General features: G+C 43.2%; 2 protein-coding genes and 2 long non-coding RNA genes across 6 annotated transcripts; 2 read left to right on the top strand and 2 right to left on the bottom strand.

Moving 5' to 3' along the window:
* The first annotated feature begins 1,279 nt into the window (after positions 1–1,279).
* Positions 1,280–37,560, top strand: rhobtb3 (Rho related BTB domain containing 3). The gene is made up of 12 exons (XM_045705421.1): positions 1,280–1,958; positions 2,517–2,745; positions 18,098–18,290; positions 23,656–23,813; positions 24,252–24,360; positions 25,595–25,999; positions 28,085–28,194; positions 28,872–28,981; positions 29,980–30,149; positions 31,394–31,560; positions 35,219–35,315; positions 36,061–37,560. Coding segments are annotated over exons 1-12 (1,869 nt in total). The 5' UTR covers positions 1,280–1,956; the 3' UTR covers positions 36,180–37,560.
* On the bottom strand, positions 35,726–46,944 carry LOC106583420 (uncharacterized). 2 transcript variants are annotated; one of them, XR_001323514.1, is made up of 3 exons: positions 45,823–46,683; positions 45,574–45,709; positions 35,726–36,199 (listed from the first exon to the last, which is right to left on the bottom strand). It is a non-coding gene; the product is annotated as an uncharacterized lncRNA (long non-coding RNA). The 2 variants fall into 2 exon arrangements; XR_001323513.2 differs by lacking the exon at positions 35,726–36,199 and adding an exon at positions 46,691–46,944 and having other exon boundaries at positions 44,876–45,709; positions 45,823–46,415.
* An 884-nt stretch (positions 46,945–47,828) lies between these two features.
* Positions 47,829–90,287, bottom strand: ell2 (elongation factor for RNA polymerase II 2). Of its 2 annotated transcripts, XM_014167556.2 has the most exons (12): positions 89,933–90,286; positions 79,924–79,971; positions 78,910–79,031; positions 78,543–78,694; positions 74,404–74,663; positions 73,031–73,155; positions 72,848–72,920; positions 71,906–72,641; positions 69,473–69,533; positions 69,114–69,285; positions 63,464–63,508; positions 47,829–51,553 (listed from the first exon to the last, which is right to left on the bottom strand). In XM_014167556.2, the coding sequence occupies exons 1-12, from the start codon at positions 90,062–90,064 to the stop codon at positions 51,437–51,439; spliced, it is 2,043 nt and encodes a 680-aa protein (XP_014023031.1). In that variant the 5' UTR covers positions 90,065–90,286; the 3' UTR covers positions 47,829–51,436. The 2 variants fall into 2 exon arrangements, with proteins under 2 accessions (XP_014023031.1, XP_045561733.1); XM_045705777.1 differs by lacking the exon at positions 63,464–63,508 and having other exon boundaries at positions 89,933–90,287.
* Positions 90,288–94,276: 3,989 nt separating this feature from the next.
* LOC106583417 (uncharacterized) lies at positions 94,277–104,185 on the top strand. The gene is made up of 2 exons (XR_001323512.2): positions 94,277–94,976; positions 102,327–104,185. It is a non-coding gene; the product is annotated as an uncharacterized lncRNA (long non-coding RNA).
* Positions 104,186–121,294: the final 17,109 nt, after the last annotated feature.

Here is a 121,294-nt window from a genome sequence, read left to right on the forward strand (position 1 = left end):
GTTTATTTAGTAAATATTTTCTTAACTCTATTTCTTGAACTGCATTGTTGGTTAAGGGCTTGTAAGCATTTCACGGTAAGGTTGTATTCAGCGCATGTGACAAATCAAATCAAATTTGATTTGTCTTCATGTCTGTCCCCCTGAGGGAACAACCCCATTAAGATCCTGGAACCTTTGTCCAAAGGTGACTCTACCTACTGCACATAACATATTAAAAGTGAGAGGTATTGACATGTTAAGTGCACCGAGCTACAAGACATGCCACAAGACATACCCTACAAGACATGCCACGAGGTCTCTTCACAGTCCCCAAGTCCAGAACAGACTATGGGATGGGCACAGTACTACATAGAGCCATGAGTACATGGAACTCTATTCCACATCAAGTAATTGATGCAAGCAGAAAAATTTGATTTAAAAAACAGATAAAAATACACCTTATGGAACAGTGGGGACGGTGGAGCTACACAAACATAGGCACAGCCACATGCATACACACACACTTTAACATACACACTATACACACGTACACATGGATTTTGTATTGTAGATATGTGGTAGTGATGGAGTAGGGGCCTGAGGGCAAACATTGTGTTGTGAAACCTGTGAATGTACTGTAATGTTTTAAAAATGGTAGAATCTGCCTTCATTTTGCTGGACCCCAGGAAGAGCAGCTGCTGCCAATGGGGATCTGTAATAACTACAGATACTACAGTATCACACTGCATCAATCAATTAACACCAATTATTCCATCGACTCAAGCTTAATTAGCATATATGCCAGTTTCAACATTGCGTCATTATCACACCCTTATCATGCAATTACTATACCATTATCATGTCATTATCATTGCATAAGGCACAGTGTCTCGGTGTGCCATGGTGTCTTGGTGTATAGGCCCTATTTGCGATCATGTCACGACTTCAAGAATTCCAAGTCAATTCCATACATTGATTGGGAGAGTAAATGAGCCTCATTCATTATACATGATCATAGATTGCTGAGAGGCGCCATGTTGGAATAGACAATTATCTTGCAATCACTATATTATTATAGTGAGAATAAAGCGGTCCAATGTTTGTCACTTTGTCGAAGTGACATGTTTTGACTATAATCCCTCCTAATTTAGCTTCTGTTGTTGGATTTATTTGTGTTCACAGCCACTGAATAATGCAAATCAAAGACCATGTTGTCAAACCCAATCACTTGCAATCATTATTATCAACTGGAATAAATAAGATTAGGTCAAAGAACGGGAGAGTTTTTTTTCATTCAGACTATGGAGAAAACAGTGGGTGTGTTGAGAGGGCCGCGTAAAGAGTGGACATAACAATGCAATTTGGGCTGCGCGTCATTTGTGGACGTGTGCGTATGTACTGTGTGTGTCTAGTGTTTGTTGCTGAGTCAGGCGAGTCCACTCTCCAGAAGGTCTGTTGCTCTTTTCCAGTCTTTCCCCCTTCTCCCTCCCCCTCTCTCTCTGTACATTATCTCCCCACTTTTCTTCATCTTCCCAGGGGACTTTGTTTTATAAGGTGACGTCAATTTTCATTCGATCGAGCCGTGGTACAAGCCTCAGGTTCTGCTTTCTCCGCCTAGTTTTTTATTTTCATTTTTTTCTTACCGATTTACAACTTGTTTCTTTTTTTTAGCGCATTGGTAGTCCATGTCGCCGGCTAGATCCAAGCGGTGTTTACATTCTTGCATGCCTGGACGCAGCGTCTCTATGCGGACAGGACATTACCGTAAACTGTAGGAGGTTTTGCTTTATGAATGAACAACGAGAAGGAAATACAACAATCCAAACGTGATCGCGGTGAGCGAGCCACCGATGAGGGATTAGCGTCCCTGTACCAGAGACTCATTGCGGAAAAGCCTTTCACTGCGGACTCATGTGAAAACGCATCCGGGGAGAACGTGTTTTTAGCGGCATTGACCAGCGGAAAACCGTGGTGACCATGTAAGTTGCTCTCTGTACCTCCCCTTGCATGTATGTGCTTGCACCACACATGTTTTGCCAAAAATAGGGTATAGGATTAGGCAATTGCCTAATGATAATAATAATATTTATAATAATAATAATAATAATAATGCAATTCTCCTCCAATCTAAAACATTCAAACGGAGCATCGCCTGTCAAGTGTCATTCGCTCAATGACACAACGTGATGCATTGTCTCCGTGATAGACATGTATAATAAGGGAAAAATGCACTTCTTAATTCCCTCCTTGCTGCATCCCTCACAGGTACAGCATTAGAGACATGTTCACCACACTTTCCCCCTAAATTACATTCCCTCCTTTGCTGCATTCAACAATGCTAGGGCAAGTCAGTTAAGAACAAATTCTTATTTTCAATGACGGCCTTGTCAGCTCGGGGATTTGGTCTTGCAACCTTTAGGTTACTAGTCCAACGCTCTAACCACTAGGCTACCTGCCGCCCCACATCACATTCATCCCCATGGTGTACCAGGTTCCGACTTTCACTGTGTCCCCCTGCTGGTGTGCTTTGCTTACAGGTCCATTCATATTGTTGCTCTGGGCAGCGAGTGCCCCGGGGGAGTGAGGCCCGGGGAAGAGGCCATGGGTCAGGGCCAGCTCCAGGGGGGCCTGCTGTGGAGCTACTTGGGCCATGGAGCCGTGGTTGGAGGACCTGAGGAGAGCAGTCTGTCCAACTCAGCCTTCATGGAGTACACATCCCGCGTGTTTGGAGACGTCACTGTGGTGGTGCAGGACTGCCCTAGCTGGGTGGGTGGGTGTGTGTGTGTGTGTGTGTGTGTGTGTGTGTGTGTGTGTGTGTGTGTGTGTGTGTGTGTGTGTGTGTGTGTGTGTGTGTGTGTGTGTGTGTGTGTGTGTGTGTGTGTGTGTGTGTGTGTGTGTGTGTGTGTGTGTGTGTTGTGGTGAGTCAGAGGGTTGTAATGTAGGTTTGGCCCTGGAGCTGTTAGGGTGGGTGAGTGTGTGGGGGGCTGTGATAGAGTAAAGGGAAGGGGGCTGGAAATGGGGGAGTACAAGAAATAGGGTTAGAGAGTGTTGCAAGTGAGAGACCAAATGACTTGCACAGTTCTGTAAGGTGATAAGAAATTATTGAGAGTTAAAACAGACAAGTAGGAAGACAATGACATCCTAATAATTGTTGTCCCCTTTTGCGTCGTCCCCTATGGGAGTGTTTTATTTTTTTTGTAAATGAACTCAGTCCGGCATTTAACTTACTCCTAAAGTTGTAATAGTAGAATGCACAAGGTGCAATTTTGAAATTGTGTGGTCCATCATCAGTTTTTATCTTGTCATTTGCATTTAGCATTTTAGTAATTTAGTAGACGCTCTTATCCAGAGCGACTTACATTTAGTGCATTCATCTTAAAATAGCTAGGTGGGACAACCACATATCAGCAAAATCCCAGCTAGAATGGGGGGGGGGGGGTAGAGTGAAGTGCAAGTGTTGGTTTAGGAGAAAAAAAATGAAGTGGGGGGGTTGAGGTGAGAAAGGGGATTATTCAAGAAACTCTTTGAAGAGTTAGGGTTTCAGGTGCTTTTAGATGGGAATCTGCTGTCCTAGCTTCAGGGGGAAGCTGGTTCCACCATTGGGGTGCCAGGACAGAGAAGAGCTTTGACTGGGCTGAGCGGGAGCTGCCCTCCTGTAGGGGTGGGAGGGCCAAGAGACCAGAGGTCGCAGAACGTAGTGCTCGGGTTGGGATATAGGGTTTGAGGGTGTAGGGGCAGTTCCTCTGGGTGCTCCGTAGGCAAGCACCATAGTCTTGTATTGGATGTGAGCTTTGACTGGTAGCCAGTGGAGTGTGCGGAGGAGCGGGGTGACATGGGAGAACTTGGGAAGGTTGAAAAGCAGGCAGGCTGCTGTGTTCTGGATAAATTGCAGGGGTTTGATGCACAAGCGGGGAGCCCAGCCAACAGCGAGTTGGCAGAAGTCCAGACTGGAGATGACAAGTGCCTGGATTAGGACCTGCGCCGCTTCCTGTGTGAGGTAGGGTCGTACTCTACGGATGTTGTAGAGCATGAACCTGCAGGAGCGAGTCACTGCTTTGATGTTTGCAGAGAATGACAGGGTATTGTCCAGGGTAACGCCAAGGTTCTTCGCACTCTGGGAGGGCGACACTGGGGAGTTGTCAACCGTGATGGAGAGGTCTTTGAGCGGGCAGGCCTTCCATGGGAGGAAGAGATGCTCGGTTTTGTGAAGGTGGAGCTTGAGGTGGTGGGCTGACACCCAAGCTGAGATACCTGCCAGGCATGCAGAGATGCATGTTGCCACCTGGGTGTCGGGGGGGAGGAGAAAAGTAGTTGAGTGTCATCCTAATAGCAATGATAGGAGAGACCATGTGAGGATATGACAAAGCCGAGTGACTTGGTGTATAAAAAGAAGAGAAGAGGGCATAGAAACGGAGCCCTGGGGGACACCAGGAATGAGAGTACGTGGTGCAGACATGGATCATCTGCACATCACCTGGTAGGAGTGGCCTGCCAGGTAGGATGCAATCGAAGAGTGTGCAGAGCCTGAGACGCCCAGCCCTGAGAGGGTGGAGAGGAGGATCTGATGGTTCACGGTTCTCGAAGGTAGCGGATAGATCTAGGAGGATGAGGAAAGAGCGTCAGCTTTGGCAGTGCGGAGAGACTCCTTGACACAGAGAAGAGCAGTCTCGGTTGTGTGGCCCGTCTTGAAGCCTGACTGGTTAGGTTCAAGAAGATCGTTCTGAGAGAGATAATGAGAGAGTTGATCGGAGACAGCATTCTCAAGTGTTTTGGAAAGAAAAAAAAGAAGGGATACAGGATAAAGCATGCCTATCTATATAATGAATATGAATTGGGTGGGTTGAGATTATTAAATATAAAAGCACTACACCTCTCTCTAAAAGCTTCGCTTATTCAAACGTTTTACTTGAACCCTAAATGGTTCTCAAGTAGATTACTAAGAAAAGTTAATCCATTGTTTAAAAATTGCCTTTTTGCCTTTGTGCAGATTACCATGCCTCATTTTCGATTAATTGAAAATGCTACTTTTTCAAAGTTTCTCTCTTTTTCAAACAAGCAGGGCAGAGCTGGCTACAATTTCAATTTCATCCCCCTGAAAAGATAGAACAAATATTACAACAAATATGATGGCTGAACTCAAATGTGCTGGTTGATAAAATACCTGTATTTATGAGAAAGATGTTTGAAAAGGTATTTTGTTCTTAAATGATATTGTAAATTGGAATGGTAGAGTTATGTCCTTCTTGGAGTTATCAGAATTGTATGGGAAGGTCTGCTCAATCCAAGAGTACAACCAATTGATTACAGCATTACCCCCAAAATGGAGGAGGCAGGTGGCAGCAGGAGGAGGCAGGGAACTGGTCTGTCTGCCCAATATAAAGGATCAAAACTGGCGGAGGAATAAAAATTACATAAATAGGAAAGTATACCAGTTTCATTTGATGACCAGGATGTTGACAACTGTGCCATACAGATTGCAAAATAGTTGGGAAGAGATTTTTGATGTACCGATTCCATGGTACAGGGTGTATGTGTTGATATATAAGATATACAAGATTCAAGACTTATTATATAGAATTCTTGCCACCTACAAAATGTTAAATATTTGGGGCATAAAATCATCGAAGCTCTGCAGATTTTGTTTTAAGGATACAGAATCAATAGACCATTTATTTTGGTATTGCCCTCAGGTAGCCTGTTTCTGGTCTCAGGTTCGGGAATGGCTGAAAATACATAGCATTGATCTAAAATTGACCCTAGAAATAGTACTGTTAGGAGATCTGGAGAGACCGGGTCAGTCAATTACTAATATACTAATACTCTTAGTAAACGTATTTATCTTCAACTCGCAATCTGTGGATTCTATTCAATTAGATAGATTGAAATTGTACGTTAAACATCACAGCACAGTTGAAAGATATGTTGCGTAGAAATACGAAGAGGGTGGCCAGCAGAGATAGGTGGGATGGGCTGAGGGAAGGTGAGGGTTGGGATGTGGGTGGAATTGGAGACAAGTGGGAGTGGAGTTGCTGTGAATGATGGTCAAAGATAAAAGTAAAAAATAAAGTCAAAATAAAACATAATAAAAAGTACGTTTGAATGACATTGAGGGGCAGTGTTTTTACAGCTAATGCTGGTTTGCCTGAGGCTGATGCCGTGCAGGTGTTTGTACACATGCATATACACACACTCTCATTCAAATACACACATACACGGACACGCACACATGTAATAGTGCCAGACATGCATTCAAACATATACAGTTGGCATCGCTGTTATGATTTGAGTCGTCCTTGATGTCCTTTGTTTATTTAAAACATTTTTAAATGTTTTTGAATTGTTGTTTGCTGTTTTTCTTCTGCCTTTTCTTGTAAAAATGTAAAAAAATAAATAAGGGATACAGGTCTATAGTTTCTGACGTCAGATGAGTCGAGTGTTGGTTCCTTGAAGAGGAGAGAGACATGGTCCATTTTGAAGTGAGAGGGGATGCAGCCAGTGGTCAGGGATGATTTGGAGAAGGGAGGAGGGGATGGGGTCGATCGGGCAGGTTGTTGGGCGGCCAGACCTCACTAGTCACAGGATTTTGTCTGGAGAGAGAGGGCAGAAAGAAGTCAAGGCGTACGGTAGTTCCGTGTCAGCGGGACCAGTGGACTCAATAGGCTGAGTGAATGAGGAGCAGATGTCGTCAACCTTTTTTCAAAGTGGTTGATAAAGTCGTCCGCAGAGAGGGAGGAAGGAGGGGGTGGAGGATTAAGAAGGGTTGAGAAGGTGGAAAATAGTTTCCTAGGGTTAGAGGAAGAACCTTGACATTTAGAGTGATAGAAAGTGGCTTTAGCAGCAGATACAGAGGAAGAGAAGGTAGAGAGGAGGAAGTGAAAAGATGATCGGTCCTCCGGAAGTTTAGTTTACCTCCATTTTCGCTCAGATGCCCGCAGCCTTGTTCTGTAAGTTCGCAATGAGTCACTCAGCCATGGAGCAGGAGGGGAGGGCCGAGCCGGCCGGGAGGAAAGGGGGCAGTGCGAGTGACTCATAGGATGCAGAAAGGGAGGAGAGTAGGGTCGAAGAGACAGAATCCGGAGAAAGGAGGGAGAAGGATTTAGCAGAAGGGAGAGATGATAGGATAGAAGAGTAGAGAGTAGTGGGAGATAGAGAGCGAAGATTACGACGGCGCATGACCATCTGGGTAGGGGCTAAGTGGCTAGGGTTGGAGAAAGGGAGACAGAAATGGAAAGAAAGTAGTGACCAGAGACCTGGAAGGGGGTTGCAGTGACATTAGTAGGAGAACAGACTCTAGTAAAGATGAGGTCAAGCGTATTGCCTGCCTTGTGAATTGGAGGGGACTGGGAAAGGGTGAGGTCAAAAGAGGTAAGGAGGGAAATAGAGAGATCTGGAAATGTCAGGAGGTTGATGTCTCCAAGTACGAAGAGTGGTGAGCCATCGTCAGGAAATTAGCTTATCAAGGTGTCAAGCTCATTGAGGAACTCTCTAAGGGCACCTGGTGGGCGATAGATGATAACAATGTTATGCTTGAGTAGACAAGTGACAGTGACAGCATGGAATTCAAATGAGGAGATGGACAGGTAAAAGAGGGAGAAAAGAGAAAATCTCCACTTAGGAGAAATTAATAGCCCTGTGCCACCACCGCAATGACCTGATGCTCTTGTTCTATGAGAGAAAACGTAGTCAGATGAAGAGAGAGCAGCTGGAGTAGCTGTGAGGGCAAAAAAGGTGAAGGTAGAGAGGAGGAAGTGAAAAGATGATCGGTCCTCCGGAAGTTTAGTGTACCTCCATTTTCGCTCAGATGCCCGCAGCCTTGTTCTGTAAGTTCGCAATGAGTCACTCTGCGTTCTTGACAGCAGATCGGCAGTTCCAAACACGGCCAGAGACCTGGAATTTCACATGGGTTGTGCTCATAGGATACACTATATTACACTGAACAAAAATATAAACGCAACATGTAAAGTGTTGGTCCCATGTTTCATGAGCTGAAATAAAAGATCCCAGAAATGTTCCATATGCACAAAAAGCTTATTTCTCTAATATGTTGTGCATACATTTGTTTACATCCTTGTTAGTGAGCATTTCTCCTTTGCCAAGATAATCCATCCACCTGACAGGTGTGGCATATCAAGAAGCTGATTAAACAGAATGATCATTACACAGGTGCACCTTCTGCTAGGGACAATAAAAGGCCAGTCTAAAATGTGCAGTTTTGTCACACAACACAATGCCACAGATGTTTTGAGGGAGTGTGCAATTGGCATGCTGACCCCAGGAATGTCCACCAGAGCTGTTGCCAGAGAATTGAATGTAATTTTCTCTACCATAAGCCGCCTCCAACGTCACAACCGCAGACCACGTGTGGGGGTGAGCGGTGTGCTGATGTCAACGTTGTGAACAGAGTGCCACATGGTGGCGGTGGGGTTATGGTATGGGCAGGCATAATCTAAGGACACGGAACACAATTGCATTTTATCGATGGCAATTTGAATGCACAGAAATACCGTGATGTGATCCTGAGGCCCAATGTGAGGCCCATTTTTATTAAGGTATCTGACCAACAGATGCATATCTGTATTCCCAGTCATATGAAATTCTTAGATTAGGGCCTAATGAATTGATTTCAATTGACTGATTTCCTCATATGAACTGTAACTCAGTAAAATTGTTGCATGTTGCGTTTTATATTTTTGTTCAGTATAGAAGGGTTGCAGCCAAGGGCTGGGGAGTGTCTGTAAAGCCTGCAGGGAGAGGAGCAAACAGGGTATAGAGAAAACACATACAGTTGACAAACCTACAAAAGAACAAAAGGAAATCATCAGAAAATACATTATATATACACAAAAGTATTTGGACACCCTTCAAATTAGTGGATTCGACTATTTCAGCCACAAACAATGCTGACAGGTATAAAGTCGAGCACACAGCAATGCAATCTCCATAGACAAACATTGGCAGTAGAATGGTTGTTACTGACAATGGCATTTGATATTTTTAGTGGTATTGTTAACAAACAAGCCACCATAAAGAAAATGAGAATTAAAAACAGGTTCAGCCCCTGGTTCGACTGTGATTTTGCAGAGTTCTCCACCTCTAGAATTGCATTTGGTGAAAGGTTCAGTACACGCATACTCAGGCTGACTGACTATCGTTCAGGCAAATTAGAAATAAGTGCACTCAGGCTATACGGAAGGCCAAAGTTAGTTACTTGAAGGAGCAGTTCTCTCTCTCTGTGGGTCTAACCCCCAAGAAGTTCTGGAAAACGGTTAATGACCTGGAGAATAAACCCTCCTCACAGCTGCCCATGTCCCTTAATGTTGATGATGTGGTTGTTACTGACAAGAAGCACATGGCTGAGCTCTTTAATCACCACTTCATTATGTCAGGATTCCTATTTGACTCAGCCATGCCTCCTTGCCTGTCCAACATTTCCTAATCTCCCACCCCTTCTAATGCGACTATCCCTGATGCTTCTCCCTCTTTTTCCCCTGCCCTGCTACAAAGTTTCTCCCTGTAGGCAGCCACTGAGTCCGAGGTGCTAAAGGAGATCCTTAAACTTGACCCCAAAAAGCCATCTGGGTCAGATGGTTTAGACCCTTTCTTCTTTAAGGTTGCTGCCCCTATCATCGCCAAGCCTATCTCCAACCTTTCTAACCTGTCTCTCCTTTCTGGGGAGGTTCCCATTGCTTGGAAGGCAGCCACAGTTCGTCCTTTAAAGGGGGAGATCAAGCTGATCCTAACTGTTATAGGCCTATTTCTATTTTGCCCTGTTTATCAAAAGTGTTGGAAAAACTTGTCAATAATCAACTAACTGGCTTTCTTGATGTGTATAGTATTCTCTCGGGTATGCAATCTGGTTTCCGCTCAGGTTATGGATGTGTCACTGCAACCTTAAAGGTCCTCAATGATGTCACCATTGCCCTTGATTCTAAGCAATATTGTGCTGCTTTTTTTATTGACTTTGCCAAAGCTTTTGATACGGTAGACCATTCCATTCCTGTGGGCCGGCTAAGGAATATTGGTGTCTCTGAGGGGTCTTTGGCCTGGTTTGCTAACTACCTTTCTCAAAGAGTGAGGTGTACAAAGTCAGAAAATCTGCTGTCTCAGCCACTGCCTGTCACTAAGGGAGTACCGCAAGGCTAGATCCTAGGCCCCACGCTCTCCTCAATTTACATCAACAACATAGCTCAGGCAGTAGGAAGCTCTCTCATCCATTTATATGCAGATGATACAGTCTTATACTCAGCTGGCCCCTCCCCAGATTTTGTCTTAAAGGCTCTACAACAAAGCTTTCTTAGTGTCCAACAAGCTTTCTATACCCTTAACCTTGTTCTGAACACCTCCAAAACAAAGGTCATGTGGTTTGGTAAGAAGAATGCCCCTCTTCCCACAGGTGTTATTACTACTTTTGAGGGTTAAGTACTTGGAGTATGGCTAGACGGTACACTGTCCTTCTCTCAGCACATATCAAAGCTGCAGGCTAAAGTTAAATCTAGACTTAGTTTCCTCTATCGTAATCGCTCCTCTTTCACCCCAGCTGCCAAACTAACCCTGATTCAGATGATCATCCTACCCATGCTAGATTAAAAAATATATATATATATTTCACCTTTATTTAACCAGGTAGGCAAGTTGAGAACAAGTTCTCATTTACAATTGCGACCTGGCCAAGATAAAGCACAGCAGTTTGACACATACAACAACACAGAGTTACACATGGAGTAAAACAAACATACAGTCAATAATATAGTAGAAAAATAAGTCTATATACAATTTGAGCAAATGAGGTGAGATAAGGGAGGTAAAGGCAAAAAAGGCCATGGTAGTGAAGTAAATACAATATAGCACATAAAACACTGGAATGGTAGATTTGCAGTGGAAGAAAGTGCAAAGTAGAAATAATGGGGTGCAAAGGAGCTAAATAAATAAATAAATACAGTAGGGGAAGAGGTAGTTGTTTGGGCTAAATTATAGATGGGCTATGTACAGGTGCAGTAATCTGTGAGCTGCTCTGACAGCTGGTGCTTAAAGCTAGTGAGGGAGATAAGTCTTTCCAGTTTTAGAGATTTTTGTAGTTCGTTCCAGTCATTGGCAGCAGAGAACTGGAAGGAGAGGCGGCCGAATATACCTGCTGGAGCGCGTGCTACAGGTGGGTGATGCTATGGTGACCAGCGAGCTGAGATAAGGGGGAACTTTACCTAGCAGGGTCTTGTAGATGACCTGGAGCCAGTGGGTTTGGCGACGAGTATGAAGCGAGGGCCAGCCAACGAGAGCGTACAGGTCGCAGTGGTGGGTAGCATATGGGGCTTTGGTGACAAAACGGATGGCACTGTGATAGACTGCATCCGATTTATTGAGTAGGGTATTGGAGGCTATTTTGTAAATGACATCGCCGAAGTCGAGGATCGGTAGGATGGTCAGTTTTACGAGGGTATGTTTGGCAGCATGAGTGAAAGATGCTTTGTTGCGAAATAGGAAGCCAATTTTAGATTTAACTTTGGATTGGAGATGTTTGATGTGAGTCTGGAAGGAGAGTTTACAGTCTAACCAGACACCTAGGTATTTGTAGTTGTCCACATATTCTAAGTCAGAACCGTCCAGGGTAGTGATGCTTGACGGGCGGGCAGGTGCAGGCAGCGATCGGTTGAATAGCATGCATTTAGTTTTACTTGTATTTAAGAGCAGTTGGAGGCCACGGAAGGAGAGTTGTATGGCATTGAAGCTCGTCTGGAGGTTAGTTAACACAGTGACCAAAGAAGGGCCAGAAGTATACAGAATGGTGTTGTCTGCGTAGAGGTGGATCAGAGACTCACCAGCAGCAAGAGCGACATCATTGATGTATACAGAGAAAAGACTCGGCCCAAGAATTGAACCCTATGGCACCCCCATAGAGACTGCCAGAGGCCCGGACAACAGGCCCTCCGATTTGATACACTGAACTCTATCAGAGAAGTAGTTGGTGAACCAGGCGAGGCAATCATTTGAGAAACCAAGGCTATTGAGTCTGCCGATGAGGATGTGGTGATTGACAGAGGTCAATGAATACGGCTGCACAGTATTGTTTCTTATCGATGGCGGTTAAGATATCGTTTAGGACCTTGAGCGTGGCTGAGGTGCACCCATGACCAGCTCTGAAACCAGATTGCATAGCGGAGAAGGTGCGGTGGGATGTGAAATGGTCGGTAATCTGTTTGTTGACTTGGCTTTCGAAGACTTTAGAGAGGCAGGGTAGGATAGATATAGGTCTATAGCAGTTTGGGTCAAGAATGTCCCCCCCTTTGAAGAGGGGGATGACTGCAGCTGCTTTCCAATCTTTGGGAATCTCAGACGACATGAAAGAGAGGTTGAACAGGCTAGTAATAGGGGTTGCAACAATTTCGGCAGATAATTTTAGAAAGAAAGGGTCCAGATTGTCGAGCCCGGCTGATTTGTCGGGGTCCAGTTTTTGCAGCTCTTTCAGAACATCAGCTGACTGGATTTGGGAGAAGAAGAAATGGGGCTTGGACGAGTTGCTGTGGGGGGTGCAGTGCTGTTGTTCGGGGTAGGGGTAGCCAGGTTGAATGCATGGCCAGCCGTAGAAAAATGCTTATTGAAATTCTCAATTATAGTGGATTTATCCGTGGTGACAGAGTTTCCTGTCCTCAGTGCAGTGGGCAGCTGGGAGGAGGTGCTCTTATTCTCAAAGGACTTTACAGTGTCCCAGAACTTTTTTGAGTTTGTGTTGCAGGTTGCAAATTTCTGCTTGAAAAAGCTAGCCTTGGCTTTTCTAACTGCCTGTGTATATTGGTTTCTAACTTCCTTGAAAAGTTGCATATCACGGGGGCTGTTCGATGCTAATGCAGAATGCCACAGGATGTTTTTGTGTTGGTTAAGGGCAGTCAGGTCTGGAGAGAACCAAGGGCTAGATCTGTTCCTGGTTCTAAATTTCTTGAATGGTGCATGCTTATTTAAGATGGCGAGGAAGGCATTTAAAAAAAATAACCAGGCATCCTGTACTGAAGGGATGAGGTCAATATCCTTCCAGGACACCCGGGCCAGGTCGATTAGAAAGGCCTGCTCGCTGAAGTGTTTCAGGGAGCGTTTGACAGTGACGAGTGGAGGTCTTTTGACCGCTGACCCATTACGGATGCAGGCAATGAGAAAGGGATCGCTGAGGTCTTGGTTGAAAACAGCAGAGGTGTATTTAGAGGGCAAGTTGGTTAGGATGATATCTACGAGGGTGCCCGTGTTTACGGCTTTGGGGTGGTACCTGGTAGGTTCATTGATCATTTGTGTGAGATTGAGGGCATCAAGCTTAGATTGTAGGGTGGCTGGGGTGTTAAGCATGTCCCAGTTTAGGTCACCTAGCAGCACGAGCTCTGAAGATAGATGGGGGGCAATCAGTTCACATATGGTGTCCAGAGCACATCTGGGGGCAGAGGGGGGTCTATAGCAGGCGGCAACGGTGAGAGACTTGTTTTTAGAGAGGTGGATTTTTAAAAGTAGAAGTTCAAATTGTTTGGGTACAGACCTGGATAGTAGGACAGAACTCTGCAGGCTATCTCTGCAGTAGATTGCAACACCGCCCCCTTTGGCTGTTCTATCTTGTCTGATAATGTTGTAGTTAGGGAGGGAGATTTCATAGTTTTTGCTGGTCTTCCTAAGCCAGGATTCAGACACGGCTAGGATATCCGGGTAGGCAGTGTGCTAAATTAGTGAATAAAACAAACTTAGGGAGGAGGCTTCTAATGTTAACATGCATGAAACCAAGGCTATTACGGTTACAGAAGTCATCAAAAGAGAGCGCCTGGGGAATAGGAGTGGAGCTAGGCACTGCAGGGCCTGGATTCACCTCTACATCGCCAGAGGAACAGAGGAGGAGTAGGATAAGGGTACGGCTAAAAGCTATGAGAATTGGTCGTCTAGGACGTCCAGAACAGAGAGTAAAAGGAGCAGGTTTCTGGGGGCGATAAAATAGCTTCAAGGTATAATGTACAGACAAAGGTATGGTAGGATGTGAATACAGTGGAGGTAAACCAAGGCATTGAGTGATGATGAGAGAGATATTGTCTCTAGAAACATAATTGAAACTAGGTGATGTCATCGCATGTGTGGGTGGTGGAACTGAGAGGTTGGTTAAGGGATAATGAGCAGGGCTAGAGGCTCTACAGTGAAATAAGCCAATAAACACTAACCAGAACAGCAATGGACAAGACATATTGACATTAAGGAGCGGCATGCTTAGCCAAGTGATCAAAAGGGTCCAGTGAGTAGTGAGGTCGGTTGCGGTCACGACGATTCAGACAGCTAGCCGGGCCATGGGTAGCAAGTTGGCAGAAGATGGTCTGTTGTTAGCCACCTCGTGCGTTTCCGTCGGTAGATTAGTGGGGTTCCGTGTGGTAGAGGGGACCAATCCAATTGGCAAAATAGTTATAGTTATAGTGGCCCAAGAAAAATTTGCCGATAGACCTATTCAGATAGCAGCCGATAAGACAGCTAACGATTAGCTGGCCGCAGATGGGCGTTCAGGTTACGTCGCGACGGAGGGGCCAGTTGGATTACTCCCTCAGGCAGATAACGTCGGTAGTCCAGTCGTGAAGGCCCGATGGGGCTCCGCATCAGCAGTAAAACGGGTCCGGATAGGTGATTGTAGCTCCGGAATAATTGATGTTAGCTCCGGGACCGGCGTTATCCAATAGTCACTCGCATAGCAGCTGCTAGCTGCAAGATCCAGGTGTAAATGTAAAGAGGTTGCGGTAGAAAGCCAGGGATATGGAGAGAAAATAGGTCCGGTATGCTCTGGTCTACGGAGACATAATTTATAGATCGTCAGGTAAGGGTGCTCTCGAGCAGCTAGATGTGCTTTACCATTCGGCCATCAGTTTTGTCACCAATGCTCCTTATAGGACACATCACTGCACTCTATGCTCCTCTGTAAACTGGTCATCTCTGTATACCCGTCGCAAGACCCACTGGTTTATGCTTATTTATAAAACCCTCTTAGGCCTCACTCCCCCCTATCTGAGATATCTACTGCAGCCCTCATCCTCCACATACAACACCCGTTCTGCCAGTCACATTCTGTTAAAAGTCCCCAAAGCACACACATCCCTGGGTCACTCCTCTTTTCAGTTCGCTGCAGCTAGCGACTGGAACGAGCTGCAACAAACACTCAAACTGGACAGTTTTATCTCAATCTCTTCATTCAAAGACTCAATCATGGACACTCTTACTGACAGTTGTGGCTGCTTTGTGTGATGTATTGTTGTCTCTACCTTCTTGCCCTTTGTGCTGTTGTCTGTGCCCAATAATGTTTGCACCATGTTTTGTGCTGCTACCATGTTGTGTTGCTACCATGTTGTTGTTATGTTGTGTTGCTACCATGCTGTGTTGTCATATGTTGCTGCCTTGCTATGTTGTCATCTTAGGTCTCACTTTATGTAGTGTTGTGTTGTCTCTCTTGTTGTGATGTGTGTTTTGTCCTATATTTATATTGTATTTATTTTTTATTTTTTATCCCAGGCCCCCGTCCCTGCAGGAGAACTTTTGGTAGGCTGTCATTGTAAATAAGAATTTGTTCTTAACTGACTTGCCTAGTTAAATAAAGGTTTTAAAAAATGACCTGTACTGAAGAGCTCAGTGACTTTCAATGTGGCACTGTCATAGGATGCCACCTTCACATCAAGTCAGTGCTAGAGCTGCCCGCTCAACTGTAAGTGATGTTATTGTGAAGTGGAAATGTCTAGGAGCAACAACGGCTCAGCCACGAAGTGGTAAGCCATACAAACTCACAGAACAGGACCGCCGAATGCTGTAGCACGTAGCGCGTAAAAATCGTCTGTACTCAGTTGCAACACTCACTACCGAGATCCAAACTTCCTCTGGCAGCAATGTCAGCACAAGACCTGTTCGTTGGGAGCTTCATGAAATGGGTTTCCATGGCCGAGCAGCCGCACACAAGCCTAACATCACCATGTGCAATGCCAAGCGTCGGCTGGAATGGTGTAAAGCTTACTGCCATTGGACTCTGGGACAGTGAAAACGTGTTCTCTGGAGTGATGAATCACGCTTCACCATCTGGCAGTCTGACAAACAAATCTGAGAATGGCGGATGCCAGAAGAACGCTACCTGCCCAACTGCATAATGCCAACTGTACAGTTTGGTGGAGGAGGAATAATGTTCTGGGGCTGTTTTTCATGGTTCGGGCTAGGCCCCTTAGTTCCAGTGAAGGGAAATCTTAACATTACAGCATACAATCACATTCTAGACGATTATGTGCTTCCAACTTTGTGGCAACAGTTTGGGGAAGGCCCTTTCCTGTTTCAGCATGTCAATGCCCCTGTGCACAAAGCGAGGTCCATACAGAAATGGTCTGTTGTGATGGATGTGGAAGAACTTGACTGGCCTGCACAGAGCCCTGACCTCAACCCGATCAAACACCTTTGGGATGAATTGGAACGGTGACTGCGAGCCAGGCCTAATCGCCCAACATCAGTGCCCAACCTCACTAATGCTCTTGTGGCTGAATGGAAGCAAGTCCCCACAGAAATGTTCCAACATCTAGTGGAAAGCCTTCCCAGAAGAGTTGAGGCTGTTATAGCAGTAAAGGGGGGACCAAATCCATTTTAATGCCCATGATTTTGTAATGAGATGTTCGACGAGCAGGTGTCCACATACTTTTGGTCATGTAGTGTAACTAGGTACTAGGCAAGATAAGTGAGATAGTGGTGTGGAGCCTTCCGCTCTTTCCTTCCTCAAATAACTTCACAGAGCAGTCTTTGTTTTCCCGACGGTCTTAGTTTTTCCGATGAGACCGCCACTTACAGCTGCTGCTGAGCAACCAGGGGAGACTGAAGTACTAACACTAATTGCTAATTACCTACTTTAGGTGAAGAGCAAAGCTCCCAGTATTAATTGATGATTGCCTAGGAGAGGAGAAACCACTCCCCCTCCAATACAGCAACTGATTACCAAAACAAGTCACAAAGTGCCCTGTACCTTATTCCTGGTTGATGTTATGAGCGGTCAGCAGTTCACACACCAAGTAGACTACTGTGAAGTCAGGCAGCACTTAAAGTAGATGGCCCAGTACTAAACAACAACAGATAAAGACAAAAAATATATTTATCACTCCTGGAGATGTATCCTAGAGATATCAGGAGTCCTCTAGCTATAGAATGAAGCACCTTAGAGAGCTATTTATAACTTGTCAAATGTCCAGATCAACTAGGCATTGTAAGCTACGTGTGGTAGCTAGGTTTTTTAGCCCATAGATTTTGTAGTAATGTTCAAGTCACTCAAATATCATGAGTACACATTAGACATGGTAAAATGTATAGAATTGCAAGAAAATATGTTTTAAAACTGCAACATTTTCTCTGCACCCCATGACAAAATGTGTAGAATGGCTGGAAATAGGCAGAGCTTTGTCTTCTCCACAACGGTGGCTAATCTTTTCCCTTTCAGGATAGATTTGATTAGTGGAGACAGACGGAGGTTATCAGGGGCCAAGCCAAGCCAGTCCAATAAGCAGGCAGGGAAGAAAGGCTTTTGTTTTGTCATAAGACCATTGTCATCATAAAGGAGTTAGTGAGTCACTCTTCCAGCCACTGTTGATGTTTGTTTACCCGGCTGGCTTGATTGTGACGCGTGCTCTTGAGATGTAACCGCATTTTGAATTCCAAAACCGTTTTTAGCAAGGGCAGCGGAACAAATCTAACCGCTTCTTCTCTGAGGGCGTAGATGAGATAGCATGTAATTAAGCATACCACAGCTACTGTTACTATTTTCAATCTTTTTCCGGTATAAAACCTTTGGGGCCTGCTTGGTTGAGGCCAGACGTGGGTTCAAATTCTATTTGAAATCTGGCTCGTTTTAGCCTGCCTGGAGTATCAGATGGGTGGGGTATAACTTTTTGAGGCCACTCTGTTGGTTCCTTTAAGACAGGCAAGCTGAATCAAGCACAACTAAGGAAACTGAAATTATTTCCAATTATATTTGAACCCAGGTCTGATGGAGACTGATTGCGAGTCTCAATTTGCATTTCTTTTTAGTCCAGGATGAGGTTTAATCTGGGTCCGGGAAATGGCCCCTATAATGTTCATGCATTACTAATGAGATTGGTGTGTGTGTGGACAGGATCTGTTGGACAGTGACTGGGCCGGCGTGCGGAGCGTTCTAGAACAGGCTGACATCCTGGTTATCAAGTACTCGGTCAACGACAAGCTGGCCTTCCAGCAAGTGCGCAATGGATACGCCCCTAGACTTCGCCCCCTCCTACACCACTGGGGCATGCCTGTTATTCTGGTTGCTGTGGGCTCCCGCCTAAACGGTGAGATAACATTGGTCTATCCTCGACCACAACACCATTTTGTCCTGTTGTGTTCTTGTGCTGTATTTTGTATTGCCGTGTGCCAGTGACGGTCAGTGCCGTTTCAGATGAGGGAGGACAATTTTTTTTTTATGAGCATGGCCTTATTTCTATTACAGCATATTGGATGACTGTCATTCATATTCCATTCACCCAGTTAAATGTAACAGCGATAGGTTTAGGCTACTACACTACAACAAATTTTCCCTATACCCATCATGAGGTTGCTACAACCTAGTCTATGAATGAAAGTTTACAATGTAGTTGCACACAGGTTGAGAGACACATTTGAGGTGACAAACAGTGACACATGGTCAGACAGTGACATTCAATACCGCCTTGCACACTCTTGCCTGCATCTATCTGATCTAGGGTGTAATCATTAGCCCAACAGTTGCAAACAAGAGTTTCTATTGGACAAATTCAGTTATGTTTATCCCCGTTTTGTGCCGTTTGTTTCTGTTGAAGAAACGTTTTTCAACAGAATTGGCGGAATGAATACACCCCTGATCACACGCACACACAGTTCAGTTTCATAGCAGCCACGTTGTATTCCTTCTTGCGTCTACATTATGCACTCTCTTCCTTTCACATCTTCCCATCGCCTGTGGACTTCAAAGCACAACACATCAGCTTTATGGGACCAGGCGAAAAAACCTTTCCAAGCCAAAACGCTACACACAGCCTACATCGTTGTCACCATATTAGCTAAAGTAACGTCATAGTCAGCTAGGCTAATAGAACTAACGCGTTCGTGAACTCGCAACAATCATGCAGTAACGTTACAGTGTACAGTCAGTAAGCAGTTACACCGGCAGGCCCCAGTGGCAATAAATTAGTTAAACCAAAATCTTACCTTGACTTGGAACAGTTCCAGTGTTGTGTTGAATAGTCATAGCCAGCTAGCTAACATAGCATCCCTCTGTTTGAGCAGGGTGTTTTTGTAGGCTAAACTAGCTAGCTGCATTAGCTAGTTAAGTAAGTGAAACTGAAAAAAATGACACTCTCTCTCTCTATTTCCCTCTTGCTTCTCCTTCATTTAGGAATAAATTAATTTGTTTAACTGTTCCACTATTTTCTTTCTCTCCCTTTGAGTCAACTACTCACCACATTTTATGCACTGCAGTGCTAGTTGGCTGTAGCTTATGCTTTCAGCACTAGATTAATTCTCTGATCCTTTGATTGGGTGGACAACATGTCAGTTTATGCTGCAAGAGGTCTGATAGGTTGGACGACGTCCTCCGGAAGTTATCATAATTACAGTGTAAGTCTATGGCAGGGTGTGAGAACCGTGAGCCTCCTAGGTTTTGTATTGAAGTCAATGTACTCAGAGGAGGACAGAAGCTATCTGTCCTCCAGCTATACCATGGTGCTACCCTGTAGAGTGCTGTTGAGGCTACTGCAGACCTTATTTGGAAAATAGTGTGTTTTAATCAATTATTTGGTGATGTGATTATATTTAGTATAGTTTTATCTAAAAAGTTAAACTTTTTAAAATTTGTATTTTTATTAAATTCACTGAGGAGGATGGTCCTCCCCTTCCTCATCTGAGGATCCTCCACTGCCATGTGCTTACCACATGCCAGGTTGTCATTGTCTTTATTAACCTGCCTGGTTAATAAAGCCTTCCCCATTTCTCCTTCTCCCAAATCCAGTCAGCTGATGTTCTGAAAGAGCTGCAAATTCTGGACCCCTACAAATCAGCCGGGCTCGACAATCTGGACCCTTTCTTTCTAAGATTATCTGCCGAAATTGTTGCAACCCCTATTACTAGCCTGTTCAACCTCTCTTTCGTGTCGTCTGAGATTCCCAAAGAAAAGCAGCTGCAGTCACCCCCCTCTTCAAAAGGGGGGAAACTCTTGATCCAAACTGCTACAGACCTATATCTAGCCTACCCTGCCTCTCTAAGGTCTTCGAAAGCCAAGTCAACAAACAGATTACCGACCATTTCACATCCCACCGCACCTTCTCCGCTATGCAATCTGGTTTCAGAGCTGGTCATGGGTGCACCTCAGCCACGCTCAAGGTCCTAAACGATATCTTAACCGCCATCGATAAGAAACAATACTGTGCAGCCGTATTCATTGACCTCTGTCAATCACCACATCCTCATCGGCAGACTCAATAGCCTTGGTTTCTCAAATGATTGCCTCGCCTGGTTCACCAACTACTTCTCTGATAGAGTTCAATGTGTCAAATCGGATGGCCTGTTGTCCGGGCCTCTGGCAGTCTCTATGGGGGTGCCACAGGGTTCAATTCTTGGGCCATCTATTTTCTCTGTATACATCAATGATGTCGCTCTTGCTGCTGGTGAGTCTGTATACTTCTGGCCCTTCTTTGGACACTGTGTTAACAACCCTCCAGATGAGCTTCAATGCCATACAACTCTCCTTCCGTGGCCTCCAACTGCTCTTAAATACAAGTAAAACTAAATGCATACTCTTCAACCGATCGCTGCCTGCACCTGCCCGCCCGTCAAGCATCACTACTCTGGACGGTTCTGACTTTGAATATGTGGACAACTACAAATACCTAGGTGTCTGGTTAGACTGTAAACTCTCCTTCCAGACTCACATCAAACATCTCCAATCCAAAGTTAAATCTAAAATTGGCTTCCTATTTCGCAACAAAGCATCCTTCACTCATGCTGCCAAACATACCCTCGTAAAACTGACCATCCTACTGATCCTCGACTTCGGCGATGTCATTTACAAAATAGCCTCCAATACCCTACTCAATAAACTTGATGCAGTCTATCACATTGCCATCCGTTTTGTCACCAAAGCCCCATATGCTACCCACCACTGCGACCTGTACGCTCTCGTTGGCTGGCCCTCGCTTCATACTCGTCGCCAAACCCACTGGCTCCAGGTCATCTACAAGACCCTGCTAGGTAAAGTTCCCCCTTATCTCAGCTCACTGGTCACCATAGCAGCACCCACCTGTAGCACGCGCTCCAGCAGGTATATCTCTCTGGTCACCCCCAAAGCCAATTCCTCCTTTGGCCGCCTTTCCTTCCAGTTCTTTGCTGCCAATGACTGGAACGAACTACAAAAATCTCTGAAACTGGAAACACTTATCTCCCTCACTAGCTTTAAGCACCAGCTGTCAGAGCAGCTCACAGATCACTGCACCTGTACATAGCCCATCTATAAATTAGCCCAAACAACTACCTCTTCCCCTACTGTATTTATTTATTTATTTTGCTCCTTTGCACCCCATTATTTCTATTTCTACTTTGCACTTTCTTCCACTACAAATCTACCATTCTAGTGTTTTACTTGCTATATTGTATGTACTTTGCCACCATGGCCTTTTTTTGCCTTTACCTCCCTTATCTCACCTCATTTGCTCACATTGTATATAGACTTATTTTTTTACTGTATTATTGACAGTATGTTTATTTTACTCCATGTGTAACTCTGTGTTGTTGTATGTGTCGAACTGCTTTGCTTTATCTTGGCCAGGTTGTAATTGTAAATGAGCTTGCCTACCTGGTTAAATAAAGGTGAAATAAAAAAAAGTAAAAAAAATAAAGATGACATTTTGTATAATGTAGGGGGTGGGGGGGAGTTTTGCTCGGCAGTCTTACAATCCATTGCAGTCAATGGTTGCCTCACAGCACTTTTAGAAACACTGACATTGACTGGATATGAGGCCTCTCACACCAGTCATAATAGGTTATGGCTTCCAACCACGTTAAAGCCATCTGACATAATCCTGTTACGATGCAATAAACTGAAACTAAACTAATATCAGCCAAAAATCTAATCTATAGCATTTTGTGTCTTTTGAAAATATGGCTACATTACATACTGTAGGAGCAGAGGAAATGGCTGAAGGAGTGGATTTGTCTTTTCAGTTAAGGGGATGATTCTCATTTTATGATTAAATCTCAAACAGGCCCCAGGCTTTTGCATCTAAGTAATGTGTCTTCATGGCTTAAACAACAAACAATCCAAGCATAATCTTGTGCATGAAAGAAGTAGGCAAAGTCCAAACCCTGACACACACACCCACACACACTTTGAGTGGTACAGTCACACCTGGTATTACCCAGGTCAGTGGTGTTAAACTATCAAAGTATTAACCATCATGCCCACTTTAATGTCTATGCTTCTGTGTGTCACCATCTTTTTTATTTCAGTGGTGTAAACGAATACACCACATTCATGATGGGTTATATTTAGCTTGGTGAGATGCTTTAAGATCATGCCAGAGCTTCATTGCAAGATGATACAAGTATTTGATAACGCTTTGGTGGTGAGAGAGGGGGGTTGTGGGATGGTGGTGGATCTGACACCCTGTTTTTCTATTGTTTTGTCGCTGCTTTATTGTCTGTGCTAAAGCTATCCCCAAATGAATGTGGCGGATTACAGCTGTGTCCAGTTGTTTCCTGTTGCCTTGGTTAGGGGACTTAGGGCAAAATCATTGCAACACGCACGCACGCACGCACGCACAACAGACATTGTCTACCTTTCACTCTATGCCTGCAGTTTTATTAGCAGAGTGATTTATTCCTTGCATTTGGCACTGAGCAGACCGCCCAGCTCTGTCTCTCTCTCTGGCTCCTTCACCACGTCTTTTTACTTCTCCCTACATTTCCCTCTTAAATGTAATCCAGAGTCCACAGACGCAGAGGTGCGATAATCCAACATCCCATTGTGACATAGCTGCGTGGCTCTGAGTCCACCATCCGCAAGGGACTCAAACGCCCGACCGCACACCTCCCCAAACATCCCAACCAACGCGGCTCTGCGAACGTGTCCTCTATTCATTTGAATGGGGTGACTGTTGGAGAAATTGCTACACCGCGATGAGAATTCAGAAAGTATGAACGGTCCAATATTCTAGAACACTGCTGAGTACACATTTAGGATTCTGATAGATGCGTCATTTTTTCTTTATATTCTGGCTCTCTGACTTTGTCTCTCTGCATGTAGGCTGCAGTATGCATATGCAGGGTATGTCTATGCATGCATTGTAAATCCATCTGAATGTCAGTATGTGCTTATATCTATGATGGATAAAATATAATTGTGAGATTTTCTGCTGGAACTTGTGCACTGAGTGTGTGTACATCACAGGAAGTTGGTGGCACCTTAATTGGGGAGGAAGGGGCTTGTGGTAATGGCTGGAGTGGAATTTGTGGAATGGTATCAAATACATCTAACACATGGTTTCCATGTGTTTGATGTCATTCCATTCGCTTTGTTCCGGCCATTATTATGAGCTGTCCTCCCCTCAGCAGCCTCCTGTGGTGGATGTTTAGAGGAACTACATTTCATCCTGTCTCACTCACCTCTCCTGTCCTCTCACTGTCTAGATGAGGGGCCCCCCTGCACATGCCCCCTATGTGCATCAGACTGGAGCAGCTGTGTCCCCCACAGCGAGGGCCTGCAGCTCTCTAGGGACCTGGGGGCCACTTATCTGGAGCTTCCCTCCCTCAACCATGTTTTTGTGAGCCGCTACTTTGGCAGCGTGGTGAGTGTTGGCATCTGCCAGTTATGAAGTGATCATTCTTTGATGGTGTGATTTATGACTGGTGTGTGATCAATGTTATCATTCATCATTGATGATGTAGAGCAGGGATGCAATGCCAGGGCTCAGGGGCCTGATTGGTGTCAAACCTTTGCCCCAGCCCCAGCTAACTCCATTAATCAACTAATCATATGATCTTCAGTATAGAATGCAATTAGCCGTGTTTGCTAGGGGTCGGGAAACAGTGTCACACCTCTCCGGCCCCTAGAGGACTGAATTTGCTCATCCCTGATGTAGATGGCAGAGTATTATGTTATTGGCCATAGTGCTAGTGGAGATAAGAATGGGACTGGCTGCTGTGTGATTATAAAATGTTTTAATTATGTCACAATTTTATCTTGGTGTTTATGCTAACTAGGGTGTGTTTGTGTATGTATTCAGCTGGAGTACTTCATGATTCAATGTTTGAAGCAGAAGGCCAATGACCGTCCAGAAAAGAGGCGTGGCAACAAGCTGAATGAGCCCCGCCCCCCTCATCTGGAACAACCAGGTGAGAGACTGTAATACTAGAATAGGGGCACCTTTAAATCAGTTCTATGTGTATATTATATCAACTTTACTTGTGGTGTTCCTCGGGGTTTAATTCTCAACCCTTTCTTGTTCTCCCTGCACATGCTACTAGATGTTTTGAATTATACATATATTCTTTCTTCTGCTAATCACCCAACCGTATGTGACTACATTTTAACCAATCAATTACACGGTTGGGTGTTATAACCAAATGTATAGTAGACACAGAATAGTAAAATTACAACATTTCTACAGCTGGACCAATCTAATAGATACCTTACTTTTTGGGGATTTATTTTGCATGGATTCAAGGTCTGTGAGATCTGAGATGAGAATATCAGGACTATTTATAGCTCATGAGATTAATTAGGAATTATGAAAAGAGAGTAATTGCGCATATCCAAACATGCCAGAGGAGCTGAATAAATAATTGGGGAGTTTCCTGCCCAAATGGGATCTTCGACTGAAGCTTAGTGATAATACATCATTATACAGGTGACCTGACGAAGATCAGATCATGTTGGTTGAAACATTGTTGAAACTTTGTCGCTGTATCTTAAGCTTCAGTAGATGATCACATTTTGGTTGTAGCAAACTGTGAGTGCACATTTGCTTCCTTTTCTCAATATAGAAAACAAACTTTCACTGCTTTATCAAAGTTTAGAATGATCTGTTAGTCAGCCCCTCACCATATAGTGTTCATTCTTTGTTTATTCCTGTGAATGTGTAGTACAAATACTACACCTATCTGTGTTCATGTACAGAGCACACGGCTAAGCTACAGTAAACATACTAAATATAGCAGCCTTGCCATTTAGCCACTATGTCTGATGAACTTTGACTTGGTGATTGACAGCGAAGAGCAGCACTGCCAAAGTAGGTGGGTGGGTGGGTGGGTTGGCTTGCCTGGGGCCCGTCCAACTCTACTTAACTCTCTCTCGCTTTGTAGTGCAACATCCATTAAATATGAAGTGCATTGATTCCTGGAGAAGCTTTCCTGTAAACCAGGCCAAAACTGAGTGGCAATAAAAAAGTGATGAGGTGCACAGGGGTGCAGCATGGATTAAGCATAAATAGATTATAATAGGACATTGATTTACCTTAACACTGTCTCTGTTTACCTTCTACCTAATACTCTGATTTTCCCTCATCCCCTCGCCCAACTCTCTAATCTCTCTCTTTCTCTCCCTCTCTCCCTCTCTCCATCCATCCAGCACGTCTTCCCCCCATCCGAGTGGAGGAGTCCAGCTTCTCTCAGGACCTACAGTGGCTGCTGGAGCGTGGCGTCCAGTTTGCCGATGTAGCCTTCTACGCTGGGGACTCTGGGAAGGAGCTGGGCTGGGGGCATGCCGCCGTCCTCTGTGCTGTCAGCCCCTACTTCAGACAGCTGTTGCTGGGGCCCAAGGCCAGGGAGAGGCCCATCTCGCGTTGCGCCTGCCGGGGGGACGGCCGGGGAGACGGGGGACCCCCATCACTGCTCTCCACCTGGGATGGGGGTCTGGGCAAAGAGGACGGGTCACGGCCTGATGGGCATCTGGCTGGACGGCTATCACGCCTGGTGGTAAAGGACCCGCTGCTGTGCCTGTGCCTGTGGGAGACGCTCATGTTCCTCTACCGAGGTAAACTACTGGTTCAAGTGCTGTTCGCTATAAGCACGTGGAGCAGAGATAGAGAGCTAGGCTGTAGCTAAGTGAGATAATGTTGTCTTCTTTTACAATGGATAATTTACCATCGCTGTATGAAACCTATTGCTACGACTATCTGCAGTCTCCATTCTGTGTGTTTCTAATCTAATTTTATTTGTCACGTGCCGAATACAACAAGTGTATACTTTCCCAACAATGCAGTTAAAAATACAATGATCAAATAGATAAAAAGAAAATAATAAAATACACAATAAAATAACAATAACGAGGCTTATACAGGCTGTATACTAGGAGCACTAGTACTGAGTCACTGTACTGGGGTACAAGGTAGTTGGGTGAATGATTGAGGTAATATGTACATTTAGGTTAGGTGATAGTACTTTAATCAATGTACATGTACACTATATATACAAAGGTATGTGGACACCTCTTCAAATTAGTGGATTTTGCACATTTCAGCCTATTGTAAACGTGAGTACACAGCCATGCAATCTCCATAGACAAACACTGTCAGTAGAATGGCCTTACTGAAGAGCTCAGTAACTTTCAACATAGTACCGTCATAGGATGCCACCTTTCCGACTGGACAGCCGAGAAAGTGGGGATATGGTGGGAGAGAGAGAATGTAAGTGCTGTTATTGTGAAGTGGAAAAGTCTAGGAGCAACAACGGCTCAGCCACGAAGTGGTAGGCCAAACAAGCTCACAGAATGGGACGGCTGAATGCTGGAGCACGTAGCGTGTAAATATCATCTGTCCTCAGTTGCATCACTCACTACCGAGTTCCAAACTTCCTCTGGCAGCAACGTCAGCACAAGACCTGTTCGAGCTTCATGAAATGGGTTTCCATGGCCGAGCAGCCGCACACAAGCCTAAGATCACCATGCGCAATGCCAAGCATCTTCTGGAGTGGTGTAAATCTTGCCGCCATTGCACTCTGGAGCGTTGAACACGCATTCTCTGAAGTGATGAATCACGTTTCACCATCTGGCAGTCCAACGTACAAATCTGGGTTTGGCAGATGCCAGGAGAACCCTACCTGCCTGGATGCCAACTGTAAAGTTTGGTAGAGGAGGAATGATGGTATAGGGCTGTTTTTCATGGTTCGGGCTAGGCCCCTTAGTTTCAGTGAAGGGAAATCTTAACGCTACAGCATACAATGATATTCTAGATGATTTTGTGCTTCCAACTTTGTGGCAACAGTTTGGGGAAGGCCCTTTCCTGTTTCAGCATGTCAATGCCCCTGTGCACAAAGCGAGGTCCTGACCTTGACCCCATCCAACACCTTTGGGATGAATTGGAACGCAGACTGTGAGCCAGATCTAATCGCCCAACCTCACTAATGTCCTTGTGGCTAAATGGAAGCAAGTCCCCGCAGCAATGTTCCAACATCTAGTGGAAAGCCTTCCCATAAGAGAGGAGGCTGTTATAGCAGCAAAGGGAGGATCAATCCATATTAATGCCCATGATTTTGTAATGAGATGTTCCAGCAGCTGTCCACATACTTTTGATCCTGTAGATAGGAGTGAAAAGCCTGTAATGGAACCCACAAATGATGATGCTCCAGATAATGAACTAGTCTAAAGAAGGCCAGTTTTATTGCTTCTTTAATCAGAACAACAATTTTCAGCTGTGCTAGCATAATTGCAAAATAGTTTTCTAATGATCAATTAGCCTTTTAAAATGGTAAACTTGGATTAGCTAACACAACTTTCCATTGAAACACAGGAGGGATTGTTGCTGATAATGGGCCTCTGTACGCCTATGTTGGTATTCCACGAAAATCTGCCGTTTCCAGCTACAATAGTCATTTACAACATTAACAATGTCTACACTGCTTTTCTTTAAATAAACAAGGACATTTTCTAAGTGACCCCGAACTTGTGTATATATATATATATATATATATATATATATATATATATATATATATATATATATATATATATATATGTATATGTATATATATATATATATATATGTATATGTTTATATATAAGTCTGTCTGTTTCTGTGGTATTTATGAGTGTTTGTGTGCCTGTGGTTCTGGTGTGATCCAGGGGCGTGGGAGTGGGAGCACCTCCAGGAGGCCATGGGGGAGAAGCTTAACAACTCTCTGGCCGTGGCTCAACTCATGGACCGCATCCGCTCCTTCCTGGGCAGAGACAAGGTAACCCAGAGGCTTGAACAGATACAAATGCACGCACGCACACACCCTAACCCCGATATAACACAATATGTGGCTCTGGTCAAAAGCAGTGCACTACATGATTCATTTGGGAAAGGGTAAACTCTCAGATTGAGCCAAGGGAATGTTATGTGGGACTTAACATCAGGAGACACGTGACATGCAGGGTCATAATTAGATCTGGTGATGAGGGTTGAGTTCATTCTTTTTCAATTCCATCAAAAATGAAGTGTCACTTTTGCACTAGTTCTTATCAAGGAGCATTTCATATGTTTGGTTTCAAACCATCAGTGGAATTGACTAAGCAGCTGAAAATCAATGATCCATGCGATGTTATAACAAAATGCAGCATAATGAAGCCATGAGTTTGATATGCAGCATTAGCCAGCTCCATTGAGGCGGTCTTGGCAGTGAGGCCAGGGACGGTGGAGTTACCCGCTGCTGAGGCAGGCTGTTAGACAGGCTATTTTGATGCCACGGGGGAGCTGGATGTGGAAGCTCAGAATGAAATGGCACTAATACTTGTAAACACCAACAGTGGCAGAATTCTCAGACTTAACCCACGCTGTGTGTGTGTGTGTGTGTCGGTTTGTGTTTGTGTGTGTGTGTGTGTGTGTGTGTGTGTGTGTGTGTGTGTGTGTGTGTGTGTGTGTTTGTAGGGTCCCAGGGACACGCCCAACGCCCGGGCCGCCCAGCTTGGTCCTCAGTCTCTGGTCAACCTCTTCAATTCTCCTCTCTATTCTGATGTAATTTTTATGGTGCAAGGCAAGTTCACACACCCCAGACAATTACATTCAGGTCACTTTTTTTTATTAAACATGATTAGCTGATTCCTTCATTGGGGGCTCTCAGGGAGTCAGTCCAGTTCATTATTGCATCGAATAGAGAAAATGCCGTCAACATAATTCAGGGTGTTTCGTATGACATACACTTGCTATACAATAACCACAGTGCTAGAAGGTCCTTTAGAAATGTATGTACAATTCATGTCTTTTTGTGCAATTATTGTATCTTTTTTGGGGTATAAACACTCAGTAATGATAAAAATCCCCTGATATGTTACAGATGTGTGTGTACATTTTTTTAATGCCTTTGATGCAGCAACTGTACATTTTTCTTTTTAACAATGAGAAACTATTGCATGGTGACGCCAGGCTCCAAGTGCATTAGCAATCATCTACAATAACCCATATAATGAAATGCATTTTTTTTTCTGCTCCTGACACTTCAAAATGTCCACTTTGCTTCACCTGCGCTGCATCCAACTGTAGAGAGCACTTTCATGAGTGTAACAATGCCTGTCATTAGATGGAAAATACTTCAAGACAACCATTATGTTATGCTTTATAGCGGTCATAAGGTCTGGGTTAATTAAAATGACCCATTCCTGAAAGGCATCAATTCATAACTATGACAGTTTTAGATTAAATTCACCTTGCACCTAGACTGTGTATGAGAAGATCATTCGGTAGATATGATTGGCTGATGTGAAGCTGTAATGTGGAAGCTTGTCAGAAAAGTACAAGAAACCGACAATAGCTGTAGCTATTATCCTCAGCTGTATCGTGAAAACCTTCCCTCTTACAACTGGGATCTGTCAGGGAAACGATTAGCAATGTGTTACCGAAAACCACCATTCAACCCCTCTCCTCCAGCAACTTCTCCCCAAGGTCTTGCTGTGAAGGAGACTGTATAAAAAGAGAATGGATTCTCAATAAGTTGGTCAAAATAAGGATTACATTTAAAAACAGACTGTGTTTCAGGGAGTGTGTTACCGGCTCACCGGGCGGTCCTGGTGGCCCGCTGTGATGTCATGGCGGCTATGTTCAGCGGGAAGTATGCGGAGGCACGGAGTCGGGTGGTGCCCATCCACGGAGTCTCCTCTGACACCTTCCTCTCCTTCCTGGAGTACCTTTACACTGACACCTGCTGTCCTGGTGGGTCCACTGCAGTGCAGGAACAAAAACAGGCTCATTATAGGCCGGGGCCCACCCACTTTAGACTGCTGTGTCTGAAAATGCTACTACCGGTAGCTGTCAAATTCTTTCTTCCTCTGCCCTTGTTTCCTCAATTCCTCGCCTCACTCTCTAAGTTCATTGGAAGAGGAGGTTCGAGGGAGGGACCGTGGATCCTCTCCGCCAATGTGCTATGAGGGGGGTGTGAGTAATTGAGGAAACAAGGACGGATGAAGCAAGAATTTGAGGGCTTGAAAAGTTTTCGCACACAGCCTAGGGGTGGCTTACCCTCCTCCTGGACAGCTATGGAGTATGCAGGCTTTTGCTGCAGCCTTGCTCTCACTCAGTGTTTCAAGCTTGATGAGTTGGTTATTTGAATCAGCTGTGTAGTATTAGGGCAAAAAAATTAAACGTGCACCTAGGAGGGGACGCAGGACCAAGTTTGGGAAACCCTACTTTAACTAACACTTGGATTCAGCTAATTAAGGTCATTATTATGAGCAGCGGATTCTCTAGAAGCAGGTGTGATTCAGCAGGGCTGGAGCAAAAGCTTACAAACCCAGGAGAACAGAATCCTAAACTTAAGATAAAGATGTATTTCTATCTGCAACCTGTCAGTGAACATGCCCCAGGTCCTCAGTGCTGCTCAGTACAGGCTGGGAAAATGAATGGCAGTGGATTTATACACTCTCTCAGATGGAACTAACAGTATCTCATAAGGCCCAGAGGGATTTGACTGACAGCTCCCCCAAAATCATTGACAGGCTGGGGGAAGATCAAGAGCAATTGGAGTGGACACCGTGACACTACGATATGATGGATAGTACTGTAGGCCGATTTGTTTGAAGGGGGAGGGATTTTGTGTGTTTGTGATGTTATCTTGGGGTTGATATGTTTCCCAGCTGGTTAATGTGATATGACAGTACAGTGGCGTGTGTGTGTGTTATAAATCACAAGTGTGCATTTCAACCACAATTTACAATCAAATTTGTGCATGAGTATGTTCATTTTCTCAACGAGGTTCCAGTATGTTTGACAGTGTCTCTCTCTGTGTGTGTGTGTGTGTGTGTGTGTGTGTGTGTGTGTGTGTGTGTGTGTGTGTGTGTGTGTGTGTGTGTGTGTGTGTGTGTGTGTGTGTGTGTGTGTGTGTGTGTGTGTGTGTGTGTGTGTGTGTGTGTGTGTGTGTGTGTGTGTGTGTGTGTGTGTGTGTGTGTGTGTGTGTCCAGCCAGTGTATTGCAGGCCATGGCCGTGCTGGTCTGTGCAGAGATGTACCAGGTGAAGCGTCTGCAGCACCTGTGTGAGGTGTGTGTATGCGCCTACCTCCAGAGCATGCCTAGCCGAGAGCTGGCATCAACCAGCATCAGTGTGATCCGCCTTCTCCGCAGGGCTAAGGTTAGTGCGTGTGTGTGTGTGAGAGATATACAGTTGAAATCGGAAGTTTACATATACCTTAGCCAAATACATTTAAACTCAGTTTCACAATTACTGACATTTAATCCTAGTAAAAATTCCATCTTAGGTCAGTTAGGATCACCACTTTATTTTAAGAATGTGAAATGTCAGAATAATAGTAGAGAGAATGATTTATTTCAGCTTTTATTTCTTTCATCACATTCTCGGAGGTCAGAAGTTTACATACACTCAATTAGTATTTGGTAGCATTGCCTTCAAATGGTTTAACTTGGGTCAAACGTTTCAGGTAGCCTTCCACAAGCTTCCCACAATAAGTTGGGTGAATTTTGGCCCATTCCTCCTGACAGAGCTGGTGTAACTGAGTCAGGTTTGTAGGCCTCCTTGCTCGCACACACTTTTTCAGTTCTGCACACACATTTTCTATAGGATTGAGGTCAGGGCTTTGTGATGGCCACTCCAATACCTTGACTTTGTTGTCCTTAAGCCATTTTGCCACTACTTTGGAAGTATGCTTGGGGTCATTGTCCATTTGGAAGACCCATTTGCGACTAAGCTTTAACTTCCTGACTGATGTCTTGAGATTTTGCTTCAATATATACACATAATTTTCCATCCTCATGATGCCATCTATTTTGTGAAGTGCAGCAAAGCACCCCCACAACATGATGCTGCCACCCCCGTGCTTCACGGTTGGGATGGTGTTCTTTATCTTGCAAGCTTCCCCCTTTTCCCTCCAAACATAACGATGATCATTATGGCCAAACAGTTCTATTTTTGTTTCATCAGACCAGAGGACATTTCTCCAAAAAGTACAATCTTTGTCCCCATGTGCAGTTGCAAACCATAGTCTGGCTTTTTATGGCGGTTTTGGAGCAGTGGCTTCTTCCTTGCTGAGCAGCCTTTCAGGTTATGTCGATATAGGACTTGTTTTACTGTGGATATAGGTACTTTTGTACCGGTTTCCTCCAGCATCTTCACAAGATCCTTTGCTGTTGTTCTGGGATTGATTTGCACTATTCGCACCAAAGTACGAATCTCCTTCCTGAGCGGTATGACGGCTGCGTGGTCCCATGGTGTTTATACTTGTGTACTAGTGTTTGTACAGATGAACGTGGTACCTTCAGGCGTTTGGAAATTGCTCCCAAGGATGAACCAGACATGTGGAGGTCTACAATGTTTTTCTAAGGTCTTGGCTGTTTTCTTTTGTCAAGCAAAGAGCCCCTGAGTTTGAAGGTAGGCCTTGAAATACATCCACAGGTACACCTCCAGTTGACTCAAATTATGTCAATTAGCCTACCAGAAGCTTCTAAAGCCCTGACATCATTTTCTGTATTTTTCCAAGCTGTTTAAAAGGCACAGTCAACTTAGTGTATGTAAACTTCTGACCCACTGGAATTGTGATACAGTGAATTATAAGTGAAACATTCTGTCTAACAATTGTTGGGAAAAATACTTGTCATGCACAAAGTAGATGTCCTAACTGACTTGCCAAAACTATAGTTTGTTACCAAGAAATTTGTGGAGTGGTTGAAAAACGAGTTTTAATGACTCCAACCTAAGTGTATGTGAACTTCCGACTCCATTCCAAATCGACCCCTACTCCTCAACCTCTCCACACTCCTATATATCTGAAACATTGGATCGGTGGAAGCAATACGGGGAAGATTCTCACAACCATAAACTCATATTGAGATATACAGGAGGGCCTAGAGCAGGGCTGTTCAATTCCGGTCCTGGTGGGCCAAATCACTTCTGGTTTATGTTTTTAACTGGTAGTTAATTGTATTCACCTGGTGTCACAGGTCTGAATCAGTCCCTGGTTTGAAGGAGGGCATGAAAACTAGATGTGTTTTGGCCCTCCAGGACCGGAATTGAACAGCCCTGTCCTAGGGGAAGGATTTGGTATTCAGCAAGAGAGTGTGTATGTGTTCTCTCTTCTGTGTATGTGGCTAGCTCCCACAATCCTCAATGGTCTCCTTTCCTTCACAACCTGACAAAGACCATGGGTCTATCATTATCTGACCATGGTTCTGAATAATATTCCTCTGCTTGTATCCGTTCCTTATCTGCATTGACAAACTTCTCCAGCAGCATCTTCCACATTGCTTTCCAGAGAGATGAGACAAGGACAAAACACTTCAGACTATTGAGATGCACCCCTTGAGGTTTCAACAAGGTTTAACTCTGTGCCAATAAAGAGAGAAATGATTAAATAATGCTAGTATTTTTTATTTTATTTTATTTTACAATCCTTACCACAAACCTGAGAGGATGTGGTTGGTGAAAGCCACTTGTATCCTAAGCTGTGAAGCGTTTATACCATTGTGCTGTCACCTATCCAGCTTTCAGGTCATTGGTTAAAAAAAGCTTGATGCAAGGAGAGCATATGCATGCATGCACATTTCACAGGGTTGGAAAATGACATTTTCCATGTGGAAGTCATTGTTGTATTCTGCCTTGTAGTTTCTATTTTAAAAGCTACAACATAGCTGACTTACCTCCTCCATATCCCTCTCTTTTTAGTGACAGTACATATTTCCTCAAACAGCTGACAAGTTACCACATTTACATGCGCACCAATGACCCATTATTATTCGGGATACTCGAGTATTCTGTTTTTGAGTTGATGCATATAAACATCATATCCCTACATTTTGTTAAAATCATGGTTATGAGAAGCCTGGGCTATGCCGATTTTAGACTTGAAACTATGGCATGTAAACATCTTAGCCCATTTACTGTTGTTTTTTGCAGTCTGTGGAGTCTGTTTTGCATATCATGGATGTTGTGTGTTGATGTTTTCATCTGATTTTCAAACAAATAACTTAAAGTAACTTATCTGAGTAGTTTGATCCACCATAATAATTAATTTGGCTGATAGTCCGTATTGGACCATATAGCCTACTGGCTACTTGTTTCTGTTTATAATTTATTACATTTGGTAGGCCATTTATTTGTCAACTATACTAAGATACATGCATCTTCCCTTCTGTTATAACTTGTTGCCATAAAGTAGTGCTCCACAGAATATTGTCGTAACTAGATTACTAATGAATTATATCGATGTAACATCGGTAAAGTTGTCTTTCGTTTAGGGACCGGGGAGAAAAACGCAATAACTGAAAAACAGTGAAAAGATTTCTGTGCAAAATGTCAGTTTGACTGGTTTTAAGAGAATGAAAAGCTGAGAAAACGATTTAACACGTTTCTGATAAGATTTCAGTTGGTCTGGTGTGCATATTTTATGGTTGAAATACTGTCTGCTTGCATAAGTGTCAAATGTAACAAGTTACAGTACATTTGCATTTTCTCATGAAATGCTGAAAGAAATAATTTATCCACTCCTGTTCGAGACAAAATTAACATTTGTTCATTTTTAATGCAAGAAATGCATACTTCTGCAGGAGTTAATATGAGAGGTTAAGCCTATAGTCAGTGTCCATACTTCAGTAACTAAGCCATTTAAAACATTTGGAATATTCGGTTCATGGATACAGGCATACTCGTGAGTGGGATATCAAAAGGTGCATGTTAACAGCTTATCCCAAATAAAACCTGAAGTGGGATATGAGCTACTTACTATCAAGAATACTGTGCGTATGTAAACATGGTCACTGTTCCTCTCTCTCTCTCACAGTGCCACAATGCAGAGCAGCTGTATGTATGGCTACTCCACTTCATAGCCAATAACTACCTAATCTTCAGCCACAAGCCTGACTTCCTGGAGCTCTCAGGTGAGAAAGCATAGGGCAGATCAATAAGTCAAAGCTACTTACTAAGTACAACTGGTGTTGCAAGCCCCATGCGTCGACCAACTGAGCAATTGGACCTGCATGACAGTCACCATAAGCTATGGCTGATGCAAGCTGTTGTGAAAGCTAATGGCTTTTTAATGAGACATATTACAAGTTTAATTGGGACATATTACAAGTTAAATGAATTATGACTGCCGATGTAGTGGAATAGTGGATTGCTAAAGCGTGTAAAAAAACATTTACACCTTCCAATTTTGTAAATAGGGCTTGCACACCTACGACGCTAAATTGGCGTTTACCTTTCCTAATGCCTGTCAAGCCACGAGGTCCCTGGTTATGACAGATTTAGAAGACATACACTGGTTAATAAGCACACAATGCACGTTTAGTAGCATCTACAACAGGTTTATTTCCATTAACAATGTCAACGTACACAAGTGCATATATCAGGTCAAATGGACGGGTCTGGAAGGGCACAAGTGAAGAGATACAAAGACTAGACAGTAGGCCTACTACACATTATTATTCACACTGGTGCAGTTCTCAGGTGTAAGCACAGGGGTATCAGGCAGAACACTTAGGCGGCATGATGGCTTCATTGAAAATGTTTGTTTAGGCAATGACAGAAAAATGTATCCTGGCACTGTTTGTGTGCGAGAGCGAGACATGTCGCCATGGTGATATCATCACGGCAACCTTATGTTTTTGTTGTCTCGGTTGACAGAGGAGGAGCGGGAACAGGTGGAGAGACTGCGCTGGCCCTCCCGAGGCTACCTGCAGGAGCTGAGCGAGTATCAGCAGCGCCGACGCAAACTCAAGAAGTCCCGCTGCCTCGTCATGTGACACCCACCCGCCGCCACACCCTGGAGAAATAGTGAGAGACCGAGAGGAGAAGGTGTGGGGCAAGAGACAGAGGACAAAGAAGAGTGGGAGAAGGTTGGCAGGGAGGACTTGAGAGAGAATGAGAGAAGACGCTATAAACAAACCAGACTTTAATTCCAAGCTATCTGCCTCAATTGGACAGTGATAACGGGGACAGAAAGCTAGGCAGCTTGGGAAAAGAAGACCCAGAGGGTTGAGCGTGGAGCAGAAAAGGTCAAAAGGCAACGTCAACGGGAGGTTAAATGCAATACTGACGCACCCTGGTCCTTTAAGACCAACACGTGACTGTCTTTGGGACAAAATGACTGATCTATTTAACCAGGGAGAATTTCAAAATGACAGACTAGGGTGGAAAAAAGAAAATGGCTACATTCCAGGTTTATCTTTGCAGTCGCGGTGGCTGCATATTTCAGAAGATTGCTATAGCATACTTGTGGTTCCTGAGATGTAAATCCTTCTTCAGGCACTGTGCAGCTGCAAAAACATAACCTGCCCATAGAGGATGCATCTGTGGCCCGGAGATTATTGGTAGAAAAATGGTTGTGTCCATGGCGAACCATAACCATTTAAGGCAAATTAACTGTGTATCCATGTAGAATGGACAGTGATCATCTTTGCCATCTCCACACAGGAGATACATATATTTTTATTTAAGCGAAGACGGTGCTCAAATGAACATATGTGCACGGGAAACGTTCACGGGAACAGGCTGAAACGCATCTAAAACGTTTGGGAGTGTTCTGTCTAATGAACGTGACTATTGATTGTGCATCTATAGAGGATGTCTATTTAATCTATGGACACAATCCTCCAGTCCCAAATCAACCCCAAGGCACTACACCCTACACACTTATTAATGTCCCCTTCCTTCATATCCATAATGGTTCATCAAGAAATGTCTAGGGCTATAGGAGTTGATTTGGGTCGAGGCCACCATAACTGTGAGTACATAGTGGTCCTACATGGTTGTCTTACTGGGTTCTTCTGCAATGCTAAATCCTCAAAAGAGAGCACCCATGTTTAACAGCATTGGGGCACCTGGAGACTTAAAAACGCACACACGTTCATTGAAACCCTAGCCAAACAACACCTCTGGTTTGACCACACCTAAAATGTGTATTTTTTTGCCATTAGATTATAATTTGATGGTGCTGCAACTATTTTTGTACTGTGTACTGCCTGTACCAGGGGGTGTTTTGTAACGTCTGGAGTAGAGCTAACTGCATGTGGAGACTAGAGGGTGTAGGTGTTTTATTTGGTGACCAGCCGGCCATTGGGGATGGTTGTGTACAGTAATAATTGTGACCTGAGTCACTCGGAATAAAAACATGTTTTAGAAGTACACGTTGGCACACCGCCTACTGAATCGTTATTGTACATCTCTTACTGAGCAGTCACGAGTGTGTTAGTATGCATTAATAATGCACATACAGTACGTCATGTGTTGAAGGTTAGTCTGAAGCTTAGTTGCTTGTCTTGAATTTAAACTGTATAAACTCATACACACAATATGACTTGAAACAATTTCTAACCCCCCATGCTACTTACACACACATACACACACAAATCAAATGTATTTATACAGCCCTTCTTACATCAGCTGATATCTCAAAGTGCTGTACAGAAACCCAGCCTAAAATCCCAAACAGCAAGCAATGCAGGTGTAGAAGCACGGTGGCTAAGAAAAACTCCCAAGAAAGGCCAGAACCTAGGAAGAAACCTAGAGAGGAACCAGGCTATGAGGGGTGGCCAGTCCTCTTCTGGCTGTGCCGGGTGGAAATTATAACAGAACATGGCCAAGATGTTCAAAATGTTCATAGGTGACCAGCAGGGTCAAATAATAATAATCACAGTGGTTGTCAAGGGTGCAACAGGTCAGCACCTCAGGAGTAAATGTCAGTTGGCTTTTCATAGCCGATCATTCAGAGTATCTCTACCGCTCCTGCTGTCTCTAGAGAGTTGAAAACAGCAGGTTTGGGACAGGTAGCACATCCGGTGAACAGGTCAGGGTTCCATAGCCGCAGGCAGAACAGTTGAAACTGGAGCAGCAGCACGGCCAGGTGGACTGGGGACAGCAAGGAGTCATCAGGCCAGGTAGTCCACACACAGGCAGTAATTGCTACATGACATAGGCAGTACATCAGGGGTACTCAACTACTAATTGAGAAGGTCCGGGGTCACACATTTCTTAGATGGAAAAGGTCTGGATGTATATTGTCATTTATTGGCTCAGTGAAAAAAAAAACACCTCGCGACTGATGCGACACAAAACTGTTCCCACCCCTTTTCAGAAATGTTGCCATTTTGAAGCTCATTCCTTGCAATTCTACACATTTTGCCATGGGGCGGAGAAAATCTTTCAGGTTTAAAGCAAATGTCCTGCAATTCTACACATTTTTCCATGTCTTGGGTGTGTTGGGATACCTGAGTGACTCAACAACATCAATGTGGGCCCCCTGGGGGTTGAGGCCCCTGGGCATGTAATCTGGCAATGATAACTACAATACTTAGATAGAAATGTCCAGTTCCACTACTTAGCTGACACGTTAAAATTAGCTCAATTTTCTGTCAGTATATGATATAAAAGGAAATATACACACGCACTACCAAATTCATTTCGAAATTAATCCTTGTGCATTGTACTATTACAATTCGCAACAGCAGCAAGTTAAAAGTATTAGTTTTTTAAGCCGGGACCCTCGGTCTATATTGACCCCATTCGTTGAGTATGGCTGCAGTACACTCTAGTACAGCGTTTCTCAACATTTATTGTACCAGTGAAAGTCTTCCTTGTTTTTTAACTAGCTCATGTTTAATACACATACAACATGTAAAAGCACCACTGGAGATACAACTCACCACTATAACTGTGCCTCTGTTACCTCCCTGTGTTAATTGCTATTCCATATAGAGCCAACATATTAAGGAACTGGCAGTACATCTGTGTCTCTGTTTTCTTCCTACCTCCACTGCACTCACCCCTGAGCTGTCTCAGCTAAGCTTAGCATACTTTCCCACAGCAATGGTACCAGGGGAACACAATGCTTGTGCTGGGCCCAGCAACATCCTAGTTGTGAATGAATAGACACATTAGATAAAGCAGAAAAACTACTGTATAAATGCCTTATAGATTACCATTGGCTCATAATACCTTACGAAAGCCTAACTACTTATATTGCAAATATAAATGCCGGGCTGTTATAGATGTCTCTCCCTATCCTAAGGGTTAATTACTATTACAGTACCAGTCAAAAGTGTGGACAAGCCTAATCATTCAAGGGTTTTTCTTTATTTTGACTATTTCCTACATTGTAAAATAATAATGAAGACATCAAAACTATGAAATAACACATGGAATCATGTAGTAACCAAAAGTGTTAAACAAATATTATATTTGAGATTCTTCAAAGTAGCCACCCTTTGCCTTGATGACAGCTTTGCACACTCTTGGCATTCTCTCAACCAGCTTTATGAGGTAGTCACCTGTAATTTCAATTAACTTCTTTGGGATAGGGGGCAGTATTTTCAAGGCTGGATAAAAAACGTACCCGATTTAATCTGGTTACTACTCCTGCCCAGAAACTAGAATATAATTAGTAGATTTGGATAGAAAACACTTTAAAGTTTCTAAAACTGCTTGAATGGTGTCTGTGAGTATAACAGAACTCATATGGCAGGCCAAAACCTGAGAAGATTCCATACAGGAAGTGCCCTGTCTGACAATTTGTTGTCCTTCTGTTGCATCTCTATCGACATTACAGCATCTGTGCTGTAACGTGACACTTTCTAAGGCTTCCATTGGCTCTCTAAAGCGACCAGAAAGTGGAATGGGGTGTCTGCTGTCTCTGGGCAAAGCACAGCAGCAGAGTTTGTAAGTGGTCAGCCTGGGAACAGTGAGACTGAGATGCGCTTTCACGAGACTTATCCATTTTTTTTGTTCAGCCTTTGAATGAATACAACGTTGCCCGGTTGGAATATTATCGCTATTTTATGAGAAAAATAGCATAAAAATTGATTTTAAACAGCGTTTGACATGCTTCTAAGTACGGTAATGGAATATTTTGAATTTTTTTTGTCACGAATGCGCTCGCGCATTACCCTTCGGATAGTGACCTGAACGCACGAACAAAACGGAGGTATTTGGATATAACTATGGATTATTTGGAACCAAAACAACATTTGTTGTTGAAGTAGAAGTCCTGGGAGTGCATTCTGATGAAGAACAGCAAAGGTAATCCAATTTTTCTAATAGTAATTCTGAGTTTAGGTGACCCCGAAGTTGGCGGATGTCAAAATAGCTAGCCGTGATGGCCGAGCTATGTACTCAGAATATTGCAAAATGTGTTTTCGCCGAAAAGCTATTTTAAAATTGGACATAGCGATTGCATAAAGAAGTTCTGTATCTATAATTCTTAAAATAATTGTTATGTATTTTGTCAACGTTTATCATGAGTAATTTAGTAAATTCACCGAAAGTTTTCGGTGGGTATGCTAGTTCTGAACGTCACATGCTAATGTAAAAAGCTGGTTTTTGATATAAATATGAACTTGATTGAACAAAACATGCATGTATTGTATAACATAATGTCCTAAGAGTGTCATCTGATGAAGATCAAAGGTTAGTGCTGCATTAACTGTGGTTTGGGTTTATGTGACATATATGCTTGCTTGGAAAATGGCTGTGTGATTATTTGTGTCTATGTACTCTCCTAACATAATCCGTTTTGCTTTCGCTGTAAAGCCTTTTTGAAATCGGACAATGTGGTTAGATTAACGAGAGTCTTATCTTTAAAATGGTGTAAAATAGTTGATTGTTTGAGAAAATTGAATTGTGGTATTTTAGTTGGTTTGTATTTCGCGCCGTGCGATGCCATTGGCTGTTGGCTAGGGGTTCCGCAGGCGGAACGGGGTTCCGCTAGCGGAACGTCTGTCCTCAACAGGTTAACAGGTGTGCCTTGTTAAAAGATACATTTGTGGATTTTTTTTTTCTTAATGCGTTTGAGCCAATCAGTTGTGTTTTGACAAGGTAGGAGTGGTATACAGAAGATAGCCCTACTTGGAAATCTGTCCTTTGGTCTGGTGAGTTGATATTTGTGGTTCCAACCGATGTGTCTTTGAGACGCAGAGTAGGTAAACAGATGATCTCCGCATGTGTGGTTCCTACAGTGAATCATGGAGGTAGTGTAATGGCGCTTTGCTGGTGTCAGTGATTTATTTAGAATTCAAGGCACACTTAACCAGCATGGCAACCACAGCATTCTGCAGTGATACGCCTTCCCATCTGGTTTGCGCTTAGTGGGAACTCCTTCAAGACTGTTGGAAAAGCATTCCTCATGAAGCTGGTTGAGAGAATGCCAAGAGTGTGCAAAGCTGTCATCAAGGCGAAGGGTGGCTACTTTGAAGAATCTCAAATATAAAATATATTTTGATTTGTTTAACACTTTGGGTTACTACATGATTCCACATATGTTATTTCATAGTTTGATGTCTTCACTATTATGTAGAAAATAGTAAAAATAAAGAAAAACCCTTGAATGAGTAGGTGTGTCCAAACGTGACTGGTACTGTGTGTGTAATATATACACACACACAATTGAAGTTGGAAGTTTACATACACTTTGGTTGGAGTCATTAAAACTCATTTTTCAACCACTCCACAAATTTCTTGGTAACAAACTATAGTTTTGGCAAGTCAGTTAGGACATCTACTTTGTGCATGACACAAGTATTTTTCCCAACAATTGTTTACAGACAGATTATTTCACTTATAATTCACTGTATCACAATTCCAGTGGGTCAGAAGTTTACATACACTAAGTTGACTGTGCCTTTAAACAGCTTGGAAAATTCCAGAAAATTATGTCATGGCTTTAGAAGTTTCTGGTAGGCTAATTGACATAATTTGAGTCAACTGGAGGTGTACCTGTTGATGTATTTCAAGGACTAACTTCAAACTCAGTGCCTCTTTGCTTGACATCATGGGAAAATCAAAAGAAATCAGCCAAGACTATAGAAAAAGAATTGTAGACCTCCACATGTCTGGTTCATCCTTGGGAACAATTTCCAAAACGCCTGAAGGTACCACGTTCATCTGTACAAACAATAGTACGCAAGTACAAGCACCATGGACCACGCAGCCATCATACCGCTCAGGAAGGAGACGCATTCTGTCTCCTAGAGATGAATGTAGTTGGTGCGAAAAGTGCAAATCAATCCCAGAACAAAAGCAAAGGACCTTGTGAAGATGCTGGAGGAAACAGGTACGAAAGTATCTATATCCACAGTAAAACAAGTCCTATATCGACATAACCTGAAAGGCCGCTCAGCAAGGAAGAAGCCACTGCTCCAAAACGGCCATAAAAAAGCCAGACTACGGTTTGCAATTGCACATGGGGACAAAGAGGGACTGGTGCACTTCACAAAATAGATGGCATCATGAGTTAGGAAAATATTTGTATTTATTTATTTCACCTTTATTTAACCAGGTAGGCTAGTTGAGAACAAGTTCTCATTTACAACTGCGACCTGGCCAAGATGAAGCGAAGCAGTTCGACACATACAACAACACAGAGTTACACATGGAATAAACAAACATACAGTCAATAATACAGTAGAAAAAGTATATACAGTTTGTGCAAATGAGGTAGAATAAGGGAGGTAAGGCAATAAATAGGCCATGGTGGCGAAGTAATCACAATATAGCAATTAAACACTGGAATGGTATATGTGCAGAAGATGAATGTGCAAGTAGAGATACTGGGGTGCAAAGGAGCAAGTTAAATAAATAAATACAGTATGGGGATGGGCTATTTACAGATGGGCTATGTACAGGTGCAGTGATCTGTGAGCTGCTCTGACAGCTGGTGCTTAAAGCTAGTGAGGGAGATATGAGTCAACAGCTTCAGTGATTTTTACAGTTCGTTCCAGTCATTGGCAGCAGAGAACTGGAAGGAAAGGCGGCCAAAGGAAGAATTGGCTTTGGGGTGACCAGTGAGATATACCTGCTGGAGCACGTGCTACGGGTGGGTGCTGCTATGGTGACCAGTGAGCTGAGATAAGGCGGGGCTTTACCTAGCAGAGACTTGTAGATAACCTGTAGCCAGTGGGCTTGGCGACGAGTATGAAGCGAGGGCCAGCCAACAAGAGCGTACAGGTCGCAGTGGTGGGTATATTGGGCTTTGGTGACAAAACGGATGGCACTGTGATAGACTGCATCCAATTTGTTGAGTAGAGTGTTGGGGGCTATTTTGTAAATGACATCGCCGAAGTCAAGGATCGGTAGGATGGTCAGTTTTACGAGGGTATGTTTGGCAGCATGAGTGAAGCATGCTTTGTTGCGAAATAGGAAGCCGACTCTAAATTTAATTTTGGATTGGAGATGCTTAATGTGTCTTGAAGGAGAGTTTACAGTCTCCTAGGTACTTGTAGTCCACATATTCTAAGTCAGAACCGTCCAGAGTAGTGATGCTGGACGGGCGGGCAGGTGTGGGCAGCGATCGGTTGAAGAGCATGCATTTAGTTTTACTTGCATTTAAAAGCAGTTGGAGGCCACGGAAGGAGAGTTGTATGGCATTGAAGCTCATCTGGAGGTTAGTTAACACAGTGTCCAAAGAAGGGCCAGAGGTATACAGAATGGTGTTGTCTGCGTAGAGGTGGATCAGAGAAACACCAGCAGCAAGAGCGACATCATTGATGAATACAGAGAAGAGAGTCGGCCCGAGAATTGAACCCTGTGGCACCCCCATAGAGACTGCCAGAGGTCCGGACAACAGACCCTCCGATTTGACACACTGAACTCTGTCTGAGAAGTAGTTGGTGAACCAGGCGAGGCAGTCATTTGAGAAACCAAGGCTATTGAGTCTGCCGATAAGAATGTGGTGATTGACAGAGTCGAAAGCCTTGGCCAGGTCAATGAATACGGCTGCACAGTAATGTCTCTTATCGATGGCGGTTATGATATCGTTTAGGACCTTCAGCGTGGCTGAGGTGCACCCATGATCAGCTCTGAAAGTAGATTGCATAGCGGAGAAGGTACGGTGGGATTCAAAATGGTCGGTAATCTGTTTGTTAACTTGGCTTTCGAAGACCTTAGAAAGGCAGGGTAGGATAGATATAGGTCTGTAGCAGTTTGGGTTAGAGTGTCTCCCCCTTTGAAGAGGGGGATGACCGCGTCAGCTTTCCAATCTTTGGGAATCTCAGACGATTGAAGCAACATCTCAAGACATCAGTCAGGAAGTTAAAGCTTGGTCGCAAATTGGTCTTCCAAATGGGACAATGAACCCAAGCACACTTCCAAAGTAGTGGCAAAATGGCTTAAGGACAACAAAGTCAAGGTATTGGAGTGGCCATCACAAAGCCTTGACCTCAATCCTATAGAAAATGTGTGGGCAGAACTGAAAAAGTGTGTGCGAGCAAGAAGGCCTACAAACCTGTCTCAGTTACATCAGCTCTGTCAGAGGAATGGGCCAAAATTCACCCAACTTATTGTGGGAAGCTTGTGGAAGGCTACCTGAAATGTTTAACCCAAGTTAAACAATTTAAAGGCAATGCTACCAAATACTAATTGAGTGTATGTAAACTTCTGACCCACTGGGAATGTGATGAAAGAAATAAAAGCTGAAATAAATCATTCTCTCTACTATTATTCTGACATTTCACATTCTAAAAATAAAGTGGTGATCCTAACTGACCTAAGACAGGGAATTTGTACTAGGATTAAATGTCAGGAATTGTGAAAAACTGAGTTCAAATGTATATATATATATATATATATATGAGAGAGAGAGAGAGAGAGATCCAGTTGAGCTGTCAGTCAACTGCTGCCATGGGCGGATTGGTCATCTGGCAATTCTGGGCTGGTCGAAATTCACCCCCCCAAAAAAAAAATATATATATATATTTTTTTTGTGAATTTCGACCAGCCCAGAATTGCCAGACGACCAATCCGCATGTTGGTCGTCTGGCAGGGTGCAGTGACGTGATGCATTTTATTTCATCTAATAAATGAAAATCATAGAAGCACAGAGACTGAGGGATACCTTGATGCAGGTAAAATAGCTTGTTTCACTCTTCACTCCCTTCTGCCTTGTATACTACGTATGACACATGCATTGCAAACAATCTAATCTTGCGTTGCCAGACTCCCTAATCTCACATTTGCTCTGAAGGGGGAGGGCTGGACCGAGGCTACCAACAATTCAACCCATGCATTTTTTATTCAGTTATTGGAGAAGAATATCCATACACTGTATCTTGGTGTAAGCTTATGACAAAGAAAATATACAGAAGTTTTGCATCTGGCAATCCTGAGCCAAAAAGGGTCAACTAAAAGGACAGAAATATTATTTAAATCTACATTAGGGCCTTAGGCGATGTGTTGTCCCAAGGTGGTTGTAGAGGACCTGTTTGGCCAGCAGGTGGTGTGGTTCTCTGGTCCCTGAACTCTGGTCTCCAGCCTCCTGAACCACCTCGGCTCCACCCAGTCTGGGGGCCTACCAAAGAGACAAATGACTCCCTCATACTCTCTCCCCATCGTCCAGCTCTACAAATTAATCCTTTGCACTTCCCTCTCCTCACTCCCTTTCGTGTGTGTCTGTGCACATACCTGGTGTAGTGTGTGTGCATCACTGCAGAGCGCCAATGGACTGCAGCATCCACTCCAGTTTCCCACTCATTCAGCTCTGTCACGTCACTGCACCCTCCCACACATTCCTCACCGATTAACACCCGTGGGACACACACACACACACACAGCAAAATATAATGAAGAATCGCAAAAGCAGAACCAGCATTTCTTAGGCCATGTAAAGTTCTTCATGAGATGCGGAATCCTCATAATGGCCATCAACTGGCCAGCATTAACCAAAAATTAGACTTAGGAGGACTATAACAAATCTATCATGTTAGGCATAATACTATACATCTTTGTTTGATAATCGCTGCCCTATTCATTGTTGATGGGATATGTAACAGACTGAAATCAATATTTCAAATTACTGTGTAATTATCCATGCGAGCATGGCAATTCACTTGAGGACAGGTGAATGTGAAGCTGTGCATGAGCAAAATGTTACCTTCATTACGGATTCAGAATTCAGTGATGACGGCTAGTGAAATGAATATGAATAGTTGAATACATTCACAGGTTATGAGTTTCAAGCCAATCAACGTTCATGGATTGCGTTGTCATTGAGATGGCTGATCAAAACACAAACAAAAAAATAAACATGTACAATATTCGTCTGCTTAATGTTGCAACAACAATACAAATGACATTGCAAAAAATTGAGACGTCGAGTTATTACGCTCGTCATGAACTCCGAAAAGCACTTCTCAAAAAGCTTAAATTGAGCGAAATCTATATTTGAACTCGCGCGCAACTGTCTAGATACAAATTTGCATGCAGTATTGCACCCACAACAACAAATTAGTAAGGTATTGAAATACTGGCAAGACTCGAATAAGAAACTCACCGTCCGAGCCGCAGTTATCTCCAAAAAGTAGTCCTGTAAACTGCTCATATCTCTCCGTCCTGTTATGTCAATAAATTCTAAATGCCCAGCTTTTAATGTATACTTTGACAAGACCTCTTTAGCCGTCACGCAATACGATTGTTTTAGAAATATTGTAACTTTGTCTCCCCTAAGTTTAGTTTCCACAAATTCCTGTGCCATTCTCACGTTGGTTGAAAGACAAAAAATAATGGCTTGGAAATGTTATATGAAACGCTCGGGCAAACAATTATCAGTCAACTTCGGTATAACGTCAAAAAAAGAGGTGTGTTTATATAACGAAGATATCCCACTTTTTAAAGCTGCAGCGTGGTATTATTTTTGATACCCTGTCATTTTTTTCGATCCAAGTAGAACACTGAAATAGCAATTTTGTTATCCGACTTTTTTTTATCAGTGTGAAAAAAAAAAAAAGATAATTCAACCACATCTAATGTAGGCAGCTGCAGTCATTAGGCTTCACAATCCCGACAGATTGATTTACTTCCTATTTACATGTTAGGCGTGTACAGTACCAGTCAAAAGTTTGGACCCACCTACTCATTCAAGGGTTTTTCTTTATTTTACTATTTTCTAAAGTGTAGATTAATAGTGAAGATATCAAAATCAAAGTTGGCCACCCCTGCTACCATAAGGAATAATGATTTTTTTTTTTAAAGACAGTACAAAACATTAAGAACACTTTCTTAATATTGAGTTACATCCACCCTCCCTTTTGCACTCAGAACACCCTCATTTCGTCAAGGTGCCGAAAGCATTTCACAGGAATGCTGGCCCATGTTGACGCCAACGCTTCCCACAGTTGTGTCAAGTTGGCTGGATGTCCTTGCTGCTGTTCAACAGTCTACAATTCTAACCAGGAGACTGACTGTTCATTCCATGACAAGTATATTAAACAGTATGATTTTTCACACTAATCATGATGAAACAAATGTGAAGTCTCGGCAGCCGAAATGATCAAACATTCCAAAGCATCCAATCACGCCTTCATAACCATGGGTTGCATTCATACGGAACACTTAACCGGGGTCAAGGCCCATAATCACACAGATATGCAGATGGCATACAACTGAAAAGAAACAGTCTACAATCTTCAATGTAAAGCCAAGTTGACTTTTATTTTACAGATTTAATGCATTTTTCAGGTGGGCAGGTTCAGTACTCCTTCACAATCCATACAGTTCTGAGTCATCATTCACACCAAAACATTGAGATGTCTTTTAAAACACTTGTTTGCCCTTTTCAACTTCTCAGTAAGACTGCTAAACCCCGCCCCCCCCAAAAAAAAATCATCCGCTTCTGCTCCCTCCGTCCTTCCAGCAGTTCTGATGAGTCACTTAACATGGCAGTCTGCTAAGACCCCCATCAAATGAATGTCCTTTGACCAGTCAATTGGCTGATGCTGGTATTAGCCTGCAGGGTCGCGGAGAGGACAGCCTCTCCCCAAGCCGTCATGAGAACGATTAGCGCCTGGCCACGCTAGCCTCACCCTCATGTGGGTGCTAACAAGCAAGCTAGTTCGTGCAATGTATAAAACAGCCATTGTCAGCCAATCCAGTAGGGTTTGGAAGCTACGGTACGCTTCGATTGGTCATTATGTGTCACGATATTGCAGAGAATTAGAATAGAAGTTCAGCTTTCCCCAACTTCAGTACCACCCTTTATAGCTCGGTCCCCCTGCCCACTAAGCTTCTCTTGCTTTCCTTCCATTGAGAGTGAATGGCTTCCAATGTTTCCACACGCAATGCCGCTTCCTAGTGCAAACGCACTGTTAGTAGCAACGCTGCTGCGTTTTCTGAGCCGTCTTTAAGAGGAGGAAGCAGTGAGACGGACTAGACCATGGGACTTGTGTGTAGCCCAGCATTAAAAATTCAAAAAAGAAAACCGAGCCGTTCACTCAAGTTATTTGAGTGAAGCTCCAACAAAGTCACCATTTTGCTGGGAGTGGACCCTGTACTGTAGTAGTCTGCTGGGACTCATGAGTGTCAAGATGCTTCAGAGATCTCCAAATAAGTATTTTTCATGTCTACAAATCCCTCTAAAGCATGTTGAGCTCATGGTCCTTGCAGAGCTTGACTTTCAAACTGAAATGTAGTAACACTGGAATATAGTTTGAATTGTGACTGAAGAGGGCCTTCCCGTTTCAAAAAGTGACACTACGTCTGCTGCAGAGACCCATCCAACAGAAGCCCCAATCATATTACGACAGTACTATCAGACCTTATATCATACTGTAGCAAGAGTGCATAATGTTCAGTTTCTTACTTACAATTTTGGTTTTGTTCCTTTCCCCCCCACTTGGAAAGCAGAGAGAAAAAAAGTTCACATTTCATATAAGTACTAGAACGCTACCCCAAAACATAAAATGTCATCTTCCAGGGAACACATTTTATATCCTGTCTCCAGTATCAGTGTCTCATAAATAAAGACCGAACCAGTATGTAGATATATACCAGAACAGCATTTCATTTTTGGGGGACAAACATTCTAACACAGGTTTGTAAACATAATATTTCCCTTGAGCTCAAGACCTTGTTTATTAATGATATCATGAAATAAAGATGTTGATTTTCACCCTCAATCCCATGCATTCATGTCTGTCAAACTAAATCAGCATGAGTTGAATTCAAAAACTAAAACAGAAATGCTATTCGCACTTCTTCCATAGTTCTGCTGCACTGACAAAACTGGAATCAAGGAGAAAATAATACATTTGTCTTCGTAATACAGATTTGTCCTCTGGTAGATGCATTCATTTATCAAACAGAACAGCCTGTTTTCCTTTAAATAAACTGGTGAGGCAACGCTCTAGTCCTTCCAGAGATTAGCTACTCTAGAACAGCCCCCCAATTAAGAACACTAACTTTAGCCAGGTTGATCCTGAGTGCTCTGGCTAGTCAAAAAAATAAATAAAAAGGCTACAGCAGCTTTTTGTCCCCTTTTTCATTAACCTGTTTTCTATCCCACAACGTATTTGTCGGTCAACTTTCCAAATGTCAACAAAACAAAATACGCTAGACAAGGTGGGATCTTTTTGGTTCAATAAAATTAATGGTGCGAGAAATGGCGGTTGCCTTTATGCACAAATATTGATATAATAACCATCATGTCAATGTAAACCTGGGAGTCACGCAATCATATCATGTGGTCCTCCCACTACACCTCGGCAAAGCATACAGTTTATGCTACAGATTAAATAAGGTATTTACTTCACAGGGTGGTGAAAGTGCAGTGATGAGCTTGATGCTCTTTCCCAATAAATATTGAGGGTCTTATTCTAGTAACATAATGATCGATGCTTGGCTGCCGTTTGACAAATAAAAATAATAAAATCGCTCTCATGTAGGTAGCCTACTAGCACTGTACCTGCGAGCTGTTGGCTAGAGCGCACATGCCACTGGGCACATTCACTATATAAATGCAACATTTCTCTGACAAAACCATCAGTAGTTGAAAATGCGATGAAAACCAATTTAACTTGTATTTTTTTTAATGTGCTCTACGTCCTCACTTTTATCCGCAACATGTCTAGTGGGAAAATGACGATTTTAGAATATTTGCATTAAAAATCGGTCATGAATTAGATGGAAACCTTGCTATTTTCTCACCTCCCCACGTGTCCCCCCCCCAATCTCTTACTCCCCCCATTTTACACATTCACCCACAAACCTCCCTGACCTTAGTATTTCCTCTTTGACACCCCCCCCCCTCCCAGACAGACACACACACTTCATGCTGGTGTGTGTGAGACCTGTAGCCAGGTGGTTGTAATTCTCCCATGTAAACTAACACCTTAAGGCACCCTTTTGCACAGAGAGCAGAAACACTGATGTTGCACAGGGTAGCACCCCCCTGCTATCAGGGGACGATACTCCTAAATTTAACCCCCCCATGGCCCTTATAACCCATACACACATATTGGTGTTGCGTCTCAATGGTCTAAAGTGGATTCCTCTCCATCTACTTCATCATGAAGGAAGAGGGTGAGGGGATGATAAGCAACTTCTGACAATTGGGATGATACATTGGATTTTTTTTTTTTTAACTAGGCAAGTCAGTTAATAGCAAATTCTTATTTACAATGACGGCTTACACCGGCCAAACCCGGACGACGCTGGGCCAATTGTGCGCCGCCCTATGGGACTCTCAATCACGGCCGGTTGCAATACAGCCTAGATTTGAACCAGGGTGTCTGTATTGACGCCTCTAGCACTGAGATGCAGTGTCTTAGACCGCTGCGCCACTCGGGATCTCCTCGTGTGCAAAATGGCTTCAGAAAGTCAAACACATAAGGCCCATGTTTTTTTGCATTGCTTTCGGAAAATATAAACTTTTTAAACAATAAATCATGTGTGGACCACACACACATCTGAACAGTCCAAAATAAATACATCTCCCTCTTTTTTTTTTTTTTACTTAAATACAAGTATAATATTTTCTCTGCTTTCAAAAATAAGTTGCATTTTTTGGATAAAGTCCTTCATAGGCTAGAAGTATTAAGTATACCCCCTACCCCCCACACGCATGTAGTTCCCTTCCTCTAGACCAGTGTTGTAGAATTGAAGAGGAGCTTCAGGAGAAACCATTACGAGAAGGGGGGGGGGAGCAGAGACAGGGGGGTCTGAATAAATAAAAGCCAGTTGGAACCCCCTTGGTCCGCACACCCCTTAAACCACCTTAAAACTGTGTGGTCTTGAAACTGGTGCTCTAGCTCCAGGACTGGGAACTGCGCTGGTCAAAGTCAGCGATGAGGCGCTTGATGTGGGCCAGCTTGTTGTGCAGGTACTCGCAGCGCTGCTTCTCCACCTGGTAGTTTGGGCTGTGCTGCAGGGTGACACATACAAAGAAATTAGACTCCATAATGTTACCTGATATGCAGTGTTTAGAAAGCCATTCATAACGTTTTTTTGGGGTGTTGAATTACTGTTACTTGACCGCTCAACGCGCCGACGCCGTGTTTGGTTCATAAAACACAGTGCCTTGAATTGTACAGAATGCTTGTATCTTTTTTGTCTGCCTCCCTGGACAGCTGTAACCAAGCTTAGCAAAGTCAATCATCTAATGTTACTTACGGGCCCTTCCCAACAATGCAGAGAGAAACAAATAAAGATAATTACACAAGGAATAAATTGAAAAATAAATAAATAAATACACCATCAACAGAACACATCAGCAGCATACCACCCTGCATCCCACTGCTGGCTTGCATCTGAAGCCAAGCAGGGTCAGTCCTGGTTGGGAGACCAGCTGCTGCTGGAAGCGGTGTTGGAGGGCCAGTAGGGGGCACTCTTCTCTCTGGTCTAAGGATATCCCAATGCCCTAGGGCAGTGAAGGGGACATTGCCCTGCATAGGGTGCAGTCTTTCAGATGGGACATTAAACGGGTGTCCTGGTCATAAAAAAATCCCAAGGCACTTATCAATGACCCTGGGGTCAACACTCATACGATAAGTTCCCAACCTAACCTCATTCCTAATTGGCATATCTCACTTCTCTCCACCTGAGAACGGATGTGTGGTGAGCGTTCTGACAAAAATCGTTGCTGTGCATCACCCAGGTGGGTGCTACACATTGGTGGTGGATGAGGGGAGTTTCTCCCTACCATGTAAAGTTACAGAAAAGCACTATATAAATCCAATGAATGATTAGATTTAGCCTTGGTTAGCCCATTTTTAAAGTCATTAAAGGGATATGTCGGGATTTTGGCAATGAAGCCCTTTATCTACTTCCCTAGAGTCCGATTAACTTGTGTATACCTTTTTGTGTCTCAATGTCCAGTATGAAGGAAGTTCTAGGTAGTTTCGCAAACATGCAAGTAGATACCCATAGGCTTCTAGAAACTACCTCTAACATCCTTCATACTGGACAGACACAAAAATGGTATGCACGAGTTCATCTGACTCTGGAGAAGTAGATAAAAGGGCCTCACTGCCAAAATATCCCTTTAATAGTTAGCTAATGTGGCCAGCACTAATCACTAGCAAACTAATGCATAATGAGTACTTTAGCTAGCCAGCCAACCCACCCTTTGGCTGTATTTGTATTTATTATGGATCCCCATTAGCTGCTGCCAAGGCACTCTTCCTGGGTTCCAGCAAAATTAAGGCAATTATACGTTTTTAAAAAATGCCCTCAGGCCTCTACTCTCACATATCTATAACACCAAATCTGTGTGTACATTTGTGAATAGTGCGTATGTTATCGTGCGTTTGTATGCATGCGTTGCTTCACAGTCCCCGCTGTTCCATAAGGTGTATTATCTAATTTTTAAATCAAATTTTACTACTAGCACAAGTTACTTGATGTGTAGTAGAGTTCCATGTAGTCATGGCTCTATGTACTACTGTGCGATTTTTGATGTACCGATTCCATGGCACATGGTTTATGAATTGAAACGCAAAACGTCGGATTCAAAACTTCTACATTTAAATTATACAAAATTCTTGCAACCAATAGAAATGTTATATGGGGGATACAATCTTCCCAGCTCTGCAGATTTTTCTGCGAGGAGGCAGAGTCATTAGATCTTTTATTTTGGTACTGTCCATATGTAGCTTGTTTTTGGTCACAGATCCAGGAATGGCTGAAGAATTGCAACATTTCCCTAGAACTAACGCTGCAGATAACAATACTGGGTGATTTGAAAAAGTCAGTCAATCGATCAATAATAATCATTATTTTAGCAAAAAATGTTTCTTTAACTTTAAGGTATAGGGGGTAGTATTTGATTTCGGATGAAAAGCGTGCCCAGTGTAAACTGCCTAATACTCGGGCCCAGAGTCAAATATTTGCATATTATTAGTAGATTTGGATAGAAAACACTCTGAAGTTTCTAAAACTGTTTGAATGATGTCTGAGTATAACAGAACTCATATGGCAGGCAAAAACCTGAGAAAAATCCAACCAGGAAGTGGGAAATCTGATGCTTGTAGTCTTTTGAAGTCATTGCCTATCTAACAGCGACTTGGGGTTCATTTTGCACTTCCTAAGGCTTCCACTAGATGTCAACAGTCTTTAGAACCTTGTTTCAGGCTTTTGTAGTGAACAGAGAGCGAACAAGAAGGCCGGGAAGTTGGTGACTCAGAAATGACTTGAGATCAGTGGCGCGCATTCATGTGATGAGGTAGCAGTGTTCCATAATGTTTTTCAAGACATTGGAATTGTCCGGTTGGAATATTATTGAAGTTATGTTAAAAAGGCCTAAAGATTGTGTAGCATCAACGTTCGACATGTTTCTACGAACGTAAATAGAACTTTGACTTCGTCGTGAAATTTTCGGCGCGCTTCCTACATTTGGAGTAGCTTACTGAACGTGCAAACAAGGAGGTATTTGGACATAAATTATGGACTTTATCGAACAAAACAACATTTATTGTGGACCTGGGATTCCTGGAAGTGCCTTCTGATGAAGATCAAAGGTAAGTGAATATTTATAATGCTATTTATGATTTTAGATGACTCCAAAATGGCAGGTATCTGTATTGCCTGATGTATTTTTCTGAGCGCCGTACTCGGATTACTGCAAAGTGTGCTTTCCCTGTGAAGCTTTTTTGAAATCTGTCACAGTGGTTGCATTAAGGAGATGTTTATCTATAATTCTTTGAATAACAGTTTAATATTTTATCAACGTTTATGAGTATTTTTGTAAATTGTTGTGCTGATTCACCGGCAGTTTGAGGCAAAATATTTTCTGATCACACGCCAATGTAAAAATGGGGTTTTCGGATATAAATATGAACTTTATCGAACAAAACATACATGTATTGTGTAACATTGAGTCCTAGGAGTGCCATCTGATGAAGATCGTCAAAGGTTAGTGCTTAATTTTAGCTGTATTTCTGGTTTTTGTGACCCCTTGCCTGCTTGGAAAATGGCTGTGTGGTTTTTCTTCTGTTGGCACTGTCCTAACATAATCTAACTTTATGCTTTCGCCATAAAGCCTTTTTGAAATCAGACAATGTGGTTGGATTAAGGAGAGGTGCATCTTTAAAATGGTGTAAAATAGTTGTATGTTTGAGAAATCTGAATTATGACATTTTGTTGTTTTGAATTTGCCGCCCTGATATTTTACTGGCTGTGTCCCGCAGGTGGACGTAGCCCATAGAAGTTCATTTACAATCTGTAGTAGCTATGAGAATAGAAAGGTTAAGTATTTTTGTGAAGCATCACAGCACAGTTGAAAAATATATGGCAAATAGAAGGTGATGGAAGCAACAATCTATCCGCAATATTAAAGCTGATTCCACCCCTTAAAAATATCAAATAAATACTGTGCGCCTCCCATAGCCTGTTCTGGACTTGGGGACTGTGAAGAGACCTCTGGTGGCATGTCTTGTGGGGCATGGGTGTCCGAGCTGTGTGCCAGTAGTTCAAACAGACAGCTCAGCGCATTCAACATGTCAATACCGCTCACAAATACAAGCAGTGAGGAAGTTAATCTCTCCTCCACTTTGAGCCAGGAGAGATTGACATGCATAGTTGTAATGTTTGCTCTCTGTGTACATCCAAGGGCAAGCCATGATGCCCTGTCCCTCTTTGTGGCACCTGAATGAACATTATTCATTACAAGATTTAGTTGAGGTTTACTGAATGATTTGTCCCAAATACAATGCTTTTAGTTTTTGAAATATTTAGGACTAACTTATTCCTTGCCACCCATTCTGAAACTAACCGTTAAGTGTTGCTGTCATTTCAAACGCTGTGGTAGCTGACGTGTATAGTGCTGAGTCATCCGCATACATAGACAGACTGGCATGTCGTTAGTAAAGACTGAAAAAAAGGGACCTAGACAGCTGCCCTGAGGAATTCCTGATTCTACCTGGATTTTGTTGGAGAGGCTTCCATTAAAGAACACCCCTGTGTACTGTTAGACAGGTAACTCTTTATCCAAAATATAGCAGGGGGTGTAAATCCATAATGTCAAAAGCCGCACTGAAGTCTGACAGCCCCCACAATCTTTATCATCAATTTCTCTCAGCTAAAAACAGTCATTGGTGTAAGTGCTGTGCTTGTTGAATGTCTTTCCCTATAAGCGCGCTGAAAGTCTGTAGTCAATTTGTTTACTGTAAAATAGCATTGTATCTGGGTCAAACAATTCTTTCCAAAAGAATACTAAGGGTTGGTAACAGGCTGATTGGTCGACTATTTGAGCCAGTAAAGGGGCCTTTACTATTCTTAGGTAGGGGAAAAACTTTTACTTCCCTCCAGGCCTGAGGGCACACACTTTCTAGTAGGCTTCAATCGAACATATAGCAAATAGGGGTGGCAATATCATCCGCTATTATCCTCAAGAAATTTTCAATCCAAGTTGTCAGACCCCAGTGGCTTGTCATTGTTGATACAATTTTTTCACCTCTTCTATACTTTACGGAATTCAAAATTACAATGCTAGTCTTTCATAATTTGGTCAGATGTGTCAGCGTTTGTTGCTGGCATGTCATGCCTAAGTTTGCTAATCTACCCAATGGAGAAAAAAAATCATTAAAAGTAGTCGGCAATATCAGTTGGTTTTGTGATGAATGAGCCATCTGATTCATTGAATGATGGAGCGGAGTTTGCCTTTTTGCCAAAAATGTCCTTTAAAGGTGCTCCAAAGCTTTTTACTAGCATTCTTTATGTCATTTATCTTTGTTTTAGTGTAGTTTCTTCTTTTAATTCAGTTTAGTCACATGATTTCTCAATTTGCACTGTTTGCCAATCAGTTGTACAGCAAAACCTATTTGCCATCTCTTTTGCCTCATACCATACACTTAATTCCTCAATCCACGGGGATTTGAGTTTAATAATTTTCTTAATAGGTGCATGCTTATTAGAACTGGGATAAGCAATTTCATAAATGTGTCAAGGGCAGTGTTCTGGTTGCTCGTCATTACACACTACAAACCAACAAATATTCTTCACAACATAGGAATCACTACATATGTCTTGTATGACCTCTTATTCACAATATTAGGCCCAGCCTTAGCCATAACTAGGAAAACCAAAGTTCCTATATTGTGATCACTACATCAATGGATTTGGATACTTCTTTCAAACAGATTTCTGCATAATTAGTAAAGATATGATCAATACATGTTGATGATGTCATTTCTGTACTGTTTGTAACTACCCTGGTAGGTTTATTGATAACCTAAACCAGGTTGCAGGCACTAGTTAAAGTTTGAAGCTTTCTCTTTAGTGGGCAGCTTGATGAAAGCCAATCAATATTTAAAAATCACCCAGAAAGTACACCCTCTATTGGCATCACACACATTATCAAGCATTTCACAAGTTATTCAGCTACTGACTGTTAGCCCTTGGTGGTCTATAGCAGCGTCCCACCAGTATTTAACATGAGATCCTCGCTAAGCTTTACAGGAATGTGGTTCTGAATTTAAAAACAGCCACACCTCCACCTTTGGCATTTGTCTTTTCAGTAGGTCTTACAACCATGTATTGCTAACCCCTGGATCAAAGGTATTATCTAAGTGAGTTTCAGAGATTGTCAGAATATGAATGTCATCTGTTAATAGCAAAATAATTGACTTCATGAACCTTGTTTCTTAAGCTACATATGTTCATGTGGGCTATATTTAAACACTTTTCTGGGATGCTTAATTGTTTTTCTTGCTTTAAATGGGAAACTTAGCAGAGGTAGACATGCTCAGGTTATTTTTATTAGTGCAGGGTGAGATGCACACAATGGACTTCCTAATAGGGCACACCAACTCCGTGCTAACAGTATTACTCTTGTTCATAGACATATGATTACTGCATACAATAGCTGTAGGATCAGCAGCAGCCTTCAGGGCTGTAAGAGCGACATAAATTAGGTTACTTTCATTGTGTCTTTCAACACCCCTAGGATAATGTACATTTGCTGAAGCATTATGACAACTCAATGACAATGGTAGGGATTAAATGAGCTGGACTTAGGTTATTGATAAGTCAGTGTCTCAAAGCAGCCTAATAATGCTGTGAAAGGATCCAGGATCCCAAATGATTTGGGTGGATCCCATCCTCCTTATAACACAATGTCCACATCTTAAAGTGAGACTGGAACATGTTTCAAGTCTCCCTTCCAAAATGGGTTATGACTCACGGAGGACAAGTAGACAGCCAGACTTCAACTTCACTTCTGCTGGTGCATGTACACTACCGTTCAAAAGTTTGGGGTCACTTATGAATGTCCTTGTTTTTGAAAGAGAAGCACATTTTTTGTCCATAAAAAAAAACCGATTAGAAATACAGTGTAGACATAGTTAAATGTTGTAAATGACTATTGTAGCTGGAAACGGCAGATTTTTCATGGAATATCTACATATGGGTACAGAGGCCCATTATCAGCAAACATCCCTCCTGTGTTCCAATGGCACGTTTTGTTAGCCAATTCAAGTTTATCATTTTAAAAGGCTAATTGAGCATGAGAAAACCCTTTGGCAATTATGTTAGCACAGTTGAAAACTGTTGTACTGATTAAAGAAGCAATACAACTGGCCTTCTTTAGACTAGTTGAGTATCTGGAGCATCAGCATTTGTGGGTTCTATTACAGGCTCAAAATGGCCAGAAACGTCAGTCTATTCTTGTTCTGAGAAATGAAGGCCATTCCATGTGATAAATTGCCAAGAAACTGAAGATCTCGTACAATGCTGTGTACTACTCCTTTCACAGAACAGTGGAAACGGGCTCTAACCCGAATGGAAAGAATGGGATGCCCCGGTGTACAACTGAGCAAGAGGACAAGTGCATTAGCGTGTCTAGTTTGAGAAACAGACGCCTCACAAGTCCTCAACTGGCAGCTTCATTAAAAAGTACCCGCAAATCACCAGTCTCAACGTCAACAGTGAAGAGGCGAATCCGGGAATGCTTGCCTTCTAGGTAGAGTTCCTCTGTCCAGTGTGTGTTCTTTTGCCCATCTTAATCTTTTATTGGTCAGTCTGAGATATGGCTTTTTCTTTGCAACTCTGCCTAGAAGGCCAGCATCTTGGAGTCGCCTCTTCACTGTTGACGTTGAGACTGGTGATTTGCGGGTACTATTTAATGAAGCTGCCAGTTGAGGACTTGTGAGGCGCCTGTTTCTCAAACTACATTTACGTCATTTAGCAGACGCTCTTATCCAGAGCGACTTACAAATTGGTGCATTCACCTTATGATATCCAGTGGAACAACCACTTTACAATAGTACATCTATATCTTTTTTTTGGGGGGGGGGGGTTAGAAGGATTACTTAATCCTATCCCAGGTATTCCTTAAAGAGGTGGGGTTTCAGGTGTCTCCGGAAGGTGGTGATTGGCTCCGCTAGACAGTATTGTACTAGTCCTCTTGCTCAGATGTGCACAAGGGCCTCCCACTCTTTATATTCTGGTTAGATCCAATTTGCGCTGTTTTTTGAAGAGAGTAGTACACAGCAATGTACAAGATCTTCAGTTTCTTGGCAATTTCTCGCATGGTATATCCTTCATTTCTCAGAACAAGAACAGACTGACACGTTTCAGAAGGAAGGACTGTGTTTCTTGCCATTTTGAGCATGTAATCAAACCCACAAATGCTGTTGCTCCAGATTCTTAACTAGTCTAAAGAAGACCAGTTTTATTGCTTATTTAAAATCAGAACAGTTTTCAGCTGTGCTAACATAACTGCAAAAGGGTTTTCTAACGATCAAGTAGCCATTTAAAATGATAAACTTGGATTAGTTAACACAACGTGCCATTGGAACACAGGAGTGATGGTTGCTGATAAGGGGCCTCTACACCTATGTAGATATTCCATTAGAAAATCAGCTGTTTCAACCTACAATAGTCATTTACAACATTAACCTCCCTGGGCAAGGTGGGACGTTTGCCTGGTATGGCAACTGCTGGGCCTCCGACCGCAAGGCACTACAGAGGGTAGTGCGTACCGCCCAGTACATCACTGGGGCCAAGCTTCCTGCCATCCAGGACCTCTATACCAGGCGGTGTCAGAGGAAGGTCCTACAAATTGTCAGATTCCAGCCACCCAAGTCATAGACTGTTCTCTCTGCTACCGCACAGCAAGCAGTACTAGAGTGCCAAGTCTAGGTCCAAAAGACTTCTTAACCTCCCATGGCAAGGTGGGACGTTTGCGTGGCGCGAAATACAAATACCTCAAATGCTATAACTTCAATTTCTCAAACATATGACTATTTTACACCATTTTAAAGACAAGAGTCTCGTTAATCTAACCACACTGTCCGATTTCAAAAAGGCTTTACAGCGAAAGCAAAACAGATTATGTTAGGAGAGTACCCTGCCAGAAATAATCAGACACCCATTTTTCAAGCTAGCATATAATGTCACATAAACCCAAACCACAGCTAAATGCAACACTAACCTTTGATGATCTTCATCAGATGACACTCCTAGGACATTATGTTATACAATACATGCATGTTTTGTTCAATGAAGTTCATATTTATATCAAAAACCAGCTTTTTACATTAGCATGTGATGTTCAGAACTAGCATACCCCCCGCAAACTTCCGGTGAATTTACTAAATTACTCACGATTAACGTTCACAAAATACATACATTATTTTAAGAATTATAGATACAGAACTCCTTTATGCAATCGCGGTGTCAGATTTTAAAACAGCTTTTCGGCGAAAGCACATTTTGCAATATTCTGAGTAGATATCACGGCTAGCTAATTTGACACCCACCAAGTTTGGCACTCACCAAACTCAGATTTACTATAAGAAAAATTGGATTACCTTTGCTGTTCTTCGTCAGAATGCACTCCCAGGACTTCTACTTCAACAACAAATGTTGTTTTGGTTCGAAATAATCCATAGTTATATTGAAATAGCTCCGTTTTGTTCGTGCGTTGAGGTCACTATCCGAAGGGTGACGCGCGGGCGCATTTCGTGACAAAATATTCCATTACTGTACTTCGAAGCATGTCAAACGCTGTTTAAAATCAATTTTTATGCGATTTTTCTCGTAAAATAGCAATAATATTCCAACCGGGCGACGTTGTATTTGTTCAAAGAAAGAAAAACATGGAGTCCTCTCATGCACGCGCGCTCCAGTGTCAGTGTTCCCTGCCTGACCACTCACAAAACTCCTGCTGTTTTTTCGCCCCCAGAGACGTCATTCCACTTTCTGGCGCCTTCTGAGAGCCAATGAAAGCCTTAGAAAATGTCACGTTACAGCACAGCCCTAGAAGGCCAACAAATTGTCAGACAGGGCACTTCCTGCATGGAATCTTCTCAGGTTTTGACCTGCCATATGAGTTCTGTTATACTCACAGACACCATTCAAACAGTTTTAGAAACTTTAGAGTGTTTTCTATCCAAATCTACTAATTATATGCATATTCTCGTTCCTGGGTAAGAGTAGTAACCAGTTTAAATCGGGTACATTTTTTATCCGGCCGTGAAAATACTGCCCCCTAGCCCAAACAGGTTAACGCCTAAACTGTATTTCTGATCAATTTGATGTTATTTTAAATGGACAAAGAAATGTGCTTTTCTTTAAAACAAGGAATTTTCTAAGTGACCAACATTTTGAACGGTAGTGTAGCTAGCGATTAGTGTCATTGCTAATTTATACCACATGTACAGTACATTCAGGAAGTATCCAGACCCCTTGACTTTTCCCCAATTTTGTTACATTACAGCCTTATTCTAAAAGTTCCCCTCAAATCTACACACACACACACACACACACACACACACACACACACACACACAAAACGACAAAGCAAAAACGGAACTCACATTTACATAAGTATTCATACCCTTTACTCAGTACTTTGTTGAAGCACCTTTGGCAGCGATTACAGACTTCAGTCTTCGGTATGACGCGATAAGCGTATTTGGGGACTTCCATTCTTCTCTGCAGATCCTCAAGCTCTTTTAGGTTGGATGGGGAATGTCGCCGCACAGCTACTTTCAGTTCTCTCCATAGGATGTTCGATCAGGTTCAAGTCCGGGCTCCAGCTGGGCCACTCAAGGACATTCAGAGACTTGTCCCGAAGCCACTCCTGCGTTGTCTTGCCTGTGTGCTTAGGTCCGTTGTCCTGTTGGAAGGGTGAACCATCGCCTTAGTCAAGTCCTGAGCAGGTTTTCATTAAGGATCTCTGTACTTTGCTCCGTTCATCTTTCCCTCGAGCCTGACTATTCTCCCATTCCCTGCCACTGAAAAACATCCCCACAGCATGCTGCTACCACCACCATGCTTCAACATAGGGATGGTGCCAGGATTCCTCCAGACAGGACACTTGGCCTTCAGGCCAAAGAGTTCTATCTTGGTTTTATCTGACCAGAGAATCTTGTTTCTCATGGTCTTGGAGTCTTTAGGTGCATTTTGGCAAACTCCAAGCGGGCTGTCATGTGCCTTTTACTGAGGAATGGCTTCTGTCTGGCCACTCTACCATAAAGGCCTGATTGGTGAAGCTCTGTAGTGATGGTTGTCCTTCTGGAAGATTCTCCCATCTCCACAGAGCAACTCTGGAGCTCTGTCAGAGTGACCATAGGGTTCTTGGTCACCTCCCTGACCAAGGACCTTCTCCCCCGATTGCTTAGTTTGGCAAGGCGGCTAGCTCTAGGAAGAGTCTTGGTGGTTCCAAACTTCTATTTAGGAATGGAGGCCACTGGGTTCTTGGGGACCTTCAATGCTGCAGAAATGTTTTGGTACCCTTCCCCATATCTGTGCCTCAACACAATCCTCTCGGAACTCTACAGACAATTCCTTTGACCTCATGGCTTGGTTTTTGCTCTGACATGCACTGTCAACTGTGGGACCTTAAATAGACAGATGTGCCTTTCGAAATCATGCTCAATCAATTGAATTTTCCAGAGGTGAATTCCAAACAAATTGTAGAAACATGTCAAGGATGATCAATGGAAACAATATGCACCTGAGCTCAATTTCAAGTCTCATAGCGAAGGGTCTGAATACTTATGTAAAGGTAGAACTTTTTTTTACCCCTTTCTCTCCCCAATTTCGTGGAATCCAAGTGGTAGTTAATGTCTTCTCATCGCTGGAACACCTGTACGGGCTCGGGAAAGGCGAAGGTTGAGAGCCGTGCGTCCTCCGAAACACAACCCAAACAAGCCGCACTGCTTCTTGACAATGCCCACTTAACCTGGAAGCCAGCCGCACCAATGTGTCGGTGTTTCTTCCCGTACACCTGGAGACCGTGTCAGCGTGCACTGCGCCCGGCCAGCCACAGGAGTCCCTAGTGCACGATGGGACAAGGACATCCCTGATGGCCTAACCCTCCCCTAACGACGCTGGGCCAATTGTGCGCCGCCCCATGGGTCTCCCGGTCGCGGCCAGCTATGACAGAGCCTGGACTCTAACCCAGAATCTCTAGTGGTACAGCTAGCACTGCGATGCAATGCCTTAGAGTCCGGCGCCACTCGGGAGGCCCGGTATTACTTTTTTTTGTATAATTTTATAAAAATCTGTTTTCGCTGTGTCATTATGGCGTAGTGTATAGATTGACGAGCAAAAATGTTTTATTTAATACATTTTAGAATAAGGCCGTAACAAAATGTGGAAAAAGTCAAGTGGTCTGAATTACTTCCGAATGCACTAAGTGTGTAATGCAAAGACGCAAAATGGCTATCCTGCGTAGTTGCATCGCAAAAACAAGTGCTTGACCCAAAATTGGGTCTTGACGCAACTACACAAGGAAACACTATTTTGCCTAGCAAATTCAGTTTTACACACATTAGCTAGCTTATAGCTCATTGACTAAGTTTGCTATATAAATATTTGTTTTACTTACTAGTCTCACTTTGCTGTACTCTTTCACCACGTCTTCATGTACCTCCTGCAAAAGTTGAAACAACGTCGCTTTCATTTACATGAGCATGTGTTCCATTGAGACCAGACTTTAAATCTACTCTTTGGTGTAGACCTAGTTGTTATATGACCTGAGGGGTATACTACAAAGCAGGATCAATGAGGTAGCCAGCAAAATTTGCCTAAATATTCTTAATTATATATATTTTCTGAAAGACAAGCTTGAAAATTGGCATGGTATAATTGATTCAACAACCAAAAATGCATACAGTGCTTTCAGAAAGTAATCATACTAGAGGTCTTCAAGGGTCCAAAAAGTTGGACCCATTTTGAAATGGACCTGGGGCTTTCCCACCCAGACCCGATATGCATTATTAAAACATTTTGTTTATAGAGACCGAGTCGGATCCAGACCCGGTCCGATCAGAGTGCGGGAAGCAGAATAAGTATTTTAAGCTACTTTATTCAAATCGGAGTTGATAAAGCACGAGAGGGAGACAGGTGCTGCTCTAGCAGGCGGGGGAAGGGCCATACTATGAACGAGTGACACGGGGAGCAGGGTGGAAGAGACAGCAACCAACCAAGCCGACTCACGCTACAGCAGACTAATAGCTACCATACCCAGGTTATTTATCATCAAATATGATTATGTAGTATGTCTTGATTGCATCAAACTGGGAAAAGCTAGTTAAGCGAGCTAGGCTAATTGAGTCAGCAGTGCATGCACATTCTCAGCCTATAGTTTAAAATAAAAACTCAGAAAATGAATTCTTAAAAGTCCATCAGGAGAGGGAGGGTTCTAAGCTGACATATGGCATTGTTTTAAGATAGCTATATGATCCATAGTCACTACTCGATTTGGAATTTCAGGTAAAAACATTCAAATAAAATACAAAATTGTCAAATATTGCATTTTGCCTTTACTACTATATCCCAAAAAAACATTGAATAACATTCAAACAGAAAAAGATCATAAAATAAATAAGGTTTTGAAGTGTTTGTCCTATATTTAGGAGATATAAAAAAGCTCAGGAAATATATTTCTTTGATAATTTTTAACACAAAAAAAAGTCCCTTTTTCAGGACCCTGTCATTCAAAGATAATTTGTAAAAATCCAAATAACTTGACAGATCTTCATTCTAAAGGGTTTAAACACTGTTTCCCATGCTTGTTCAATGAACCATAAACAATTAATGAACGCGGAACGGTCGTTAAGACACTAACAGCTTACAGACGGTAGGCAATTAAGGTCACAGTTATGAAAACTTAGGACACTAAAGAGGCCTTTCTACTGACTCTGAAAAACAGCAAAAGAAAGATGCCCAGGGTCCCTGCTCATCTGCGTGAACATTCCTTAGGCCTGCTGCAAGGAGGCATGAGGACTGCAGACGTGGCCAGGGCAATAAATTGCAATGTCCGTACTGTGAGACGCCTAAGACAGCTCTACAGGGAGACAGAACGGACAGCGGATTGTCCTCGCATTGGCAGACCACGTGTAACAACACCTGCACAGGATCGGTACATCTGAACATCACACCTGCGGGACAGGTACAGGATGGCAACAACTGCCTGAGTTACACCAGGAACGCACAATCCCTCCATCAGTGCTCAGACTGTCCGCAATAGGGTGGACTGAGGGCTTGGAGGCCTGTTGTCAGGCAGGTCCTCACCAGACATCACCGGCAACAAACCCACCATCGCTGGACCAGACAGGACTGGCAAAAAGTGCTCTTCACTGACGAGTCGCGTTTTTGTCTCACCAGGGGTGATGTTCGGATGTGTTTATCGTCGAAGGAATGAGCGTTACACCGAGGCTCTGGAGCGGGATCGATTTGGAGGTGGAGGGTCCGTCATGGTCTGGGACGGTGTGTCACAGCATCATCGGACTGAGCTTGTCATTGCAGGAAATCAAAGCTGTGCGTTACACGGAAAATATTCTCCTCCCTCATGTGGTACCCTTCCTGCAGGTTCATCCTGACATGACCCTCCAGCATGACAATGTCACAAGCTATACTTCTCGTTCTGTGCGTGATTACCTGCAAGACAGGAATGTCAGTGTTCTGCCATGGCCAGCGAAGAGCTCGGATCTCAATCCCATTGAGCACGTCTGGGACCTGTTGGATCGGAGGGTGAGGGCCATTCCCCCCCAGAAATGTCCAGGAACTTGCAGGTGCCTTGGTGGAAGAGTGGGGTAACATCTCACAGCAAGAACTGACAAATCTGCCACAGTCCATCAGGAGGAGATCCACTGCAGTACTTAATGCAGCTGGTGGTCACACCAGATACTGACTGTAATTTTTGACCCCCCCCCTTTTGTTCAGGGACACATTATTCCATGTCTGTGGAACTTGTTCAGTCTCTCCCTCTCCATTTTATTTTTTTTATTTTTTTTAAAACATGTATTTAACCCCTTATTTTTGGCACTAAAAACAGTCTCATATACTTCCATTCATGTTTTCAACTGGTACTGGGGGACCTTCAGACAAGTCTTGAGGCCTGTGGGTGTCCGAGAGCAAGCCACTGGCTTGGCGGACTCACTAAGCACAAATGCATCTTTTGTAAATAATCTGAGTGTTGGAGTATGCCCCTGGTTATCCTTAAATTTTAAAAACAAGAAAATGGTGCTGTCTGCTTTGCTTAATAAGGAATTTTAAATGATTTATACTTTTACTTTGATACTTAAGTATATTTAAAACCAAATACTTTTACTCAAGTAGTATTTTATTGTCTGATTTACTTGAGGAACTTTCTTTTAAAAAGGCATCTATACCTTTTCTCAAGTATGACAATTGGGTACTTTTTCCACCACTGCATGTTTGTGAGAGTCTCATCAAGTTAGTAGGCGCTAAGGACGATTTTGTTAACTTATGATTGGCCAACAACAAGCTACACACCCAACGCTCATGAAAAAGCAATAGCATCAACATAAAATATCTAATTACTCTCTCATCCTCTAGTGCAGTAGTCTCGTTCGGATCTGTACGGGCCCTTCCGGACAAGTCAGTTCAAATTACACATACCTGAGGCAATCATATCAGATCCAATCCAGACCCGTGACATTTAGAATTCTGGATCCGGACTAGTTCGGATATTTTGGTAAATGTGGATCCGTGAAGACCTAATTTATACCCCTTAAATTTCACATTGTTGTTTTACAGCTTGAATTCAAAATTGATTATTTCTCTCACAGATCTCCACACAATACCCCATAACGACAAAGTGAAAACATGCAAAAAATGTTGAGCCAATTAACTGAAAATGAAATACATAAATCTAAAATTTACCTAAGTATTCACACCCCTTTGCTATGATGTTCCAAATTGAGCTCCAGTGCATCCAATTTCCTTTGATTATCTTTGAGATGTCACTACAACTTGGAGTCCACCTGTGGCCAATGCAATTGTTTAGACATGATTTAGAAAAAAAAAAACACACGTCTAATATAAAAAAAGGTTAGAGCAGAAACTATACATTGAGATCTACGGACAGTTCCTTGGACTTCAAGATAGAATTGTGATGAGGGGAAAATGTTTAAAACAATTTCTAGAATGTTGAAGTACAGTGGTATACATCATTGGGAAATTGAAATTTTTTTGGAACTACACAGACTCCGCATAGAGCTGGCCATCTGACCAAACTGAGCAACCAGGCAAGAAAGACCTTGGTCAGGGAGATAACCAAGAACACAATGACCACTCTGACAGAACTACAGAGTTCCTTGGCGGAGATGGGAGAACCTGCCAGAAGGACAATCTACAGCACTTCACCAATCTGGGCTTTATGAAAGAGTGGCAGAAGCCTGACAGAAGCCATCTGACAGAAGCCACGCCTGAGAAAAAGGCACGACTGGAGTTTGCAAAAAGGCCAGTGAAAGACTCAGATAATAAAGGCAAAAGATTATGGTCAAAAGTTTATTTGGTCGAACACAAAGCATTATGTCCGGAGAAAACCTGGCACAGCTCATCTGTCGAACATCGTCCCTACCGTGAAGCATGATGGTGGCAGCATCATTCTATAGGAATGCTTTTCAGCGGCAGGGACTGGATGGATGGCGGAAACAATAAATGGAGTCAAATACAGGCATTGACTCTTGCACCGGCTCTATGCACTCTCACTAGTCTCTACCCACACACATACTACACCGACACTCCCACACACACACTGTTGCTACTCTGTTAATTAAATATCCTGATTGCCTCGTCACTTTTACACCTACATGTATATACAGTGTAATACCTCGTACCACTGCACATTGACTCGGTACTGATACCTTGTATAGCCTCATTTTATTGCGTTAAATATTTACTAAATAAAAAAGGAAATGCTGTCTTTTTAACTCTGCATTGTTGGAAATGGACTCGTAAATAAGCATTTCACGGTAGTCTCCACCTGCTGTATTCGGCGCATGTGACCAGATCTTGATGAGATCCTGCTTCAGAATGCAAGTGACTGGGGCGAAGATTTACATTCCAACAGGAAAATGACAAAAGCATAATGAAATGGGTTTCCATGGCCGTGCAGCCACACACAAGCCTAACATCACCATGCCCAGTACAAAGTGTTGGCTGTAGTGGTGTAAATCTCACTGCCATTGGACTCTGGAGCAGTGGAAACGCATTCTCTGGAGTGATGGATCACGCTTCACCATCTGGCAGTCCGACAGATGAATCTGGTTTGGCGGATGCTAGGAGAACGCTACCTGCCCGAATGCATAGTGCCCACTGTAAAGTTTGGTGGAGGAGGAATAATGGTCTGGAGCTGTTTCGTGGTTTGAGCTAGGCCCCTTAGTTCCTGTGAAGGGAAATCTTAACGTAACAGCATACAATGACATTCTAGACGATTCTGTGCTTCCAACTTTGTGGCAACAGTTTGGGGAAGGCCCTTTCCTGTTTCAGAATGACAATGCCCCAGCGCACAAAGCGAGGTCCATACAGAAATGGTCTGTCGAGATCGGTGTGGAAGAACTTGACTGGCCTGCACAGAGCCCTGACCTCAACCCCATTGAACACCTTTGGGATGAATTGGAACAGACTGTGAGCCAGGGCTAATCGCCCAATATCAGTGCCTGACCTCACTAATGCTCGTGGCTGAATGGAAGCAAGTCCCCGCATCTCTTCCCAGAAGAGTAGAGGCTGTTTTAGCAGAAAGGGGGGGGGGACAACTCCATATTAAGGCCCATGATTTTGGAATGAGATGTTCGACAAGCAGGCGTCCACATACAGAAATACACTACATGACAAAGTATTCATGTTCAATACATTTACAACATTTCTAAAAACATGTTTTCACTTTGTCATTATGTGGCATTGTGTGTAGATGGGTTACAAAAAACAAATGTAATCCATTTTGAATTCAGGCTCTAACAACAAAATGTGGAATAAATAAAGGGGTGTGAACACTTTCTGAAGAAACTGTATCAGCTTGGAGAAAGACATGCTCAGATATCCAGGCACTGTATCCAAGTTTAGCCTTCTTAAAAATGAACCAGAAAATCAATAGTCATTTCTGGTTATTTATTGAAATTAGCTGGTTAACTCATTGAACCAGCATTGTAGTATACCCCTCAAGTTATGTGGCATAGATTGTTGTATTTTGACCTGGTGTTCTGTGGTGTAGTTTGTTATAATCTGACCTGGTACTCTTTGGTGCCAGGCGGCAGCCTCCTGCACCGAGCGTCTAGCTGGGTGAAGTGGCGTGTGATCTTCTCCACACGGGCATGCAGGATACGGTACTCCTCATACTCGGCGTTGAAGTTGTCCTTGTAAGTCTGCCTCTGGTCAATGGACACCACTGTCATGTACTTACTGTAGGGGGACAGCAGCACAGGACAGTGACCAGGAAACATTCACACACGTGCCATTCAATTAATTGTATTTGAGAGGGCTAAAAGGGGGTACCATCCCAAAAAAGGTTGATTGGCAGCAGTGGCATTCTTATGGAAGCTTCATGTTCAACATAGAACAAAGAGGATTAAGTCAGTAAAGTACTCACCATATGTAATCTGGCATCACAGTGGGGGAGGAGTCTGTGGAGTGGACTGGCCTCTTTTTGTCTGGGGAATAACAAAGACACACATCGGACAATTATTTTACATCAACTGACATCAGAACAGCTCTCTTTACTAGCCTTAAAATAATGACTCGCACCCCCTCCCCACATCATTTTTTTTGTTTGTAAAACTAACACTCGGACTTGACACTGTTCCCTTTTAATGTATTTACCTTGACTGATGTGGTTGTCCCACCCATCTTAAAATGAAATATACATCGCTCTGGATAAGAGCTCCTGCTAAATGACTGAACTGTAATGTAAATGTAAAACGAGCTATTCAAAAGTACTGGTCTTGAAACAGTTGTCAGAGTGAACCCTTGGACAGATTTCTGAGTGTGCTGCTAAGGGCGGACCAATCTTTACTTATCATAAAGACAAGGTATATCAGTGAAATTAACTCCCATGATCAGAGGTTTGTTGGCACAAATTACAGGGCACAGACACATACAGAGTAGAAAATGCTGAGCTAGAGTCCAAAGGATGAAAGAAAATTGTTTTGTAAGGTTGGATGTAGAAGAATTGGCACATAAATACTAATCAATCATCATACATACAAGTTGAAGTCGGAAGTTTACATAAAACTTAACCAAATACATTTAAACTCAGTTTTTCACAATTCATGACATTTAATCCTAGTAAAAAGTCCCTGTCTTAGGTCAGTTAGGATCACCACTTTATTTTAAGAATGTGAAATGTCAGAATAATAGTAGAGAGAATGATTTATTTCAGCTTTTATTTCTTTCATCACATTCCCAGTGGGTCAGAAGTTTACATACACTCAATTAGTACGTGGTAGCATTGCCTTCAAATTGTTTAACTTGGTTCAAACGTTTTAGGTAGCCTTCCACAAGCTTCCCACAATAAGTTGGGTGAATTTTGGCCCATTCCTCCTGACACAGCCTCCTTGCTCACACACGCTTTTTCAGTTCTGCCCACACATTTTCTATAGGATTGAGGTCAAGGCTTTGTGATGGCCACTCCAATACCTTGACTTTGTTGTCCTTTTGCCACAACTTTGGAAGTATGCTTGTGGTCATTGTCCATTTGGAAGACCCATTTGCAACCAAGCATTAACTTCCTGACTGATGTCTTGAGATGTTGCTTCAATATATCCACATCATTTTCCTTCCTTGTGATGCCATCTATTTTGTGAAGTGCACCAGTCCCTCCTGCAGCAAAGCACCCCCACAACATGATGCTGCCACCCCCGTACTTCACGGTTGGGATGGTGTTCTTCGGCTTGCAAGCCTCCCCCTTTTTCCTCCGAACATAATGACGGTCATTATGGCCAAACAGTTCTATTTTTGTTTCATTAGACCAGAGGACGTTTCTCAAAAAAGTACAATCTTTGTCCCTATGTGCAGTTGCAAACCGTAGTCTGGCTTTTTTAATGGCGGTTTTTGAGCAGTGGCTTCTTCCTTGCTGAGCGGCCTTTCAGGTTACGTCGATATAGGACTCGTTTTACTGTGGATATATACTTTTGTACCAGTTTCCTCCAGCATCTTCACAAGGTCCTTTGCTGTTGTTCTGGGATTGATTCGCACTTTTCGCACCAAAGTACGTTCATCTCTAGGAGACAGAATGTGTCTCCTTCCTGAGCGTTATGACGCGTTATGAATGTGGTACCTTCAGGCGTTTGGAAATTGCTCCCAAGGATGAACCAGACATGTGGAGGTCTACAATTTGTTTTCTGAGGTCTTGGCTGATTTCTTTTGATTTCCCCATGATGTCAAGCAAAGAGGCACTGAGTTTGAAGGTAGGCCTTGAAATACATCCACAGGTACACCTCCAACTGACTCAAATGATGTCAATTAGCCTACCAGAAGCTTCTAAAGCCATGACATAATTTTCTGGAATTTTCCAAGCTGTTTAAAAAAGGCACAGTAATCTTCTGACCCACTGGAATTGTGATACAGTGAATTATGTGAAATAATCGGTCTGTAAACAATTGTTGTAAAAATTACTTGCGTCATGCACAAAGTAGATATCCTAACCGACTTGCCAAAACTATAGTTCGTTAACAAGAAATTTGGGGAGTGGTTGAAAAACGAGTTAATGACTCCAACCTAAGTGTATGCATGTAAACTTCCGACTTCAACTGTACATACATACATACAACTCAAGTGAGAAACGTACTCCAATATGCAAGCAGCCCATCATGTTCAAAGCATGCATACACTTTGCCCTTTCCAAGCATTCACACCATCAGTGCACTTTCAATGCCTGGTTGTCTAATACAGTAGTGCATTGCTGTTATTACAAAACCATGGATTGGAATCAGGCTTTGCATGATAATGAGCAAGCACTCACACCTTTCCCTTCTTAACAAGGCTTTCAAGCATGAAGCCGAACCAAGGCATTAAGGTAGACTACCTTCGTCCGAGCAGACTGGGCTTTTGGCGGGAATGACTGGCCTTCGCCTTTCCTCCCCCTTGGCGCGGTGTCTCTTCCTGGGCCTTTGGCCGTCCTCAACCTGTACCTCTGGGGGGCTGACGCCATTGCATGTGTTGCTGCGCCCCTCCCTACACCGCTCCTTCTCTCTGCCCTTCTCTTTGTGCTTCTTTGACTTCTTGCTTCTGCTGGGAGAGGGAGGGGGGATAATGGTAGAGGAAGAGGATGATGAAGAGGAGATGGTGAGGGCTGGGTGGCTGGAGCTGGCTGGTGGCGGCATGCCGGAGCCATAGCGGTCGGCGGTCCTGCCTGGGGGGCTGGGGGTGGCTATCGGTGAGGAGGAGGGGTCCAGGCAGGTTGAGCTCTGGTCAAGGGGCAGGTCCTGGGTGCCACGGCCCTCAGGCGTGCTGGGCGAGTTGGAGTTGGAGCCCAGGCCAGGGTGATGAGACAGACGACGGCGGTGAGAAATGGACAGCTGGGAGGGAGGGGGGTGGTGGTTGAGGGGCGGGCCAGCCGTGGTGGGCCTGGCTGGGAGAGATGAGCGTTTGGGGGTGGCAGCGGCGCTGTGGTGGCTGTTGTCCCCCTTCGTGGCGCTGCGACGCTCTCTAGAGGATGAGGTGGGGGCGGCGGGTGGCCCTTGGCTGGTGACATGGGAAATGCGGGGCTTCTTGGGCATCAAGGGGTCAGTGAAGTGACTTGGTAACTCGGGCTGGCACTTCTGAAAGACACAAACAATTCAAAACACAAAAGATCTCTATTGTGAATGAGTGATAAAAGGCTATTTTTGATCTTAGTAAACATTTATTTGCATAGGCTTGAGATAAAATGTCTCTTTACAGGAGAGACCTGGTCATCAGGTTTGGCTTGTCTGTTAGCTTACACGCAGCTTTGTGTCTAACAGAGAGTGTAGAGTTGAGGCGTTACCTGTGGGGAGCCTGGGAAGCCATCTTTAGGAGGACTGCTGGAGGAAAGCGGCTCAGTGGGAAGGCCCAGTTTCCTGAGAGAGTGGGAGAACCAACTGTGAGCCGCTGCTACATAGTTACCATGAGGTTCTGCTTGCAAGAAATGCAAGGGCTGTTCAAGAGGGTGAAATGTATTGTGACCTACCGGGCCAGAATCCCATTGACCTGAACGCGGTCATCCTCAGAGTAGCCCGGCCAGTCCCTCTGCACCTCACGGTACACAAAGTCCTTCAGAGTGTACGAGTTATCTTTGGGGTTCAGGTTGGCCACCTGCGAACAAATACACCCACAAACAAGATTTCCATTTGAAAAAAAGTGCCTCCAATCATTTGGGAGCATTAAAAGCAATTCAAATACAACCGCTGGTATTACTTTTTCCCCCGAAGAGTTAGACTTTTCTTCCGTTAATGCCTGCCCTACTTTCATCTCAACCTGGGTATGAAATCACTGCATTTCAATCCAGCATCTCTGTATTCAATCACAACATTAGGCAAATCCCCAAACAACTATGAGTATTGTGTTTTCTATATACCAAGCATGGGTAGTCAGCTTACCACAGTTGCTGTTGCCAAGTAAACCAGTGAGTAGTACAGTACGTCATCTGCAATAACTAGTATAAGTGTGTCTGTGTGCTTGATTCTTGCTGTGTGATCTATGCGCGCTTGGTTCTTGCTGTGTGTGTGTCTAATAAGACTAATGGCTTTAATGTATGGCTGCTTGGTTCTTGCTGTGTTCAGTAATTGTGAATGAAGGTCTTTGTACTACAGGGAATTGGTCTCCTAGACTGATTTGCATTCAGTGTTTAATGCCTAAGAAGGGTGAGGGGTCCTAAGGGTAAACAGGATCATTTGTCGTCTCATACACAGTGCTGCCAATTACTCATACTTGACATAAATAGCTAGGAACCCCCCCCCAGTTTCATATGAAACCAATAATAAGGTACCATTCTCCCTCTTCCTTGTTTTAGGGTTCTACCCCCCCTCTCGTTGTTGTTGCAGGATGCTAGCTATAATGTTTGCAGAGTTGTAACCAAACTTGTTGCAGGCTGCTAGTCTTAGTCTTACTTGTTGCAGAGGTACTAGCCTCAAAGAATCTGCATGGTCAATCTGGCGTCTGCAGTGGCGTACAGCATTTACTGCGATACGGCCTCTGCAGAAGGCAGGGCATTCATACTTCTTGCGCTTCGCAGAGCAGTTGTGAAGGAAGTGAGTTTGTGTTGATACTGGCCCCCACCTACCGTTAACCAATCATGTCAATGCGGAGCAAGCCCTCCACATTGTTACAAAATTTGGAAGGCGCACAGCAATGCGGAGCTCAATTTTGGCCTCTGCATGCCTCAATTACATCACACCCTCTATACGGAGCATCCAACCACATTTCCGGACCAAGCATAAATTGGCTTCTAGTCTTGTTGCAGGGCGCTAGCCTTATCCTTACTTGTTGCAGGGCGCTAGCCTTATCCTTACTTGTTGCAGGGCGCTAGCCTTATCCTTACTTGTTGCAGGGCGCTAGTCTTACTTGTTGCAGGGTGCTCCCAAGAGAGCTGCGGTCCTTCTGACTGACCCCGTCCCGCTGCAGCCTGGCCAGTAGCTCCAGCTTCTTGTAGGAGCGCAACGCCAGCAGGTGGACAAGGCGGTCACGGTATGGGCGCTGGGAAACCGGGTTGTTGGCAAGGCACTTGCGGATGGTCTTGGCTGGGTTGATAGGGGTGGAGCGTTTGCGCTCTGCGACTGGTTCAGAGCCTGACGGCGCTGGCTTGCGGATCTGGACTTTCTTACCTGAGGTTAGAGAGGGGCGAAGGAGGTGACACTGAGAAAAATGGCACACCATCTGCCCAAAACCAATATCCGTTGAGACCATGGCATTATGGAACCTAAGAACTCCACAATCCATTTATTTGATCATTTGTTTCTCTGATACTTAAATGAATCAGTTAAATGTTGTATTGCTTACCTCAATTGAGTTTACAGCAGAAACGGCACTAGCAGCTTAGTCACTAACTAAAACGTTTTATTATTAATATGACAACATAATGTTATTGAACACTGACTGAAAGATGAGTACGAAAGCCAGCAGGCACTTGGAGCACTAGAGCAGGGATAAATCAATTACATTCAGCAGCAGGCAGATTTTTTTCTTGAGCGGATGGTTGGTCAAATTGAAAGTCCAAACAGATATACACTAAACAAAAATATAAACACAATTTTTACACAATTTTTGAGTGGCCATTATTGTTTCCAGCACAAAGTACACCTGTGTAATGATCATGCTGTTTAATCAGCTTCTTGATATGCCACACCTGTCAAGTGGATTATCTTGGTGAAGGAGAAACGCTCACTAACAGGGATAAACATATTAGTGAACAACATTTTAGGGAAATAACCTTTGTATGTATGGAACATTTCTGGGAGCTTTAATCTTAGCTCATGAAACATGGGACCAACACTTTACATGCTGTGTTTATATTTTCGTTAAGTATAATATGACAAACTATTTCAAATATTGCTTACATTTGCATAAGATCATGTATCTCGCTATGTATCTCGCTATTATGCGTGGGAATACTTGAACATATTTCCAAAATTAAAATCACTTGGAGATGATTCCCTGGTGTTTTTACAGTCTTGTGATAAATATTTTTAAATGCTCAGAGTTATTTGTTGTTGGGCCAAATAAAACCACCTGCGGGCCAAATTCAGCCCAGGTGCTGCCAGTTGGGGTACCCTGCCCTAAAGAGGCAAAGTTGCTACTTAACTATTGTGTGTTCGGGAACTGTATGTGGACTGAATTTGAACTGACTGTACGTTACTAGTACAAGATACATCATAGAAGCCTGATTTGGAGAGACTTTGAGTTCCCAATGTAAAAGTCAATGTCATTAAGAGGATCCAGAGAATCTGGCCCCCAGCTCATAAGTCGTCTGATTAGTCAGGATGCCTTGACATTTCTCCATAATGCTCTCCAGCGATTATGAAATTCTAAAGCGCTCTACAAGATTAAAGGTTAGAGAGAAACGTGTACCCTCGTCTGCCGCCTCCTCCAGGCAAATGCTGATAGAGATCTCTCGCAGTCTATGTGCACAAACCACACATCAATTTTGCTGTCTCAAGTCCTGGTGAGAGACTGAAGTAGGTGAGTTGCTTGCGTCAGCTGCTAATCAGCTTTGCTTTCAGCGCTGGCCAGCCTAGTGACTTTACATGGGAGACAAAAACACAGCTACCCATCACAGCAGCTCTGTTGGCATGCTATCAGAATGATAGCTTCTGCCATGACATGCATCAAATTAAATTTGATAGGTCACATACACATACTTGGCAGATGTTATTGCGGGTGTAGCGAAAGCTTGTGTTCCTAGCTCCAACAGTGCAGTAGTATCTAACAATTCACAACAATGTGACCAATAAAACTTGATGCATGTCATTCAAACCAACAGACCTGCCGTGTCGTGTAGCAGTGATGTGTGTTTATGATTTCACTTTGGCGTACTAAACTCTGAATGGTATCAAGTAAATGGGTCTCCCATTTAAGACAAACATTGCATAAGGCCCCAGGCCAACATACATAACAGACAAAGCCTAAACAAACTAAATAAATGAAGGTTAGGGCTAATTTTGCACATGTTAATAGGAGTGCTTCTACTGAGCCAGCTGTTACATGCCCAAACTCCACCCATTTCTTCTGCTCCGCTCTCAGTTTCCATCTGGGACACAATATGCAAATTAATCCCCACGGGCAGAAACTAGACCGAAAGAGGGTTGGTTTAACTGACTTTTCAAGTTTGAGAGTACGGAGACCAAAGATTTCATGGATTCCTGCAGTTAAAGATGCAGTATCCAGCCATTTCCTGGTTGCTAAAATTCTAATAATTTGCCTAATTTCAGTTTGTGAAAAAACAAGCTAGTGTAGAGAATCATTGTACCATCTAAACTGCTATGAAATACATTTTCCATAAGCAAAAATATTGTACTTTCAGCTGTTTGAGGCTGGTGTACAACACCAAAAGTGAAAGATGCAAAAACAAAACTTGAGAATGGGAAGCATATAAATAGCATACATAGAACAGATCTACCACTTCTTAGACTTGCTTTCATTGAGAATGACATTTCTAAAAACACATCTGTAAATTTGGTCAGGTCACCTAAAAACATACATATTGCAGCATTAAATATAGTTCCAGACCAGCCCTAGACATAAAAACCCTCCCAGCAAAGACGCAAATCTGCTTACTGTGAGAAAACATGCAATGCCATGTTAAATAAACAATACCAATTCATGTAGATATCGGGAACTCTATTTCTATTAGAAACCGTGGACAAGCCCTGAACATCTCACCCTTTACGAACGTTACTATACGATCGTCTAAACTGTAACGCCTATTCAGACAAACTTGTAGATGCTGTGTTTTGCGCAATCATGTGCAATGGCAAGATTTGATCCTGTATTTTAGGCTTATCCCGTAATGAGAATTACACCAAAAATTAAAGCAATTGTCTGATGATGGTGCTGGACCATGTGGCATAATGAAAAGGGAACAGTTTGATGAAAAATCTTTCAATAAAAAAAAGTTTCAAATCCAGGCATGTCACATAATTGCGTAAAACACAAGGCACTAAAATTATAATCACATACAAAGAAGCTTATGGGGCACACTGCCTTTTAGAATAACATAACTGGTGGCAAATGGGCCATTTGGGTGACATCAAATCTATGTTGTTGCATGGCGCCTGAAGAAAAACTCTGCCAGTGAAACTCAGTTTATGGCCCACTGCTGTGGGAGAACTCCATCCACTCCCAGGCAAGTGGAGGTCGATTTTGCATGGCTAGTTACAGCAGCAGTGAGCTGTTACGAGGGAAAAGGAGACAGAGAATGTGCAGCGTATCGCCACCGGCAAAACGGGATGAGAGAGCCAAATTAGATTAGCCCGAGATTTACTTTCCCTTTTCCACATGGCCGACCTTAATCCAGTCGCAGTGTATTAGAAATAGAAAGGCAAGACAATTGGTTTGGCTGTAGACCAGTGTTGTCGTTAAATAAGAACTATTTGCAGAGTGCGACTAACCCAGATATGGCTGTGGTGGCAGACAGTGACAATACTCATAAGTGAGTGTTTCCCCTATATTCATTTAGGAGTGGTGACCAAACGCTGCTCAATTGTTGCCACCGCTGCAAAAAAATACGTAATTATATCTATCTGCCGAGACGCGCTTTTAAATGGATAGTTGTTCAATGATAGGAAGTCTATGGGAACAGCTAGCATGTCAGTGGACTACTGCTAGCTTTCAAAATGAGTCCTTTTTGGCTAACCACGGCAGTCAACAAGCTAATCAGCTACCTAGCTGGCTTTCTAGCACATTTACTAATTTGTTCGTAAACAATTAACAAGCAAGTTAACTACCACACGTTCTTGTCAAACTGTCAGTAGCTAGCAAGCAACAAGATATGCCAAATAGGTCTAAAAACCACTTACATCTGATTTATATGCATTCAGACAAGTCGCATGGCCAGGAATCAGATTTGTATCCAATTTCAAACCACCTACGAATTTGGAGTGGAGTCACTTCAAACTGCCAATGTGAACAAGCCTTAATGGGCTGGACACAAAGGGCTTAGTCAGGCGAAAACAACGGAAATGTGGGCTTAAATGGATGGAACTTGCCTTTGAACTGGCCTCCAGGCTTGAGGACTTTGGTCCCATCCTCCTCGGCCAGCGTCATGCGCTCCCGAGTCACCTGGTAGGAGTCGTTAGTGGCACACAACGTGACTTTGTCTTGAACCACCCCCAAGGACACCAGGTGGGGGGTTCCCGAACTGGAGAGGACAGGGAGGGGGTTGGAGGTGGGGATTTCAGTCATACAGCACAGGGTTTCTCAACATGGACCCATCTCAATTCAACCAATTACTCATTAACAAGGCTCAATGACATCAAATTCTGACACCAGAGTGACAATTATTTCAGTTAACTAACCAGCTTACAACAATTAGCAAGCATTGCCACGTTTGGTTTCATTCCAGAGGGTGCTTACCTGGACACATATTGTTGGATGCACTCAAAGCTTCCCTGAGGGTTGTCCTTGCCCACGTTGGACAGGTAGAAGTCAAAGTTCTGAGATCCATCTGGAGAGTCAGTCCTTGGGATCTTAATACGCTGCGAGGTTCACATCAAAAGGAAATCAATTAATACAAAAACATTATTCATCAACCACAGAAAACAAGGAGCGTCTCCCTCTTCCCTATATGCATGAAACTGCCAGGAGTGACGGTATTTATTGCACAGAGGTACTCGATCATTCTGAAGGGAAATGGGATTTCATTTTCCTCTACTGCTATAGTGCCGGAAGAATAGATTTTGCTCATATTTGAATGTGACAGAGTCAGTCATGCCAAATAGCAAACCATCTGTAAAAAACACTCAACTGGGTCTAATTTCTCAAGGTCTCGTAACATTAACACTTTACAGTGATGTTCAGTGTGTTGCATCTGTCAATATAGACTGATCTGAGCGGTGGGATCTGAGACTAATGAGAACGTGAGCTTGCATGGCACAAGCAGATTTTCGAGGTCTGAGTTGCTAGGTGTGCGTGTGTGTGTGTGTGTGTGTGTGTGTGTGTGTGTGTGTGTGTGTGTGTGTGTGCGTGTGTGTGTTCCCTCTGCTCTGGGCCCAGCTGCAGACTGCCAGAGAAGTATTTATAGATATTGAGACATTGGAGAGTTCAACTATTCATAGTGTACAGCCCAGGTAGTCAGGGGTTAACCAGATGCTTTCAGAAGGGTGGAAAGAGTTAGGCCACAAGCCTCTAAATACAACTCGTAGCTTAACAAATATATATTTCATTGAAACCAACACAAAAACATTGGGTCTACACCAGCTAGGGTAGGAATTGTATTTAATGTATATACCACCAGCGCTCAAATGATAGGTTGCTTAAGTCTTCAATAATGGTTGCATTAAAATTTGTTTACCCCCCACAGGGTTGACCCATAACTAGTACTGTAGCTCTCAAGTCAAAAATGAAGAATTGACATGTGAACATACTTACCCCTTGGAGTCCCTTGAATTGCATTGTTGGCCGCAAGGACGTTACATTCTGAAAAAAAAAGAGGGAAGGGATTAGACTACACATTTTCAATATAAGCATTGATTGTAAGTTGTTCCATCATAACAATAATGTGAATGTCACTCAGTTACAACTGGACTAAAACTGACATGTGGTTGAGAAGAAAAAAAACCCAGAGCTGTTTCTCATTAAGTGACAAAAGCAGGCCATTCTGTCAACCAGTCACAGCTCATATGCTATTGGTAAGCATATAGTGTTTCATCTGGCAAATCAACTAGCTAAGAAGCTAGCTAGCAAAAGCATGTTTAGTTTCATGAATTTGCAATGAGCAAAAAGTGCAGTAAGAGTAGGAATATGAAACTCCCTCTTATGTTGAAAGCAGTGTAAATAATAGGCATCTCAGACAAAATGGTCACATATCAGCATTACCGAGTATTCAGACCATGACTTTTTCCACTTTGTGTTAGGTTACAGCCTTATTCTAAAATTGATCACATTTTTCCCACCCTCATCAACATACACACAATACCCCATAACGACAAAGCAAAAAACAGGATGAGACATTTTTGCTAGTTTATCAAATAAAAAACACAGAAATATTACAATTTACATAAGTATTCAGACCATTTACTCAGTACAAGCTTGGCACACCTGTATTTGAGGAGTTCGTCCCATTCTTCTCTGCAGATCCTCTCAAGCTGTCAGGTTGGATGGGGAGCATTGCTACACAGCCATTTTCAGGTCTCTCCAGAGATGCTCGATCGGGTTCAGGTCCGGGCGCTGGCTGGGCCACTCAGACTTGTCCCAAAGCCACTCCTGCGTTGTCTTGGCTGTGTGCGTAGGATCGTTGTCCTGTTGGAAGGTGAACTTTCACCCCAGTCTGAGGTCCTGAGCAGGTTATCAAGGATCTCTGTACTTTGCTCCGTTTATCTTTCCCTCAATCATGACTAGTCTCCCAGTCCCTGCCGCTGAAAAGCATCCCCAAAGCATGATGTTGCCACCACCATGCTTCACCGTAGAGATGGTACCAGGTTTCCTCCAGAAGTGACGCTTGGCATTCAGGCCAAAGAGTTCAATATTGGTTTCATCAGACCAAATAATCTTGTTTCTCATGGTCTGAAAGTCTTGGGAAGAGTCTTGGTGGTTCCAAACTTCTTCCATTTAAGATTGTTGGACTCCAATCAAGTTGTAGAAACATCTCAAGGGTGATCAATGGAAACAGGATACTTAGGTAATACATTTGCAAAGATTTCTATAAACCTGTTTGCTGAAGATTTATTTTTATTTCATCCATTTTAGAATAAGGCTGTAACGTAACAAAATGTGGAAAAAGTCAACGGGTCTGAATACTTTCCGAAGGCACTGTATGTCTGATCATAATAAAGTAAATCACATGTAGTCAGATTACATCAACAGGTTGCGTATAATGGTAGCTACATGAGTAAACATTGGCACGGCAGAATAGGTTCTTCCCTGGCTGTTTTGAAACTTCAGGAACTTCCCTTCAGCAAATGTCCCTTTACAGTGCACACTAAAAATGATAAGCGCAAGTAAACTTGCTCGTGTTGTCACAATACACATACCAGGTTTACCATAACAATTTTATTTTATTTATTTAATTTAATCTTTATTTAACCAGGTAGGCCAGTTGAGAACAAGTTCTCATTTTACAACTGTGAGCTGGCCAAGATAAAGAAAAACTGTGAGACAAACAGAGTTACACATGGAATAAACAAACGTAGTCAATAACAATAGAAAAATCTATATACAGTGTGTGCAAAAGAAGTAAGATAAGTGAGGTAAGGCAATAAATAGACCATAGTTGCGAAATAATTACAATTTAGCAATTAAACACTGGAGTGATAGATGAGAAGAAGATGAATGTGCAAGTAGAGATACTGGGGTTCAAAGGGAAAAAAAATACATAAATATGGAGATGAGGTAGTTGGGTGGGCTATTTACCGATGGGCTATGTACAGGTGCAATGATCTGTAAGCTGCTCTGACAGCAGATGCTTAAAGCTAGTGAGAGACATAAGTCTTCAGCTTCAGTGATTTTTGCAGTTCGTTCCAGTCATTGGCAGCAGAGAACTGGAAGGAAAGGCGGCCAAAAGGAGTTCTTGGCTTTGATGGTGACCAGTGAAATATACCTGCTGGAGCGTGTGCTACGGGTGGGTGCTGCTATGATGACCAGTGAGCTGAAATAATGCGGGGCTTTACCTAGCAAAGACTTATAGATGACCTGGAGTCCGTGGGTTTGGCGACGAGTATGAAGCGAGGGCCAGCCAACGAGAGCACACAGGTCGCCGTGGTGGGTAGTATATTGGGCTTTGGTGACAAAACGGATGGCACTGTGACGGCAAATTGGATGTAGTCTGAGTAGAGTGTTGGGGTCTATTTTGTAAATGACATCGCCGAAGTCTAGGATTGGTAGGATAGTCAGTTTTACGAGGGTATGTTTGGCAGCATGAGTGAAGGATGCTATGTTGCGAAATAGGAAGCCGATTCTTGATTTAATTTTGGAATGGAGATGCTTGATGTGAGTCTTGAAAGAGAGTTTATAGTCTAACCAGACAGACACCTAGGTATTTGTAGTTGTCCACATATTCTAAGTCAGAACCATCCAGAGTAGTGATGCTAGATGGGCGGGCAGCGATTGGTTGAAGAGCATGCATTTAGTTTTTTATTTGCATTTAAGAGCAATTGGAGGCCACGGAAGGAGAGTTGTATGGCATTGAAGCTCGTTTGGAGGTTTGTTAACACAGTGTCCAAAGAAGGGCCAGAAGTATACAGAATGGTGTCGTCTGCATAGAGGTGGATCAGAGAAACACCAGCAGCAAGAGCGGCATCATTGATATATACAGAGAAAAGAGTCGGCCCGAGAATAGAACCCTGTGGCACCCCCATAGAGACTGCCAGAGGTCCGGACAACAGGCCCTCCGTTTTGACACACTGAACTCTGAGAAGTAGTTGGTGAACCAGGCGAGGCAGTCATTTAAGAAATCAAGGCTGTGGAGTCTGCTGAATAAGAATGTGGTGATTGACAGAGTCAGCCATGTATGTATTAATGAATCAAAGGACGTTAGTATTCGAGTACTTGTGCAAGTAAAAATATTGACAGGGCTATTTTAACAGTGAAAAGGCTTTTTCTAAATTACATGAACATAATTGTTGCATACAAGGATATACCATGACATTTCAATTAATGCATTTAATAAAACAAACTTTTCAATGTAGTTTTTATGATGCCCCATAAAAAACACCGGTAGACTTTACGTGTGTAGCTCACGTCACCCCGCTCCTCCGCTCTCTCCACTGGCTCCCAGTTGAAGCTCGCATCGGCTACAAGACCATGGTGCTTGCCTACGGAGCTGTGAGGGGAACGGCACCTCCGTACCTTCAGGCTCTGATCAGGCCCTACACCCAAACAAGGGCACTGCGTTCATCCACCTCTGGCCTGCTCGCCTCCCTACCTCTGCGGAAGCACAGTTCCCGCTCAGCCCAGTCAAAACTGTTCGCTGCTCTGGCACCCCAATGGTGGAACAAGCTCCCTCACGACGCCAGGACAGCGGAATCAATCACCACCTTCCGGAGACACCTGAAACCCCACCTCTTTAAGGAATACCTAGGATAGGATAAAGTAATCCTTCTAACCCCCCCCTTCCCCCCCTTAAAAGATATAGATGTACTATTGTAAAGTGGTTGTTCCACTGGATATCATAAGGTGAATGCACCAATTTGTAAGTCTCTCTGGATAAGAGTGTCTGCTAAATGACTTAAATGTAAATGTTATGTCGGCCAATCAAAGTGGCAAAGAGGCTCAATGCAAAATGGAATAAAGTTACAGAATTAAAAAAGTTTGCGAAATGAGAAGTAGGCCACAACAAGCAACACAAGCAACAGGTAGGCTGTTTTATTTGAATGGGGTTGGGGATAAAGCACATCATGTGGCCTCAGGAATTAGCCTAGCTAGCTAGCTTCATTAGGGTACTCCAGTCAAGACAGACACTGTTATATGGGATGATAAATAACATTGTGGCTTCTACAAGTTAGCTAGTCTTGGCTGTAGCAGTTGCATTGGGTACAGCGTCTATCTCACTCCTGCTCGCATCTCACCAGCCCCTCAGCAGCTGCAGCAATAGAGCACCAACCTCTCACACAACAGTGCTCAGGTTTAAAAATCACATGAATTTCTTCCAGATATAGTCGAAATACATGATAATATTCAAATAGTGAAATAATTTCTAACCCCCATCCCTAATACAATCAATTTGACTGTTTTTACCAAACCAAATAACCTAATGGTAATCATTTGAGAGTAAATCTCTATTGATAAACTGGATAAATCAAGATGATGCCTAGACCTATTCACAATACAGGTGAATGCATATTCACTGAATGCATTGAGTTAGAGCTTGTTTTGGCTGATTTCATGGGCCTACAGATGAAAAACAAATGTTCCTTTCCATTCGGGACTTACTATTGTACTGATCAACAAAATTTGCATTGAAGGAGCAATCATCTTTTACAAAAGTATGTGCGGTCTCTTTTAAACCTAATAATGTCATTCACACAGTGAGAGACACGACTGAGGTGTGCGAGAGAAGTGAAAAACCATACAATCAGCTCTGACTAGGGTAGTGAATTGATGTTAGCTTCATCTGTAAGCTAGCAAGGAAAGTTAGCTGGAAGCTACCAGTATCTTTGATGGCACAGAAGAACATGGCTGACGTTTTACATTCTCCCAACCAATTGTGCTATTTTACTTATTTTTTTACTTATTGTGTACATAATGTTGCAGCTACCGTCTCTTATGACCGAAAATAACTTCTGGTCATCAGAAAAGCGATTACTCTCTGCGGACTGGAATAAACTTTTTCCTTTAACGAGTCTGGCGAGAAGGATATCCTGCTTTCACTGGAACAGGCCCAGATCCACGCCTTTTGCATGAAGAAAAAATGCCGGAAAAGAGGCCGCAGATCAGGCACCCTTCTGAGAATCCGGAGGCGAGCGAGTGAACTCCCATAAAAAAATAATCAAATCGGCATCGGCTTTTTTTGGTCCTCCAATAATCGCTATCGGCATTGAAAAATCATAATCGGTCGACCTCTACTCTCAACCAACTCTATAATCCATAAGCAAAGAAGAAAATGTGGCTCAGTTGGTAGAGCATGGTGTTTGCAAATCATAGACCACCTTTACGCCACACACAGATGCATACAAAGCTCTCCCCCACCCTCCATTTGGCAAATCTGACCATAGTTATATCCTCCCGATTCCTGCTTACAAGCAACAACTAAAGCAGGAAGTACCAGTGACTCGCTAAATACGGAAGTGGTTATATGACGCGGATGCTATAGTACAGGACTGTTTTGCTAGCACAGACTGGAATATGTTCTGGGATTCATCCAATGGCATTGAGGAATACACCACCTCAGTCATCGGCTTCATCAATAAGTGCATCGATGACGTCGTCCCCACAGTGACTGTACGTACATATCCCAACCAGAAGCCATGGATTACAGGCAACATCCATCAAACAAGCAAAGCGTCAATACATGATTAAGACTGAATCCTGCTCTGACGCTCGTTGGATGGGGCAGAGCTTGAAAACTATTACGGATTACAAAGGGGAAACCCAGACACGAGCTGCCCAGTGACATGAGCCTACCAGAGGAGCTAAATGCCTATTATGCTCGCTTTGAGGCAAGCAACACTGAAACATTCACGAGAGCACCAGCTGTTCTGGATGACTGTCTGATAACGCTCTCGGTAGCCGATGTGAACAAAACCTTTTAAAACAGGTCAACATTCACAAAGCCGCTAGGCCAGACGGATTACCAGGACATATATGCAAAGCACACACGGACCAACTGTCAAGTGTCTTCACTGTCATTTTCAACCTCTCCCTGACCAAGTCTGTAATACCTACATGTTTCAAGCAGACCACCATAGTCCCTGTGCCCAAGGAAGCGAAGGTAACCTGCCTAATTGATTACCGCCCCGTGGTATTCACGTCGGTAGCCATGAAGTGCTTTGAAAGGCTGGTCATGGCTCACGTCAACAGCATCCTCCCAGACACCCTAGACCCACTCCAATTCACATACAGCCCCAATCGATCCACAGATGACGCACTCCACACTGCCCTTTCTCACCTGGACAAAAGGAACACCTACGTGAGAATGCTGTTCATTGACTATAGCTCAGCGTTCAACACCATAGTGCCCACGAAGCTAAGGACTCAGGGACTAAACACCTCCCTCTGCAACTGGATCCTGGACTTCCTGACGGGCCGCCCCCAGGTGGTACGAGTAGGCAACAACACGTCTGCCACGCTGATCCTTAACACTGGGGCCCCTCAGGGGTGTGTACTTAGTCCCCTCCTGTATTCCTTGTTCACCCACAACTGCGTGGCCAAACAACTCCAATACCATCATTAAGTTTGCTGACGATATAACAGTGGTAGGCCTGATCACCAACAATGACGAGACAGCCTATAGGGAGGTGGTCAGAGAGTAAAATGTCAGCCATGTTTTTCAGCACCATCTTCCCATCTTCTTCTTCCAACTTCAATTGGCTTGTTGTCAGGTTGTTCTAAGCTCCTATTGGCCAAGGCAGTGTTCCTTCCCATATCCCCTCCTGACACCCTTTCCACCACCGACTTGAATTAGGCTACTTAACAAGACAAGATCTTAACTTCTTCATTCAACACACTTTAAGTCCCAACCGTGCCCGAATGAAATCCTTTAGGCCCAGTTTCTCAACTTCAAATCCAATAATTTGGATTAGGATTTAAAAAATATGTTTTTATTGGTCCCTGGCCTGAACATTCTGGGAATATGCTACAGAGTCTGACTAGCTTGTTGCTGGAATTATGTAGTGTTGTTGACAGTCCATTGAACTTCCCAGGACTCCTGGCCTTGGTTGATCACAGGCCCCAGAGGCCCGATAAGTGCATCTCTGTTGAGGTGCTTCCAGATAATACAGGTTGTACGGCCATGGGATTAACACGCTAGCTTTATTTGGTCCCTACAGATTGGTTTGGTAACAGAGTCCGTAAGGGCCCACAATCACCAGAGGATGATGTGATAGGAATTTGTGCAACTGTGACAACGATTTCTCCCCCCCCCCACTAGATTAGACAGAGGAAATGTACTTGCCAATACAGAAGAAAAAAAACATTTTAGCCTCAGATTTTCTAAATTTGGGCCAAACTATGCTATTTTTTTTTTTTTATTGCTGTTAGCCCTTTTCTGTGAATATCTTGTAGGTCTAATGTGTGAACTGTTTTGCAAACATATGTAATGTTTTCTTACAATAAAATTGCCTTACAGTTATATTAATCAGTGTGCAAATTGAACCTCTCCCATCCAGAAACTCCTTGAAAAGCACGAGTTTATAAGGGTTCATGCTGTCATGAACAGGCTCCTTAAGAGTACATCTTTGGTTAGGGTCTATTGGTGACAAACGTCCTATGATACTATAATAAAGGAGATTGCAATCATAGTAAGCATATAGTATAGGCTACTTGACTGTGTTTTTATATAGAAATTATAGGCCTATTTAACGTTTGACTGGGTTATATGCTGTTTTCTTAAATACTAGTCGCTAGGGTTTCCACTCCTTTTACTTCTAATCTTGTGCTTGTTCTCTTAAAGCTACCACACTCGTAGCACAAGATTAGAAGTAAAAGGAGTGGAAACCCTAGCGACTAGTATTTAAGAAAACAGCATATAACCCAGTCAAACGTTAAATAGGCCTATAATTTCTATATAAAAACACAGTCAAGTAGCCTATGCTATATGCTTACTATAAAGATTGGCAATAAAATGTCTTGTCTGGGGAGCTTGCCAATGTAACATTCACATTTAAGTCAAGAGTTTAGTCATGAACATAGTTGAATCTTGAACATAATGTACACTGACAAACTCAGAGTGTGGAGCAACTGGATAGGTCTGTAGCCAAAACATTGTTATAATAAGGTGTATTGCTATTCCAAAAATAGTTTGGAATGAAACCAATATATTGATGCAGATAAGAAGTAACAATGGAGTGAATGTGATTTTTTTTTTGTATAAAATGTGATTTTTGGGTGAGAATTTCATAAAACATGCTAACATAGCTAGCTACACATGTAAACAAATAAAATACAAAAAAAATTGGTAGACCATGGTGGTGTGAATTTGTAAACTATACATTTAGTAATCTTAAACAGGTTTGACCTAATGGTAGCAGCTGGTGACAGTGGCTAGCTAAGTAAACTAACATCCCCTGTTGACAAGTCTCCCTGACTACTTTTAAGGTAAAAGGAACATTAGCCAACTTATTTTGTAATTTAAGTGGACTGTCATTTTAATGTATCTACTAAAACTTTTAGTATCGCTAGCCAGCAAGTTAATGTTAACTAGCTAGTCAGAATAATTGCTTTCTGAACTTGCTAGATTGGCTGTCTAACTTTTGACTACTGTCATAAATTCAGCTTATGATTGCAATCTCCTTTATTATAGTATCATAGGACGTTTGTCACCAATAGACCCTAACCAAAGATGTACTCTTATAAAGATGTACTCTTAAGGAGCCTGTTACCATTACTCCTTAAAGCTGCAATATGTAACTTTTTGGGTGACCCGACCAAATTCACATAGAAATATGAGTTATAAAGCTGTCATTCTCAATGAAAGCAGGTGCAGTAGATCTGTTCTATGTGCGTTATTTCTATGCTTCCTGTTCTTAAATTTTGTTTTTGCATCTTTTACTTTCGGTTTTGTACACCAGCTTCAAACAACTGAAAATACAATATTTTCTGTTATGGAAAATATATTTCACAGCAGTTTAGATGGTACAATTATTTTCCACACAATGACAGCTTGTTTCGTCACAAACTGACATTAGGCAAACTATTATAATTTTAGCAACGTTTTCTGCATATTGCACCTTTAAGGTTCAAGGACCTTCTTATATCTTATTTTCAGAGGTAGTGCTAATTTACTATCTAGCATGCTCTGAACTCCTATGTGTAATGGAAGGCAGCCAAAAAAAGGTGTTGTCACTGAAAAGGACAGTATGTGTGTATTTTGAATTTGTGAAATTATTTTGATGTGATATGAAAGTGAAGGGCTTTATGTTTATAGAACCATGTCGCAATTGATGATCGACTACACGTTTAGATGTTTTGGCTGTCTTCCGTAAACACGCGCTGTAACATGGAGATATGGCCGTGTGGGAACACTAACCCAATAATGGCGTGTATTCATTTAACGTTCTGTTTTTTGAAAATTGTTTCTCGCTGATATGAAAGTTATGGTCCTTATCATGCTTCCACAACTGATGCGTGTTAATGTTCAGACCAAGCTTCGGGGCTCTTAACAAAACTCCCCCGTACAGAAGACGCCTTCGTCCAATGACTTAGCTACTGTAATGTGTAATGAAACAGTCATGATCAAGGTTTACGATAACTACCTTAGCTAGCTAAAAAAAAAAAAAAAAAAAAGACTTCTTAACATCTCCAATTAAACACTGACTGCAGTGCCAATCCTTGGCTTAAGAACATATGGTAAGTTAGCTAAAGTTAAGATGTCACGCGAAATTGCTTTCAAAATAGTCAGCGATTTCACCAAACAGTGCGATTATTGTCACATTTCAGTACTGACTTGAGTAGAAAAAAAGTGGACTTGGCTGGGGAAAACGTTACTTTTTTGTTGTTGGGGAAATTACATTTGGTTAGCCAGCTAACGTTAGCTACATTGCCAAATGTAGCTAACTACAGTACATCGACTACACAAATCCATTTCTCTCAAACTTTGATTCGTAATCCATATATTGTTAACTCACTTCATGGCATATGCATTATTGGTTTGACAGTAAGTTACGTTAACTAGCAAGGTAATTTGAATAACGTTTGCTCAACCTGACTGTGCGTGGCAGTTAGTTCACCAGTTTTGATAGCATCGGTAATTGTATAAGGTAAGCTATAAGACATGTATTCAACTTACCTTAGAGGTTTGGTACCTTTCTAAAGCTCTGAAAGCTGTCTCTGTCAATTTTACGTGCAATACGGTGACTTGGTCTGTATTCCGTCGGCCACAATTCAGTCCATACCTCCCATCTACGGAGAGCGCCGCCATCTTTACCAACCCTCTACCATCGTCTTGGTCTTATGTCCGAGCATATAGTTACTCCACCTAGCACAAATTCAAGGGAGGGACTCCCCCAAGGGCTTGTTCTAGTTTTTTTTTGTCTGATGGGACTGACTTTTTCTTTCCTCTCTAATAACCATATGTAATTTCAGCCCTCCTCAGACTTCAGTCCCTCAGTGTATGAATGCTAGAGTTTGTCATTGTAGAACTCTTTCTTTTGAGAAGTGAAAAGAATGGGTCGAATCAGCTGTGGTCTGTCCACTACTATGTCATAGAAGTATACGGTATCATAATGTCCACTTGGAATTAGTGGAAATGTATGCTGCTGACACCTACAAAGTGTTTATCGTTGACATTAGTTTACTACTGACAGGTATTACTTTAAATTCAAAGATTTTATCCATTGCTTTTCACTGACACGATCCAGATTCTCTTACAATAATTTATAGTGAAAACAATATATATTCATTGTAGGGTTTCATAAAGATGAGACCCCCATAGTAAAGAATATTAGAGGCATACTGACCAAACCAGTAATCATGGAAGAGCAGTTGTCTCAACCTTTTTTGGTTACATATTTTGCTTATACCAGAGTACCCCCGAAGTACCCCCTCGTGCATTTACCAGTAGGCCTATGTTGTTATGAAGCTCAAGGGGGTGTGCTTAGTCCCATCCTGTACTGCTTGTTCACCCACGACTGCGTGGCCAGCAGGTATTGCCCTGGAGGCAGAACTGAGTCATTTTCCCTTAGATAGGCCAGCTGCAAAGTCAAATTTGCCTTTATTGTAAAAAATGATGACAACAAAAAAGCTTTTTGGTCCTAATTTAAGGTTAGGCATTAGGGTTAGCAGTGTGGTTAAGGTCAGGGTTTGGTTTAAAATCAGATTTTATGACTTTGTGGCTGTGCCAGCTAGTGACCACTTTGCAGAGCTGCCTCCAGAACAAGATTTATGATGAAAAACGCTAACCTGCGGGTGGCCATGCAAGACTGAAATGGTGCTTTCAAGACAACTGGGAACTCTGGAAATAAACAAGGTAAAATCATGTCAGTGATCTTCAGGTCGGAGCTCTAGAAAGATCCCAGAGTTTCTGACTTGGAATTCCGAGTTGGATGACAGTTCAAAATGATTTTTCCCATTCGGAGATTGTTCCCCCCCAGACTTCCCAGTTGTCTTGAACGCACTGAAGTTGGAAGTCAGAGATTTCCCAGATCCAAGTTCCCAGTCGCTGGTGATCAGTCCTACCATCGTCGTGTCATCCACAAACTTGATGATTGTACTGTTTCCGCGTTCAAAACAACAGGGAATTCGGGCATCTTTCTAGAGATCTGAATTTCTGACCTGAAGATCACTGATGTCATGATTTGACCTCAGATTTTTCGGAGTTCCCAGTTGTCTTGAAAGAAAAAAGTGACCTGGCAGTGTGGAAGAGGCTAAATGGATACACCTGGTTCCTAAATTGATGACGTGTCACGCAGCAAGAGTCGAGTAGAGACGGAACGGATTTGGTTCAGTCAGTCATTCTGATGAGCCATTCCCAGCTAGCTAGTTGGTGCTTGTGGCTTCAGCAAGAATTTGAAACTTGTCTGCCAAAGTTGGGACTTGGGAGAGTGTTCAGAATCATTCAATTATTATCGGTGTAATTGTAAAAAAAAAAATGATTCGTACATTTTCTGTGAAAATAACTTGCCTACAATAAATGTGCTTTAGCTGTAACACTGGCCTGATTTTGGAGACACTATCTAGGTACTTCCCTCTCCTTGCTGCAGGAGCAGAGGAGCGTTGATTTTGTGGGGACAGTCGAGTGTAAAAAGGCTACAGAGACAAGCGGGAACCACAGGAACTTCTGTTATGAGTGTGGGGACTTACTGCTGCATGAGACAGTCTTCTGTTTCAGCTGTGAAAAATGGAAGAGGAAAAAAGAGGAAGAAGGCATTGAAGAAAATGATGACGGTTGAGGTTGAATTTGATGAAAATGGGGATAGAAAGGGAGATAGGGGGGTGAAGACTGGTGGCAAGTACAAACAGAGTGAGCAGTATGCCAGGTCGAGTGCCTGAGGTGAAATGGAAGTTAGTTAGGGCAAGCTAAGTGAAGGGGAAGGTGTGGTGAAGAGCTCAGAGCCCGAGCCTTGCATCGATGGACATGAGAAAGAAGAATCTGGTCCAGTAGGAGTGACATTTTTGGAAAAGTAGATCCTTGCCTTTTGGCAGATCCATTTGTGGTTTCAGGGTGGGTGGAAAAGGAGTTGGGTGCAGTTGAGTCAGTTAAGGTAACCCGTAGTGGGCTTGTGATATTTGTGTTTTTCTTCCAGCGAGACGGAGCAGGCGCTTCGTGCCACGCAACTCAGGGCAAGACTGGCAAGACTCAGGGCCATGCAACTCTTCCCTGTGGCTCAGTTGGTAGAGCATGGTGTTTGCAACGCCAGCATGGTGTGTGCAACGCCAGGGTTGTGGGTTCGATTCCCACGGGGGGCCAGTACAAAAAATATAAAAAAATGCATGAAATGAAATGTATGTATTCACTACTGTAAGTCGCTCTGGATAAGAGCGTCTGCTAAATTACTAAAATGTAAATGTAAGATCGGTTTCTTGCTTTGCTCTTAGGAACAGGTCCCCATTGAAAGGAGTGATTACTAGGGTAGCGGTAAATGTGAAGGTGGACCAGCTGAAGGAGAAGATTCCCGGTATTTCTGATGCTTGTCGTTTGATGTAACGTAGGAAGGGTGGCGTGAGTGGTGAGACAGAAGAGTCGTTTTGAGTTTTGATGTTCAGTCTTTGCCCGACAAAGTGATGTTAGGATATTTCAATTATCCAGTGCAAGCTTTTGTGCCAAACCCATTATGTTACAGGTGTCAAGCAATTTTGGCATGTGGCAGCAGTGTGTAGAAGGGAGGTTCCTAGGTGTGAGAAGTGTGCAGAAGGGCATGAGACAAAGGAATGTGTAGTATTGGGGAAAGAAGTGGTATGTGTTAATTATAGGGGTGGACATGATACTGAAGATCAGAAGTGTCCGGTGCGAGAGAGGCAGGTTGAAATGACCAGGGTTAGAGTAGTGGAGAGGGTGTCGTATCCTGAGGCAGTGAAAAAAGTAGAGGAAGATGGTCAAGGGTTTGGGATCCTGAGAGTATATCCGTGAGTAGTAGATCTGTGCCAACACAGAGGGATAGATCAATGAGTGATATATGCTTCAGTAAGGTTGGATTTTTATCGTTCATAGCTATGGTTATCAACTGTACAGCAGAGATGAAATGTAAGTCACAGAAAATAGATGTTGTGGTGGCAGCAGTGAGAAGTATTTGAGGGTATGAGATTTGACTTCAGAAGTGTTACAGGTGGTGCTGTCCGTTTGCCTGGGGTAGGGACAGATAGGGTTGTGGAATAGGGTGGTGGGTTTTAATTACTATTATTATTGATTTCCTTTTAAATTCTTCCATTTTGTGGGTCAAAGTATAATGGATTTATATCCCAGTCTAGTTGGTGGCGGTAATGCAACATAAATTGGATACCAACCGCCATTAAACCTCACCAAAGAAGAAGTACTGCAGGAGGGAAGGACACTGTTCCCTGTATAGTTGTGTTGCTGGCTTGCAGCGCAAACTCTCCCCAGTGAGCAATGGACTGTATCACAGTGACATCCAGATGCTTACTACCAATATTACAAGTTATTTTTCATGTAGGTTGCTATCCTACTTGAAATATAAACAAGTTGGATGGAAGAAATTGGCCACTTTAGCTACCGCCTGCGACATGAGAAGCAACTGTTGGCCAGTGGGATGCAACTAATGTCAGGAAAGCACCTCGATACAACACCATTGCACTTGTCATTCACACCGGCTTGTTATGTTAGCTAATTGGCATGTCACGGTGACATCCAGATGGTTACCAATACTACAAGTTACTTCTCCCTCTACCATCAAAATAAACACGTTTTAACTAGCGCCATGATGCTGTTGTTTCCAGCTAGCCAGCCCAGCATATAAACTAGCTAGCTGGGAAGGGCTCATCAGACAACTGAACCGAATCCATTCATCTCCAGACTTGACTCTCAGCTACATGACATACATCATCAATTTGGGCACCAAGGTGTCTGTATAGCCTCTCCATGGCAGTGTGGTGCCAGGACAGCAACCTCTCCCTCAACGTCAGTAAGACCAAGGAGCTGATCGTGAACTACAGGAAACGGGGGGGCGTGCACGCCCCTATCCACCTCAACAGGGCTGTTGGGGAGCGGGTCGAGAGCGTCAAGTTCCTCGGTGTCCAAACCCTACACTGCAAAAAGTGAAATCTAAACAAGCTATATATCTTATATTGATTTATAATTCTCTTAAAATGACCTATTTTCTTGTTTTTTTCATACCAAGCTAAATTATCTAATGTCATTTTTGCTTATTTTTGTGGTGTTATTTACATATTGCATCCTGATTGGCCATATGCTAATGAAGGCCAGTGGGAATTTAGAGGTTCATGAAGAAAGCGTCTCTCTCTCTCTCTCTCATGGGGCTTGTAATGTGAAGCAATGTCAAGTTAGCAATACATTTTCCTTCATGAAGATACTCCTTTAGTTGTTATTTTACTCACGTATAGACAAGTCTGATTACACGATATGGTTTCAGAAGTGGACTAGAACGAGTGTATTTACTAACATAGTTTATCTTACCGGGTTGAAAAGTTTTGGGAAGAAAATTGAAGAGGCTAATCAGCATGGAAGACGTCGCAGGAGAAGCGCAGCAGTGAGTAGAGGAAGAGGCCAGGCTCCTGTTCAAGGTGCAGCGGGAGGGGCACAGATACTCACGCATACAGGCCCAAGTGCTACATTGTGCTTACAGCCACTAGAGCTGTTTGATTTTTCTAAACCGCAAGAATGGACCAAATGGATTAGGAGTTGCGAGCGCATTTGTCAGGTGAGTAATCTTCACACATCTACCGAGGAGAATCAGGGGAACAACCTCATATACTGTTTGGGCGATGAAGCAGGTGACGTTTTGAGGTCCAAACCTAAACAAACTCGAGCAACAACAATATGGACAAGTAAGAGACAGATTTCATACATTCTTTATTGTGAAAAAGAATATGATCTATGAGAGAGCCCGCTTTAACATGTGGAGACAGAGGGGAAATTAAACAGGATTATTTTGTCACAGCCTTATATGCCCTAGCAGAGCATTGCAACTATGGACATTTGCATGATTAACTAAATAGAGACTAGGCTATTCGTTGGGTTAGCAGACGTGTCTGTCAGAATGGATGCAGCTAGATAAAGATCTCACGCTAGAGAGAGCCATTGAGATGGCAAGGCAAACTGAAGTGAAAAAGCATCAAAGTTGCCTGTGAGGTGACACAGTAACAACAAAAGAGGCATGCTCAGTGGATAGAGTTATGCAGAAAGGCAGCCAGTGTCAGTGCAAACAGAAATTTCAGCATGAGAAAGCTAGCCATGCAAATGCTAATGACAAAAAGCAGTCCTTGTCAACTGTGGAAAAATCCCTGCACATCCATGAGCAGTGTCCAGCTTATGAAGTAGTGTGTCACATTACCAACGTGTGCGTGTATATCATCAAGAGCCGTAAACGAGGTTCAAGAAGAGGATGACAGCATTTTCCTAGGAACAATAACAGCAGGAGGTGACCCATGGATGATTGACATTTAAGTGATGGATAGAAATGTTAAATTCACAATAGACACAGGTGCCGATGTGACTTATCCCAGACAATGTGCTAAATCACATTTTTGCAGGAACCAGCAAGCCAGCTCTGCAAAAGCCCCCCAAAAACACTGCTAGGAGCAGAAAGAGCACCGCTGGACGTGATCAGCGTTCCAAGTGTGGTTCTCGAAGGCAAAAAAGGAGACACTGGAGGACGTGTATGATGTCATCAGAGATCTACACACAGCTTTACTGGGCAGGCCAGCTATCACAAAGCTTGAGCTAGTTGCTCGACAGCATTGATTTACAGACATTGAAAGAAAGCATCCAAAGCTGTGCAGTGGTCTTGGCACAGTATAACAACCATATACCATCAAGCTGAAACCCAGGGCAGAGCCCTACTCACTCCACCACGGATTTCTCTGACATTGCTGCCAAAAGTTAAGAGCTAGAGCACATGCAAGAGTATGAGAATCCACCAGAGGAGATACATCACGCCAGACACAACTACCGGCTAAGTTGTTACCCAAAATCACATGAACACCATCAACGGGCAGAAAGGGACGCACCCCAAGGGAAATCTCACCTTGCACTAGGTCAGATATAAGTTAGACTTTGTGCAAGGCTACAGACAATGTATTCAAACCATTCCCTTGAATCAGGACACTGGTTCCTATATCTGTCTCCAGAGAAAAAGGCAGAACAGACTCCAAAACAAACGATTCAGAGGCATCAGTGTCTCGCAGAATCTTTACTGGCACTTCCCAATAGTGAAACATAACCCTCTGAGACAAATGGCGAATAATCAGTACTAAAAGGTTTGGACAATTATTGGGCTTGCGCAACAGGATTAACATGAGGAACAGGCCCAGCTAACGCAACAGGTTTTAAATTTGTGCTGGCCAATCTGTGGAACTTTTTACCAAGGACAGGACATTCATTCTTCCAGTGGCCTTTACCTTGACAATAATAAAAAAAAATATTTACATTCTGTCCACATGAACCACGTTCGGATCTAGATGGAAATGTGTCATTACCAGAACCAAAGGAATTTGCTGACCGAAATCCACTTGAACTGTTCCTCTGCCCTCAATCTCGCATACGGGACCCTCCAAAACTGCCTTTCTGGGTCGGTACGTACTCATCTGCCAAAACAGCAGCTTCAGATGCAATCCGTACTTTATGTTCATTTATATAGGTAACAAGGCGGTCAGGGACAGATTCTTTAAATTGTTTGAGGACAACCAGGTTGCACAAACCTTCAAAACTAGTGACTGCTGATGTAACAGTGTAGGTTCCGTCCCTCTCTTCGCCCCAACCCGGGCTCGAACCAGGGACCCTTGCACACATCAAGAACTGACACCCCACGAAGCATCGTTACCCATCGCGCCACAAAAGCCGCAACGCAAGGGGAAACCCTACTTCAAGTCTCAGAGCGAGTGACGTCACTGATTGAAATGCTATTAGCGCGCATCACCGCTAACTAACTAGCCATTTCACATCGGTTACACTGACACAGTACACCAACGATTGAATTGAGTTAACAAATCCTGTGAAAACTCAACATGGGACTGTTTTTTTACCTTTCAATGTTCTGAAACTCTGTCGATACACTTCAGGGACCAACTCGTAAGCATGCAGGACAGCAGTTTTAACCTTTACGTAATCGTCACTATCTGTAGCGCTAAGAGATGAGTAAGCCTCCTGAGCCTTACCGGTCAAAACACACTGTAGCATCAAAGTACGGTCTGCATCAGGCCAAGCCCGAGAGTCTGCAACATGTTCAAATAACATAAAAAATTAGTCAGGATCCTTTTCAGTAAATTTAGGCAACAACCGAAGATTACCAGCAACATCAAAAAGCGGGGAACGACCAGGGGAACAGCGTCCCATTGGGGAGCTTGAGTAGTCATTCTCTAAAGAAAATTCACCTGAAAGCTTGCCTTCTCTGACAAGTTCTAACCGCTGATGTTGCAACCACAGTTTAGCTTGTTCCGTATCCTGCTTCAACCTTTCCAAAACAAGTTAATGATTTAGCTGCAATAAAAGTAACTCCTTTTCTGCTCAAATGTCAAGCCAGAACTAGAAACAATTGGTACATACAATACAGCTGGACTAGGTTCACTCAATTCTGCCTTCAAAATACCATCTGAAAGCAAATTAGCTGACAGAATAGACTTCACTGTATCCTTGAGACGTTTGTCACTAATCTCAACATGATAATATTCACTCAACTTCAAAAGCTGTTCCTTCGTAAACTGCATAAGCAACTCTTCTGAAGGAGCACACAATCCTCAATAGACGCCATAATGCTACTAACTAATGAACAGATTAGTAGCCCAATCTTTGAATAGCCCTAATGAGCACATCGACTACAGAACAAGAAGTGCATAGCTGACTTAACAGTGCAAAAACAGATGAGTGTATTACTTGAGTTTCCAAAAATCCTATTGTTAAACTTGCACTAGAGCACAATGAGGAACCAGCTCGCTGGTAACCAACCCCGAACCACGGATGTGCTCCCGAGAAAACTACTCTGACCTCTATCACCACACAAAAATAACAAACAACGCACAACGTGCCCCCAGTGGGAACATGCCGCTATACCTAACAGGGGGAAAGACCATAGCTCTGGGCAAGGAGTTATGTCTGCCTCAAAACATCTCACTGTCATATATTGCAAAGACAACTCACCTCCATAATCTGATGACCCAACAGGGAACAGAACAAAGTGTCTCTAGACAGTACAGGAAAAGAGACTTTGTTGTCTTCTCTCCACCGATGCACCAAATCAAAACGTGTAGTAAATAAACAAACAAGTCATTAAACCAATACCTTAAAAGGCAATTTCTCTAAACCAACTGAAGTGTGATTAAACACACAGCTAACTACAAAATGTCAACATGTAACTCCCAATATACAATAGCGCATACAAATGGATTAATAGCCATACAGGCTTCTGGGACAATACCAGAACTAAACAAACCACAAGACCCACCAAAGGGTCACCAATTAGCGCTAACCAATTACCATACACCATGTTTACTAGGGATAACGTCAAAATAGCCAAGGCAAGATCCCGGATGAGCCCCCATTTGTCACAACCTGGCTCTTAGATTGTGACAAGCAAGGGAGTCCACATGTTGGCAGTTAAGGAGTAACAAAAATATTTATTAAATATTTTATCTCCTAGTTGATCCCAAACCCAGGTGCAACTTGTCACCTTAATGACCAAATCAGCTCCACCTGTCCCCAATCTGCAAATAAAAGCACAAACACAGAGAAGGAGGCGGGGAGAGCAAGGGGGGTGTAACAGTGTAGAGAAAAATACAAACATCCCATTGTCGTACAGACCCTTGGTTCACTAGCCAGGTTGAAGATCTTCAGCAAGCTCAATGCAAACATGGGCTTCTGGCAGATCCCGCTAACCGAGGAGTCAGTTAAGCTAACAACCTTCATCACACCTTTCGGGCATTACTACTTCAACCGTCTGACTTTCGGTATCGCTTCAGGGCCTGAACACTTCCAAAACAGAATGGTGACAGAGGGTACTGAAGGCCTAAAAGGTGTGGTATGTCTTATAGATCATGTTTTTGTTTGATTGTCAAATACAGGAGGAGCAAGATGCAAGACTTCATACCTCATTGCAGAAGATGGAAAAAGCCGGCTTAACTCTGAACATGGACAAATGTGACCTGTCAATGCAGGAAGGGAAGTTCCTGTGCCTCATTATCTTGGACAAAGGAGTACAGCCTGACCGACAAAGACAGAGGCTGTCAAGGAGATGGCGGAGCCATCCAAAGTCGGCGAGCTGCGGAGTTTCCTAGGAATGGTGAACCAGCTGGGAAAGTTCATCCCTCAGTTAGCAGAAAAGGACAAACCTCTGAGACCTACTCTCAAAGGAAAAACACTGGTACTAGGGGGGCCGACCAAGTCAGAGCCTTCAAAGAGCTGAAGGAGCTGACATCCACACCCGTGCTAGCCCTGTAAGTCCCAAACAAAGAGATCAAGGTGTCAGCCGATGCATCTTCCTACGGACTAGGAGTAGTGCTGCTGCAGAAGAATAGCGAGGAATATAGACCCATTGCCTACACTTTCCGGTCTCTCACACCGACTGAGCAGAGATAAGCTCAAGTGGAAAAAGAAGCTCTGGGGCTGACATGGGCATGTGAAAGACTCATAGACTTTCTCATTGATCAACACTTTGTTGGAAACTGATCACAAACCTCTCCTGAGTCTTCTGGGGAACTAACCCTACGACAACCTTCCCCCACGTATCCAACACTTAAGGATGAGACTTATGAGGTACTCCTACAGGATTGCTCATGTCCCTGGAAAGAGTCTGTGAAACTGCAGACACGCTGTCACATGGGCCAGTCAAAGCCAAAGCTACTGCTGCGGAAAAGGAGCTCATGGAGTGCACAAATATCTATGTAGATGCGATCATAAAACAGCTTCCAGTGAGTGTTTCCTACATGGATAATATGAGAGAACAACTCAAAGCCAACAGTGTGCGCTCAAAAGTCATGACAATGTGTCAGGAAGGATGGTCTGAATGCAAAGGACCACTGAAACTGTACTGGGCAGAACATGCTTTTCTCACAGTGCACAATGGTCTCCTGTTGAAAGGAACAAGAACATTCCATCAGCCTTACAAAATGATGTCCTCACTAAGCTACACGAGGGTCATCAAGGTGTGGTCAGGTGCAGAGAATGTGCTCAACAGGCTGTGTGTTGGCCTGGACTCAGCCAGCAACTGAACTAATTGTGCATAACTGCAGGACATGAATCAAAGAGCACACAAACCACACAGAACCACTCATACCATCACTACTTCCTGTGAGACGCTGGCAAAGATTGGGAGCGGACTTGTTCACTCTGAAAAGCACCACCTACCTGCTAGTTGTGAGCTACTTCTCAAGGTATGTGGAAATCACAAACCTGTCACTAACAAAGTCTCTGGACATCGTACTCCATTGGAAGTCCATCTTCGCCCGCCATGGGGTACCTGAGGTCCTGGTTACGGACACTGGGCCTCAGTTCTCTGGAAGACCCCTTTCTGACTTTGCTGCAGAGTATGGATTTTTCCATGTCACCAGCAGTCCAAAGTTCCCGCAAAGCAACGGAGATGCGGAACACACCGTTCAGACTGTGAAGAACCTCCTCAAGAAAGCAGCTGACCCTTAGGCCAGCAAAGCAAGGTATCTGTCAACTCCACTCCAGAATGGCTTTAACCCGGCGCAACTAATGATGGGATGACAGCTTCGTACCACAGTGCCAACACTCCCATCGCTGCTAAACCCATCACACACAAACACAGCTGCGGTCAGCTCAAAGGAAAAGGAGAGAAGGAGTGCAGATAAGCAACGCTTCAACAAGCATCACAGAGTCAGCTACCTGAGCAGTGACTGACTAAAAAGTCACGGGAACAGTGCTGAGGGAACATGCAGCACCACGATCCTACATGGTGGAAGTTCCCCATGGGTCTGTCCGCAGGAACAGACATCACCCCATCTCTATGGATGGACCTGAGAACAACAACGCTACGCAGGAGAAGATTGAAGTGTCTTCACCACTCTAACACACAGAATTGCCAGATCCAGAACTGTCCTCAGCTTTTCTCCCCAGAACAAAGAAACAGGGTGCCACTTATAACCCCCCACCCTAGCCTGGGGTTGACCAATCAGATGTCCTTGCAGTACAACTGGGCCAATGACCAAATAACAAGTATCCTGCTCCAGACTCAATGTACAGAATATAGCACATGTAGCCCTGTGTTCAGGACTGACATTCCACAGATTCTAAACAGCTGTTGAACTGAAAACCAACTCCTATTTACATTGACAATTCCCTATTGACCATTAATACTCTATTTAGTTTTTAGTACTCTCGTCCTCTCATCCTCTGCATTGTGTATTTATCTTCAAAATATTCTTATACCACCAACACACAAGGTAATCATGGATGTACCTGCTACACTCAGAACAAGTTCTGGGCGAGCATTAGTTAAACCTCAGACTTGACTTATAGGTCAGCAAACAAGAACAAAAGACTGAGCTTTAAGTAAAAATTAAAACAACAGCTGACAAGTTGTTACAGTTCTAACTTACCTGTAGGGTAGATTTGTGTTAAAAGAAGTGAGAGATGCATTTTGGGTTCAAGTTTACAGAAATTATTTTATGTTCATGACTATGTAAAATTTTTCCAGAATAACTAGTCAGGAAGAGAGACAGAAGGGCAGAATAATCCCTTGAGGCAGTCTACCCTTTGTTCTCTGAAAAGGGGAGATGTGGTGTTATTTGCTTATTGCATCCTGATTGGCCATATGCTAATGCAGACTTGTGGGAATTTAGGGGTTCACGAGGAAAGCGTCTCTCTCGCCCATGTGGCTTGTAATGTGAAGCAACGTCAAGTTAGCAATACATTAGCCTTCATAAAGATACACGGTTAGTAGTTATTTTACGCACATATAGACAAGTCTGATTGCACAACAATTTTAACCTAAAAAAGGCTTAATACAAGAAATTGATCTTATTTCAAGATATATTTCAAGATTTAAATATCACTCAATATAAGATATTTAGGCTTGCTTATATTTAACTTTTTGCAGTGAGGACTTAAAGTGGTCCAGGCACACCGTCGTACAGCGGGTGGTGTGGACAGCCCTGTACATCACTGGGCCCGAGCTCCCTGACATCCAGGACCTCTACATCAGGCGGTGTGAAAGGAAGGTCCGGAAAATTGTTAGACTCCAGCCACCCAAGCCATAGACTGTTCTCCCTGTTTCCGCATGGCGAGCGGTACTGGAGCATCGAGTCTGATACCAACAGGCTCCTGAACAGCTTCTATCCCCAAGCCATGACTGCTAAATAGCTAACAAAATGGCTATACAGACTGTCTGCATTGACCCTTTTATTTTTGCAGACTATGCACACTCACAGGACTCTACACACTCACTCACACACACAAACTCATACTGACACTCCAACACACATACACACACTCACACAAACACACTTGATTTGGCCACGCACACACATTCATGCTGACTCTACACACACTTACACACACTCACTCACATAAGATCATCATATATGCTGTTGCTACTCTGTTTATCATACATCCTGATGCCTAGGCACCTTATCCCGATACATACCTACCTACCCTTACCACTCCAGTATCCCTGCACATTGTAAATATAGTATTGGCACTGACCCTGGAACTGACGCTGTATATAGCTTACTTACTTTCTTGTGTTCTTTCTGATGTGTTTTTGTTCTACTTTAATTTGTTTTATAGTACTACTGATTTTGAGTACTGCATTGTTGGGAAAGAGCAAGAAAGGCATTTCACTGTACTTGTGCATGTGACAATAAAACATGAAACTTATTCGCAAGTAAGTACCTTCTGTGCATAGGCCGAGTACCTCCAGGGGTCCATCTAGGCTAGCCCAGGTTGAGAACCACTGGTGTATAATGCATTTTTTAAAATCAGGCTTGGGAAGTGGACTCAAAAGGTCATTAAAGCACATCTCCTTGTCTGTACACACCTGCACTATCTCTCCCTGCTGTCAGTCCCTACAGAAGGGAGTGTGTTTTGGTGTGGTGTAGCCTCAGGCAGGGTGTGGGAAAGCCTGTTTGAATCCAGCAGATTACTGGATTCTCTTTAGCCTGTCCACCACACCCATCCTGACAGACACACACACACACGCGCATTTAAGACTTCTTACTTAATCTAAAAAACATGAACATACACACACACACACACAAACACAGCGAATGACTTACTCACACTCAAACAAAAAGACAGACAAGAACACAGACATGCACACACACACACCTACCTGAAACAGTCATCCGGACTCGATAAACCAACCAACCAACATACCCAGATGACATATTGTCCTCATTGTCTTACAGGAATTATTGCACAATTACAGTGATAATTAAATATGTTCTACACTCTTGTGGCTTTGAGTCAATGACTCTTATCATGGAGTGAAATTCAGATAATCTCATATGACTACATTGATTACAGTCACGTCATCTCAAATGATTACATTTCCTGTGTAGCGTGCCCGTTCTTTGATGACACAAGTGCTCATTGTCCCAGGTTGTCAGTACTCTGTGGGGACAGAAGAAGTCCTGAAGACTGCTCCTATCCCAGCCAGGCACCCATGCCTGGCACATAATGTGCAATGGATGGGATTGGACTAATTCACTTAACAGCCATTGTTTTTACAACAGCCTAACCCATTCTATAGCATCTACTGTACACTGTGTGTCACTGAAGAAAGCAACAAGGCTTTGGGCCTAATTCATTACATTTGCATAATGTTAGACAAAGAAAGACATCCGTTTGAGTACTGAGTACTCCTCTCTTTGTTTAGGTTGATTTTAAAGTGAAAGTGATCATGACATTGACCTAAATATGCCGAACTAATAATAAAACACATAGCCTAACCCTAAATTGTCTTTGTCAGTTTTTTATCCAAAATGGCTTCTTTGGAATCATTAGGCTAATTTACCAATGTGTTGTGAATATCGGTAGGTAGAATTCAGCACAGGGATTCTTGACAGCTGGGAAATGGGCATCACAGAGAAACAGGTTGTGGCTGAATGGCCTATATCCATATGCACATAGTAGAATTATTTTCTTACAATTGTCATTCATTTTGTAATACACACTCTCCTTCTCCACCTGTCTGGCACTCAGACTCTCCTCCCACCTGATTCTAGTTTAAGGGACAAGAGAAGTCAATCATTAATCACTTTGCTATTTGGACAGGTTCCCTCATTGGTGATAATCAACAACAGCACATGCTCACTGGACTGCCGCTGAAGCCTCTAATCAGTACACAAAGAGATAAAGATGTTCTTTCTCCATTGCCAATACCCAGAGGTGCTGTTAATGAATGTGTTATGCCCCAGAACTGAGGTCAATTCTAGGATATTGATGTTTCATCACAAGCCTGAATTTGGGTTGGAAATAGCATTTGTAAGACATCCAGAATGTGGATATATTAATTTGTGTTTCCCCCCACCTTCACAGGGTTTTACTAAAACCAGTTCCCACATGAAAAAATACTATAGTACAGTCGTGGCCAAAAGTTTTGAGAATGACACAAATATTTATTTTCACAATTTGTGATTGGTTGATTCTACTGTCATTCCAAAATGCTGCTCTAATTTAAGTCAATGTCAATGACGTTGCCTGGTGCCTTCTATTCAAAGTCTGAGGGCCTAGTCAATGAGCGTTGAGCCCAGCTAGATTATATCTACCAAGAGACTACCAAAGAAACATTCTGATTGGATATTTTTTTCTCTTGGATATTAACCCTTCTTTTTCCAACACAAACTGAAGAAATTCAATTGGAAGATCATTACATTGTCACGTCCTGACCATAGAAAGCTTTTATTTTCTATGGTAGAGTAGGTCAGGGTGTGACGGGGTTTTGTCTAGTTTATTTATGTCTATGTTGGTTCTAGTGTCTTTTTTCTATGTTGGGGGTTTTGTCTAGTTTATGTATTTCTATGTGGGGTTCTAGTTTCTGTATTTCTATGTTGTTGTTTTTGGGGATGATCTCCAATTAGAGGCAGCTGGTCATCGTTGTCTCTAATTGGGGCTCATATTTAAGTTGTTGTTTTTCCCACTAGGTTTGGTGGGAGATTATTTTGAGTTAGTGTATGTTGCACCTCTTCGTCACGGTTTGTTGTTTTGTTTAGTAGTTTATTTGTATGTCTTGCATAGTTTCACAGTTATAATAAAATGTGGAACGATACACATGCTGCGCCTTGGTCCCATTCTTCAGACAGCCGTGACATACATGATGAGGGTAAAGAATCAGCTAATAAAGGAAACTACATGGAAATACTGGATTTCTTGGCTGAGTATGACAGCACGTTAAACTGCCATTTGGCTACGACTATCGTGTTCACAGGCACTTCCAGTAAAATCCAAAATGACCGAATACACGCCGTCAAGAATGTAATGACAGATGTCAGGGGGTTTTCTTCAATTCTTCCTTCATATCTAACCATCATGGTTGACGAGACGACAGACATCAGCAATGTAGCCCAAATGTCTTATGTGTTGCGTTACACTACCGATGGTGGTGTGAAGGAAAGGTTTTCAAATTTGAGGATGTAACTGAGGATAAACAGGCAGAAGCGGTTGCTGCCCGAATGATCAGCTTTTTAGAGGAGTGTGAATGCACAGCCAAAGTTGTGGCACAGTGTTATGATGGGGCCACAGTCATGGCCTCTGGTATAAACGGAGTACAAGCCAAGGTGAAAGAAACTATCCCGCAAGCTCTGTTCATTCATTGCTATACCCACACTCTTAATCTGGTGATGTCACAAGGTGCTGGTAAACTAAAATAATGCAATATTTTTTTTCTCTCATCTTGGTGGCCTAGCAGCTTTTTTCTCAAGATCTGTCAAACAAACAAAACTACTGGATGAAATATGCCAGCGACGACTACCCAGAGTGGCGCCAACACTATGGAATTTCTCCTCACCGTTAGTTTGCACTGTGTATGAAATAAAGGTGGAACCCATTGAACTCTTTCAATACATAGTGGACCATCACAATGACTCTGATGAAGACACCAATCACAGCGCAGATGGATACATGATGCACCTGACAAGCTTAGAGTTCTGCTTCCTGCTATCCGCGTTCTACTCCATATTTGCATACTCCGACATGCTGTTTGGAATATTGCAGAACAGGGAGTTTGACATGCAGTTCTGCTTGTCCAGGGTGGACGACTTCTGCAACACCACAGAGAGAGAAAAAGGAAAATTCGATTCCATCTATGAGGACACTGTGAGTGAGACCGGAGATCCAAAGGGGCGCAGGACACAAGAGCCCGGCTGATCTGCTCCACTTTCTCCAGCAGAAGAGACTAATTGATAGTATGCACCAATTGTATCTGCTTACCTGTCTAGTTGTGACCATTCCAGTGTCCACTGCATCAGTAGAAAGAACATTTTCTGCACTAAAATGGATCAAGACATATTCCAGGAACGCCACTTGACAGGCCCAACTGTCAGCCCTGACTTTGATCGCAATCGAAAATAACTTATTTCGGATTTAAAATCAAAAGACAATCTATATGAACCTGCCATTGCCCATTTCATAAAGAAGGACAGGAGAATGGACTTTGTTTTTTAAATGATAATCATAATGGTGAGTGGACTTTTTGTTTTCATCGACAGCTTGCTTTTTGTTGCTATCCTGTTTATATCATTTTGACCCCTTCACTTTTTCCATATTTTGTTACGTTACAGCTTTATTCTAACATGTATTAAATAAAAGAAATCCTCAGCAATCTACACACAATATGTCATAATTTAAATTTTTTACATTTACGTCATTTAGCAGACGCTCTTATCCAGAGCGACTTACAAATTGGTGCATTCACCTTCTGATATCCAGTGGAACAACCACTTTACAATAGTACATCTATCTTTTTTTGGGGGGGGGGGGGGATTAGAAGGATTACTATATCCTATCCCAGGTATTCCTTAAAGAGGTGGGGTTTCAGGTGTCTACGGAAGGTGGTGATTGACTCCGCTGTCGTGGCGTCGTGAGGGAGCTTGTTCCACCATTGGGGTGCCAGAGCAGCGAACAGTTTTGATTGGGCTGAGCAGGAACTGTGCTTCCGCAGAGGTAGGGGGGCCAGCAGGCCAGAGGTGGATGAACGCAGTGCCCTTGTTTGGGTGTCAGGCCTGATCAGAGCCTGAAGGTATGGAGGTGCCGTTCCCCTCACAGCTCCGTAGGCAAGCACCATGGTCTTGTAGCAGATGCGAGCTTCAACTGGAAGTCAGTGGAGTGTGCGGAGGAGCGGGGTGACGTGAGAGAACTTGGGAAGGTTGAACACCAGACGGGCTGCGGCGTTCTGGATGAGTTGTAGGGGTTTAATGGCACAGGCAGGGAGCCCCGCCAACAGGGAGTTGCAGTAATCCAGACGGGAGATGACAAGTGCCTGGATTAGGACCTGCGCCGCTTCCTGTGTGAGGCAGGGTCGTACTCTGCGAATGTTGTATAGCATGAACCTACAGGATCGGGTCACCGCCTTGATGTTAGCGGAGAACGACAGGGTGTTGTCCAGGGTCACGCCGAGGCTCTTAGCACTCTGGGAGGAGGACACAATGGAGTTGTCCACCGTGATGGCGAGATCATGGAAAGGGCAGTCCTTCCCCGGGGGGAAGAGCAGCTCCGTCTTGCCGAGGTTCAGCTTGAGGTGGTGATCCGTCATCCACACTGATATGTCTGCCAGACATGCAGAGATGCTATTCGCCACCTGGTTATCAGAAGGGGGAAAGGAGAAGATTAATTGTGTGTCGTCTGCATAGCAATGATAGGAGATACCATGTGAGGATATGACAGAGCCAAGTGACTTGGTGTATAGCGAGAATAGGAGAGGGCCTAGAACTGAGCCCTGGGGGACACCAGTGGTGAGAGCACGTGGTGCGGAGACGGATTCTCGCCACGCCACCTGGTAGGAGCGACCTGTCAGGTAGGACGCAATCCAAGAGTGAGCCGGCGCCAGAGATACCCAACTCGGAGAGGGTGGAGAGGAGGATCTGATGGTTCACAGTATCAAAGGCAGCAGATAGGTCTAGAAGGATGAGAGCAGAGGAGAGAGAGTTAGCTTTAGCAGTGCGGAGAGCCTCCGTGACACAGAGAAGAGCCGTCTCAGTTGAATGACCAGCCTTGAAACCTGACTGATTTGGATCGAGAAGGTCATTCTGAGAGAGATAGCAGGAGAGCTGGCCAAGGACGGCACGTTCAAGAGTTTTGGAGAGGCAAGAAAGAAGGGATACTGGTCTGTAGTTGTTGACATTTGAGGGATCGAGTGTAGGTTTTTTGAGAAGGGGTACAACTCTCGCTCTCTTGAAGACGGAAGGGACGTAGCCAGCGGTCAAGGATGAATTGATGAGCGAGGTGAGGTAAGGGAGAAGGTCTCCGGAAATGATCTGGAGAAGAGAGGAGGGGATAGGGTCAAGCGGGCAGGTTATTGGGCAGCCGGCTGTCACAAGACGCAAGATTTCATCTGGAGAGAGAGGGGAGAAAGAGGTCAAAGCATAGGGTAGGACAATGTGAGCAGGACCAGCGGTGTCGTTTGACTTAACAAATGAGGAACGGATGTCGTCGACCTTCTTTTCAAAATGGTTGACGAAGTCATCCGCAGAGAGGGGCAGAGGGGGAGGAGGATTCAGGAGGGAGGAGAAGGTGGCAAAGAGCTTCCTAGGGTTAGAGGCAGATGCTTGGAAGTTAGAGTGGTAGAAAGTGGCTATAGCAGCAGAAACAGAGGAGGAAAATGTAGAGAGGAGGGAGTGAAAAGCTGCCAGGTCCCGCAGGGAGGCTAGTTTTCCTCCATTTCCGCTCGGCTGCCCGGAGCCCTGTTCTGTGAGCTCGCAATGAGTCGTCAAGCCACGGAGCAGGAGGGGAGGACCGAGCCGGTCGGAAGGATAGGGGACATAGAGAGTCAAAGGATGCAGAAAGGGAGGAGAGGAGGGTTGAGGAGGCAGAATCAGGAGATTGGTTGGAGAAGGATTGAGCAGAGGGAAGAGATGATAGGATGGAAGAGGAGAGAGTAGCAGGAGAGAGAGAGCGAAGGTTGCGACGGCGCAATACCATCTGAGTAGGGGCAGAGTGAGTAGTGTTGGAGGAGAGTGAGAGGGAAAAGGATACAAGGTAGTGATCGGAGACTTGGAGGGGAGTTGCAGTGAGATTAGTAGAAGAACAGCATCTAGTGAAGATGAGGTCAAGCGTATTGCCTGTCTTGTGAGTAGAGGGGACGGTGAGAGGGTGAGGTCAAAAGAGGAGAGGAGTGGAAAGAAGGAGGCAGAGAGAAATGAGTCAAAGGTAGACGTAGGGAGGTTAAAGTCACCCAGAACTGTGAGGGGTGAGCCATCCTCAGGAAAGGAACATATGAAGGCGTCAAGCTCATTGATGAACTCTCCAAGGGAACCTGGAGGGCGATAAATGGTAAGGATGTTAAGCTTGAATGGGCTAGTGATTGTGACAGCATGGAATTCAAAGGAGGAGATAGACACATGGGTCAGGGGAGAAAGAGAGAATGTCCACTTGGGAGAGATGAGGATTCCAGTGCCACCACCCCGCTGACCAGATGCTCTCGGGGTGTGCGAGAACACGTGGTCAGACGAGGAGAGAGCAGTAGGAGTAGCAGTGTTTTCAGTGGTAATCCATGTTTCCGTCAGCGCCAAGAAGTCGAGGGACTGGAGGGTAGCATAGGCTGAGATGAACTCTGCCTTGTTGGCTGCAGACCGGCAGTTCCAGAGGCTGCCAGAGACCTGGAACTCCACGTGGGTCGTGCGCGCTGGGACCACCAGGTTAGACTGGCAGTGGCCACGCGATGTGAAGCGTTTGTATGGCTGTGCAGAGAGGAGAGAACATTTACATTTACATTTAAGTCATTTAGCAGACGCTCTTATCCAGAGCGACTTACAAATTGGTGCATTCACCTTATAATATCCAGTGGAACAACCACTTTACAATAGTGCATCTAAATCTTTTAAGGGGGGGGGTTAGAAGGATTACTTTATCCTATCCCAGATATTCCTTAAAGAGGTGGGGTTTCAGGTGTCTCCGGAAGGTGGTGATTGACTCCGCTGTCCTGGCGTCGTGAGGGAGCTTGTTCCACCATTGGGGTGCCAGAGCAGCGAACAGTTTTGACTGGGCTGAGCGGGAACTGTGCTTCCTCAGAGGTAGGGAGGCGAGCAGGCCAGAGGTGGATGAACGCAGTGCCCTTGTTTGGGTGTAGGGCCTGATCAGAGCCTGAAGGTACGGAGGTGCCGTTCCCCTCACAGCTCCGTAGGCAAGCACCATGGTCTTGTAGCGGATGCGAGCTTCGACTGGAAGCCAGTGGAGAGAGCGGAGGAGCGGGGTGACGTGAGAACAGGGATAGACCGACACATAGTTGATAGGCTACAGGAGAGGCTACGCTAATGCAAAGTAGATTGGCATGAAAAATTAACTAAACAGCTGGGGAAGCGAGAGAGCAGGGCCTCCCTCACTAACAATTCACTGAAACACTAAAACGCTAAAATATAACTTTTCTAGCTACCACTAGAAATTAAAATTGATGTAAACTACATTGGTTCAATGTTTCCAGGAATAGGCTCAAACTTAGTTAATTCCGCTAGATAACTTGGTACAGTATTCTTCCGTGAAAACCCACCTAGTGCACCGTGTCCTATGACGCCGTAGCTAACTAGCATGCTAGCATCCTATAACACACGGTTAGCACCAATACTTGGTAACAACAAGCTACCAATGGATAATTCGTGTCCGTGTCTAGTTCATAACGCAGAAGTAATTAAACGTTGGCTAGCTAACACAAAGTCAGTCCTGCTAGCTACACAAGTGGACTACACATCTCGAATGTTCAGAAAGTTAAGCTTACGTTGCAAAAATCGTATTGACTAAAAAATATACAGCTAGCTGGTAGGGTTAGCTAGCTATGACAAAGCAAAAACAGGTTTACATTAAAAAAAAAATTATATTCAGACCCTTTGCTATGAGACTCGAAATTGAGCTCAGATGCATCCTGTTTCTATTGATCATCCTTGAGATGTTTCTACAACTTGATTGAAGTCCACCTGTGGTAAATTCAATTGATTGGACATGATTTGTAAAGGCACACACCTGTCTGTATAAGGTCCCACAGTTGTCGGAGCAAAAACCAAGCCACGAGGTCGAAGGAATTGAGCTCTGAGACAGGATTGTGTCGAGGCAGAGATCTGGGGAAGGGTACCAAAACATTTCTGCAGCATTGAAGGTCCCCAAGAACACAGTGGCCTCCATCATTCCTAAAATGGAAGAAGTTTGGAACCACTAAGACTTACTAGAGCTGGCTGCCTAGCCAAACTGAGCAATTGGGGGAGAAGGGCCTTGGTCAGGGAGGTGACCAAGAACCTGTTGGTCACTCTGACAGAGCTCTAGAGTTCCTCTGTGGAGATGGGAGAAACTTCCAGAAGGACAAACGTCTCTGCAGCACTCCACCAATCAGGCCTTTATGAATGGCCAGACAGAAGCCACTCTTCAGTTAAAGGCATATTACAGCCCGCTTGGAGTTTGCCAAAAGGCACCTAAAGACTCTCAGACCATGAGAAACAAGATTCACTGGTCTGATGAATCAAGATTGAACTCTTTGGACTGAATGCCAAGTGTCACGTCTGGAGGAAACCTGGCACCATCCCTACGGTGAAGCATGGTGGTGGCAGCATCATACTGTGGGGATGTTTTTCAGCGGCAGGGACTGGGAGACTAGTCAGGGTAGAGGCAAAGATGAACGGAGTAAAGTACAAAGATCCTTGATGAAAACCTGCTCCAGAGCGCTCAGGACCTCAGACTGTCAACAGGACAATGACCCTAAGCACACAGCCAAGACAACGCAGGAGTGGCTTCGGGACAAGTCTCTGAATGTCTGATTGGCCCAGCCAGAGCCCAGACTTGAACCCGATCTAACATCTCTGGAGAGACTTGAATATAGCTGGTGCAGCAACGCTCCCCATCCAACCTGACAGAGCTTGAGAGGATCTGCAGAGAAGAATGGGAAGAACTCCCCAAATACAGGTGTGCCAAGCTTGTAGCGTCATACCCAAAAAGACCCGATGCTGTAATCGTTGCCAAAGGTGATTCAACAAAGTAATGAGTAAAGTGTCTGAATACTTATGTAAAAGTCATATAAACAATATATATAAATTAGCAAAACATTCTAAACCTGTTTTTGTTTTATCATTATGGGGTATTGGGTGTAGATTGATGAGGGGGAAAAAACGAATTGATCAATTTTAGAATAAGGCTGTAACGTAACAAAATGTGGAAAAAGTCAAGGGGTCTGAATATTTTCCGAAGGCACTGTATACCATAGTAATGAAAGTTTTTGTAGATTGTAGTATACTGTAGTATTTACTGTTGTATTTTTGCGGACATCACTGTTGTATTTACTATAGTGTTTTTGTTTTATTATCTTTGACATAGAAGTTGAGGCTTTCTTCTTAAACCTACTAGAGAAATAATTTACCATAACCTGTAGGTAGGTAGGACTGGGGTCTGAACGCATAACCTGTAGTGAATATATGCAAATAAAATAATTTAGTATTTACTATAGATAAAAAAGTGTAGTGTTTTTGTGGACTGTAGTGTTCTTGCGAACATTACTATAGTATTTACTACAGTGTTTTTTTGTCAATAATACTGTAGTATTTACTATAGTATTCTACAGTATACTACAACATTATATAGTAAGTACTACACATGATCAAGGGATACTACAATTTGCAGTATAGTATTCTGCAGTATACTACAGTTTACTACAGAATTCTATAGCAAACTGTAGTATGTTTTCATATGGGTTTATAGGCCGCCTTTGTACTTATTCTGAAATTGAGACCCTCAAGAGTTTCAGACTCTTGTCCAGGTCATAAATGCAATGACAATTGGTTCTCAGTTGGCCCAATAATAGATTTTACAGAATTATTGGGGGGTGTGCTCAAAGATGAATTTTCTTGTGGTCATGTTTATTGAGATGTATCGTTCTCAAAATAAGTTTTCTGTCAGAATAAAACGGCACTTTGACAGAACCACTTAAAGAAACGTGAAATTATTTACATCAATCAGTCACCGTGTGCTGCTAGCCATCATGCTAGAGGCTGCAAGGTGAGGTACAACTGGTCTAACCTAGTCATATCATGTAATGAGTTCCTGTGTGTTTCACTTGTGTACACTTTCACCATCCTCATGATATGGTCTGAATTCAATGTTCTTAAAGAGATAGTTCAAGGATTAGTTTGAACTCATCTTATTGATACACATAGAAAGTAGGCTAAGGACCTAGAGAGTCTGTGATCCTACATCTGGGTTTGTTTACTAAGCAACAGCTTAGCATTATTGAGTTAAAAACTAGTGGTATAGGACCCCTGTCAGCATTCTTCAAGTAGCATGTCTAAATCACTTATCCCTTTCATCAGTGTTTAATGTTCATCAGTGTATAAAAAGGAACCGTAGCTGTTTGTTTGAAGATTAAACCAACAGATAGGCAGATAGCATACAGTGCCTTCCGAAAGTATTCACACCCCTTGATTTCTTTCTACATTTTGCTGTGTTACAAAGTGGGATTAAAATGTTATTCTTGTGAAAGTGGAAGAAAAATTTGAACATTTGTAAAAAAAATATGAAAAATAACACTCAGAACAGTCAGCTTTAATTTGATGGTATTTTCATCCATATCGTTTAGAAATTACAGCACTTTTTGTTCATGGTCCCCCATTTTAGAGGAGCAAAAGTATTGGGACAAATTCACTTATGTGTATTAAAGTAGTAAAAAATTAAGTATTTGGTCCCATAAGTTTACAGCCAAAAGAACAAAAAATGCTTCACTGTCCTGTCACATCTGCTCCTGCAATGCCCTCTACTGCTCATCCTGTGTCTCCTTGACCTGCCACTCCCCCAGTACTCTCTCTCTCTCTCTCTCTCTCTCTCTCTCTCTCTCTCTCTCTCTCTCTCTCTGTGTGTGTCTGTGTGTGTTTGTGTGTGTGTGGGCGGAGACAGGTGTGCTGGAGTCAATGCAGATCCCCACCAGCTAACCTGTTCCATAATCAAGACCTCTATATATACTCAGTCCTGCCACTTCCACGCTGCCAGATCGTAATCTCTGCTCAGTCAGTCTACTTTTCTAGCCATTTGTTACTATTCAGATCCTGTTGTGCCTGTTTTCCTTGCCTGACGCTGTTTTCCTCTCCGCTACAGTTCTGCCCCCTCTGACTCTGGTCCCTGTCTCCAGTCCCACGTCTTGTCATCCTGCTACTCTGTCCTAGATTCCCCACTCTACTGCTCCCTTGGATTCACCTCTGGACCTGCTTACCCTGTCTTATCCCCTCTCGCTCCAGCCTCAGCCTCCGCACCTGGTTTCCAGCAACCCGCCTGAGCTTCCCCTGACCTGCACTCCATCTTCCCCCTGTGTTTCAATAAATACCTTGGTTACTTCATCCCAGTCTCCTCGTCTGAGTCTGCTCTTGGGTTCCCCTGTTCCACTCCGCATAACATGTCCCAATAATTACGGAGGGCACTGTATCTTGATTATATAAGTATTCAACCCGCTATCAATACATGTTAGAATCACCTTGGGCAGCGATTACAGCTGTACCCATCTGCCAATATGTGCCCTTTTTGTGAGGCATTGGAAAACCTCCCTGGTCTTTGTGGTTGAATCTGTGTTTGAAATTCACTGCTCGATTGAGGGACCTTACAATTCTGTATGTGTGGGATACAGAGATGAGGTAGTCATTCAAAAATCATGTTAAACACTACTTTTACACACAGTGAGTCCAAGCAACTTATCTGAGTTAATACATTTTACTCCTGAACGTATTTAGGCTTGCCATAACAAATGGATTGAATACTTATTGAAAGTGTGACCAAGACTTAAGAGTTTACTGGGACTGTGAGACAGTAAAGATTAAAGAATGACTACACGTGGCGAGAGAGAGAGTTTTACTGTATGTGTTATTTGCAGATTCTCTGGTCTGATGAAACCAAGATGGAACTCTTTGACCTGAATGCCAAGCGTAACGTCTGATGGAAACCAGACACCGCTCATCACCTGGCAATACCATCCCTACGGTGAAGCATGGTGGTGGCAGCATCATGCTGTGGGGATGTTTTTTAGCGGCAGGGACTGGGAGATTAGTCAGGATCGAGGAAAGATGAATAGAGCAAAGTACAGAGAGGTCATTGATGAAAACGTGCTCCAGAATGCTCAGGATCTCAGACTGGGGTGAAGGTTCACCTTACAACAGGACAATGACCCTAAGCACACAGCCATGACAACGCAGGAGTTGCTTCAGGACAAGTCTCTGAGTTGCCCAGCCAGAGCCCGGAGTTGAACATGATTGAACAGAGACCTGAAAATAGCTGGCTCAGAAAATGAAGCATTGATTTGGGAAGAAATGTAAGTCCACGTTGGGAATGAGAAGAATGCACTCACACTTTCCAAGCGTGACAAGTTGGAATTCTTTAAGTAGTGAAATTCTCTCTCAATATCATTACAGAACTTGTAGGCTGTGTCAAGTTTTATAAAGACCATGAAATCAACGACAGCCATGACCCATTTTACAATTACCTGAGATGTGAGTATTCACAGAAAGAGGAAAGGGAGGTATAGAGGGAGGTCCCTCAATAGTGGTGTGGGGTTCTGTGCTTTGGCAAAGTGGGTGGGGTTATATCCTGCCTGTTTGGCCCTGTCCGGGGGTATCATCGGATGGGGCCACAGTGTCTCCTGACCCCTCCTGTCTCAGCCTCCAGTATTTATGCTGCAGTAGTTTATGTGTCGGGGGGCTAGGGTCAGTCTGTTATATCTGGAGTATTTCTCCAGTGTCCTGTGTGAAGTTAAGTATGCTCTCTCTAATTCTTTCTCTCTTTCTTTCTCTCTCTCGGGGGACCTGAGCCCTAGGACCATGCCTCAGGACTACCTGGCATGATGACTCCTTGCTGTCCCCAGTCCACCTGGCCGTGCTGCTACTCCAGTTTCAACTGTTCTGCCTGCGGCTATGGAACCCTGACCTGTTCACCAGACGTGCTACCTGTCCCAGACCTGCTGTTTCCAACTCTCTAGAGACAGAAGGAGCGGTAGAAATACTCTCAATGATTGGCTGTGAAAAGCCAACTGACATTTACTCCTGAGCTGCTGACCTGTTGCACCCTCGACAACTACTGTGATTATTATTATTTGACCATGCTGGTCATTTATGAACATTTTAACATCTTGGCCATGTTCTGTTATAATCTCCACCCGGCACAGCCAGAAGAGGACTGGCCACCCCTCATAGCCTGGTTCCTCTCTAGGTTTCTTCCTAGGTTTTGGCCTTTCTAGGGAGTTCTTCCTAGCCACCATGCTTCTACACCTGCATTGCTTGCTGTTTGGGGTTTTAGGCTGGGTTTCTGTACAGCACTTTGAGATATCAGCTGATGTAAGAAGGGCTATATCAATAAATTAGATTTTATTTGATTATAGAGAGAAAGAAATAAAGAGTGAAAGAAGGAGAGTGAAATCGAAAGGAGAGAGGGGGAGGAGAGCGACAGTGAGAGACAGAGTAAATGGTGAAGTGAAAGCGTGTTGGTGGCAAAGTTGGACTGACCTGAGAGCAGTTTGCAGAGTGGGAACAGCACCATGCTCTGGACAGACAAGATGCTGCAGCATGACCTGGCTTTGGGCTAAGGCCTGGATGTCTGCCAGGAAACTATTCTTTCTCTTTCTCTACGTCTAGCACTCTTTGTAAAGCTAGCAATTCTTGTTCTCCATCATCTGTATTTGCGAGTTGTGTTTTTCTCTCATATCCCACTCCCTTGGCTTCCCTCCTCTCTTTCTTTTCTCCCCCCTCTCCTTTCACTCTTACCCCATCAGGCTTCTGGACTCTTCTCTTCTCGGGCCAAAGCAACCAAATGTGTTAGGAATCTCGGCTGATGGGATGAGTTTAGAGAGACAAGATATGGAGAGGGACGGAGATGATAAGGAATGGAGGAGAGGAAATTAGAGAAGAGGAACGAAGGTGCCTTCATCTGTACAATACTGAAAATACAGGATAGGTGAAAGCGATGAGGTGCTGGGAGTCTTCTTTGCAGGTTGGCATTTATTTGGATGACTCATGTACTGGAGGCAGCTCTGCAGGGTCCTCACTACCTAAGCTGTTGTTACATTAAGTAATACCATTTGATTCTAACCTTAACCCTTACCTTAACCACACTGCTAACCTTATGCCTAATCCTAAACTTAAATTAAGTCCAAAAAGCACATTTTTACAATAGAGCCAATTTTGACTTTGCCTCTGACCCATCTAGTGGAAACCGTTCAGCTCGGCCTCCAGGACAAGATTCATGCCAATAAACGCCAACCTGTGTCTGGTTTCACCTGTCCAGTTGTGTTGTAACTGGAATATAGAACTACAGTGATAGAACTCAGAATGTTGTCTATATGAACTGAAATGTCTATATGATTTAAAGTCTCTACATGATCTGAAATGTTTAAATGAACTGAAATGACTATATGAACTGAAGTGTCCCTATGAACTGAAATTTTAAATGAACTGAAATGTCCATGTAGTATGAACTAAAATGGCTATATGACCTGAAATGTCCATATGAACTGAAATGACAATATGAACTGAAGTGTCCCTATGAACTGAAATGTCTATATGAACTGAAATGTCCATGTAGTATGAACTAAAATGGCTATATGACCTGAAATGTCCATATGAACTGACATGCCCATATTAACTGAAATGTTTATATGAACTGAAGTGTCCCTATGAACTGAAATGTCTATATGAACTGAAATGGCAGATCACAGTTGCAATCCCAATAACTCAGACACACTCACCAGGTCACTTTGCAGTTTATTACGATAAATCTGATTTTGTACATCCATACATAAATAGCGACATATTTCAGCTCTTGTGAACAACATTGGACAGAAGCATCAATCAAATCCAAAATATAAACAAACAGATCAACAACACTGGCTACATTGAAAGATGTATAAATTACAGGATGCATGTAAACCATTCTTCATCTGTCATCTCAATCTTCCACCTTGTTTGGCAGAGAGTAGGGCTAGAGCCAATACCACAGAAAACAGGGGATACTTAACACTGTAGTGTATGGGGCTTTACATACATAGGGCTACGTAGCACATTCATAGCAGTTCCTAACACTGTCATAATCACTACATAAGCATTTATACATGCAAATGTCAGCTAAGATTATCAACCGCAAGTTGACATAAGATAATGCAGTGACATCTACCGACCTGCAGTTGAGCATAAACGTGAATGTTTATGTAGGGCATATGAAGGCATTATACTATAAATGTGTTAATTGTTTTTTTGTGTGAAACCCCGCCTACACTAAAGTATAACTGGATTGAATCATGAAAGTCCACTAATACCAAAAATATTGTATAAATGAACATATCCAATAAGTTGCATATAACCGTGTAGTTGTGTCAATATGAGTTTGTAAATGAAGCAACAACATCGAAGCCTGTTTTACAGTCACCCAAACACAGGAAAACTTTTACAAAATTTGTCAGCACAACAGTTTGGCAGTGTTCATTTATATTAATAATTCCATTTAGTTTGTATTAATATAAACCTAGAATTTGACTAAATCTAAAATAAAATGACTTTAAGGGATATATATTAGAAAAATATTTAATTTAATGCAGCATTGGACTTTTGAATATAAAATTAATCAAATTGCACAACATTTGTATGATACTTAAAAAAAAAATTCAGTTAAAATACAGAACTATTCAGATGGTTTCAACATTGCCAATTTGCAAAAGCTTCAATCATATTCATAATATCTATTATAAGGTCGAATAACATCCATAAAAATGACACAACCAATTGATTCTTGGTCAGCTATCTTCCCAATTTCTTTTGATTTAGACTGTATGTTGTTGTTTAAAAAATAAAATATTTAAAGAATTTCCCCAAGGACTGAACTTTTTTTTTTCTCAAGAGAACCGGGTAAAAGACTGCCGTTCTCAAACTCTCCAATGCTTTGTTGACACCTTGTGAAAAATATGCTACATATCAACATCTTTGAGCTTTCAGTTTGAAAAACAATCAATAGGGGGACTGCATTTTTTTATGCATATTAAAGTATAGTCGTAAACCTAACTTGAAATTGTGCATATATCTTAAAATCACATTCCTCAAATTAGGATTTGGGCTTAAGATACAGTAGCACAGTGAGTACTTCTACTCTTACAGAAAACAAATATATGACAAAATAAATATGTCAAAGTATAAATATTAAATAGATATTTCAGAGTTGGAGTTTAGAGAGGTGGATATTTTAGAGGCCAAGTATATTTAAAAACAACATTACAATCATTGTCTTTGTATAATATATTGATCATGTCAGTCATATTACAATTATGAAATTTATATTCTGAAGGTAGCATGCTCAAGCAGGTGGTAGAGTGAAGGGAGAATAGGGCTGTGTCCCAAAAGTCTTAATGTTATTTCCTCATCTCCTTCTCTTGTCTCCTTCTGTTGTCTCCTTTTTTTCAATACCACTGATAGGTAAAGGTGATAAATTGAGCCTCAAAATATAATTGTATATACTAAATATATACAATTATTAATATAAATGTTTTTCTTGCTGTCTCTTGTGACCAAAATCAAGTTTGTTTTGTCTGACGTTTTCATACCCAAAAAGTTATGAACAGATGAGCCTAGGTCCCGTGTCAAATCTTGTGTCGATCCAGCTACATATACAGTGGGGAGAACAAGTATTTGATTCACTGCCGATTTTGCAGGTTTTCCTACTTACAAAGCATGTAGAGGTCTGTAATTTTTATCATAGGTACACTTCAACTGTGAGAGACGGAATCTAAAATCAAAAATCCAGAAAATCACATTGTATGATTTTTAAGTAATTAACTTGCATTTTATTGCATGACATAAGTATTTGATCACCTACCAAACAGTAAGAATTACGGCTCTCACAGACCTGTTCGTTTTTCTTTAAGAAGCCCTCCTGTTCTCCACTCATTACCTATATTAACTGCACCTGTTTGAACTCGTTACCTGTATAAAAGACACCTGTCCAAACACTCAATCAAACAGACGCCAACCTCTCCACAATGGCCAAGACCAGAGAGCTGTGTAAGGACATCAGGGATAAAATTGTAGACCTGCACAAGGCTGGGATGGGCTACAGGACAATAGGCAAGCAGCTTGGTGAGAAGGCAACAACTGTTGGCGCAATTATTAGAAAATGGAAGAAGTTCAAGATGACGGTCAATCACCCTCGGTCTGGGGCTCCATGCAAGATTTCACCTCGTGGGGCATCAATGATCATGAGGAAGGTGAGGGATCAGCCCAGAACTACACGGCAGGACCTGGTCAATGACCTGAAGAGAGCTGGGACCACAGTCTCAAAGAAAACCATTAGTAACACACTACGCTGTCATGGATTAAAATCCTGCAGCGCACGCAAGGTCCCCCTGCTCAAGCCAGCGCATGTCCAGGCCCGTCTGAAGTTTGCCAATGACCATCTGGATGATCCAGAGGAGGAATGGGAAAAGGTCATGTGATCTGATGAGACAAAAATAGAGCTTTTTGGTCTAAACTCCACTCGCCGTGTTTGGAGGAAGAAGAAGGATGAGTACAACCCCAAGAACACCATCCCAACCGTGAAGCATGGAGGTGGAAACATCATTCTTTGGGGATGCTTTTCTGCAAAGGGGACAGGACGACTGCACCGTATTGAGGGGAGGATGGATGGGGCCATGTATCGTGAGATCTTGGCCAACAACCTCCTTCCCTCAGTAAGAGCATTGAAGATGGGTCGTGGCTGGGTCTTCCAGCATGACAACGACCCGAAACACACAGCCAGGGCAACTAAGGAGTGGCTCCGTAAGAAGCATCTCAAGGTCCTGGAGTGGCCTAGCCAGTCTCCAGACCTGAACCCAATAGAAAATCTTTGGAGGGAGCTGAAAGTCCGTATTGCCCAGCGACAGCCCCGAAACCTGAA

Source organism: Salmo salar, chromosome ssa22, assembly GCF_905237065.1.
Source record: "Salmo salar chromosome ssa22, Ssal_v3.1, whole genome shotgun sequence".
NCBI lineage: Eukaryota > Metazoa > Chordata > Actinopteri > Salmoniformes > Salmonidae > Salmo > Salmo salar.

Bases quoted from the DNA above. Each gene is read 5' to 3' on its own strand.
- rhobtb3 (XM_045705421.1), top strand. The intron at 23,814-24,251 runs GTGAGTGTTGGC...GTATGTATTCAG, and splicing joins GCCGCTACTTTGGCAGCGTG to CTGGAGTACTTCATGATTCA. The intron at 30,150-31,393 runs GTGGGTCCACTG...GTGTGTGTCCAG, and splicing joins CACTGACACCTGCTGTCCTG to CCAGTGTATTGCAGGCCATG.
- ell2 (XM_014167556.2), bottom strand. From the start codon at position 90,064: ATGGCGGCGCTCTCCGTAGATGGGAGGTATGGACTGAATTGTGGCCGA. The intron at 69,534-71,905 runs GTAGTCTACCTT...GTTATTCCCCAG, and splicing joins CCCAGTCTGCTCGGACGAAG to ACAAAAAGAGGCCAGTCCAC. The intron at 51,554-63,463 runs GTAAGTAAAACA...GTCACCCTGCAG, and splicing joins AGTACAGCAAAGTGAGACTA to CACAGCCCAAACTACCAGGT.